This window comes from Thermobia domestica, chromosome 16, assembly GCF_964235325.1.
Source record: "Thermobia domestica chromosome 16, izTheDome1.hap1.1, whole genome shotgun sequence".
NCBI lineage: Eukaryota > Metazoa > Arthropoda > Insecta > Zygentoma > Lepismatidae > Thermobia > Thermobia domestica.
The window spans coordinates 92,741,758-92,843,598 of record NC_137469.1 but is presented as its reverse complement, the minus strand read 5'-3'; the positions used below and the strand labels follow the sequence as shown (position 1 = coordinate 92,843,598).

At 35.8% G+C, this 101,841-nt stretch overlaps 1 protein-coding gene across 1 annotated transcript; it reads left to right on the top strand.

The window, feature by feature from the left end:
* The first annotated feature begins 1,220 nt into the window (after positions 1-1,220).
* Positions 1,221-90,222, top strand: LOC145673241 (leucine-rich repeat-containing protein 40-like). Its single transcript, XM_081742748.1, has 11 exons — positions 1,221-1,693; positions 8,360-8,553; positions 17,626-17,829; positions 25,035-25,158; positions 42,028-42,197; positions 48,341-48,483; positions 51,045-51,272; positions 53,624-53,767; positions 60,680-60,868; positions 64,736-64,921; positions 72,464-90,222. Exons 1-11 carry the CDS (start codon positions 1,516-1,518, stop codon positions 72,573-72,575), a joined length of 1,872 nt encoding a protein of 623 aa, XP_081598874.1. The 5' UTR covers positions 1,221-1,515; the 3' UTR covers positions 72,576-90,222.
* Positions 90,223-101,841: the final 11,619 nt, after the last annotated feature.

Below are 101,841 nucleotides of genomic sequence, written 5' to 3'. Positions count from 1 at the left end.
TATCCAAGACGTAATTCAACGTTTTGCCGTTAATTGTTACACAAGGGCGTTTTCTTATCTCGTTTTTTGCTACGTGCTGCTTTTTTGCTCACTCGACTGAATGACTAAGGGATGTCACATAATCTAATAATGTGATATGACATTATAGCAGTCATCGCCTTCTTGATTTTCGCAATCACACATATCTTGGCCCAATCACACATAGGATCATCCTCTTTAATTTTTGAAAATTGTCAAATTTAATAATTTGATATGGTAATAGAGGACCAGGATATGTATTACCTATTTATTTGAAATAAATCATACCATGATCATAGTATGTAACACTAATGTACTGTGGATGTGCATGCCCCGTCCATGTTATTAATTACCGGTACTATTCAATTTCAGTCCAGGAGTAAAGCTTATCTGTATGTAATGATGCGTTTCTTTTCTTTTGTTTATATCTTCAATCAAACCAGGCAGGGAAAGAAATGTTGCTCTTTCGCAACTTCAAATTTCTCTTCAGTTTCGTTTCGTCCCTTCGTGTTCCATCTCCAAACTTTGTTCTGTTTCGATTTCTTTTTGTTTTTCGAAAAAAAATTCGTTTTTCGTTTTCCGAAAAAAAATTCGTTTTCGAAAAAGCCATTTTTCGAAAAAATGTGGCCATCCCTAGTAGGAACGATTTAGAAGCCCATCAGAGCTTTGTTGGGTTATGTTCTCGACCTAAAATGGGCAAAGTAAAGACTTTCCTTAGTTTTTCTGGGGTAAACTTACAAGACACGCTCCAGCTGCGCATCGATAAGTAGGACCCTTTTAAAAAGTATAGTAGAGTACGGTAGGGTAGAATAGAGTAAGATATAAATAAGTAGGGTAGGTGTTATGAACGGGTTAGCTTAAAGTTAAGTAAGTTTTGATCCATTTCATAAAATTATTAGTGTGTAATTTCTCGTTTCTGAGTGAGTATACCTGCTGGAGCGTGCGTTGTAAAGTTAACCCTTTTTCTGTATATTTTACATTCTGTGGATCCGCATAGTAAAACTGCACTGACTCTAGAATACGTGTCTGTTTACTTTTGATGAAGAGTTTATATATTGAGTTTTATATTCCTAACTTCATGAGGAGTTCGTGGGATACTCAAGAGACTCCTTAGCGAAGTCTGCACCGAATTTTCATACTACCATGAAAGAGATATTGCTTATTGAAATTCGCCTATTTCTGGATCTGGCAATCTTCCCCATCGTCTGCTATATTATGCTAGTTCATACCTTTACTCGTGTGAATGCTAAAAAAACGGCGGGGAATATATATTTCGCATAACAGTATTCAATTCAAATGATTTAACTTATTATTGAACAGAAATAGCGATAAGAAAACAGGGAAGGAGTTTGTGGGCTTTGCTCGCTTCATTTTGTGGAACTCTGTTATAATATCTCGTAAGAAGGAAATGATGCGTAGTAACGATTTCTATTTGGAATCCATTTGGTAAATGTTTGCAGTGATAGAAACGTAAAGTAAGTGTAAATATTAAGCAAAATGTCCAAGAGTGTAAGAGAGGCACGGATGCAAGCAAGGGCGAAGCTTAAAGCTGCTGCTAATCCTGTTTTCTTTGAACAGAATCAGCAAACAGACTCGAAAATTTTAACGCCACATATATTAAAACAAGCGAAACGAAGCGGTCAATTAATTTTATCTGGCAAAGGATTGGCTGCAGGTAAGTTTTAGTGTAATAGAATGGATTTATAGATGCTTTTGGAAATCAAAAGTTTTCTTTCGTATAGTGAAAAATTTTCTTCGTATGTAGGTCATTTAGTAAAATTTTACACGAGGATTAAAATGTTGTTTTCGCAGGTTCCGTAGACGGCGATGGTCTTAATGAACGGAATGGTTGAATGAAGAAAGTAAGGAGACGGTAAAATCCGTACATATGGTATTTATCTACCATAAATTACACTTTACTCGAGCTGCTGCGAACCCGAACCCCATGCGCCAAAAGTGAGTACGGTCCCGAAAATACCTGGTTTGAACTTTATCTTGGATATCAGGTTACGGTAGATGCCTTTTTATGTGTAGATCCATGTTCGATTCCAGATGGGAGCTAACGAGATTCGGTTAGGGGCCGCGGTGGCTCATTGTCAGAGCGTTCACATCAGGTGCGTGGAGTCCCTGGTTCGATCCTTGCTCATGCCAAGTGAACTGTGGTAGACGAATATTATGTGCGTTGGTTTTTTCGGGGTTCTCCTCCCGGATTGAGTGTAGCCAGCTCCCCCCAGTGATTTTTAACGAATCGTAGTGATTCTAACGATTCATACTAGTTCAAATCGGAATCGCATGTTATAAAGGTATAAGATGTAAATCTTGCGGTAAGGAAGCTTTAGTATAAGTAGTAGTAGTAGTAGGAACGGGTTAGAAGCCCCGCAGGGATTGGTTGGGTTTTGTTCTCGATATAAGTAGTAGTAGTAGTAGTGACTCTTCCAGTTCCCGTGACAAAGAACTGGGGGGAGCGAGTTATACACAAGCCCTTCTTCCCACTTTCTTCATTCAACCATGTCATGATCGTCTTCTTTAGCGTAGCCAGCATATCCGTGGGATGTAAAACTGAAAAGATTTAATTTTCTAACGAGATTCGGATCTTATATTAGTTGAAGTTTTTTTAGGTTTAGCGTCCCTTTTAAGCAGTGAGTTTGGTCTATATTAGATATGGAGGACAAGTCTTTACTTTGTCAATTTCATTCAATTGAATCGTTCAATGAACCGATGCACAAAGAACTAGTTCCTCGGAACAGTTTGTTAAATATCACCAGGAACCAGTTCCTTACGAATCGAATCGATTAGAAGTCATGGTGGTTCCGACTGTAATGATTCTACTATTATCTACAACAATTCATATTTCAAGTATTAATACATATAAAACTAAGCGAACTTCGTATCGTATCAGTTCTAAATGTAAGAAAACTTGAAATACATTACGTATTAAATAATACATGAAACTGCAGCAAGAAACACCATACTTTCATAATAAAAAAAGCACATGATGGGGGGAAAGCCCTTCAAACCCCCCTCTTAAAAATGGAAAATAAATTATACACATGAGGGGAGCATGCCCTCCTAACCCCATTACAGTTTAAAAAACTGCAATTAACGTGCAGTGGAAAATTCACAGAACTATATTGCTACTTGAAATGAAACAACAGCAAACGAAACCAAATATATATTTTACAACTTCGGAAAAAATAATAAAAAGTAAATACCTGATATTTCATTGCTGCGTATACAATTCCACAGTATGCCTCATAAATAATACTTTGGCCCAATGCTATCATAACCGGAACAAAATTTCCTATTCCATAAATAATATCCAAACTGCAACATCGTCCCTTTTCACCCACGCATGCAGCTCAAACACCTCTTCAAATGTCACCAAAGATTCTCAATACTTTGCGTATATGCCCCACTTAAAAGGTCTACAACGTTATAAGAATGGTTCACAGTCTAATGCTTCCACTGGGTACCGACAGGTAAACTTTCCAGCAATCCGTGCTTAAAACAGAGCCAAATGAACATTCATAAACAATATTCTTATACTTCGTACCTGCAAATCAGATATGTAACAAAAATTCTCACGTTAACATACAAACTACACTTTTAGCACATTATGTCGAACTCAATAGCTTGTGCTCTTTTTAACACACACACTGCAACTCCGTTTTAAGGTACAATAATTTCACAGGAAAACAAAATCTATAAGCTTCGATATCACTATTTCTCAGTAATTTCGACAGCCTATAAAAAATTTCGGTTTCTTATCACTCCTTCATTAAAAAGAAAGAAAACAAACTATATCGCGGCGCAACAATGAGAGATTAGAAACAAACCACCTCCAGCTACAACTAACCACGTGAAACATTGAAGACGGTGACAGAAGATGACGTCACACCATATCCATAATTCCCAGTTCAAACAAAAAAACACTAACAGCACAACATCACGTACCACATGACTTCATACCAGCAATCAAGTTAGCGGAATAGGTAGTTCTCAAAACCGGAACCGAAAGATCAAATCACTGAATCGAAAAAATGAATGAAATGACCAAAGTAAAGACTTACGAATGTGGAGTCCGAACCATCATAATGTGTTGCGATTTTTATTCTTTCCTATCAGAAATTGAACCTGGAACCACGCGTGCACTAGACCAGTGGGGAGGGCTATCATCCCATGCTAAGCTGTATATAAGCCCACATCTCTTATAGTTTTTTTTTGCTTGTGAATGTTAGTCCAAATCTATCCAAAAACTATTTTTGTCGAAGTATGCACAGAGTGAGAGGGTGAAGTTCGTTATCTGGTGTCCCGCTAAGATAAATAATGTTCCACACGCGTATTTGAACAGTGAAACAATGATGATTTATTTACATTTCTATCAGAGGATCTACAAAATTAAAAGTAGAAAGGAAAGAAGAAATAATAATAATAATAATAAAAAAAATGACGTATTTCCAAGTAGTGCAATTGAAGTTGTAACATGGCAATAACGTAATTCTTTCTACTTTCATTTTCATCGATCACAAAGCAAAAAATACAATTTAAAAGTCACTATTTCAGTATTCAAGTAACCAATTGCAACTGATACATGCTGTGAATGAAACAATATATTCGTGAAAAAAAATTACACCTTGGACACACACTAAAAAGAAAAACTACATGCTAACTGCATCCCATGACCGACGAGCTTTTACAACCACCACACAGGTAACACGTAATACACATCGTACAACAATATTACAACACCAGCCAATCAGTGCTTAAATCCATGAATCACTACAACAATGTGCTAACAGTTCATTCTCAACCAAGACAGAACACACTATCTTGAAATACGTATTAACTTCAGATCAAAACATTCTCTGTGGAATGACGGAAATAATACAAGCCAATGAATAGAACACGAAAACTAACCTTTATATTGAATTTCTTCTAACGCGAACAAAGTGACAAGGGCAAACTAGTAAAATCTTACTCTCACTGAACAACAAACATTCCCGTAAAATAGGGGCAGCAAGTGAAACAGTAGACATTGGTGACAAAATAAGACTTAATATGAATTAAGTAGTTTAGATATTGAGGGGAGGTAAACGCCCTAACTTACCATCACAGACTGAAGAACAATAACATTACTATTATAATAAATATTTGACCATGTTTAACGATTTTTAATTTAACAACGTCACCAAACTACTTTCATAACAGTACACCTCAAAATAACATCTAACGAACTAGACCCAGGTGAAGAAATGGACGACTGGTCCGAGAATCGAAGCCGGATTTTGTCCCGGTTTTACCACGAAGGTACCCAACCCAGTCTGCTTCCTAATCAGCAACGCATGCAGTCACTCTTGAAGTCGGTGAGCAGCCATTCAGAGCATATTGACTGGACCACAACTTTATACAGTTGCTACATTGTTGCTTAAGTGACAGCCCTATCAAAAAGAAGTCTAACTGGTTTGTAAAACCGCTTTGTTCCGTCTGTCTTTGAGAATGATTTTGGTGAATGGAGTAAATGATCTATCTATACCCGAAATATGTCAGTCTGGCAGCTTTGTGTGAGGGATTTTTGTCTGAAATATGATGGAAGGTAGAAAATACAGTAACTTCCTTTTTTTTTTTTTTTTTTTTTTTCAGCGCTTTTAGCTTTTTGCAATAATATTACCTTCATACAAGTTCTGGCTGCCTCCTCCTTCCCCCTTTTTTTTTGAAGGGGAGAGTTCGTTAGTTAGTATCCTCCTAAAATAGATAAAATTTCGAACAGTTATCTGAATAGAGAAACAGTGATGGTTTAATTATATTTCTAAAAGAAAATCGCCAAAGTTAAGAGTAGAAAGGAAAGAAATCTAAAACAGAAAATATTGATTCCAAATAGCGCAATACAAAAGATTATAACACAAGTTTGACGTAGTTCTTCCTACTTTCATTTTCATCGATCTCCCAAAAATACAATTAAAGTACGGTAACACTTTTTAAATATCCATATAACCAATTTCAACTCATGCACATTAAAAAGTAAAATGGTAGGATATCAAGAAATGATCATGAAATTATAACATGAATCTCCGACAAACAGTAGCTAAAAGAAAAACCGCATGCTAAGCGTATCCCGTGACCAAACTCTCAACTGCCACGGCACTCAGAGAACATAGACATATTGGATAACAACATTCCGCCACAAACCAATCACAATGCTTTAAAACCATGAATCACTATAGAAAAGTACCAACACCACCAAATCACTATTTCGAGGTGCCTGTTAACTTGGAATAAAAGCATTCCAAGTGGAGTGAGGGGAAACAACACAAATCAATGAGTAAACATCAAAAATAATATTTATATTGAATTTCTTTTAACACAAAAGACAAACTACTAAAAAGTTATTCTTTCGAGTGTGCAGCCACTCAACGTCAAAACACGCTGAAAAAGGAGGAGGAGTAAGTGAAATAGTAGACATCAATGACAAAATAAAACTTACTATAAAATTAATATTTTAGACGTTGAGAGAAGGAGGGGGAGGGCAGGTCCCCTAACCCACCAACACGTACTAAATAACAGGGCTCATAGCGAATCACTTTTTAAACTAAAAGTTACTTTTTTCAACTTGTTCACTAAAAATTACCTTTTTTAAAAAAATTTGTCACTAAAAGTAACTTTTTTGGGGAGATGGGTAAAGTCATTTTTTCGTGCGATTTATGTTTTGCATCGGGAGTTTTCTAAGAAAAATATTATAAAAATAAATGGAAAAAGGCAGAAACTTGTTACTTATTACTCTTCTGAAAACTTCAGTATTTGCTGTCATGTGCAGCTATGCTGCCATATGTGAACCAGTTCACTTTATTCTCACTTCACCCTTTATTCTTTCTAAAGCACAGTGGGTGGTTGGTAGATGCTTATGCTCTCAAGGTGGGTTTGAAATCCCTATTAAGATACAAAATTGTACAAAGTATGTAATTAATAATGAACCTCTAAACGCAAGTAATCCAATTTTTTTTTTATTAGCTGACAGACTTAAGTAAATTTTAATCTTAACATGTTAAAACATTACGTATTTCAGCTATGATCCAGCCGGCTTTATTTTGGTTGGCTAAAATAAAATAAAATAAATAAAATTCAATGTATGCCCAAGTTTTGCATCAAAGTTTAAAGTTACTTTTTGATGAGATTTTGGTCACTTTTTAACTATTTAGAAGAGACCAGACCACTATGAGCCCTGAAATAACAATAACATTACTATCATAATAAGTAGCCCCTGTTCTTAATAATCTCGTGTTGCGTAAGGATACAAGGAAACAGAAAAAAAAAATGAACAAGTAGAGACGATTGTAGTGAAAATCGACTCCAAACTTTTCGGAAATACCCCACAGCTGTTCGATGATGTTAGAGTCTGTAAATAAGTGGGCCAAGGAAGTTGTCGAGCTTCTTCACCTAGGAATATCGTCCTTAATTATGGCATCGCTGTACGCAAATAACACTTGCGCTATTGGATAGACGTGATAATCCTAAGTTGTCTGATATGCTTCTGCAATGTTTCGATCATGCAATGTAAAAAATAGCTAACGACTACCATGATAGTACCCCAGAGCATAATATAGCTGCCGCCATGCCTGACAGTTAGCTGAAGACAGTCCATATCAGACATTTGCTTTAATGTTTGCCATACAAGTGTGCGTCTAGTTGGGGAAGAGGGTAAAGGTCCACTCGTTCTATCAAGTAACGTGGCTTCAGTCATACAACTTCCATGACTTTCGTTAATACTAAGACCTTTCGGTACTTGTCCACTTCAGTCACTTTGGTTTCCGTTTTCTCCTGCTACATCACTACACAGTGATTCTTAACCTGCTTCATTAAATCGAATAAAATTGGTATTTTGATCATCACAGATGGCTTAGTTAGTTGGGTACTAAAAAATAAACCAGTAAAGTTTGATACACTGTTCCATTGCGCGATATTTCCGAAATTTTTTCATCTAAGTGTATAACCTGTGATCCAAAAGAAAATATGACTAGCCGTTTTTGGTATTACTTGACACTATAAAAGTCAATTATATAATTTTTCAGAAAGGTGAGAAACCTTTCGTACAGAAACCATTTAGATAGATTATAATCGTTTTAATCCCTTCTGCCTTTTTGGTTTGTATTTCTTGAACAAAATCATGTAATCGATATTTTTAGTTACCCCAATAATTTCACTCACTCCAAAGATTTTAAAATTTTAGGACAATAAACATGTAATTAGATGTGATTTGACCAATTCCTTGTATAAGTAAGGGAGCTAACTTATATTGTACTTTAGTTCTGTTATATATTGCTGTCTATTAGAGTATATCATATTTCAGTTCCAGAGAAAGTATGGCACCTGGATGAAATGAATGAAGTTGAAACCCGAATGTTAGACTTAAGATTCGATAATGAAGCTGAAGCGGATCGCTGGTGGGAGCAGGAACCGTTGACAGTACTTGATTTGAGCTCAAATCGCTTGAAAACTCTTTCTCCAAAGATTCAGAAACTGGAAACCCTTACTACATTGAATGTAAGTATAATGCACCAGAGAGAGTTACAACTTTGTTGAACCTGGAAAACCTGGAAACCCTAGAACTTAGTTTTTGTGCGTTTAATTTAACAAGAATGCTTGGAATTCTTGTAAGTTACGATTTTCACTTTTGTTGTTTTGCAACTATATCAATTGATCACGTATTCTGAATGGGTGTGGATTCCTTTCTTTTCTGGGAATCCTTTTTCTTAAACGCGGCATTTTTTAAAAATACGTTATAAAGTTCAAGGGGTTTTCGCTTTCTTGAAGTTCGAGTAGTATTTTCACGAATTTTGAAATAATTATCGCAGTTATCTATCTGTAAAAGCATAAAGGATGGGATAACAGTCACGCAGTCTGCAGTTTGTACGAACAAAAATTGTTTTTATGAGACAATTTTTTGTAGTAGAATATCTATATTTTTATCTAGAGGAAAGTGTGATTGTTTAATCCTTATCCGGGCAACCGGGGCCTCCCAGCTCAGTAACTTCATTTTTCTCGAATTTCTCAATAACCATACATAGTTCGATGTCATAAAAATCTGAATTATTCTATCCTTAATCGAAGTTAAAATCATGAATATATCGAGTTGGTAAGGCTAATAGGTTTTTTCTTTTTTTTAAAAATTGGAAACTTTTTTCTGACGTAACGGACCCTAGGAGATCCCGTATAATTTTAATGCAATTCCTGTGAAATATAAGATCAAATGATCACATAATTATATATTGAACACGTACAAAAAATATATATTCTAGATTAGTCGGAACAGTATGTGACAATAGGCATTGAATTTTGCGTGTTCTGCACTTAAAATATTAGGCCTGACAGACCCCGGTTGCCCGATTACGTTACAAAAATGTCTTGCCGGATAAGGATTAAATTTCACATTGTAAATTAAAAAATTAAAATAAATCTATCTTGAATTATATATATATATTCTAGATTAGTCGAAACAGTGTGCAACAATAGGCATTGAATTTTGCGTGTTCTGCACTTAAAATACTGGGCCTGACAGGCTCCGGTTGCCCGTCTACGTTACAAAAATATCTTGCTCGGACAAAGGTTAAAGATGTGAAGAAGCTGGATGCCAGTTATGATTGAATTTTAGAACATAATAGCGTTAATTGTTTTTAATTCATATACTGTAATATATGTATGTTTTAATTGTTAAACAAATTTTTATTTGAAATAATAATAATAAAAGTGTTAGTAATGTAAGTCCTCTGTACTGATGAGACCGAAAGCACACATACACAAGGAGGGGGCGTGAGCAGTGGGACTACTTTGTTCCCGTCACAATAAGGCCAATAGTTGACACAAGCTGCACATTAAAAATTCAACAAAAAAAAAACTTCTTTAAAAAGTGTAGTTCAAATCAAAGTACTGGAAAATAAGACTTAGAATAGATAAAGCTATGGAAAAGTAAAACAGAGGTCGTAAGAAGACTAGAAAAACAAAATATAAAATATATAAAAAGAAAATAATTCAACGAAGAGCAATATTAATAACACATAACACGGAAAGTCGAATAAGAAAACCCCAGAACACGTTAACTATCCCAGTTTCACGAACAAAAGGAAGAATACTGTCACTAAAGAACTAAAATTTACAGACATTCCTAAATCTTCTCGGAGGCCTGAGTATTCTGAGCATCCTACAAAAATGTGCCGAATACTCAGTCTTCGCAATACGGAAGGTTAGACGGTTAGCACCACGTTCTAAATTGGAATGCATGAGATGTGAGTATCCAATACATAGGATTATTTTATCTCTCGTGACTACTACGCGACACCATCCGCCAATTGCCAGTTGTCAAATGACGTTAGGTTTGACCCACTGCGACCCTTACCATGAGATTTGGACCGCTAACACAATCTCGTGTGCAAAAGCCTTAATACTTTTTAGACGACCTGATTTTCTATCACTAATACCAAACACTCAATAGACGATCTTGAACTGCAAATCATTCAGTAAACTGATGATATTTTAATCTTCAGAAACATTTAAACAATCAAGAAGTATTTGCTGTGTAATAAGAATTGGTTAATAGAAAGAATGAATCACCTAGTTTTGTTGTCTTCCATAGACGGACAAAGAATTTTTTCATAAGAACAAGTTATTTTCAGATGCACCGAGGAAGCGGTGAGGACGGCATCGAATGCGTACGCAGAGTTTGTCTGTTGAATGTTTTAAGATACAAATTTTATTTACAGTTATATGGTAAATTAACCCTTGGACAATCTCCAGGGGATTATTATAGAGTGCATTCTGTTTTATAGGATCATGTGGAGTTTCTGGAATTTACGTCCTTATGCAACATCAAGGTTGTATAGGACATGTCCTACAATTAACGTGTGTTCCGAGCAACGATCAGAATTTGAATCCGGTGCAATTGGCAGGCGCACAGATTATTATACAAGATATACCCTCACGGTATAGGCCATTTCTCATTACACTATCTCGCCTCCAAATGAGCTGAATTTCAGGACATCCCACCGTTTTTGGCGTAGGACTCTGTTGATACCACAAATTTTTGCCTTATTAACCGGTATACATTCCGTTTATAGGACTATGAATTTTGGCTATGTTATTCGGCAGGTCCAATTAATCTGTGGTTCCATTAAGCGAGGTCTACTGTAACCAGTAGTAGGTGAATAAATTTAAGCACTTAAGTACAGATAAAGGTAAATGGCGCCTGCAATCTGGGACGAGCTATAGGAGGGCCATGGGTTGGATGGATATAAGGCTTCATACTTTCGTGACTTCATTACACGATATGATGCACTCAGAACCACGCACAGCTTGCCTTTATTTCCAGTTTTACCCAGTACCCATTTTACAGAGGTTGGTGGACTTTTGAGCCGCCCACCCCATCAGGAAGAGAATTGAGGCTTTCCAGTTGGTAGGCAAGTATTTGTTGCCACCGCGGCTCTAAGTACATAGATATAATGCTTAACAGAAGAGAAGAGGAAAATATAATAGATTAATAGCGGAAAACGTGTGTTACTGTTTCGTACAAAACCGATGCTAATATCGAAGAAATTCAGATATAAATGTTTAGAATCCATCGTCCATCGAATATGTTCATGGACGTCAAAGTTTGTCGCTGGTGAGCAAAAAGAACAGAAACTGAGGGTTTTAGAAAACAAAGTTTTGACACAAACATCTAGCGCAAAGAGAGATGAATAAATAGATAAATTTAGAAAGTTACCCAACGTTGAACTTCCACAATAGCTGCAGATCACACCGATAATATACTTGAATGTGTAAATAAGGCTAGGCTCGTCGAGCGTATAGTTGATATACATGGTGTGCATAGTTTTAAGAGATGTTTCGGACGTTGATGTGCGATTGGAGAGAGCGTAAAGAGATGTGTTTATAGTCTCTTAAGTTTTGAACTTTTTTTCGTACTAACAAAATCATTATTTACCTGTTTTTCTGTTTCTATTCATTGTCTTCTCTACCCAGAAAGACAACATAAGCATGCGAAATACGTATATTAATAAGGTAAATACTATACAGATTCTAATAGCTTATATAGATGTATTATTATATAAAGGTAACCAAGGAAGTTCTGTTACTTTTTCACCCACCACCTTCGAACATCGGTATGTCACCTAAGACGTACCTGGAAGATCAAAAATAGTCCCCATCAGCATCGCCGACCTTCTGCCAACGTTCTGGAAGGCCATGGATTCCATCGCGGTAGAATTTGGTGGGCCGTGAAGCGAAGAAGGCATTAAGTTTATTTTGCACCTCTACTAGGGATTTCAACTGATATCCTCTAAGGTGATTGTCCCTGGAATTGAACAGGTGATAATCGGACGGTGCAATGTCCGGTAGTATGGTGGATGCATTAGCGTTTTCCATCCAAGGCGTAGAATAGTGTCCCAGGTCATCCTAGCCACGTGGGGCTTAAAGTTATCCTATAACAATAGGACCCCTTTGCGATTCAGAAGTACTGGCTCCAGAGTTTGGAGTTTTTCTTGAACAAAGCTCATCTGCTGACAGTACAGTTGCATTGATGCTCTGACCAGCTGGTAGCAGTTCCCGATGCACGATGCTGCGAGCAATTCACCAAACACAGGAGGACATTCTTCTGGTACAGTACTGGTTTCGACTGTTTTAGAACCGCTTCATAGAATGCTAACCAATGATGACGGCGCCATGGAGCTACGTACAGGACCCACTTCTTATCACATATCAACACCCTGTCCAGAAATGGCTCCTTCCTCAGACGAGACAGCAAAGAAACACAGGTGTCTGCTCGCGTTGCCTTCTGCCCCGGAATCAAATCATGTGGGACCCATCGACCCAACTTGTAGTGCTTCCCAAGTTGAAGTGCTGCCGAATGGTTTCTTCACTCACACTGAATTGTAGTCCCAATTCCTCACATGTCTGGCCACTGTTCTCCTCAATTGCTGCCTGAAGACATTGGCGGATTACCAAATAGGCCCACTAGGCACGTGCCTAGGGGCGGCAAATCTTTTCTCCAGAATATAAAAAGAAATGTCTTACGTATACAGTAACAATTTAGATCTTTGAAACTAATGTTTCAAATCAATAGTTTGCAACATTTTCGCTTCATATGAAAGAAACCTTGGTGTATCGTGTTTATGTGTTATCGAGAAATGTTTCGTCTGCTCTGCCTTCTTCAGATTCGGACTGAAGCGTCAATCACTTTGTTTTTTAACCCGTGCTGTGACTTTTATCGCTTAGAATGACAATAATGCAAGCCGCCCACCCAACCTTGCTGGTTTGTTTTTAAATAAGCCGTTAATCTTTCACCACCCTTGGGAAACCAGTGGCCAGGCGACAAAGAAGACTGATTGTTTGGAACTCGCACAGTCGCATTTCCTGCACAATGTCAGTCTTAAAAAAGACAGAGCGAAAGAAAATATAATCGGTCATGTTTGAGGCTGCTGTTAAATGAGTCAGTGCATCTTTCGCATGGGCTGCAAAAGTGTTGTTTTTGAACCGTGCTATTAATCTACTGGGAGCTACTTCTGTTATACGCAGACAAGTATTTATGCTTTGCATAAATAATTACGCAGATACCTAATTCGATGCAACTAGTTTTTGTCCTACTGTATTTTCTGGTGCATTCAGTTGGTTGCTAGTGAGTGCGTTTGCGATTTGGTTTTTTTTTAATCCAGCAGCATGAAGCGAACAAAATTAAGAGGGGCGGCTTATGGTAAACTTGCAAACGAAAAACATGAAAGAGAAGCAACCTTACAGAAAAAGTGCAGTGTATACATTTTTAGGCGAAAGGAACAACAGGGTGTCTACTAAAATTTCAAAATGAAATTTCGTGACCTTTTCTTTACCAAACTATAAAATTTCGTAACATTCTCAGGTGCGAATTTGGGTGCGAATTAGGCCAAATTTTCATACATGCGATAGAAGCCTACTTTGTTTGCGATTTGGTAGCGTCTAAAGCCGACCACAGACATTTTTGGTGGTGAATTTTGACGTCTTATAGACCAAATTTTCCGGTCTGCACTTATATTTGTAAAGATAAAAAAAATTCGTCACCCAAAAGCGAAATTTCGTGACTTTTTCATGACTTTCATGACCGTTTTCTGATTTCGTGACCGATAGACACCCTGAACAAGTGATTTCCGAAAGCAGTTCAGGAAGCGGAAGCAACTGAAGTGGAAGCGGTTACATCGGGTGAACTCTGTGAAATGAAAAATGTTGACAATATTGTGGTTTAGTGGAGGAAGATAGTGCACTTAAAGTAATGTCTCCTCAGTTAGTGATTATGACAATGAGAGTGCAAATTTCGTTAGTGACGATCCTGCCTAGTTGTGCCTGAATGAGTCTACAATTGACATTCTTCTAAGGCGTGGAATTAATCAGAATACTGAAAACGATTTTTCTAAGTCGCAAAGATTTTTAAATGAGAGTGCTTTTTTTCGTAAACTTGTAAATGGTGGATCGTTTTTGTGGAACTATTTGGTATATTCGTGTAGCATTGGCGCCGTTTATTGTGCATCATGTAGGTTGTTCAAAGGCAAGACAAAGATAGCAACTCACGGCATTTCAGACTGGAAAAACATTTCAAATATTCTAGCATCACACGAAAATTCTGAAGAATACACAAACTGCGAGTTGGCACTCTTAACAAGGCAGAAATCTGTTTGGACCTTGAAGAACCATTTTCAATCACATATTCAGACAGAAGATACGTACTGGGTCAGTGTCTTATGAGTTTTTTTTTTTCTGTCGTAAAGAAGTTGACAAGTCGCGGGCTTTCCTTACGTGGTCACAAAGAAAAGTTCAATTCTCTGCACAACGAGCAATACATGATGTCTTTAGAGCTTATTGCCGAGTTTGATCCATTTCTTGCGGAACACACTGAACGGATGGAAATCTGGGGAAAAGTCATACAAGCTACTTGTCTTCTACAAATTGTGATGAAATTATTGAACTGCTTGCTGATAGAGTGAGAAAATAAATTATTAATGACATAAAATAAAGCAAATATTTCTCTATAGTAGTTGATTCAACTTCGGATATTTCGCATACTGATCAGTTAGCTTTTGTGTTAAGATATGTGAATGAAGAGGATAAATCTGTTGAAAAGTTCTTTTCGTTTCTATCAAAGCCAGGTCACAAGTCTGAAAATCTAGCCAAAGCTGTAATAGATATTTTGACCAGTCATTCTATTGACCTTACTAACTGCAGAGATCAGTCGTACGACAAAGCCAGTAATATGTCGGGGACATATACAAGTTTACAGGCTAGAATTAAAGGAATAAATTCTAAAGCGTATTATGTGCCCTGCGCAGCTCATTCTTTGAATTTGGTCGGAAGTAGTGCAGCAAGCAGTTGTAGGGAAGCATGTTCTTTTTTCACTATGCTTCAAAATATTTACATTTTTTTCCAGTTCAACAAAACTCTGGAACTTACTTGCTTCTTTCATGTATCCAGGAAGAAAACACTAAAACACGAGAGGAGGCTTGTACATGCATATATGAAAACTGGGATAGTGCAATTCAGACCCTTACTCATGTAAGCGATGATCCTTTTGAGAAACTAGTTCGAAATGAGGCCTTATCCTTCTTGAATCAACCAAACAGGCTGTTACCACGATCACTGTCATGATCATTTTTTGGAAGGATATACTGCAGAGATTCCAGAGTGTCACAGTGAAATTACAATGTGTCAACATAGATTTAACAATAGTACATGATTTATTTGAATCACTTCTAAACTTTATAACTTCTCTTCGTGACATGTTCGACTCTTATGAGAAAAATCCATTGAGAAAACTGATATGGATTACGAGTGTAATTATAAAAGGTTTAGAAAACGTAACATTCAAGCCGATGAAGTAAAAGACAATGAGGTTGTTCTAATAGGAAGAGAAAATTTTAAAGTTGAGGTGTTTCTTTCTATTCTTGATAAATTGCACGTTGAATTACTTAGAAGAAACGAAAGCTATTAAATAATGTCTGACAACTCAATGGTTTTTAGTAAGTTTGTGGAAAGTTCTTGTGTCATTTCCGAACGCGCAGCCAACCTTCAGGCTGCATATAAAACTGATCTAGAATCAACATTTCCAAATGAATGTATGCATTTTGTGGGACTTCTGAAAATCAGAGGAATCTGTGACTCACCATCAGAAATGTTAGCGTTTATACGGAAAGAAAAGTTACAGTCTGTGTTTCCAAATGTGTAGATTGTATTAAGAATATTTTTGTGTACTGCTGTAACAAATTGTTCAGCTGAACGTTCCTTTTCGACTCTAAAAGACTGAAGACTTAACTCCGTTCAACCATGTGTAATAAAAGACTGAACGAGTTATCTATTCTCCACATCGAAGCAGACATCTTGACTGATGGACACATCAACTTCGAAGAACTTATAAACGAGTTTGCAGCAACCATAGTGAGGCGGAAGCAGCTTCATTTATGACTGTTGAGTGGTGAATTTAATTTCTCAATACATTACATAATTCTAGGTATAGCACATACATAAAATGAACTGTTTGTACTAGGCCTGTTACTTTTATTATTGATTTTTATCCTTCGCTTTTTATTTCAGTATGTTCACTAATTTTATATTAGCCTTAAAATATTGCAAATACTATTTTTCTTTTTAGAAGGGCGCACATTAAGTTTGTGCCTAGGGCGCTGACAAAGCTTTATCCGCCACTGCCTGAAGATCTTCATTTTGTACATGTGTTGGTCTTCCGGCACGTGGTGCGTCTTCGAGTGTTTCGACACCGTTCTTAAACTTGTTAAACCACCGCTGCACTGTCCGGATAGTCACGACACTTTCACCAAAGGCCTGGCATATCTTCCGCCCCGCTGCAGCGGCGTTTGACTCCAGTTTGAACTCGTTCAGCATACGCACTCTTATGATGCTCTGCGGGGTCCCATGTTCCATCTGTCCTTACACAAGTTCACGGTGTAACTGAACTGCCACAACCAGGCAGTATGTTGGATATACTCACGCCAACAGCTGACCTTTACTTCATCTCTATTTGCATTCAACTCACGGTGCGAGGGCCAGTTGAACACAGACCTCTACAAAAAGTGACAGAACTTTCTTAGTTACTTTTATAAAATCTTCAATCGTTTAAAAATCTTATATAAATTTTCTTCTGTAAGGAAAATTTAATTAATTCTGTTTCAAAAATACAATGTATTGGTAGAATGATATGTGCTGAAAATAAAGAAATGATAAATTGCTTTCGAAGGAGACAAGGTTAAATGGTCTGTAGAAAGTTCTGGCTAATAAAAGTGGTTGCCACGTAAAAGAGTTTGAGAAACGCTGCTCTAGACTGATCTTGCGCATTCTTGTTGGCCTGAGGATGAAATGCAGTTTTTCTCCAGAAATGCGTAGTCGATATTTCATTCATCTGTGCTTTGATGGAACAAGTGTGTTTTATTATTCTGGAATATGTGTTTCATGTGGTCGACATGATTTTTTCTATTTCGAAATGTCATTTGTTTGCATATAAGCTATGTTCAAATTTATATTATTTAAAGGTAGTCTTACCTTATATTATTTTCTCTTTTCACTAATTGGTATGATCATATAACTGTTATTATTTTCTAGCTACAAGACAACAGTTTGGAGACATTACCCGATGAAATCGGCTGTTTGAATAGATTGGTGAAGCTAAATGTCAACTATAATCAACTAAAATGTTTCCCCGAAACCTTGTATAAATTATGTGAACTCCGCACTCTTACGGCTGCTCATAATCAACTTGAAACTCTATCTGAAGTAATAGGAGATCTGATTATGTTAGAATACTTAGTAAGTATCTTTTAGCTTGAACAGATAATTGTAGATTTCATTCCTTCAATTTTTCGTCTTTTCTTTCCTCAATTTAGACCGAGACTATAATCTTTAAAAATCATTTTCCAATCCAATGTTATATAGAGATGAAATGTTACATATATGTGTAAAAGTTTTTTTCAGGCCCAGAATAGTTAAGCTATGACACTAAATGCGTTTATAGTATGTGTTCAATTCAATATTTTGAAGTGAATTGGATATTGTTGATTTTCATCTTATACTTAAAGGAAACAGACAGAATTTAAAGGTAACATTCAATGTAGTATTTGTAAAAATGAAAGGAGATGAAAAACTTAAAAATGGCATTGTGAAAAGCATTCATAAAGTTCCTTCCTGTGGACAAAAGGCTATGAAATCGTAGACAGATAATAATTTTGAACTTAAAAGTTATTTCTCCTGTATGTGAACCCTCAATACTACTAGAGTTACTTATTTTTCTAAGTGAAACCGAGACACAAGTCGAACACAGTAACTGCAGAAGTAGGAGCTTTGTTGTGCGAAGTTGTAGATCAAGGTAGTCGCAAGTTTCCCACGCAATGACTTTTTCAGTTACCAAAGAATAATTCACTAGGATCCATTACCAAAAAATATGAAGGATGAGGCAAGATTCCATAGCCTGTAAGTAGTGGTGTCGTGCAAATTAGAAATGAGCGAAATAGAACAAAAGTGATCTAAGGGAGTTGAATTCACAGAACAATAAAGAATAGGGATAATTTTTAAGCCTCACAGAAGACACTACTATACTTTATGAAAGTAGTTTTTTTTTTCTTTGCTAGAGTTATTCTGATTTTTTTCAAGTCCGGAAGTAATTACGCTTCAGCCAACCGACTTTAATTACATATAAACGACATAGACTCAAACGGAGTAGAATGAAAGAAGTGTGAGGAAGCAGGAGAACTTCAAGAAAACCCACTCACACGGTGTTTGTCTACCAAAAGCCCATTTGGCGGGACAGGGATCGAACCAGGGGCTCCACACGCCAAACGTGAGCACTGTACTACTGAGCTACCGCGGCCCCAACAGACACACACACACACACACACACACACATATATATATATATATATATATATATATATATATATATTCCAGAGTGACTGACTAACACTCAGGCCAGAAGATTAAGCTAGAAATTCGGACTGAGTATAAATTTGTAGGATACCATTAATGGATTTTGGAAATTCGACGGAAAAGGGAGGAAAATAGGGGTGGCAATTATTGTAGTAACACGTCTATATCTCCAAATCCCTGAAGGTTAGAAATATGAAATGTGGTATATAGACTTGTCATTTAAAACAATTGAACACGTGTTCTAGCGTTTTTTATATATATATATATATATTTCCTCTAGAAGGGAAGAAAAGAAGGGTGGGGGTACATTTATTGTACTATGATGGTCATATCTCGAAATCCCTTAAGGTTAGACACCTAAAAATTGGTATTTAGGCTTTTAGTTTGAAATAATTAAGAGACTTAATCCAGCGTTTTTTTTTTTTTTTTTTTTTTTTTTTTTTTTTTTTTTTTTTGTTTCCCTTAGAAAGGAAGAATAAAGGATGGGGTTGGAATTGTTATAATAATGGACATATCTAGAAATCTCTTAAGTTTAGAAAAAGATTAGGGATATGAAATTTTGTATATAAACTTCTTATTCAAAACAAGTGGGCATATGCCACAGCGTTTCCGAAAATTGTGCTTTTAACAAGAGAAGGGGGCAATTTCTAATTTTTTCCTCTATATAAAAATGACCGAGGTTCAGTCTCATTGGCACAGGAATACGTGTGAAAGATTTGAAGCGAATTTTTGAACGTAGTTAGCACTTGGGATGACATGAGTTTTTATCATTTCACTTTGATTGAAGTGCATATTCTAAGGTGAAAGAGTTTTAATTTTCCGCAAAGAATAATGCCATTAACGTATTCTTGGCTGCAAAGTATGTAAGCAAACGCTGCTTTCTGCGGCCAGAAACTGAAAATTTCAACCGGGCATAGGATTTATAACGTAAAGTACCATGAAGGAAGTATTTTTGAAAATTCACCAAGAAGAGGGAGGGGGAGGATAGGAGTGGCAATATAAATTGGTTTGGGGTCCCGGGTTCGGTCCCAGCCCCCGCCAAGTGAACATTGTGGTGGACAAACACCGTGTGCGTGGGTTTCGTCGGGGTTCTCCCGTTTCCTCCCACTTTCTTCATTCCACCATTTCATTCATTTCTCATCATCACCGTCCCCTTTAGTTTAATCGGCATAACCGTGGGACGTAAAACTCAAAGATTTCATTTCGTTTCATTTTTGCAATATAAATTGGCACTCCTGGGACAGGATAGGAGTGGCATTTTATATTAAAATGTCCGAATCTCTGAAGGGTACTACTTGGGTCGATACAGGTTTTTCACTATCTTTTATATAATTTCAGTTTGAAATGCGTAGTCTAAGGGAGAGAGAGATTTAAGTTTTTCTTAGAGAATAATGCCATAAAGGTATTCTGGCCGTGTGAAGAACGGAAGCAAATGATAGGCTAAAATATGAGGTGCGAGTTCGTAGCCCGAGCAAATGCGGGGATCTGGGTGAAGTCCTCAACTAGCCGAAGGCTAGTATATATATATTCAGAATGTTTGGGAAATACCAAAATAGTTCTGATACTAAAGTCAAACGAAACGTATAGACCACCCTGGCTGCAGAAATGTACCCTTTCGGTGATAAAATTAGTTGAAAATTTGTTGGGAAATGCGAAAACAGTCATAATTTGAGAACAAAATTTCTGATCGAAGTCGAATAAAAGGGAACATTCATTATTTTTACTTATAGATTTCATAATGCATAATTGGATGAGGTCAAGGAGCGGTACAAATTGAACTCCCAGTCTAAGTGATGGTCCTTACACTTACTGTACGCGGCACATGCATGAGATGATATAGCACCACGCTCTTGTCACGTTTGCTTCCAGGTTTCCTACTGCTCATTTTACAGATGCTAAGTGAATTACTGATCCGTATTGGAACGACGTATTTGAGAAGATAATTCCCGCTCCCACTAGGATCGAATATGGGCTGCTTAGTTGGTAGATAGACCTCTTTACCGAGTACACCACTGTGGTCCTATTTTATCAAAAGTACAGTAAGGAGAAATAAACACTATAGCGATATTCTGTATATACATATATATATATATATATCTTGGGTATATGGGTAGCGTACATGTCTTTGACGCGGAAGACCCGGGTTCGATTCCCAGTGGAAGGTCCCGGAGGATAGGCCAACGTCTAATGTACGCTAAAGTCGAATCAACCAATGTTGGACAGAGAAGGGAAGAAGTAACAAATGTTAGAATGGCAAGTGAGGAATGCTAGACACGGTGGTATATTGTCTTCCGGAGTTTCGGTAATGTTGCCAGGAAAAGTGATATAGGTTTTTCTTTTAGTTTGTTGTTCCACGATTATGCACCAAGGCAAAGGGAGACGGTAATAATGAGATGAATGAAGGAAGTGAGAGGAAAGGGAAGAACCAGAGAAAACCCAGGCATACGATGTTTATCTATCACAAAGCTCACTTGACGTAGTTAACACTTGATTACAGCACGAAACTTACGTACGGAAAGCTTCATACAGAAATCTGTCTTACGTTATAAGAACACGCTCAGATATTTTAGCGAAGGGACGAACTTCTTGAATGCTCCTCGCATATGAATGTGCAAGTTTCATCTTACATTTCGATGTGGAATGTCAGTGTTATTTTGGGTTTATGAACGTTACAGGGAATTATGACTTTTCTTTGTGTCTTGTATTGATCTGTTGTCTCATTTGGTTTGCCATGTTGTTTGCTGTTATTTAGCATTATGTAAACTGTTACTAATTTTTCTTTCAGTTTTCTTTTGTGTGTTCCTTCGATTTTCTTTTCCATACGTATTGGTGACAATATAATGTGTATGGGCATGAATTTGTTTGTTTGATCGCATGCATGTTTTTCATGTTGATTGTGAATATTGTGCAAGAATGAACGTGCCAGGCTACAGATTGGGTAATAATATTTCTTTGTATGTAATTTGTGAAAGTTGAAAGTAGTTACTATATGAAAAACATAGTATGCATATCACACAGCAACTTACGTGAATTTGACTTAAGCTGATTGAAATTTAGGTAGTACTTGCATAGATCTATATTAAAAGAGTAGTTGCTTGTGTATGTACCTTTATGTAATGATATTTATGGTGCAGTAGGTCATGAACGATTCAGATTAGTTAAGTGATATACGTTCGTTTGGATGTTATAAAGTCAACCAACTCCAACCACTTGTTCTCAGGATCCTCAGGTCAGTGTCCAGAAACCTTGGGCTCACATCTAGAATCGAACCGTGAAGAACAAGTATCGATCGCAAGTGTGTTAGTCATTGCTCCCCGTGGTAGCCTAATCTTTGAAATGTAGTTCAGAATTTGATAAAAATAATAATTGACAAAATGAGAAGTTGTCTGTTGTGACGAAGAAGACTGAGCTTGTGGATAAAAATACTCTTTTTGTCACTGGGTAGCGAAAAGTTTCCAGGTATATGTCGAATTTGCGCTTCACAGGCTGTTTTCTGTGAAGTGGGAGTGTGGGTCTCAATTTCACAGGTAAGCGTTGAGTTGATACCTTAAACAGAAATATCTTCCATTCTCTCTTTTCTTGTACTCAGCGCTTGCCGAGGTAACATATAATTTCAAACAAAACATGAACAAACAAAATAGGTGCAATATTTACGAAAAATTTTCAGTAATATATATTCAAAATCGCTTTGTTACGTTAATTTATTTAAAAAGTCATTCCTATGTACTATTTAGAGACAATGTTCTTGATTTTTTTTAAAATCTTGGTGTGTACATGAATAAATTTCCCATAAAAGCACATTCTTTACGAAGACACTTCTTCTAGTTTTATGTTTCGAATAGAGGAGTGCATGATACACACAAATTTAGAAACTGTGTTGTCGGTAGATCACTACCAGAAAGGTCGTCTTTGCAGGATTGGTCTAAATGGAGTAGCCGGACGAAAATTGTCCTAATGTTTTCCAATGGTGATGTTATTAGAAATTGTAGTGATTACTACGTTCTTTTGTTTCTATTACACAGACAACAGTTCAAGTCATATTGAAAATGGTTCAAGTTCAGAACTTATATTTTGATTGAACGTTACTCGCCAATGGTACATTTCTCCAAAGCGAGTGGATGCTTCTTTTAAGTCTTCTTGAGTACTATTGAAATATATAATAAAAATCTACATACTATGGTTTTAAATAAAAGTTATGCCTATTTTTGTACTTTTCGCATAGACAGCAATGTTAATTCCAAATTCGGTTTTCGCGCCTTTGGTTGATCTTTTCCAAATTAATATGAATTTTCAGATTAACCACTTTCACATATATGTTTCAGTGAATTATCTGCCGGAGACATGGCCTTTAGGAAATGAGCTTAATACTTTCTCATGAAATCTATGATGTCGACAATTTAAGAACTGAACGATGCTCACTGAACAAATGGATGTTCCAACGCTATTTTGAAAATACCAAAATCATATCATAAATAGTACATTTATCTTATTTGTTTGATGTGAGTTTCCTGTTTTCATTTATTTGTTGGAATGTTCAATTTTAAGTGTATGCATTGTACACACTAGTCTGCTCTTACCGAAATTAAATAGTGTGGAGCTAGGTGACTACTGGGAAAGACCAAGTGGAGTGGGCAATGTTGCGTTTAGCCAGCATCTTGAGGACAATTTGGAAGCTACTTGAAAGGAGGAGGTAGTGAACTCCAGTTAAGAAAATCTAGTAACAGTGGCTGTGGAACTAGCACTTTGCTAACGACACCCAGTTTCAAATTTAGGGCTTGGTTATCCAATTTCTTTGATTTCGTCTGAAAACATCTTACTACCGAAGATATGTGCAACTGGATAGATGAACATATTTTAGTGAAAACTAAATGGTTGCAAATTGAGGATTATTAAGGTATTTCATTTTAATTCTTACAGATCAAAAAAAAAAAACTTTATTTTTCTTTTAATTACACATTCGTACATTTCGTTACCTGCTGTAATTTTTCGCTGATTGTACCAAAAGTAGGTTTGGATATATGTTGGGTAGATATGCATCTTAGATTAATTTATTATTAGGAGGAACTAATGGTACTCTGTTTTACAGCAATTCTGCGAAGACACGTAGTATGCAGTTCTAATAATACGCTATTTGTATTGTATGCTTATTCAGAGGTCTGCGGCTTATCTTGCAATGTATTTATGCACATTAAAATTTCACATGTTAACCTACGCTAGCTTTAATTTTCATATCAATATTATTGATTATACGAGGGATGCTCGGAAAGTAATACCGCACTTTTTTCACTCAGTTCCTTTTTTTTTCTTTAATTATGATATTTATGTCCCATATAACTGAATGTATCCTTCATGAACTATTTTTCAAGATAGTCTAGATAGATCAAGTTGTACACCGGACAGCGAAAGCTATTGACAGAAGATCATGTGGATGCCGGCTATGAACTTTTTGCTGGTGACTTTGCGGCCTACACTAGTGCATGTGTGGTTGCCGTACTAGATCTAATTATCTTGGTGTAGCCATGTCCTCGCTGTATGAGGAAGTAAGAACACACAAAATACTGCAATATTTCAGAATAATTTGTTTTCCTTTGAAATGGATATATGTTTGAAACCAAGGGTTCAATTTCAACTCATTGATTGTAATACGAGTTGTTCAAGTACCCTTCCCACTGGTCTAGTAGGTAGTGCACGCCTTTGGTGCTTGTAGTCCTGGATGTGATTCCTGGTGGGATACTTGAAATTTGAACTCTTGAAATCGCTACGGTAGCCCAGATTCCACCTTAAACTATAGGTACATGTCTCATGTAGCCTCGTTGCTGAAAAGGGGTGCTAAACGTCAGCAAAGAAACGAGTAATTCAAGACATCACTTAGATGATACTGAATATTACTTTTTGAGTAATCCTCGTTAAGTGTTAACGATATGCATGTCAATTAATTGCGTGCAAGATAGAAACGTTAACATTCTTGGTAACTGTCTTTCTTTATAATTCAATATCATTGAAGTTTTTGTTTCATTGTGTACATATTCTTGAAGGTGTGATTCATTTGATTATGAAATAATGTTAAATGTGTATGTAATCTAATATTACAGGATTTATCTCACAATTGTTTGACTGTACTTCCTTTTGGTGTTGGTTTTTTAACACGGTTAACCCGATTTGATCTTTCACATAATAAAATTCAAGAAATTTCAGCAGATATTGGAAGTCTAAGGGGTTAGTATTATTATTTTTATACATTTATATTATAATACAATTTTTATAGGCTTAGAACTGTGATTTATTTCTTTCGGAAATCAGAATATTTATTTTAACATTTTCGAATTCAGATTGATAACGTTTCTTTAAGGTAGAAATGTTGCATTAATGTGTTAAGAGCCGATTGTAAGTTACAACTTACTCATCAAGCTCTTTTTCACTGTATTCCGAATTACTCAGTTAGTAATAGTCTAATTATTGCTGCCTTTAAGAAGGGTCTTAATGGGTGATTAAAAACAGTAATTAAAGCTATGGACAATAGAACATATAAAGAATAGTCTCTAATATGAGTTTTCATTGTATTGTAGTGGCTAAGCGGTTTGCGTACGCGCCTTTGTCGTGGGAGACCCGGGTTCGATTCCCGGTGGGAGCTCATGTGGTTGATTCCACCTTAGTCCGTAGGTCCCGTCTCATAGCCTCTCCGTTGAAAGGGACGTTAAACAAAAAATCAACTCAACTCAACATTCATTATTTATTGATTATTTTGGTTTGTTAGATTCCTTTATGAAATGAAAACGAGGTCTCATGCCTGTATTCCTATGGATGGTGGAGACTTTTTAATAATTTGACTATTAAAATTGTCAAAACATTCGGAATGTATTAAGAAAAAACAAGGAGAATACCGTATTAGCCTGAATATACATAGTACGACTACGGATATAATATAAGTAAAAGTATTCGAGATTATTTTAATGGAAAAATAAAAAATATCCAACATAAAATATTACATACACAGATATTCTATAATGGAAAACGTACTTAATTTAAAGCTCTTTTTAATGTTTAAATTGCACTCTTTATTGTATCTTCAGAGGTTTTTTTTCAAAGGTAAAAGGCTAGACTGTGATCATAATATGAGTATTTTTTTGTCACGAATTTGTTTTTATTCTTAAAATGTACTGCATTTGGGTAAATACGGTAGTATGCTATTTTTGCTTGAAACAAAATTGCGCAGCTTAGACCTGTATATAGATATAAAGTTTTATATAAGTAAAGTTAAATAAATTCTATAACAGCCATATTGATTAAACAAAGTAATATTTAAGAGAAAGCCTAATTGGATGAGGTAAATATAATGATTAGCAATATTAACATGATCGCTTGTATGTTGATAACTAGCACTGGAATTTTAAATGAACTGAATTAAAATAACTTAGCAATTGGTCCTCTCACTGTTAGTCTTAGTTTCATTTACGATGGTGAAGGCTGAATATCCATTGCATAACAGCAATACTTAAACCAACTAAAAATAAATAATAATTTATCTAAAACATCCCAAATATTAAAATATGAATAGAAGACATTATTTTTGGTAATTCAGTTTACAGAATAAATTATAACGAAAGTATTGAAAATAATAAGACCTTAACTAAATTCTTTCTTTTTGAGCACGTTTTTGCAGATTCAAACTCAGCTGGACACGCTTCGCATAAAAACCTGAGTAGTGATTCGGATTCTGTTTTACTAGTATGTGATGTCCTTTAAGATTTGAATGTTCCATAAGATTGTAAACCAAAGCCACGATAAAATCTTAAGTTTTTTAAACTAAGAAAAAGCACTGTAATTCGTGAAAAATTGACTTCGAGTCAACTGTTTAGTGCCTGTTAACTATTAATTGTGTCGCAACTAAATACTTTTATTAAATCCAACATAACTCTCAACAGGTGGCCCCGCGTAGCGTAGTCGCTAACTTTCTCGCCTTTGGTGCGAGCGGTCCCGGGTTTGATTCCCGGTGGGGGCACTCAGACCAAAAAGTGTAAGCTTTTTCTGGCCAGTCATCCTGAATGAAGTTTTTCTCTGTTTTCCTCATTCACACCAGGCAAATGCCGTGTGGTACCTAACTTACAGGTCCCAGACCGCTTTCTTCCTTCCCTTTCCCTGGAGTGTGCTCGCCGAGGGACGTTAACCCTCATACGTGACGGGCTTTATGGCCATAGCTGCCGAAAGCCCAGAAATCTAAATCATAAACAACTCAACATAGGACTGATTGTCATATTGTTGTTTGGAAGTTGAGAGGTAATACTTTACTTAAAATTCACTCAAATTCCTGATAAGGACTGTAGATGCCAATTGCTTAGCTAGCCTGTCTATATATGTTGATACTCATCTGTTTTTCATAAATTTTATAGCCTTATTCTTAGGTAGAGTTGGAGTAAACAAAGATCTTTGTTATAATAAGATCAGAACAGATTTTTTGAAAGTGTGAAGTTTGAAATCTGCAGTATTTCACTGTTTGACTTCTGTAAACTTGATCACGCAGATTTCTCGGAAATTTTTGAACCGCTTCTTCCTTTTCTTCTGGTGTGCAGTAAAGGTACGTCTTCCATTTTGGTAAGAATAAATAACGCTACAAAACAAATTTTTAACTTTTTTCTGTATCTTTGATGAAAACAGCAGATCTTTGTTTTCGAGGGTGCTGAACACGAAAATGATCATGAAAATGCAGGATTAGTTTTACTTTTTCAAATATTTCAACTTTTCAAATTTGCCCTTAACTCGAAATTAATGCATTATTGGTTAGATACTTTTACTTAGATAGGTATATCTTGATCCATAACTGTAGCCGGATAATGATTTATACCACGTTCGATTCGTCTGGTACCATGCTTTCATGTTCCGTAACATTTATATTCGTATTTAGTCCCTAAGGAAAGGAATGTTGCAAAAACCTTATTTTTACGAAAAAACGGATTTTTTAAAAAAGTAAGCTGGTAACAATGTTTTGATGTATAAAAATATTGGAAAATGTACGCGGGACTATCACCAATATATCCTACAAGTATCGTAAAAATCTATCCAGCATGTGCCAAGAAAAAAATAATACACGTGGGAGTGAAATTTGGGTATTTTACATATTGAAGGCATGTTGCACTGAAAGCTCACGTATAATTCGAGAAATTGTAGCAGAGTAACATTTTTAATATAGCTTTGTATTCGTTTGGAAGCTGGCTTTGATGTTTCGTAACATTTATACTCATTTCAGATCCTTCAGGAAAGCAGTGTTGCAAAAAGTGTTACTACAATGCTTCCTTGGAGAGAGAAGGTTATAGTAAAAACGAAAAACTTCTTTGCCTTTCTACAACAATCTTGCGATATGAAACAGTAAACAAAATTTATAAATATTGAACTGACACAAATGGTTCGAAATTCCTGTTTTGAAAAATCAGAAAATTGGTATTTGTAAAACTGATATATGTGGCAACGTTACATACACACATGATGAATTTTAAAAAAATATTCGTTCAGCGTCAAACATTTCCTTGATGAGAGGAAACAAACAAACAAACAAAAACTGTTTCTACTATATTCACAACTCGCACAATTAATCACGTGACGTCAATATTACGTCATATTAATTCTAGGGGTTAAAAGCGTATGTATGCTGTTTTTCTTCCTCGATGGAAGATTACCGAAGGCATAATCTCTGTGCCCGTCGTTTGTATTCTGTTGTAGGTGATTCTCTAATGAATGTCCAGCAAAAATCGGCCAACATTGATTCACTCCATCTTCCCTGATATCTTTCTTCGATGTCCGAAATTTGTTGGTGGAAGCGCTCCCCATGTTCGTTGCTAACAGCACCACAATTTTCGCGTAGAAGTTCAAGTGGGAATGTAAAAAGTAACTTTAAGGGTATGTTCCACCGCAGCCATTGGACACTAGGCAAGATTTTCCACAAGGTCCTTATAGTTGTCTGCCTTTCATTTCCAAGGAAGTTGGTGAACACTTGAACAAATGAATCCCAGCTAACTTCTCATCCCCTTTGAGAATATTATTGAATTGTTCATTCTTCACCAATTTGCGTATCTGCGAACCAACGAAAACTCCACCTTTATTTTGGCTTCACTGAGACGTGGAAATTTCTAACGCAAATGCAAAAATGCTTCCCCTGTCTTACCAATGAGCTTTACGAAGATTTTCATGAGGCCCAGTTTTACATGAAGACCATGGAGTATAACTTTGCTGGATTCGACAAGTTTATCCTTAACGACACGATGTGTTCCAAGTTAAAGTAATGGATTCATCGGCCAATCTTTCTGTTTGTAGTGACGTTCTTTTGCACGGCTGTCCCACATATACAAGGAACAACAGAATTTAGCGTAACCCTGTTGCAGTCCAAGTAATATGGCAATAACTTTGAGATCACCGAAAATCTCTCACTTGTCGTAGTTTATTCTGAACAACAGTTGCTTCCTGTTATCATACGTTTCCTTCATGTAAGTTACATAGCCACTCGGAACTGATGGGAATTGTTTAGCATTATGCAGGAAACTTGATTTTGAAGAATCTATGAACATTCTCCATTCTTGATTTTATAGTCTATTTTCAGAGCTGCCATGAGACTCTCTATATTATTGCAAAATACTGTTATTTTCACTTGATAAATGGAAGGAATGGAGTATGGCAGTCGCGGAACACAAGTCACATTTACCGTCTGATCAAGACAATTCCATTGCCGCAGTCTAGACGCCAACAGTTCTGCCTTATTTTTTGGGAGTTGTAGGACTCTTAGCAGATCATTCAACTCACACAGCGTGATTTATACTGCTGGTAGACTCCTCGTTACACTGGAAATCAGGGTGTTTCGATGTATGGGTGATGGAGCAACATTAGATTCACTAGCATACTTGTCACTTACTGTATAAGGCCGGTGTGGGATCGAGACAGACAATCCTACTCTGTGAGACACAGGTCGCATATAACTGACAGTATGTTAGGATACAAACTAAATACAACTTTCTTACAAGGCTGTCTATAATCTTTATTATAAATTAATTAGAAATGTTACAGTTTCGGAAGTATATCACTTCCTTCTTCAGACTACTATTCCAACTGAAATCATAAATAATATTACAATATGTCAGGATATGTGAAAGCTGACTTCTTCGAAATACTGTGCGTTGATGGAGTTGATACAAAAATAATTATAATTTACGTGATTTGATGGTTCTCTCCAGATTATGGGAATAACAAAATTAATTGATCTTTCATGATTCAGTCAGGAACGAAGATCCGAGGTACAAGATATGCAACATATGTGAGGGGCCCAGGGTTTGTCCTGGTCTCCAATTTCCTTCTTAATCTTCGACGTTATGGAGCACTTCTTTGATTTCAAAGTAACCCGTCCACAAATATAACAAAAGTTGTCAGCTGAGTGTATGCATTTGCGAGGCATTTTGAATCACATGAATTGCACTAAAATATTTTCTTGGTCAGATTTTATTTTTTTTAAGGCAAAGAAGTTTCAAAGCTTGAATGAACGATATACACACATATATATAATATAAAATATTAAAAATGATCGTGGAACTTATTTTTTAAATTGGGAAAGGGGGTTCACCCTTTCTTTCGTGGCAGATTCTAATCTCGTGCTAAGGCGATATTCACAATTCTATAAAGAATGCATACACCACATTTGGTCATAATCGAATAATTTTTCGAGGTATATATATATATATATAGGAAAATTATCTTGTATGTATATGTTCAATTCTACAATATGAATAGCACGAATAGAACGTGTTTGAAGAAACATTGAAACGTAAAATGACCTTAACTTATTTTTAAATTACTTCCCATGGAAAGAAATAAAATAGCGCAAAAAATAGTTCTTCTGGGTCTTGTCACAATTGTAGCAGTATTTCCGGACCTTAAGGGCAGAGGGGAGTAAGTCATTTTTATTAAATTTTCAGGAGAGACAGAAAACAGTGACTTACTTCTTTTTGCCTTTAAGTGCCTTCGGACTTATATCCAATTTTATTGTTGCTATTTGATAAAGTATTCATAATACAGCTACAAGCTTTCTAAGAATAAGAGATATCAGAACACGCGTTTGAAAACTGGCAATACTCATTTTCAGAAAAAAATGATTTACTCCCCTTTAAGGTTCGGATTTAAGTTATGAAATGTGTTATCTAGAAAAATCAAGAGTTCTTGCCCAAATAAGAACATAATTTGCCTTCTACATGTGCTGCTAAGTAAACGAATTGCTTTAAATTGTAGGAGGGTAAGGTGGAAATTCTATTGCAGAAATTGTCTGTATGTAAAGGTCGCTGAAACATTATTTTGCATTGACTTTGTAGTAGCATATAGTAGAATTTGAACTGTACATTTTGCTTTTTAGTTTTGCTTTTACACAGCCTTGGTAAGTGTAATGTGTTTTAGAATTTTAAACATTTTTCGAAAAATTATAACGGAGATATTGTTTTCTTCTTTTCTTTTTTCTCTTCTTTAATTGAGAACTACGTAGCTGTCAAATTTAATACAGATTTACGCACTGATATAATTTTCGTAAAGTTCTTCCGCCAATATAATTTGCTTAAAGACTAAAATATTACTGAACATAATTTTGTTATAAGTAGCCTCGTTAGAAAATATTTCAGTGGCACACACCAGTTAATATTATACCGCTACAGGGTACTCCACACTACGTATTATGCCAAGAAGCCAGATTCTTCAGAATTGAACCTCGTATGTAAACAAAATAAAGTGAAAAGTTTTAATTACTAATGGAGCGTATAGAAGACATTGTAATATTAATTATCTACTAACCTTAATAATGTTCCTTCCAATATGTATTTTTTTTTTTTCTTTCTTTCTTTCTTTCTTCGATATTTCAAGTTCACTGTTCGGACAATTTTCATGAGGACCGCAAGGCTTAAGTCGTTAATTTATGTAGAGCGTTCTCATTGTTCTTGTATTTCGACAGTTGAGTAACGAAAAGTGCATATCTATATTCATGATGCTGTACACTGTTGAAGCGAGGGATCCTTCCTCGCACTAATTCGAACTCCAAATTATAGAGATATCAATTGAGATGATCGGAAATTCTCAGAAGAAAGAAAGAAAAAGAAAGAAAGAAAGAAAGAAATAAAAATAGACCATATTCGACAAAATTGTATATTATACGAAAGGTAGCAAAGAGTTTTTATTTAGATCTTCAAGAGAGAAGCGGGGTATGTGTGAGGCAATATATTTGATTCGTAGAACTGCAAGAATGAACATTATATGAAAAACTACACATAAACACATATGTTACCACTACTTTGTTCTTTACTGATTTCAGCTCTATGCAGAATGAATGATTGTGGAACCCTAAATAAAATCACACTAAAATCGAACAGTTATAACTGAGATTATCGTTAAACATATGTTTCTAAATTTTAGGGGGAGAGGGGTTGAGAAGGAGTAATCCATCTCACATAAGGGGGTTGAATTCATCGTTCATTCTTGACTGGTTTTAATTCCAAGTACTGGAAATTACGGAAAAGGGTGAAAGAAAATGTACATTATATTGTATCAAAACCAAATGAATTTTAGGGCATTTATCTTGTAACTCTGAAATAAATAGGGTGGTGTGGGGAGCTAGAAGGGTAAATCCACTACTTGATTCTTTACTGATTTTAACTGACTGCAGAGATGTTCGGGAAGCTTCAAAGAAGATGTACAATATATTACACCATCATCAAACATTTTTTAAATGAAAATTATTGTGAGACATATTTTTCAAATTGAGGGAGAGGGATATTCATAATGCCATAAAGAAAATGTACACTAAGTTTTGGCATAATCGAAAATTTTTTTACGTGATTTATATTGGAAAATTGTCTTACATGTACACTCATGTCCAAAATGATTGTCGCATATCTATAACTGTCTTATTGTAACAATATAATTTGATAATGATTTTGCAGGGTACTTTTAATACTGATACTATGTGTATAATCGGAAAATGTATATTTGTGGTAAATTTCATAACAAAAGAATTATAAATACGAAAATTAGAATGAGTAAAACAAAATGATGCTAAATGGACAAGTAAGTTTTATTTTCGTTTTATTGTTCTTATTTACTGCTCTTTTGACACGAAATTTGCCACATACATGTCTTTCCCGGTTATACACATACTAACATAATAAGAAATACCGGGCGAATTCATTATCAAATTATATTCCTACAACAATATATTTATAGACATGCGACAATAATTCTGGACATGAGTGTACATTTGTAAACTTGCTAAATATGGTGGATTTTACCTCTCTTACATCTGATTGATTGCAACCCCAAACAATAGGGTTATTTCTGCAAGTAGAAAGAAGACACATACCAAGTTTCTTCAAGATCGGGTGAGTTCATGACAGTTATCGAGAACAGACGGGTAGGCACACAAATGTCAATCAAGTCGAATAGTAGAAGCTTTGCTAACGCTCACTTCAACTAGTAGTTTTGTCTAGCTATTCCAGTAGGTGTTTTAACGTAAACACATAATTAAGAATTTGTGTTTGTAAATTTTTAAAAACAAGATTTTTTCATAATCCTGTACAGCCTTCAAAAGCAAATCGCTTAACACAATATTGTATCGCTGCTCGCATGAGTGTTTGCTAATTGGTTAAGAGGAAAGCTGTTTCGGCTGCTTCGCGCTATATTTCTGCTGCAGCACGTGTATATTCTCCTTCCACTGTGACGTGGGTTACTCGTCCCATTCTCGTATCATCACTGTCACATGGGAGCCTAATAGGCATAATCGTGGAACGTTAAACTAAACCAAACCAAACCGAACCGTCAAATGGGACAAAATACCCAATACTGTAAAATCCTCCCACCTTTAAGAGCGACCGAACATTTTTTTTTTCAAAATTATATAAAATCACAATAAGTTACGTCTATATTATCAACTGAAAGATTAAGTTATGGGACTGTTGTATATTTATTAATATGGGAAATCGTTTCATATTACCTAAATGACTAAACATATCCATGAAAACTTGTACCCTTAGGTTCAGTTTCTCAGTGTGCTTCCTCACATTGTATAGCGTGCAAACATACAAATAGTAACTTCAGTCGAACGAAATAAGTATATAAATAAATACTGTACGCATTCGATTCTGTGAGAACATGAAAATCACCTACTTCAGGCCCTAATTTTCTTGAATGGAACAAACAACATTGCTATCTCTTGATAAGCTATTTGCTTTCTCCTGTACTTGCGGGTTTGCCTTCTTTATGTTTAGCAGAATAAGTCGGAGCAGCAGATAACCTGCTTGCTTCCTTGAGCGACATTTTTTAATTGTGGCACGTGCTTCGCGTGTTTTGTCATTGATTATAACTGTTATTGCATAAAATTTTAATTTTGGCTCAGGATTTTGATCCTATGTAGAGACGTGCTTTTAGTTAGATCCGAAATGTTCTTACTATGCCTTAACAATGTATTAATTACCAGAATATATTGCAACAGTTGCGGACTATTTTCTTACGGAAGAGTCAACTGCTATTCGTTCCATTCTAATTGTAACTAACTTACAATGATTTTCCATTTTTCCATGAGAAATCGTTGTCAAATAGTTGACGTTTCAGAAAAATGGGCTGGAATGTTCATTATATGAAAAAAAAAAAAAAAAAAAAAAAAAAAAGAAAAGAGAAAAAGCAGTTGTATTCGCTGTTCTTATTTAACTCTTTGACTACCAATTTTTTTAATGTGAACATTCTTTTATATGTACGATTCTTTTAATGTGGAATATTCCTGACATCTGTACACAGTTTTGGAAACTAAACACAGTCTCCTGGTCACATCTGACCCGATGGGAGAACAACATGTATTATTTTAGAATTTTCTAAAAACAAATTCCCAACGATGTTTGAATTATTCGCATGGGACACGTGTATCCCATTGGTAGTCAAAGGGTTAAGATATTAAGTTCCTTATACTTCAGATCATTGCTCGGCCTTTCATTAGAGATGAGGAAATGGTCAAATAAAAACAAAAAGAAAAAGAAAGAAGGAAAGAGAAATAGATTGTTGAGAGAGAAATAAAAAGTACAAAAACTGAGAAATAAAAAGTACACTGATTCATTAATAAGTAGTGTAGTGTATGAGTTTTTTTTTTTTTTCTCGTGTAATAATTCATATATCACTTTTTAAATATGCGATGAGATTAAATGAACAAACATTGGTACGAATTTAAAAAAACACATCAGGGAGTTCCATGTGAGGATTTCAGGTTTGTAAAACACTTACAAATTACTGAACACTTAAAAAGTAGAAATTTTACGTCAGGTGAGCTCTAACATCGAAAGAAACGTATTTGAAGCATGTGACATTACAACTAAAAATCCATAATTAAATACTAAGGAAAGTAATTTGGAGAGGGACTGAGGATATTATCACCAATTACATTAATAAAAATAAACGTAACGATTACAAATTGTTTTATTACTGTTTTCAAGTTAGATACAAAACAATGTTCAAAATTATAAAAATTGGGTTTACATATGATCATCAAATTGTAAGCAATGTTGACCTGGCCACATTTTATATATATATATATATATATATATATATATATATATATATATATATACAGATAGTGATCAGAAAAATGGAAACACCTGAACGAAATTGCAACTTACCAGATTAATATGGTGTCGGGCCACCTTTCGCCTTCAGAACAACCTTAATGTGACGTGGGATGGAGGCATAGAGGTCGTGCATGGTAGCAAGTGGAATTTTACACCATTCCTCGTGCAGTGCATCGGCCAGTTCTGTGAGAGAGGATGGAGGTAGAAATCGTCGCCGGAGTCGTGTTTCCAAGACGGACCACAGATGTTCAATTATGTTGAGATCTGGGGATTGGGCGGGTCAGGGGAGGTATTGAACTTCATCCCGATGTTCCTCAAACCACGCTGAAACAACGCCAGATGTGTGAATGGGTGCATTATCATCCTGGAAGATGGCGTCATTGTCCGGGAACAACATCCGGACCATAGGATGCAAGTGGTCTCCTAAAATTGCAGGGTTTGCCCAAGTGGGCCCAGCCCGAAAAAACCCGGTGGGTTTTTTCGGGTTGGACCCACCTGAAAAAAACCCACTTTAAAACCCACGTGGGTTTTTGAGCTATTTGTTAGTATATTATCGGTACAACTATGGTGATCACAGTAAAAGTTAATTTTGTGAAATTTTTGGCTTTCCTTAGGCGAATTAGATGCTTTCATGTTAAGATATACAACATTCAATATAAGACCTTTATAAAGTTCAGAAATCACTTAATAGATTAAAAAAAAGAAAAGAAGCTTAGCTTAAAGAACATATTCATGTATTGATTATGCTTATATCTATTTGAAGTAAAATATACAATTTTATATTTAAAAAAATACTTTCCGTGAAAGGTATGCTCACCGGCTCGGCGACGACGAGAGACGTTATCCCTCATACGTTGACGGGTTTAAGGCCATAGGTGCCGGTACTATCAGTTAACATGTAAATACACTAGTAAAACTATTAGTATTATTTCTAACCTTTGATGGTAACAAGTATTCTTCAGTAAAATTTGATTTTCCAACAACAGTTTAGTTCCGTCATTTGTTGCTTCTCTCCAAATAAGCAAGAGTCAACACCAACAATAGCGTAAAAATTCTTGTCAAATTTAAGAAGCGTAATGCTCGGAGTTCCGAAGACTACGTAACGCTTGCTATTGCAAGTACTGAATTCAAACTTCGTACTAGTGGAGTTTCTATGTACAGTAAAGCAAACTGCATTTTTGGGAAAAAATCGTCTTGAAATAAGTGCTCGTGAAATTCCCGCAATTGAACGTACAAAGCATTGGAAGTGAGCACTTCAACAATAAAACTATTTTACGCTGGAAGACATTTAATTTCATTTAAGACATTCTGAAACACCCTAACTATATATAGAACTACATGAACTGACACAAATTAAAGAGGTACTTTCGGTTGACACAAAAAGTTGAAATTTGGCATAATTGTAACTTTCCGGGACTACCCGACAGAAAAATTGCCAAAAGTGGATATTTTTAATTTTTAGGGTGTCTAAAGGGGAGATGAAGAAATTCTCCAAGATATTTAAATGGGCCTTTTTGAACTTATAATCTCATATTTTAGGTACTTGGAATTGGAATACAAGCTTGAAATTCGGTATACTTGTACGTTTTCGTCAGAGTTACCTAAGTAAATCACTAAAAAAATAAATAAATAAATAAATAAATAAATAATCCAACTTTAGTGTGGTTTTATGGAGAACTGAAAAATCTTTCCCATGTTATATTTATATGGGACATTTTCTGTACCCTAAAATGTTTAGGCACTTCTGTCAAGATTAGAATGAAATTTTGCATGATTGTAGCCTTCCGGGACTAACGGACAGAAAAATTGCCAAAAGTGAATATTTGTAATTTTTAAGGGTCCTAAAGAGGGATGAAGGAATTCTCATGTTATTTAAATGGACGTTTTCTTGGGATACAAAATCTTATGTTTTAAATAGTTGAAATATGAAAAGAAACTTGAAATTCCGTAGAATTGTGGATTTAAGGGATGCAAGGGTGTGGGATCAGAGCCCCCAGCAGCTCAAATTCAGGAGATATAAAGAGCAAAAGCACGAAATTCACTGTTAATGCAAAGGGTAATACATAAGGATGCGAGGGCCGTAGGCCGAGCAAAGGCGGGGATCTGGGGGCGGACCCCTAGCTAGCCAAAGACTACTTTACTTTATAAAATATAAATTATATCTTTGTTAATTGTTTTAAATTAATTTTCGGAGAAAAACCATCTTGCAACAAGTGCTCGGAATATTCCCGTAATTGAACACAGTATCGGAAGTGAACTTCAGCAATAAAACTATTTATTTTACGTTGAAAAATATTTATTTCATATAAGACATTTTGAAACCTTTATAAAATATGAATTATGTCTTTGTTTTAAATAAATATATTTTGTATTCATATTTGGCAAACGTCACTGAGGCTCCTGGGATGACTCGGTCTACATTTGTTCGTTTGTCCGCCAGTAATACTCACACTACAGGGTACAACTTTCGGTCTTTTAAGTTGAAACTTTAAGGTTACAAGCACGAGACATCCTGTATAGATTTGGCGGCCTACCAACGTAAAATTTAAAAATGGTGGCCTTTAAAAAAAAAAAAAATAGCGGGTATCCACGCTAAAGCGCAATTTTCGGTCTTTTAAGTTGAAATGTTCAGAGTAGAAGCACGAGAGACTCTAAATTAGCTGTATTTATTTTGGCGGCAATCCAATGTAAAATTTAAAAATGGCGGCCATTTTTCAAAACAGCAGTGAATAGAAAGTTGTTGCAATTTGTGACAATGACAATCTTGAAATGTAAATCAAATGTTAACAATTTTACCCCAAAGACATTGAAATATTTCGAAAAAACCCAACTAAACCCGAAAATACCCGAAAAAACCCACATGGGTCCAGGTGGGTTGGGTTTTTTCAAAAATACCCGGGTTTTTTCAAACCCTGTAAAATTGCGATATAATCGTTGGCAGTGATTCGTCCGCTAAGTGTGATCACAGGACCCAATTAAAACCATGATATGGCGGCCCACAGCATCACCGAGCCGCCGCCATGTTTCACAGTTGGGCGGAGACACTTCAGATCATAAGCTTCTTTGGGCCCGTGGTTGGGAATAGGGTGAAGGATGACTCATCCGACCATATCACACGTTTCCAGTCCTCAACGGTCCAAATTGCATGGTCGCGGCACCATTTGCAGCGTGCGAAAGCGTTATGGTCCCTGATGAGCGGTTTGGCCCGTGCAACACGACCCCGTAAGTTCATGTCATGTAATTCGCGGCGGACTGTGATTGTCGAAACAGGGTGGGGGAGGTGCTGATTGAGTTCCTCCGTCACTTGCTCCGCAGTGGCACGACGGTTCTGCGTGACAATGCGCTTTAATACCCGGCGTGACCTGTCACTCATGATTTTCTTCCGCCCACTGTTCCGCTTCCCCGATGTGGTTTTCCCGTGTGTTGTGTAGGCCGTCATCACCTTCGACACTGTCCCACGCGACACACCTAACACAGTAGCCACTGCCGTCACACTCACTCCACATAACCGCGCACCAACAATTTGCCCTCTCTGAAAATCTGAGAGGTCTCTCATTTTACACTACCTCCGTCTGCTGCAGCCACTGGACACTTCTGTTCCACTGCGCCTGACGTAGTATGGAGACCGACCTAACACACCACCACCAGCGGTCCGGAGCTGCGGGCGCCACGACACCACTGCCAACCCATACATCTGACGTGTTGCCAACTACAGGCGTTTCCATTTTTCTGATCACCATCTATATATATATATATATATATATATATATATATATATATATATATATATATATATATATATATATATAGTAATTTGAAGCAGTCTTCTATGGAGTCGGTGGATGTTTGTCAATTTTAAGAAACGAAGATTCCGAGAAAAAAAAACTTTTTAGTGATAGCTAGTGCATTAGTTTTTACAAATTTACAAACACAAAGTATTGAGTATGCGTTTAAGTTTAAAATACCTGCTGACACTGAGACAGGTAGACAAAACTACTAATATAGATAAATATACAGTGTAACACCTTTTGTTATGTCCTATTGAAATACGAGAGCAATGTGAAAACTACATAAAATAACGACTTAAGAAGCCTTGTGACCTTAATGACAAATGCCACATGACATTTCATTTGAAATAACATAGAAGAAAACAAAATACATATTGGAGGGACTAATATTAAGGCTAGTAGATAATTAATGAAAGGTTTTAATTTTTTAAAGTCATCATCATCAACTTCACCAAATCTTCTCTTGCATTTAATATTAAAAGACACGAAAGAAATTAAACGTTAGTTTCCGTGAGGAGTTAGAGGGAAATGGGTAAGCTAAGAGAGAACTGAAGTACAGAAGGAAAGGTGGGACCAAGAAAGGAAAAAGAGGAAATGAAAGAGAAGTAGGAAGACTGGAAGGAGATAAAAAGAAAAAAGAACAGAAGATAAGATGATGGAGACAGAAAGAATGGGAGAAGACAGAAACATTAAAAAGAAACATAAAGATAGTGGGAAGTATCTCGACTTAGAAGAAAGGAGGCAAGAGATTATTGGAGGTACTGAAGGAGAGGAAGAAGTAGAGGTAGGAATAATGGAGAAAAAAGACTAATCTATAGAATCCAGTGCAGTAAGTTTAATATGTGCTATGTTGGAGAAAGAGGAAAAAAAATTAAAGGAGCGAATTAAACAGAATAAGGACGACATAAGGTTAAAGGAAATACAGTCTATAAACCTTATGGGACATGAGATTAATTGGAATGAGATGAAAGTGCTAGGCCAAGAAAACAAAAAGATGATCAGGAAATAGAAAGAGGCAAGATTTATTGAAAGTAATTGCAATAATGTGATGAGCAGAAACTCAGGAATTAAAATTGATGAACAAGGAAATAAGTCATTAGGAAGCACTAAGAGATAAATTTTGTGTTATTATTATTATTATTATTATTATTATTATTATTATTATTATTATTATTATTATTATTATTATTATTATTATTATTATTATTATTGCGGTTATATTATTTGTGAATTCATTTGGTGAGCTCTTCGTTATTTAGTATTTGTATATACAGTCTAAGCAGGGGAAGAGGAGGGAGGGTGAAAGGGATTTAGATTTTGTATCCGTTTTGTTTCTGCAAGGTGATTGACTGTTACCTACCAATCCGTTTACAGGAGGACTTTAGCTGTCTCTTACTATTTAATTTTCAGTTAATTCTCATCTAAGTCATAGTGTTTGATGAGGTCAAATGGTTAGTTGACAAAACTGTCATAATACCTTAGTTTTATAATAATAAATTGGTTTAGTTTGCTCAGCGATTAGTTTATTTTTAATTATATAATAGACAAAGCTGGTATAATGCAGAATATTAGAGTTTGTGGGTCAAAATTGATTTCAACTATACACTAATGAAAGGAGAAAACAACCGGTTTTTTAATTTTACACACCAAATCTTCTATAGGTGCGAATTCTAATGTAGAGAGTAAAAAAGTTTACCGGTATGCCGGAGATCCCGGGTTCCAGTCCCGGTGCAGTCGGTTGCTTTTTATTCTGCGTTAGAACTCTTGCCTATAGAGGATTTGGTGTGTAAAGAAAGAAAAAATGTTGTTTCCTCCTTTTATTAGTATGTATGAAATTACAGGCGCCATAAGGTGCTCGGTATATGGACACAGATTGTCCAATCACAGAAGGGGTCTGTGGTACAACCCACGTGGTCCAAGATGAGAGCACCGACCTCGAGAGTGAGTGTGTGTTTGGTTGTTCTGGGAATCGGACTAGGTGGCGTAGTGGTTAACGCATCGGCACGGTATACCGGAGGTGCCGGGTTCGAGTCCCGAGGCAGTCGGTCACTTTTTCACTCTGTGTGATTTTAACTAATCATTATATGCTGCACCATTTTTATTTCTAAAATTTCGCTTCACACCAGTTGGAAACCACTATGTTGCTGAGTTCCCTAACTTAATGTTCACCTTGTACCTTATGTAAGAATTCATGACATTGGAAACACCTTGTGCCTTATGTAAGAATTCGTGACATTGGAAACAAGTGAGTCTTCGATCACCTATGTTTAGAAGGCACAGATAGGCTCTTCACAAAATCTTCACGTCATGTAAGAGAAGAATATTAAAGCACTAATCTCACATAATAAACACTTTTTTGTCATTACAAATATTGGAGTACCATCATCAGTCCTGGATATTTACTGTCATAGCTTGTACCGTATGAGGAACGAATGAAGTTTTTCACTTATGTGCTTTTTCGAAATGGAAAAGCAAGAGACAGAAGTAAAAGGAAAATATAAGGGTAAGTCTTAAATAATTAGGCCATGCTTATTCGCGTATCATCGTAGGTACTATACAAAACAAAAATTATTTCAGTGTAAAACTAAATTATTTGTTTTGAGTCCAGAAATATTAAAGAATGAGATAGTGTAATGAACAAAAGTAGTGTGATAGAACATATTTAATTTGATTTATCATTTTAGTATTGACTGAACTTGACATGACTCAGAATAAACTAACTTCATTACCACCTCTTGGAGAACTGAGAAAACTAGAGCGGCTGCTCTTGCAACATAATATGTTAACTGCTTTACCTGATTTGCGTGGTTGTTCGTCGTTGAAGGAACTTCATCTTGGGGACAACGCTATTAAGGTATGTTGAGAAACTCTCTTTACATGTACGAAAACTAATCTTTTATCGTTAAAAATAAATAAATAAATAAACACTTCAGTCAGACGGCAAGTTTACGTACTTGTAGTGCACGTGATTTTGACCGTGACTCCTAATGGATAGGGTTGCCATCCGTCCGACTTCTGCAGGATGTATCTTGCTTTTCATAATTTTTAATCTTCCGCTAGGCATTTAAATTTTTTTTGAATTATCCGGCGTTTAATTAGTTTTTCCATTTGTTTTGCATTTTGCCTTTAGAAATTACAGGAAGGGATAGAAATTCTTAAACAGTTGGAGTCAAATTATTAAGATCTTCCTTTGAAAATGAATTCTGAAAATTATACGTGTAATTTCTTCGTTCTAACCTTCAACAAATTTTCATCAATAGAAAGAGGGAGGAAAAAGTATTCTGTTATAGAAGCTAAAAGTCTGTTAGTTTCGGTATTGAATAATCTGAAAGACAGGTTAGAGACTAAATTTATGCCTCTAAAATTAAAACAATCTTTGAAATTACTCAGAAATTGGTTTGGAAAGAAAATGTAATAAATTTTTAGAAAAGGTAGTAATCTTTTGTTATGAAATGTGCATTGATTACCTACAAAAATGGATAAGCCCTTCCAAATAAGTTGAGTGTTTTTCAATGGATTAAACTCCAAAATATTAAAGACATAAAGTTTGATTAACATATTCCTTGTCTAGAATATCTTCAAAATAAAAGTGTGACCATAGGTGACTTGAAACTTTGTGATCAGTTTTCCAGTGTTCAGTATGTATTTCATAATTTTTGGTGTGACAGTAACAGTGAAACATTGCCAACTTCTTAAAATTTGTCAGTTTTGTTTTGGCATTCCAGGCATTAATGCAGCTATTGAAAAATTATTTTCTTTGTCAACGCTCAATGGACAAAAGAAAGAAGTTCGACTTTTAATGAAAAGTCCGACGCTTTCTGAAGAATGTCCTGCATTTGATGATTTAGATACGGCAACTATTGATAAAGGTACTAAACTTCGGATGAAAACCCGAATAATTGTCTCGGAGTCCATAATAAGCAGTAGTCTGTTTCATTTAGTCGTTGTTGATGGAAAGGGAATCGAACATCAAGTATTCAATCAACTAACTAACTAACTAACTAACTAACTAACTAACTAAAAAAAAAAAAAAAAAAAAAAAAAACTCTATGGCCTATGGAACCCGGAGGTTCAATGCCGTGTTCACAAAAACTCTCTACTGACTTCTATCCTTAGTTAACTGCATCCAGTTTCTACTTTGTATTCCTATCTCTGCGAGATCCATCTTAATATTGTCCTCCCATCTGTGCCTAGGTCTTCCTAACGATCGTTTTCCGATTGGTCTTCCAGTCAAGACTTTGAAAGCGTTTCTATCTTCTTCCATTCTAGCTACATGACCTGCCCACCTAAGCCTCCTAGACTTGACGACCCTAACACTGTTGGGTAAACCGTATAAATTATGTAGTTCCTCGTTATGAAGTTTCCGCCATTCTCCATTCCCGTTCCTCTTGGGTCCGAATATTCGTCTCACGATCTTGTTCTCAAATACTTTCAGTCTATGTTCTTCCCTTAGTGTAAACGACCATGTTTCACAACCATACAGAACAGGAGGCATGATTATCGATTTATATATTTTAAGCTTCAAATTCCTCGACAGAATTTGCGACGACAAGAGATTTTTAACCGAATAGTAACACGAATTCCCTGCTTTTAGTCGACATTTAATTTCTTCGTGAATATGATTTTTCTCTGTTAATATTGATCCTAGATATTTAAAACTATCCACTTTATCAGAAGTATTATTTAGTACTTTAACGCATCCATAATTTGCTGTATTACGGTCCCGACGCACTTCCATGTATTTAGTTTTCTCTGCATTTACTTCTAAACCCATGTCCCTGAAAGCGTTTAATAAGATCTCTGCATTTCTTTCTATTCTCCTATCATCTCCTATTAAATTTACATCATCAGCATATGCCATAACCTGGTGAATACCGTTCAACTGTAGGCCCTGGTTGCTATCTTTGATTTTTCTTATAGCGTATTCCAGAACAAAGTTAAATAATAATGGCGACAACGCATCTCCTTGTTTCAGGCCATTTTCGACGTGAAAGCTCGTGGACAAAAAATTTCCAACCCGGACTTTACTTTGGGATTCATTTAAACATATCTTAATTAATCTAATTAGCTTTCTCGGTATTCCAGGTTCTGTAAGAACGTTGTATAATGTTTCTCTCCTAACCGAGTCGTACGCCTTTCTGAAATCAATAAATAGTTGATGTACCGGGGTGTTGTATTCCCACTTTTTTTTTTTCGAGTATTTGGCGAATGGTAAATATTTGGTCGATAGTTGATCGATTTCGTCTAAATCCGCACTGATAATCTCCAATAATTTCATCTGCGTATGGGTCAATCTTGCTAATAGAATATTTGAAAGTGTTTTATAGGATGTTGACAGAAGAGAAATGCCTCGATAATTATTACAGTCAGTTTTGTCCCCTTTCTTGTGAATTGAAAAAATGATTGATTCTTTCCACTCTTGTAGCAATTCTTCCTTGTTCCAGATAAGGAGGATGAGTTTGTGTATCTTGTTCCACAATTTTTCGCTTCCAGCTAAAATTAACTCAGGCGGAATTCCATCTACACCTGGAGGTTTGTGTTTCTTTAATTTCTTTATAGCGGTTTCTACTTCTATTCGGTTAGGTTCTGGAAAATACGATTCAGGGTGTGTATCTCCTTTTCTCCACGCACACTAGTTTTTGGTTGCTTGTTAAGCAAATCGTAGTATTCAATCAACAATTTTGTTAATTCGGCAATTTTTGCTCCGAATATTTTCTTCTTCATTTTCTCATGTTTCTCATTTTCCCCGTGTATTCGAATGATAATGTCCCATGGCTTTGTGGCACGTGGTTCTGGATACGATTCCTAGTGGGAGTGAACTATCGGTATTGATCCAGCACTGTGAGGTTGTTGAAGACGTACTTGCATGAAAGGCCTCGAACCCGGTACAAAAAATCAGCAGTAACTGCGGTTGAAACCAATGTGCTGACTACACATCACCCTTTTAAAAGATGTCTGGTTGTTCATAAATCTTCGAAGCTGAAGACCAAGGAATTTCGTTTTATTCCATAATCCTAACTTAGAAGGGCTTTTACGCACAATTTTTTCTTCTGTCAATAATATTTTTCCTTTTCATTTTAAATGTTTGTTGTTCACTTTTAGAGTTGTCGCTTTGTAAATATTTCCTCTAGTTCCTCAATATTGATGTGGAAGACAACAGAAGGCTGTTGAAAAATTTCTGTTGGTAAAAAAAAGAAAAGTGAACCGAAAATATCTAACTTTTCTGTTTATATTTCTTTCTGATCTGTTTTCTTTTTCACATTTTATGGAGCCAAATTGAGTCATTGTACAGCCACTAAGAGAAGCATGTGCTTATTCCGTAACTTACTTTCTTTGCGTCATAAGAAACTGCACATTCATTCCGGAGTTCTTGAATATACACACAATATGTTCGGAAAGTAACTATACGTCTATATAAACAAGATTATGCATTAAACAGTTGCATTCTGTGGGCTGTGAGTATTATTTTTTGGAGAGGCTGGTAATCCTGGGTTGAATACCTGGAATCTAACGTTAAACTGGTCTCTCACTGTCTATTTACATGCTCACGAAAAATGCATTTAATAAGAAATATTCGTTGTTATCAACTCCTTGAGTGCACACGGAAAGATACTGTCTCAATCGTTCAAAGGTGATGAACATACAATAAAAAACAGAACTAGATACACCTTCTCGTCTCAAAGTTAACTGGTATTGCATCTCATCACTGTGTCATACTCACTGGCCATTCGAATTCGTTCAGTGTTTCCATGAGATATAGTACCACTATTCTGCTTAAGTAAATAGACACCCGCAAGGCAACACGATCTCGTGGAAATCTCGAACGAATTCGAATGGCCAGTGAGTATGACGTAGGTAGTGATGTGATATGCAGTAGAAGTGGCATCCTGGTGCCGGACGTGTGAGAAGCTGATGGAGTTACCGAGGTCGCATAGCATAATTGCGTATTGGAAGTATGGTAGGTAGAGATCATCGCACCACCAGTGTCGTCTTATGTGTACCGTTAGCAACTGTTAATAGGATGATAGTGCAGTTCAAAGGAAACGAAAAGACATTCTATGTGTGGAACTAACGTCACTCCTAAAACATGCGGTCGGCTCAAGTGCAACAACCCAACCGTCTGGCTTATTTGGTAAACCTACGAATGATACCGTAGATCGGCACGAATTGTCCAGCAGTATTTGCATAGTGCGAAACTGTACCGGCGCGTCGTGAAAAAAAAAAAAAAAAAAAAAAAAATCTGCCACAAATGACACGGAGACACAGTTGGGCACCGTCATATGTAACTTGAACATCGGTTGTCAGTGGATGTGAGAACAATCGACCAAAAGTCACCATCCTATAGTGAAATACGGCAGCATAAATGACATAGTATTGGGTGCAATTTGGAAAGGTGATCGCAGTAGTATTTTATATATATATATATATATATATATATATATATATATATATATATATATATATATATATATTAGGGTGTCTCTTATATAAGGTAATTTTGTGTTACGATACACACACCAGCGAAATGTATTCTATGTGTACCTAAACACGCATTAGTAAAATAGCAGCTCCCTACGAGAACATTAACCCGTACCGAGTTGACGACAAAGTCATGATATGACGTTTCCACATCATATCAATGTTGCAAACTTTTCGAGAAATAACGTGAAATATGTGTTAAATGCAAACGCAGTTGGCGCACGCAGCGTTGCCATCTTTTACAAACCACATTTCTCAGCTTTAACAAGATACAGAATATCTCTACGTGACTTATGTATCTCACATAACCACAGTACTGCTCCTCATGCTCTACCGCCTTGAATTATAGGTTTTAAACCATACTGCACTAGCGATCTTTTCCGAGTTATTGTACCTTTTCCAAACTCAACTTTTCTGTTAATGGCAATAGTGTTAACGGACCCTTCTAGACTTGGAACCAGAGTAAACAGTTCTTGTCAATATTTAATTTAAGGCGTACAAAACGTTAGTACCACACTCTGTATGCGCCAAGGGCGTTTGCATTTAACACGTTTCACGTTATTTCTCGAAAAATTTGCAACACTGATCTGAGTTTACCATCTCTTTTGTCTTTATTTTCATTGTTGCTTCCAATGATGGTATCCAATTTAGATCATTCGATTTACAAAAACATAACTTCTTGGGTTGGCTACACTGTTCATCTGGTGATATTCGTCAATACACGGGCAAGTATACTCCTTTCTCTAGTTGCTTCGTGCAAAGTTTCTTTTCTCTGTCTCTTTTGATTTCGCCGTTATAGTGGTCGGACATTCTAAATTGTATTATAATGTGAAAACCATTTCATGACTTTGTCAAGTCGGCACGGGTTAACGTTCTCGTAGGGAGCTTCTGTTTCACTTATGCGTGTTTACGGTCACATAAAATACATTTCGCGGGTGTGCGTACCGTAACACCAAATTACCTTATATAAGAGACATCCTAATATATATATATATATATATATATATATATATATATATATATATATATATATATATATATATATATATATATATATATATATATATATATATATGTCTCAGGGAGCAGTAACTTTTTATTCCGATATGGATATCATTACTGCAAAATGCATCGAAGTATTCCAAGATGAATTGTTAACATCCTTCTTTGAAACAGACGAATTGCCGCGAAGGCACGCAATTCAGGATGACGGGTGGGAGAGACAAAGTGGGGTTCAAACTGTGCCGAGGACAATTCTCGGACGTGAATCTTATAGAACGTATTTAGTATATCCTTCAACAAAAATTGACACACGGCCACATAGGCAAACCGAGCAGTTATCTGAGGTACTCTGTTATGGATAGCGCTACATATCTTAGAATTTCATTGATGACATGTAAAATTCTAAATTCTTGTGATGTTAATAGTTTTGACTTGTGAGATTTCTGTGCAAGATATTTGTACAAAATTACACCGTAAAGTTTACTTGTGGTATTCGATATTTGTTTTTACTTTCAGGAATTGGATCCTGAAATCCTTGAGTACTTGACCTCTTTGAAAGTTCTTGATTTGGGAGACAATAAACTGGATGAAATACCAGATGAAATTTCATATCTTCAGGCATTAGTGAGACTAGATCTAAGGAACAATACCCTTAAAGCGTAAGGATATTGACTTGAATAATTTTAATTAGTAATTCTTGTCACCTGTATGAGTTTGGGGAGGGGAAAAAGCTGGTGAACTAAATGTTACTCGTTCATTAACCCTCGGACTATCAACGGGGGAAGGGTACTTTGTGCCCACCACAGTATATTTTTTGTAATTATTCTTCTAATCGTTTTTTTTTAAATTGTAAAAAAAAAATATGTTATTGCTCAACATATTTACCTAAAGAGTATACCTTCTGATGATACAAATTGAGCGTGAGTGTGTGTCATTAATTTGCTATTGTACTCTCCCATTGGTAGAAGATGTGACTGACATTTAGAAGTGTCGCTTCTAGATGACAGTTTAATAAATAGTTATATCGCGCCTTTTTATCCCGTGTACTGTTCACTTCAATCACTGTAGACTTTTTTTGTAAGAGTTGCACGTAACTGTCTCTCACAAATTTGCATTTTTTAAGTTGACGGGCACAATGTACCCTCCGTTGATAGATGTGACAGACATTTAGAAGTGTCACTCCTAAATGGCAGTATAATAAATAATTGTTAACCTTATTCTATATTTAGTTACTGTAGAGTTTTGTAAGAGTTTCTAATTTGCTTCTTTTCCGAGATATATTTAATCTTAACAGGTGGGTACAAAATACTCCCCTTCCCCCCCGTTGGTAGTCCACGTTACGAAAAATACCTTGATAGTGGCTGGATTAAAGGATAAATTAGTTATTCTAGTTATATTTGTATTATTATAAATAATATACCAATATTTCTTTAAGGCGAAGTATCAATAGATTTTTTCGTAATAGTAAAAAATAACGGATGAGTTAAAATCATTATCAAAATTTAGACATGATAATGATGTATAAACATAGAGCCTTTGATATATTGCTCGTCACCACGTACTAATGAACAGTTAGCTATCTTGCTTCACGATACTAACTACCTCTAGGCAATATTTCATTTTGCCTAGAGATAGGTAATCTACTTTCACCCTTAAAACAGTGACATTCTTGCGAAGCTCCCAACGTTATGTTTCCAGCTTCTCTTCATAATTCCATTACTTTACCACATTTATATGCTTAGCACCCTCAAACCCTGGTTACCCCTTGAATTTGTGAGTTTATATTTCCTTTACTCTCTAACATCTCTACTTCCAATATTTCATTTTGGTTTAGTGGTTGATTAAGGTTTTAGGGCCGAGGCTCAATGACGTGTGAATTTACAGTGTAAAGTAAAATCCGAACTACCACAATGCTTTCAAATTTAATAAGTTTCCTACCAGGAATCGAACCCATGATCTCATGCACCAAAGGTGCGCGTGCTAACCACTAGAACAGCGCAAAAGGTGCCCAGTATTTGAGATAAGATTTTCAGAGTTCTTGTTAGCTCCCAGCTTCCCTTTGGAGATAGAAAAATGAATAATCAGAGATTGTTTCGATATGAATGGGCAGAAATTATTTCGATAATCGGCACACGCCGCAAAGATAATTGAATGTTGCTAATAAAAAAAAATAGCTATTGATCTTTGTAGATATATTGAAGTAGATATGCTGTAATGGAGATTGATTTACGTAATTTAGCAATTAGATATGTTGATTCCCGTATTATTAAGAGGATTGAGAGTGACAGAATGTGCACTGTTAGTTGAGTTGAAGATTCAATATATCTGTGTATGGTTGCTGGATGCTGGAGATGAATGGATATAATTAAGTAAACAACATATTTTGTGCTATATTGCGTTTAGTACTCTAAAACCTGTTCATGGAAAAGTAAACAGAAAATTAGAATATTTTGAAGCAAATACTTTTATAAAGTGTAATATACGCAGTTCTAATTTAGAAGCGAATTATTGTCTGGCGTTAGTTTGAAAAATGATAATTGTGATAAAAATATATTGTAAAAATTATTTCTGCACTCTAAGAACATTACATGTAACATATATAATAGTTTGTTATCACAGAATAATAATAAATGATAGTCACAAATTGCGGTCAAGTTAGGCAGATGAGTAGCTTAGAAATGTGACCAAGTTAGTAGGTTTTACTGTATTTGAGAGTATAGTATAATATCCTTCGGTCATATCTTCTTCATGGGTGACCGCTCGTACTCACCATATAGTGTTGGCATTACGGCATTTACCCAACGTCATAACACATGGAGAGCTATTTGAAAGAAAAAAGAGCAAATTCTGGTTTGAAAAGCCTATGTAATGACCACACATCACCTCAAAGGTAAGAGTGCTACAAAAGCCAGCTAGTAAGCCCTGGCTCCCTAGATTTTGTTTTATTGTTTAAGTTGAGCATCTTTCCAGCACCGTGGCTATATGAAGCGTGGACTTAAACTATAAGGTGGAATCCGAACCATCGTAATGCGTTCAATTTTCAATGCTTTCCCACTGGAAATCGAACACAGGACTCAGTGGACCAAACGCGCACGCTCAAAAGTAGACCAACGGAGAGGGCTTGTGATTAGATAGAGTAACAAATACTAGACGAAACATTCATACCTCGTAATCTGAATATTGAAAAGTGCATGTAATTTAAGTAATATCTTTTTTGCAGGCTACCAAATACCTTAGGACTCCTTCCTCATCTGCATGCACTTCAGTTGGAGGGTAATCCTTTGAGGACTATTCGAAAGGATATTCTGCAATGCGGGACTTCCCGCATTCTCCGATACCTTCGCAGTCGGATGGACTCAGAAGAGGATCCATCTAATAGTAGCAGCAATGGTTCTAATACACATCGCATGAACGGGAATCTCCCAGATAATGTCACGTTTCCAGACAGGTACTATTTCCTAAAATCTATAAATATACTTCACTGTAACAATATTAGCAAATATTATATATATATAGGTAAATCAGAAAATAGATAAAAAAAAAATCTCGTTATTTTATGTGCTTTGTATAATCGATTGGTTAACAAACAAGGTTCGAAGTTCAATTTTTTGTGGAAGCACAAAATTTTGTGTGTTGACCCACGATCTTGAGGCAGTTGTTAGCTTCCCGAACTAAGATGTAGTGAACTCGGTTCTAAAAAGCCAAAAAGAAAAAAAAATGATTGGAGCTTTGAACTATATGCTGAGCACGTATCGCACTAAACACTGTCTGGTCAGCAATAGTTCTTTGTGTAATACAATGGTCATAAGTTTAAGTACTAATTGATCGTAAGGAACACATTAATTTATTATTAATTATTATTACAGTATTGACCTGGAAGTATTCCTGTGAAGATCAAAATCTCTTCAAAAGATCGTCTATATTTCAAGGAAATTAATCGATTGCTCTTCTTTAGGATGATTTAAGCTTTAATCGTGTTATTAGCTGACTAATCATATATTCATACATGATATACTGTATAATGTTTGCGATCGTGCATCACGAATTTGTTCTACGTGGCCAAACTGTCAAAAAGGAGGTCTACACAGCTGTGTTGCAACGGTTACGCAATCCCTTTCGTCATAAACAGTCTAACAAATGGGCGTCTGGACAGTAGCATTTGCACCAGAACAATACTCTGCGTCATACCCTAGGAATGGTGTCCGACTTTTTGGTCAAACACAACATTCCCGTCATACACTATTCCCATACTCGCTGAGTCTAGCTCCGTGTGATTTTTTTCCTGTTCTTTAGACTGAAATCTGCTTTAAAAGGAAAATTATTTGACACTTCAGGACATTCATTATAACACAATAGGGATCTCCAGCACAGGAGTTCAAGAACTGCTTCTAGAGATGACGACAACGTTGGAATCACGGGATAGATGCTTCAGGAGAGAATTCTGAAGGGAACAAGCACGAATAGATGGCAAGTCTCTTTATTTTGTACAGCACCAGTCCGGGAATTAAATGAGCAAGCATTATGTAAGGCTAGAGGGTACGTTTACTGTAGTTTAAAGGTATGCCACATTGACTTGATCCCTAGTCTTCCGTTGGAAGCGCTGCTATCGGCTGAAGGAATTCCACTCACTTTCTCTCGCTTAGCAACAGCTGAACCCTTATTGGCTCAACGCGTGGGTGTGTGAGCTTTGGTTCGCATTTTTGCTACGGCTCAAGACATTTTGGCAGCACAATAGCAATTTTAAACATTTTATTATACAACCGGTAAGTGACCATTTTACCTTGGAAAGCGAAACAGTGGTGAAGGGAAAGCGGAACAGTGGTATTCGTAATGAAGTCATCAGGTCGTCCGACTATATATAGGACTAAAACAAGGTTAGATTTGGAATCTGACATTCAGAAACCCATAGAAAGTGATACTTGGTTGAATCTTCTTGATAAACGTATTGACATTTATATCGCCGTATTATATCGTGAGTGTTTGTCGACGTGCTTTAGACATACGTTATAACTTTACTGCAATTAATGAAACTAAAAGAGATGTTCGCAGGTTTAATAACATGACATAACTTTGTTTTTGAAGGAACCACTTATACAACCAGTCATCAATTTCATTATCTCCCTAACTCAGCTTTTTTCTTTTGCAGTCCAACATCACTTCCCTCGACCGAAGTCCTGAAAGGACGCAATTTTTATTCAATTTTAAATTAAGCACCGTATTGTACCTTGTGCTGGTGCAAAATATACTCATGTTTGATACGCCACTAACTTTCGATTATTTTTAACTTTTCTTCTATTCTGCCCGGCGGGAGCTCATGTGGTTCGGATTCCACGTTAATCAGTAGGTCCACGTCTCATATAGCCTCGCTGCTGAATGGGACGCTAAACTAAAATTCAACTCAATTTCTTCTATTCTGTATATAACTGGTTGTTATATTTACTAATACTCTCTACTTATATTTACTTCAATTGTGTATGTACTGTTTACTAACACAGTCGCAACTAGAAAATTTAGAAACTGCAGAGCTACTGGTTTTCAGTTTTAAAATGACAGTGAATTCTTAATACGTACGTATAAGAGTTCTCAGTTCCAAAAATAATGTAAATTCGAACAAGACTGTGCGCATAAAAGAAGTTGGAAGTTGAAGTAGACTTTGTGGGATATGTTTGTATCCATGATATTGCCAATCCGCGTTGGTTTGAAGCACAATATGACAGGTTTGTGCTGTATAGGAAAACTATTATTGATACACTGAAAACATACACATTTAAACAATTCTATATTTTTGTTATTTTATAGATATGCAATGCGAAGCGGAAGGGCACTCAACATGGCACTGAAGGGGTTAGTTGAGGTGCCACAGAATGTGTTTGAGGACGCCGTAGCAGCTGAAGTTATGTGCATTGATTTCTCTAAAAATAATTTACCTTCTGTGCCTACTGGGTGAGTATAACTTGTCGCATTTTTCTCGTACAAAATGAACATATGGACATTCCTCATGAAGTAAACATTTACAGGTTATTTTGCACTTCCTATTATTCCATTCCACAATAAAACTTTTCGCTACAAGGACTTTATACTTAAAACATTTATCTACCTAGGCGTATAGTCGAAAAACAGTAAGTTTGGGATGGGATACAATGAACGCTTAACCCATACTACTATGACTACTGACTTGATATTTAAACAGATTACTCCATCTGTCACAGAAGCAGTGTTTTTTGTAATACATATCCTAAGGAGTGGTAAAGGATGGGGAGGTTCAAATGTTTCGTCAATAATAGAGTATCCCACAAACCACTTCAGTTAGGGAAATTGAACTTGGCACATAAACTCCGTATTAAAAATAACTTAAAACGTGTTTTAAGAGTTTCCGAAATTCCGCTTCTAAAAGGGAAACGGGGACAATTTCTATATGCCAGTTTCTTTTTCTGTATTCAGAAAATGCCTAATGTGAGGACTCTCGTAAGTTAAAGGTGTGAAATTCGATGTATAAACTTTCAGTTAAAAATAAATGAATTCGTGTTTCAGCGTTTTCGAAAATTCTGCTCCTAAAATGGAAAAGGGGAGCAATTTCTATAACATTCAAGTTTCAGGTTTCGTATTCATTAAAGCGTTTTCTTTCCGTGCGAAAAACGCCCACGTCTCCAAGTAATAATGATAAAAATCACAGTAGCTAGTGTTTGTTCATATGCTAGTGTTTGCTTGTGTTTATGTTGTTGATGACAGCTCAAACTGTGTATTTTCCAATCCAATTCAAAAAACTACATCTGAAAGTCATATACAATAGGTATCAAATTCCGTATAACGTCGGTGGGAATACAAACATTTTCTTGTTATAGTTTTGTATACCTTTTTGTTTGTTTGTTTGTTTGTTTGTTTGTGTTTGTTTTTGTTTTGTACCCTCATTTTCCAATTAGCAACGTTTCTGCGCTCTAGTTGTTTATTTTATTTTGCATCCTCAATGCATATACACTAATTTTCATTCTCCGTTATCAGTAGGAAATATATTGATTTTTAACCATGGTAACTGGAGTGTTCTTTGAATTGAAACGTTGTTCTGCATATTTGGTCGCTGATGACAATCAGAGGTAATAATATGGCATAAAGCATTCTGTATCATTAGTTTGGGTATTTAAAGGAGGATCTGTGCAACATCAGTTACCGTACAGCAAGTGGAAATTCGTTAATCAATACTCGCAGTCATTGTAAAATAAAACTGTTTGTTGGTATTTCCAAGCTTTGCAAAATGCAGTCCACATTATTAAGAGATCACGCATCAGTGCATCGTCGTGATTAAGTGACTAACACGTGTGCTGTCTATTGTCGTTTCGGGTTAGATCTGCAGCGGGAGCTAGGCTTCACGTCAAAATCCAAATAATGATTCGCATCTACTTCATGCAGTAGATCCCGTCTCATATACAGCCCTTAATGCTGGAAAGGGACGTTAAACTCCAGTTAATAAACCAAGATCAGACTTTAGTTCGTTACTTGGATTGTATTGAATGTTTTAACATACATATATACATCAGAACTTTGGGAATGGATTGCACATATTTAGTAGAGGTCTGCACGGTTACAGAATATCACATCTGCTTCCGCTCACTTCTATCCGCACCTATACCTTCATTTGCAACATTTCCACCTCTATCCACAGAAATATGAAATAAGAATATGTATAACTTATTTGATCTATATGGTTTCAAAAATAGTTCCTAGCATAATAATAAATACGTATTTTGTACTTTTGTAAGTCGTGATACGACATCTATCAAATTTAAGTTAAAATTTTGGGGGCCACGGTGGCTTAGTGGTAGAGCATTTACCTCTGGTCCATGGGATATCTGGTTCGACTCCAGCTCGCGCCAAGTGTGCTTTTTGATGTTCAAACACCGTGTGCGTGGGTTCTCTCGGAACTGTCCCGTTTCCTGCCAGTTCCTTCATTTCACGACTTCATTCATTCTCATCATCATAGTCTCCTTTAGAGACATAAAACTGAAAGATTTCATTTTCGTTTCATTTCATTTCAAGTTAACATTTAATGCAGTCCCTTCCGATTGTAAGTAATTACATCAACTAAAATGCAATAAAATCCATACAGACACAAATTTTTAAAAAATAATGAAAAAAATACGTAGTTTCTTAAGATCCTCTCAAATACACGTTTCTGACAAAAAAATTATCAAATTGATAATAGTGAATCCGTCAAATAATTTCAGATAACACTGCCGTATACATATCGTTACAGGCAAGGAATGAGCATCTTGTTCAGAACACCAAGGTGCAAACAATATAAAAGATCAGTGAGAGAGAATGAGCCACCTTATCATAAACACTCATAAAAAAGCAAAGAAAAAAGAAAAGAAAACCCAATGAAACAGTTTTATTCTTGTTCCGAAATGGTTCAAAACACGGACTTTAATACAAGAAACAAATAATTAGTAGTGCTTCAAAAATAATCATAGAAATTCGTGTATTTTTACGAGCAATCGTCGGCAATTTTACTCTCCGCCATCCGTTAAAAAGTATACCCGCAAACCCGCAAAAAGCTATATTGATGCGGATACCCGAATAGATCTATATCCACACAGACCTCTAAAGGAAAATATGTCAATGTGAATCCTGAATAATGTAGTTTCTAAGGAACTGAGAGATTTCTAAATACTACGTATCTGATGAGTTACTTCATTTGTTTTGTGGAGTCGCTGCTGTTGGTGTATGCGATGTTGCTAATTAAAGGAGGTATTGGGAAGGGAGACCTGAGTTCTTTTCTGCATTACCTTACAGGATTGCCAAATATAAGAGCAGTAAAAATCAATATACATAATCTATTTCTTGTTGTGTTTGTTATTGTACACGATTGTTTGAGGTGGTTGTGGTTTGTAAAGGAAAATGGAAACATCAGAAAATTTGTCACGGAAAGAAATTAGGTCCAATACTGGAAAAAACTATACATAAATATTAAAATTTTATACAGAAGAAAAAACTATATTTTAGATGTGTGTTAGACCAGCGTTTCCCAACCTTTTTCAACTTGCGGCACACTACGGGTGTAACTTAAAATCTCGCGGCACACTTATAGATATTATTATTTGTAAATATAAAGTACCGTGGTTTTTTCTGTGATTACTGATCTCACAGAGAGGAAAGCTCGATCATTGGTTTTTACTCGTGGTAGATCATTATGCTTATATTTCATTCTAATTTAAAAAATAAAAAACAATTGCAATAAAATATTGGACACGGATTTTTAAAAATAAGCTTTCTATTTCAAAAACTGTATCTAACTTTTACTAAGAAGGAAGATCACTAAATAACGAACGAACAAACAAATCTCTTGTACTTTTAAAACACAAATGTTGGTAATTTGTCGAAGGGATTAAATGACATTTTAAATTTTCAAGTTACGAAATAGTCTGCAACAATAAAGAAGCAATAATGGCCATAACAATGATCTATACTTTTTTCAACATTAGAAATGTACAGAAAAGTAACATGATATGAAACTTAAAATTAGAGACTCATAGTAGAGGTTCATAGTAATGTGAAATACAAATATGCATTCTTCCCTACGTTTTGTAATTTGATTGCTATAGAATTAATAATTTTGTTTCGATTTCCTCGCGGCATACCAGCGGCCCATTCACGGCACACCGGTTGGGAAACGCTGTGCTAGACCATTAATATTAATAGTCTTCTAAATATTTTTTAATGTTTAAATTTCTTTTCCATTAAAGTTTTAAATATACAAAACAACTTAAAGAATGTGCACCACTGCTTTCACACAAATTTGATTAGGTTCCTTTCATTTGCTTGAAAATCATATAGATATTGCACGTGCAAGAACTTTCAATAAAAACTTTTAAAGAAGGCACAACTAATTTCAATAGATCCACTTAAAAATTATTAGAGATATATTGGAGTAACTTAATGAGAGAACACAAAAATCAATTATACCTCTGAAACTAAGCATTTTACGACCCATTTTAACTTGCAGGAATGTTAATAATTAATAACTAATCTTAGTAGTGTTCCTTTTGTGTGTTTTTAGGCTATATTTCAAGTGCTTCCCAAGGGCACTTTTCGTCAGGGCTTAAGCTTTTGACTCTCTTCTTCTTTGCAAGTCTTCACATAGTTTTTGTAACTACAGTGCTGTGTGTATGTGTGTGTTTGTACATTTTTTTTTTCAGTATAGTATAGCTTGATTAGTGCACTAACAACTACATCAAGCCTATTTCTTGTATTTTTTTTAGGACTCTTATCATGTATTCTAATGTCGTTACTATCTTCCAACCGACATGTGTTCAAACGCTGTGTATACAATGTTACCAAATTAAAATCTATTGTGGAGGGTTTTAATTTGGCAACAGTATACATACAGGATTTGAATATCCATCGGTTGGAAGGCATGGTAATTACAGGATAAGATTTCTAAAAGAAAGATACAAGAAATATGTTTCAGTGCACTAACCAAATTATAGGGGAAAACCACCGAAAGCGACATAGGTCCGTAAACCGTCATACCGCCCGTTTCTGGGTTGGAACACGCTGCACTCTGGCGGAGATTATCAATAGTTTCTACTCTCACCACTAGGCGGAGCAAGTGCAGTTTAAACCGGTTATGAGGGTGGATTAGTGTGTGAGGAGCATTGTTTTGTTTTTGGTTGTGCTAAAATTTCTGTTGATATTTCATCATCATCATCAGAAATCGAGAATTATTTAGAGGTAGATAATTTTTACTCATTACATACTTTTATTCTTTAAGTTATGAAGTTTGCAAATCACCGTGGTTATTGTGTCAACTAATACTCTTTGATAGTGAAACATGTACAAACATGTAGGAGTAAGGTGTTCTATAAACCGACATACTCTTTCATTTACAAGTCTGCAAGCCTGTCAGAGGCTGTAAAGCTACTCAAGCGGCAGTAATAACCTCGTCAGCGTATAAAAAGGAACTAATACCTACGATAGAAAAGAAGGTGCAGAGAGAAACTAAATGGAACGCAGGTAGAAAAAAGACTCAAAAGGAAATGCAAGTAGGGTTACGTCCCAATCTACGTCCAGGTCAAGGAAAACGCTAAGGTACTAGCAAGCAGACAGTGACTCATCATCAGATTAAGATTTAGTGTCCAGTGTACCAGACAGCAATGATGTATTCTGTATTGTTTATTATTATTATTATTATTATTATTATTATTATTATTATTATTATTATTATTATTATTATTATTATTGTTATTATTATTATTGCCAAATACTCTTTTCGGAAGACACCAGCTGAGAAGAATGGGTTCAGTGTGTATCCTGTAAAGTCTGGGCACACACAAAATGTGTCGGTGTGGAAGGAGACCATTACATCTGCGAATAATGTAATTGATTTAGACTGAATGTGTAATTCCATAGCGAAATTCCCTGTTAATGTTGACTTAACTTTCAAAATACCCATACATGTGTAGACTTCTTAGAACTGTGAATTGTGCCTAATACCACCAAAAGACTATTTCTATCAGCACTTATTTCTACTTTTAAGAAGCAAAGTATGGTGCAGATCTAATAGTATCTTACAAGTAAACCTACTTTTGTGCGTAACAGAACTTATACAAGGATATCAAAATACAAATTTAAAAAGATATCTTCTTTTCATTTTTGCAACATAATAATTTTCTGAAGGTATGTCGGTTTTTGAGGCCTGGTTTCTAAAAAAAATATGATGTCGGAGACAATTGAACAAATCATCATAATCGTGGCAATATATGGCAATTTTTAAAACTGGTTATATAATTTTATTGAGTAGTGTTGCTGGTTTAAAGAAATATATTTACTTCATAATCCCGGTCCTTCAGTTCAGCTTTACGAGCCAAAAACAAAATAATATGTCGGTTTTGGCGCTTTTCCTCTACTATATTGAAAAAACTTGGATACACCACTGTAGTGAGAAAATCTGTGTGAAGACCTGCATAGAAATAAATCTTAAACCAAATCCTTGACAAAAGTGCCTGCGGGAGCACTTGAAATATAGGCTAAAAAACCTATGGAAGGAACATTATTAAGGTGAGTTTTTGCTAATTATTATAGTGTATCCTATACGCTCAATAACCAATTATTCAGGAATACCTTGCATAATATTTTTAAACGGGTTTTGCTCTAACGCGGTTTTAAACATGATGCATATTTACGAATCGGCAAAAGAATTGATAATTAAAGTTTTTAAAATAACCAAACGAAAGCAGTGGATGATGTACGGCATAAATTGTGTTGGATATTGGCTTGAGATGTGATCGTATTAACTATAATTGAAGAGTGGGTACACAGTGGCTCAGTGGTAGAGCGCTCATCTCTGATACGAGAGGTCTGTGGTTCGATCCCCAATGAGTGTGTGGTGGACAATATTCATAGGTTTTTTCTAGGTTCTCCCATTTCATCCCACATCCTTATTCCAGCAGTTCCTTTCATAATTATTTACTTTACTTTCCTTAAGTATCTCGTCTTTAGCTTACGGGGCATAACCGTGGGATGTAAAACTAAAATATTTTATTTTCATGTACTATTGAAGAAATACGTCCATATTTTTGTTTTATATGATTAAAGAATTTTCTATATCAAATAGTTTTAGAAAATATTTCTTTCATTTTTAAATATCTTTATTCCTCAATTTTTGTGATTCAATTTAAACCTGTTTGTAAATAGATCCCAGATAGCGCGAATGCTTCTTAGAACCAGTTAACAGCATTATAGAGAATATTCCTGCAAAAGTTTTTTTTTTTTTTTTTTCGTACATACCGAGAATTCATTCTTCGGATTTTTGTTGTTTATTTTGTCGCTATTATTGTTTTGTATTATTTTAATTATTTCCAGATTGCAGTTGTTATCGTCACTGCTAACGGAACTGAATCTAAGTTGCAACCGTTTGACGTCAGTTCCAACGTTTCTTGGGGACTTCCAAGAGCTACAGTTCCTCGATCTGCAGAAGAATAATCTACAGGATCTACCTAAAGAACTGTCATCTCTCAAAAGACTAAGAGAGTTGTGTATTTCTTATAACAGGTAAAGAGTTCACATTACTACATATTTTCGTTCTTTGGTGAAGGGTAATTTTGTTGAATATCAGGGCTCATAGCGAGTCACCTTTTTAACTAAAAGTAATTTTTTTTTAAGTTGGTCACTAAAAGTTACTTTTTTTCAAATTTGTCACTAAAAGTTACTTTTTGGGAGGTAAAGTGACTTTTTCGTGTGATTTATGTTTTGCATTGGCAGTTTTCTAAGAAAAATATAAAAATAAATGGAAAAAGGCAGAAACTTGTTACTCATTACTCTTCTGAAAGCTTCAGTACTTGCTGCCACATGTGAAACAGTCAGCTTTATTCTCACTTCAGCTTCTATTCTTTCTAAAGCACAGTGGATGGTTGGTGGATGCTTAAGCTCTCAAGGTGGGATTGAGAACCCGTCTGTGTTTATTCTTTCTTCTATCATAATAGTCTTTTAGTTTTCTCTCGTAATAGTTAATGCTCCGCTCAACGTTGTGTGTGTGTTTGTGTGGTTCATCATGTTCGTCTTGTTATGCTTCTTGAATGTTCTTCTTAAAGAGTAGATGATGAATTTGAATATTTCACAGCTTTGAGAATTCTCAATGCTAAGTTAAATATAATGTCTGGGATGAAGAAATTCGGAAAGAGGCCAGAACTGGTTCCACTTACTCGGAAGCTTCTTACCGATACATCTGCTAAGTTTGCTTACCGTAACTACAAAACATACTTAGAAAACCAAAGAAAAGAGGAAGCTCAGAAAGAAGAAGTAAAAAAGAAAAGATGAAACAAAACAACAAAGAGAGAGGTGATGGAGAAATTGACAAAGGAAAAAAGGAACATGATGAGATTTTGGTCACTTTTTGGTCACTTTTTCGTGTGCTTTTGGTCACATTTCAACTATTTACAAGAGACCAGACCACTATGAGCCCTGGAATATGCATAATTTTAACAATATAAAGTAAGATTATATTAACTTATAAATTTGGTAAGAGCTTCTTTACCTAGGTAATAATTGTTTGTTAAAATAAAATATAGAGCGATAAGGATTATAAATTTGAATGATATCTTAACCTATGTTTCACTTTCTCTGCATTAATTTGGGTCCCTGTGTAGGCAGTTTATCTTTCGTGCCTTTGGAACATGCTCCCTAGTTCAAATTCGGAAGAGAGACAGATTTCTGTTGTTGACTCTTAAGAAGTATTAGATTGTGTATCAAGAAAGCCATCAAGAGGTTGGATTGAGAGTCGCTCATTCAGTTTACATACACTACGTTGTCGGCAAATACCAATTATGTATTTAATAATGATAATTGTAATAATGAAATGAAACAAAATTTCTAGTTGAATGTCTCACGATTATGCTCTGAGGCTGTAGTGATAATGAATGAAATGGTGGAATGAAGGGATTGGGAGGAAATCGGAGAATCCCGAGCAAACTTACGCACATGTTTGTGTTCATCACAAAGTTCACATGAGCTGGAATCAAACCAGTGACCCTACAAACCAGGAGTGAGAGCTCTATCACTGAGCCACCCCGAAAAAGTAATAATAAGCAGCAATATTGATTTCGGATCCTATATTTCGCTGCTCCAGAAAAATTTAGCTGATTGCTAATATATGTTTATGTATTATATTTGATCGTAAAATAAGTATATAGATTTTTCCACGTGACGATCACCATTTACCACTGTTATCTTGAAAGGTATTGCGTTGTATCATACACTATAACAGATAGTTGTCAAGTGATATTTGTCTGAAATGATGTCTCGGCAGTGGATCTTTTATCTTCCTATTCCTCGTAAACAAATTTGAAGCATTCTTAATTTGCAGTAAAGATGATGAAACCTATCATACTTATTTGTGTTAATGTAGTTTGAAAATTTGATATTAGCAGTACGGAACACAGATGATGGGTACTTAACTGTATATGGGTTTAGTGCAGTCTGCTATTATGAAATGAGTAGAAATTGCTCCAAGACCTTCACTAAATATTGTAGCTTTATTATAGTAGGTTTCATGTAAATATCAACACATAATTCCAGATAAACGTTGTATCCGGATAGTGATTCGCAGAATTTAAGAATTCCATAGAATTATTGCGCAGAGGACGTTAATATAAAAGAATGATATAATAATGAATAATATGTATATGTTGACCATTTTGTGTGTAAACTTGAAAAATGTCCTAATGTTTGTCTTCTGAATTAATTTAATCTTTCTACTTTAGTAATTCATTGTAATGATATCTCGTATTCTAAGATTTTTGGATACAGGAAAGTTCAGTATTTTAAAGGTAGGATGGATTAAGCAGAATAAGGAACTTCCTTGCCATTTCATTGTTTCTAAATTAGTTTAACTCCGAAATTTCCTGCATTTCGAATTCCCTATAATGCTTTCGGAATACGAAACCGAGACTATATATCTCTCAAATAGTATTATTCTTAAAAATTGTTCAGTTTGAAAAATTGTAAATCATGCTTTTCCACAACACTGGAACAGTTTAGTTTCGTAGAATATATTTTTCAGTAGTTCCTAGCTCCATAATGACTGATTTCAGTTGTTGTTATTCTTCAGGTGCTATTGTACAGGGTAAACCTAAAAGAAATAGACTTTTACGTAAACTAGTGTTTTAATAACGTGGTTGGATGAGTATATCCTATAATTTGCATGACTAAATTACCTATGTGTTACCCTTTTGTAACATGACAAGAAGGGTCAGAACTTCTTCATTGCTATGTCAACGGGATCCTAAATCCAACCAACGGCAGATGTCAATGAGATAGTTTGGGTCTTCCCAGACAGTTCTTTTCCTATCCATGTTAACTGTCGCTGCGCTGCTGTGATATGTTGTTTAAGATTATCCACACTTGTAGGAAGGGGAGAAATATAAATGCTATCAGTGATGTATTCCCAGAGGAAGTAGTCACATTGTTAAATTCGGACTTCGTGGTGACTAACATTCAAAACCATGTTGTAGTTTGTTGAACTGCTAATCCAACGCCCTTGGAGATTTTCATCCTAGGGTTCTTAATCTTAAGATGCCAGTGTAAGGGAGTACCATCATGGGGAAGTATGAAATATTATCCTTGCGCCAATCGTAGATGGACTGCCTTTTGAGTGGTCGTTTACCATACTGTGCTCTAATTTGTCGCTGTTTAATAGTAACAGAATTTGTAAATTCAGTCTCGCAGCGAAACGCAAGCAAATTGAGCGAAGAATTTGACTTTCTTTGTCCACAATTTCTGTTTTGCAGTATTTTCTATGGTGAGAAGTGATATCCATTTGGCACCTTTCCCATGATAGCTTAACTGATAGATACATTTTAGCTATATTACAACTCACTTGTAGATATTATCATGTTCAAAGCCTTGCAATGTGAATTTTTTTTTCATTACTCATTTTGCACCTCTGCCAGACTGTTTTCTTTTTTCGCTATTTTGTGCTGAATAATGACCAGGTTGATGGTGAACAGAAGAATTTCAGCGCTCGAGTAGTTTGCATCTGCTTATATCATCTTTGTGTTGCTCAACAATACACTTAGTTGGAAATCATTCAGTCCTGTTGTTGAAGTTCTTGAAATACTTATTGACTTTGAAAATGTTGCACTGCACACGAGTACGAGACAAATAAATGGGAAGTCCGCCACCAACAGTTGAAATATAGGTATACACATCACAAGAAAGAAAGTACACAAGCTTATAAACAATACATATACCTAGGTAAATAAGCAATTATCGGTTTCGGTCATCTTTTTTCTGTAGTAGTAGTAGTAGTTGGTGCAGCAGCTCATAAGGATAAACATAAGTAATGCTATTGAATATTCTGCATATGGCAAAAATATTACTGGTAATTCATTATTTAATTATGTATATATTTTATTTATATAGGTTTAATGCAATGCCACCATGTGTGTATGAAATGGAAGGCTTGGAGATATTAGTGGCAAGAGATAATAAAATTACAGTCATTGATGTTGAAGGATTATCAAAGCTCAAACGAATAACAGTTTTGGATCTTGCCAATAATAACATTGGTTACGTTCCTCCAGAACTGGGAAACCTTACACAATTAAGGTAAGTACTTGTTTGTTTCGTTGATCCATTTTATGTTAAATTGTATTAATAGTTAACTTGTGATGATGTTTAACGTTATTTTCCTGCTATATATATTCAACGTCAGAAAAACAAAACATTTTCTTCTTTTTAATTCAGTGAATTATTATGAATGTATTTCGGGATTGAGTTTTTGTTTAAATATTTTTTCTTCCTTATGACAGTTTTGTATCTTTTTCCCTCCGAAATTAGTTTTTCTAAAAGGGTTAAATATTTAATTTTACAGTTTTGATTATATACACTAGCATCAATTACCGGCTTCCCTGGGTTAAATTAAGAAAAAATAGTAATATGCTCCGTTAGTCAGTCACTTTTACTATTACTAAAGCGCTCTCTGATATCGGTTATTTTCGATTATTTTATATTTCTCTCCCCCTCCCCTCCCATATTGCGTGGCTGAATTTAGTTTGAAACGGCATCGGAAGTGTCACTGTTCATCATAGCGATTCCATAAACTGAATTTGTCACTAATATATGTCATTTTCGATTATTTTTATATTCCTCCCTCCCTCTCCTCCACGTTGCGGGACAAGATATCGAAAATGTCATTGTTCATTTCAGCGACACTGTAAACTGTGGATTCGACAGTGTTATTGGTAATTTCGATCATTTTTATGCATCTCCCTCTTCTCCTCCCCTAAGTTGCATCGTCAAAGTAAAATAATAAGTCATCCCAGACTCAAACCTCATCTACTGGTATGTTGAAAATTTGATAGAGATCGATCGAGTGGTTCAAGAGATTAGGAGTCACAAACATTTCAACAGAATTTTTAATTTTATAATATAGATAATATAGAGCATAACCCTATTTAACTAAGTGTTTAAGGCTTTTCTTTTCTCTTTAAATGGCAATTTTTAGTAAATAGGAGTTAGATATAAAAGAAGTGCACATCCATCATAAAAGAAGAGTTTACCCGAGATATGTAATATGAAATTTTGATTTTAACACTTTTTTTTTTTGTTTGATTGTTTGTTTGTTTTGTTTTTAAAACAGTAGATATGAATGAGTTTAATATTCTCTTTTAAGGATTGTTCATTTTAAAAGAGTACAAAATTAACGTATTTAAGTAAATATATAAAACATCTTGCTTCAAAATGGTTAAGTGACAAACTATTCAATAGAACCTTTTTTTTTTTTTTTTTTAATACTTCAGTGTTTTTACTTTCTTAGCTTCGAATGGTAATTCTTTAGGGTTTTTGTATCTACCGAGGCACGAGGTCTTCTCACATTTCGCCACCATCTCTGTACTTGTACCACGGACTGCCATACTTAGTACTGGGATGCTAGCTGAGCCCGCTCACACTGATTAGACGTTGCGCCATGTTTCGACACTGATAGTTACAATAACATAAATGAGATATTATGTTATAAATTCTACCACTGTAAGACACAAAATGTTTTCTTGTTTCATGAAAATTGGTGAAATATTTAAAAAGTAATACAGTTTTCAATAGGGAGTTAATTCCCGCTCTCTCTGTAGTATCTCCTGATCTGATTCCCTCTACTCCGGATTGTTTTTCTATTGTCATTTCTCTAAGATACTGGTTATGTTGTTTTTCTATTTTCTTCTTAACTTATCCAAAGCGAGAAGTTTTCAGTCAACGGTCTATGCACCCTGTTTGTATTTTCAACATAAGCAAAGTAACAAGGTTCACAATGAACTTAAAAGCCAGGGAAATGCTTCAAAATATGCCGGAAGTCAGGAAAATCTGCTATATTTCACACAAAAGTCGGGGAAATTTTTTTGTTGCCTACAGAAGATATAAAGAACAACTCAAATAATCAAAACAGATCTAGTAAAAAGGGAATAGAAAAAGAAAATTGTGTTTAGAAATAAATCTGAGGAGCGCCGAAAGATGTTAAATTTTCAAACTTCGGAAGAACAAATTAAATTCAAACTTCAAATGCTCCAGAAGGAAGAAAGAAAACAAAAGCTAGGTTAGCTGATAGTAAATAATCAGAGTTATAGTCCAAATTATGATATACCAGTATGTTTACTTCTGTATGTTTGAGTGTATTCAGAATGCCAGACTATTAAATATATCATTAGTACCAGGTGTACAAGTATGAAATGCGTTTTTTTTTTTTCTGAAATAAATATGTTAACTTCGGAAGAATGATAAAAAGTGCTGTAATCAAAGTATGCTCCATTGCTTGTTATACATTTTTCCTCTTTCGGACAATTTGTGAATATCATGCTAGTAAATATCTCCCCCCTTTGCTGTAAACTATTCTTCGAGCCAATTTTTCACATCTTCGTACGAATCAAATTGCTGCTCAGCAAGTGCGTGATCCATTGATGCAAACAAGTGGTAATCCGAAGGAGCCAAGTCCGCTGAGTAAGCCGCATCGAGTAGAACTTCCCAGCTAAGTGCTTCCAACATGTCGCGAGTCGGGTTTTGCCGTGTGAGAGGGAGCATTGTCATAGAAACAAATGAATCTTGTGTGACCTCAGCAACGAACAGTTCAAATCGGTCAGTTGTTGTTGGTAACGTTAAGTATTAACAGTTTGTCCAGGTTTTAATAGCTCATAATAGATAATATCCCTCTGGTCCCACCAAAACGATCTTTCTGCCAAAACGATTTGGTCTTGCGGTCGATGTGGATGGAGCGCCTGGGTCTACTCATGATTTTTTGCGCTTGGGATTCTCAAAATAAATCCACTTTTCATCTCCTGTAACTATACGATGCAAAAATGACTTCCTTTTGTACCGAGCGAGCAAAATCTCACATGTGGTTTTTGCGCTTTTCCATTGCTTGTTCAATTCATGTGGTACCCATCTGCCGGTCTTTTGAATATTTCCCATCTCTCGTAGCCGATTGGAAACAGCTTGTTGACTAACGTCCAATGGCTTGGCAAGTTGTTTTTGTGTTTGCGAATCATCTTCGTCCAACAATGCTTGCAATTCCACATCTTCGTACTTTTTGGCGGTTTTCCATGTTGCTTGTCTGCAACATCAAAATCACCATTTTTGAAACGCCGAAACCAACGTTTACATGTATCTTGCTATGGAACATGCTCACCATAAGCTTTTTGAATTAATCGGTATGATTCAACAGCAATTTTCTTCAAATGATAACAAAAAAGTTAATACTGTCCGCGAATATTCTTTGTTCGGAATAAATTTCGGCATATTGAACACAACAGCACAAAACTATGCACACACTTTTCAAATTTATCACTCTTGCGAATCTGACATTTGTTGATGACACAACAAAATAGCGCAATGTGAAATCTTTATAGCACAAACTGCATTGGTACGGCATCTGTTGTCAGAAATATGCATTTCATATTTGTACACCTGGTTTAAAATTATTGTTTGATACTGTGTTTTATTGTATTCCAAATCCAGTAAATTTGACTCATAAGTACTTTGAGTAAGGAAGTAAGCTTATACTGTATTTAAAAAAATAAAAAGAAGAGCCTTGGGTGGCTATGTGGATGGTAGAGGCCGATTATTTATTATTTTTTTCTTCTAAACCTAACCATAAATTAGATGTTCGCAGGTCAGAGAAAATTGAGGTACTCAGTAATAGAAATTCAGGGAAATCGATATCAAAATTTCAGTATGAATCAAGCCAATTTAGACATCTCGATCTATGTGTTGGCAGTGTAGTCCATGTTAGTGAAAGCTTTCTCCGTTCATCCGTTCGTGTTTTGCTGCAAATATTTCCTCAAGAATTCGATTTCGAAAATCGTCATTCCGTGGTGGTACTCTATAATGCAATTGATCTGATAGAGCGAAGTGAAATTTAATCAGTCCTGCAAATATTACAGGGTGGTCCGGAAGTGGGCGACCCCCCCCCCCTTTAGTTTCAATAGTATAGTGTTATGGTAGAATGTCTGTACACAGTTACCTTGAAGTCTTAAGAGTCCTAAACATCAGTATGATCACCATTCATGTTGTAACACAGCGGAATTCTGCGCCAAGGTAATTGCGCAATTACCTGAATCAGTGATCAGACGTTTCCTGGCCGCTGAAGGTTGGAAGAGGTCGTGCATCTTAACCAGCTCCCTTTGCCTGGCCTCCAAGAAGTCCCGATCCGACGACACCAGACTGGGATTTCATAAAGCAACAAGTAAGAAACACTCGATATCACACAACACAGGAATTGCGAACAGCTGTGGAACACGCCTTCACCCTCGTGACTCCAGAGTATCTCCGCAAAACATCTGCGAGAACTTGGCGCAGAATTCAGATGTGTTACGACATGGATGGTGATCATACTGATGTTTATGATTCTTGAGACTCTTAAGACTTCCAGGTAACTGTGTACAGACATTCTACCTTAACAGTATACTGTTGAAACTAAAGGGGGAGTACGTCTACTTCCAGACCACCCTGTACATTGTATTTACGGTAAGCTTTACGTTGTGCGTATATTCTGAGTTCGATTTCCAGTTGGCCCAACTTCTGAGTACACTATGAGTGAGGCAGTTATTATGGTGTTTAGATTAAGGTTACAAAGAAAGGCAAAAGTAATGACGGAGGAGCCATTGTGCTGACTACACATCTTTTCCACCTGCCAACATCATTTTCTGGGGAGATGTAATGCCAGGGACAGTGGCGGCGATTGGACGTTAAAAGTGGGAGAGGCAAGATCTGATCTGAATATTTGTATATCAACGTTAGTTTTCCTAGTTGTTTCTAGTACTTTGTTTGCCGAAAGGTTGCATAACTAATAGGATACTATCTTTTGAGTTTTACGTCCCGCGTCTATGCCGGTTAGGCTAAAGGAGACGGTGATTGGAGAAATGAATGAAATGGTGGAATGAAGAAAGTGGGAGGAAACGGAAAACCCCGAGGAAACCCACGCACACGGTGTTTGTCCACCACAAAGTTCACTTGGCGGGTGCTGGGCTCGAACCCGGGACCCCAATCGCCAGAGGTCAACGCTCTACCATTGAGCCACCGCGGCCCCCCATACTATCTTTTTTCAATTAAAATATCGTAATATTATATTTCATAGTTTATTAAGTAAATTGGCAAAGGCATTCCAAATAGTTACTAGCCCTTTGTAGTCTAAACAACGAAGGTGTAAGAAGAGATTTGATTCCTTGCTCATAGACATCTTAAAATTCTGTCTGGAAAAGTGTGAGATCAGATTATTTAATAATAAATTTGCAAAACAAATAAATGGAAAGGATAATATTAATCATAGTAATGAAGAATGACATTTAGGCACTGTCGATTTTTGTGCAATTTAAGAATAAATTGCGAAAGACTTATTTTTTCTTTTGCGAAATGTTCTCTCAATTAGTTCCAAAGCGGCTGACCAACATATCGAATCCTTGTAAGAAGGAATTGTTGCTACGCTAGAATTGTTGCGCTGCAATAGCTTAAATTTTGGGTAGGGCCGTAACTTGTGGGGGCAGGGGGCAACTTCCCCTCAGAGAAGCTCTCCGCCGTTCGCCTCCCTCCATATACAGTACGAACATGGAAACTATAAATGAAGCATCAAACAGTTTCACTACATTACATAAACTAAACAGCACACAAAAGGTAAATAAAACAAAAATAAGTTGTGGGGCCCATTTCAGTAAAAACTGTCTACTATTAGGGTTCCTAGAAATAATATTTATTCATATGGCATTGAGGTTTGTGAATATTGTTCCATTAATTAATTTGTCATGTTTGGAACGGGCCCAGAGGAATAACTAACGGCCCCGCAGACCATGCCGTGCGGGAAGGCCCACAGGCTCCGGAGTCCCATAAAGAGTAAGAGAAAGATGGAAAGAGGGGACCCAAGAATTAGAAAAACAACTTTTTCAAGGGGGCCCAAATACGCGTATTAATGCTTGCCTTCCCCCCCAAAATAATCTAAGTTACTGTGCTGTTTTGGGGCCATTTTCCGTGGCACTAGAAACGTAATTTTTGTAGCTTTCTTAACTCGACTGAAAAAAAAAAAAAAACATACGTACTCACGCAACGGCAACTATTATATGGCGCCATTTTTCCTATGAAGCAGTAATATACACAAACTTTACATTTCCAAATGAAATTATGTACTTTAAGGGTCACTTCAAAAAAGTGAGGGGGCAACTGCCCCCTCTTGCCCCCCCTAATCGCCGCCCATGGCCAGGGAGTTCAGTTTTCGTTGGTTGAATTGGAATTTAGTATCCTTTTCAGCAGCGAAGCCATATGAGACGTAGACCTATAGTTTAAGGTGGAAGCTACCACCGTAATTCGTTCAAATTTTTCAAGACTATCTCACCAGGACCCCGTGCACCAAAGGCGTGCGTACTATAGTAGTCACTAGACCAACAAGAAGAGGAATAGTTGAGCTTCCTTTGTAGTGGATTGTGGTTGAAGTTTTACTTACGTTTTAAGTTTTTATTACCGTGCTAGTCCTGCTTTATAATTTTCTTCTTAGAATCCCAAGTAAGAGTTATTTACTGTAAAAGCGATAAGAAACGCGAAGATTAAAGTGTTTTAATTTTGTCAGAGTTTTTTTTTTTTTTTCCTTTATTGTTCTATTATAAATATATATTTCATTGAAGACCTCTTTTGTGTTGGGAAAATCGAGACTAATTTTAATAAGTCTTCCCGGGTTATCAATCAGGTGAAAGTATTGATATCCGATGTTTCGAATGCAGACATTGCATTCATCGTTAGGAATTGTGATGAAAAGACTGGAGATGTTGGCATGTATATATGGTGTCTGTTTAGGGGCGGAGGTATGAAGAGGGGCTGTGATTGGCTGAGGGAAATGCTGGCTCCTGATTGGCTGTTGTAGCTACGAGAAATGACTGTTGAACTTTTTTGAAAGGCCGACCATATAGGGCTGAGTTGAAACCCATTGTCTCTACTGAGATTGTTCCTTTCACGTGAGATATCTGTAGCTTCCTTTATTATTCTGTCCCAAAAGTTGTTACACTTGGCTATTATGGTGGTATTTGTAAAATCAATTCTGTGGCCCAGCTCTAAGCTATGCTCTGCTAGTCCTGACTTTTCGGGTTGCTGAAGTCTTATGCAACTGTTGTGTTCTTTTAATCGTTGTTCTACGTTGCGTCCAGTTTGCCCTATGTATGATCTGCCACACTCACATGCTATATCATTCATAGCTCCGCCTCTAAATAGTCATCATATATACATGCTAGCATCTCCGGCCTCTTCATCACAATCCCTGAAGATGAATGCAATGTCTTCATTTGAAACGTCGGATATCAATACTTTCACCTGGCTGATAGCCCGAAAAGACTTATTAAAATCAAGTCGCCAGAAAAAAAAAAATCAGTTTTCTTCGAGGCTAATTTATTTTCTGAAAATAATATTCACTTAATAAAGTTCATTAAAATACCCAATGAGCTCATCGTTATAATTATGAAGTACTTGAATCATTAATTTACTCTTATTTCCCCTTAATATTGAAACACTTGGACGAACTTAATAGATTACAGGAATAGAATGGAACCTTAAAACAAATTACAGTTGAAATGTGTGTGGTGGATATGTGTGTCCTTTTTCTAAATTTGTTATGTAAATATTCTTTTAATTTAGATCTGTGGAACTCGTTGGGAATACGTTTCGACAACCACGCCATGCTATTCTCGAGAAGGGAACGCAGGCCCTAATGTCGTACTTACGAGATAAAATACCACGAACATTTTGAAGATAACTACATACTCACCAAGACAATCAACTTGTCAGAGAAGTTGTGATCTGCTTAATGTGACACGTCTTAATGATCATATTTAGGTTTTAAGGCTCAGTCTCAGGTATTTTGTAATAGAAATACTCTTTTATATATATGTGTGTATTTGTAAATAGTTATTTCTTCTTGTGTTCGATGCTTTATGCTTGTTGTTGTTGTTTTCTATCTGTTATGTTTTTAAAAGCAATTTTACATATGTGATGTATGTACCGGTACACTTCATATTGTTTCTATTAATAATAATAATAATAATAATAATTGAATGTAGAACAGGAAAACACGCCATCTGAATGAAGAACTAATAGACTTCCGCATGAATCTATGGAGCTTTTAAAAACGTATTGTTTTTAAATCATGCAACAGATAACATTTTTTTATTTACTTTTGTAAATTACAGATCTTAAAATTGTTAATTGTGTTTATTTTTCGGGATAGGAGTGCACATGTGAACACGATATTAACATATCACAGTCGCGGTGGTACTGTTGTAGAGCTCCTGGTCTTTAGTGAGGTATAAAAATAGAATCTTTTAGCACTTATCATACTAAGAACTATGTTAATTATTATTCTGTTTCTTAAAGGGCGTGTGAAGCTTAGTTGGACGTTTGTTACATTATTGATAATTGTAGCGGTTATCATATTTCTGACTTTGATAAGCTGAGTATTATTTTTAACAAATTTAAAGTATAAAAAATGTATATTATGTATCTTCTGAGTTCAATTCTCATTTCAGATGAAGAATAGATCTATTTGATTCGTTCTAGTTCATTGAATTAAATATATATGTGTTTTCTAACATTTCCAGTCTTTCTGTTTATGAAGTAAAATTGTATGAGAATAAAATAACAGCAATATGGAAACTATTTTCCATTTATTTTTACAGTATCTTAAAAATAAATTACATAAAATGATCAGATTGTAGATCCATTTTCTTTTAAATCTCTGTTAATTACTTTAAAACACTAGATACAGGCATTAGTCATTGTGCACTCAACATACATTAAATAATTCTTCTTATGTATCTCTGAGAAATCTCGTATCTGAATCAGTAAATGGTGTGTTGGATTTACATAAACAAGAAAGAAGAAAAATGTAATTACAAGGCTTTTAGACACACACACATTTTTCAATAGTACATGGAAAATAATATATAAGTATTTGTATGGATTGAACTAAAACAGCCATAAATAAATAAAATATTCTTATCTCTAGTATCCGATTCAGCGAATTATTATTAAATCATTTTAACATACTCAGATAACTTCCTCAGTAACCTATTAACTCGTTGCACAGACTCATTAAAAGAAATCTTCAGTATATGAAACTGTTGTAGAAGAGTTAATGAAACATAAATTCTCGGGAAAGCTTACACAGAATTTCAGAAAAGCTAATGATCACTTTCTGTACTTTTTAAAAAGAGCTGTCTGCACTAATCCTGAAGAAATTGTGAAGTTCCGCTTCAATATTAATTGTAGTTTTTATAAGTTACTATGAAAGACAGAAGTTGACTTTCCATAAAAATTACGTCAACAGAACCCCACTAACCACAAATAGCACTTCACAATTTCTTCAGGATTAGAGGCTCACATGCAAACAATTCTCCAAAAAAGGTGGCTAAAGCGTGGAAAGTGAGTATTTGTTTTTCTGAAATTCTGTGAAAAAATTAATTAATGATTCGCATTTCATTAGCTTTCGTAAGATAGTCTCACATAAGGAAGATTCCTTTCATGAGTCTGGGCAACTAGGCCATGAGGTACTGAGGAATACATCAGGTGTTTAAAATAGGGATCCTCCTTCTTGGATATACCATAAAATGCAATGTGTATAATTTGATTCGTCGCTGTATTTATCAGTAGGCTTTGCGAGCTCAGAAGTCTACGTACGACTCTACTAATTATACTGTAAAAATATTGTACTTCATTCCAGTGGAGTGTTTTCTTTTTTTATTTTGTCTTTCTTTAAAATCAGTATTTTCATCTATTAGTTGTTTATGGCTAGTCAAATGTTATTCATAATTATGTAAGTTCTGTAGATATTTGTACCGTAATTTTCGATCTTTTGAGTACAATACCTATACTCTTTCAAAAGAAAAAGAGTTTACTATGAAATAGATAAAGAATATGAAAAAATGCATGTTACCATTTTTTTGTCATCTATAATAGGTCTGAAGCATCTTGTTATGTACATGCTTACCAGAAGCAAATCATTTTTAAAATTAGGGTTTTGTATGGAAAAGTTCTTAAACTTTAAATTTCCAGATTTTATGCACACAAACCAAATGAAATCTTGATAGATGATAAATATAAGGATGTATCTTTTGTGTATATGTATAGAGTGGATAGAGTGGACCATTTATCTTAAAACGTTCTTATAACTTCTAAACTAATAGATTAAAAATACTGAAATTTCGCACAATACAAATATCGAGAACGGGAGATTGTTCTACAGTACTTCCAGATTTACAATGTTGCCAACCCAACATAAAGAAATATGGCATTATGTCAGGTTATTACACATTTTAAATCTAAATATTAAAAGAGAATTTACAATGTCATTTTTATTATTCAGTGTGACAACTAAGGGATTACAGTATTACAAACTTCCAAATTTTGAATTCTTTAATAGTAATAATGCAAGTGAGACGAACTGGGCAATGCACATCAGAAGAATCGAATACTATGATCATGATATGACGTTATTTCGAATAAATAGGAATAAGGTTACGATAGATTAAAATTTTTTTACTTTTTTTCGATAGGCTTTATTTATATGTATTACAACATGTATGTATTACATCTAATCATGTACTTGGTTTTCAATAGATATAAAGATCATGCTGCCATTTACAGCAATTTAATATCTTCCGGATATATAAAAAACATTGTGAACTTTCTAACGCTTTTAAAATAATGTAATTGCAAAAACTTATAAATACAGCTATTAAAAACTATTTTTATAATGTTATAGAAGCAAAAAAAAAAAAAAAAAAAGTAATTTCACGAATACGTGTTTTCTTCAGAATGTATTCTAAATTTTCCTTTAATATTTAGATTTGAAATATATAATAACCTTTATAGTGCCGTTAGAAAAAAAAATATAACTTCATGTTGGGTTGTTAACACTTTAACCTGATGAAATGAAATGAATTCTTTAAGTTTTACGTCCCACAGTTATGCCGGTTAGGCGAAAGGATACGGTGATAATGAGAGATGAGTGAAATGGTGGAATAAAGAAAGTGGGAGGAAACGGGAGAACCCCGAGAAAACCCATGAGCACGGTGTTTGTCCACCACAAAGTCCACACGGCGCGAGCTGGGATCGAACCAGGGATCCCAAGCACCGGAAGTGAACGCTCTACCACTGAGCCTCCGCGCCCCCCGCTTTAACCTGATGGTATAACTTCATGTTGGGTTGTAATCTGGTGGTATTGCTGGACATGTCAAAGAATTTCCCCCTTTCAATATTGCCTCGTACAAAATTTCAGCATTTTTCATTAGTTTATAAGGCAGCAAGACATTGCAATTATTAGTTTATAAGTTAGCAAGACATTGCAAGATAAATAGTCCACCCTGTATATACCTAGGATGATTCTAAAGTCACTATACATTTCGGACATAAACAGATTTTACTACACATTAGACAAGGAGGTAGTGGTTACTGGTTTTAGCAGATGAAATCTCAATACATTTCAAGGTAATAACCTTCCATATCTAGACACAAATCCTACGCTCCAACTGCAGATCGAGAAACGTTCTCTGGCATAGATTTTTTAATCGCAGCAACCGCGGCTGTAATTCATTGTATTAGGTCCTGAATGCTCTGGATCCTCTCCTTCTACACTTTTGACTTGATAAAGCCAAATACAAAAAAAAGTCTGAGAGTGTAAGGTGTGGGAAACGGGAAGCTCGCATCCTGGGTGAGACAACCAATTCATCTCCCGGGGAAAGCTTGATTCAGGTAGTCCCGAACAATTATAGCAAAATGGGGTGATGTGCTATCATGTTTAAATACAACAGTACCCTCATTAGTTATCAACTGGGATTCCAATAATTGTTTCAAGATTTCGAAGTACGCGTTTCCAGTAACTGTGTGTTCTGCAAAAATGAAGGGCCCATAAACTTTTGATCCCCAATTACACATTCACGTTCAGTTTATCCCTTTCCCAAACCTCCAGTACATTTGGTTATTTCGCTGTCCAGATTCTACAGTTGTGTCTATTCTCACTCCGCCATGTGTGAAATGTTGCCTCATCATTCAACAAGATGTACTGCATCAAATTCTCATGTTCTACAGCCTGTAGGAGATCATAACGTAGCTTGTCTGCTGCATAATCCTCTGCTTCAAGTTTGTGCACAATCTGGATGCGGTACACACGTTTGTGTAACTTGTAACAGAGAATTCTGCGCATAGTGCTTCGGGAAATACTAAGCTCCCTGCTAAGTCTTGGTTAGGCTATGCGTCATTTGTTCCTCTACATTTTGCTTGGTATCTGGCGTTATGGACAGTCTTCCGAGACATCCATAATCTGCAGCACTACCAATACGCTGGAATTTATTGAGCTAACCTAGTAGGGGCAGGTTTTCTAAACCTACGGATGAAGTCGTACCGCACCTGTAAATGTTATTTCCACGTAGACAGGTAGAAATAACGATGAGTCATTCGTCTTCGGCTAACATTTGTCACATTACCTGAAGCAACAACAAATCCATCAATATTTCACAGAAATGTATAGTGATTCTAGAATCACCCTGAGAAGGCATTTAGTTATTACACTACCACTGATGTCTTTTTTAAAAAAAGCAATTCTATTAGTTACGCTTGAGAGTTGGCAACCGGTAACATTAGGCAATTTTTTCTCCATGATTTCAATAATAAATTGTATATCAAGATCAGGTATCCATCATGGATGCAGATATCATGCATCAGGAGAGAATCTTATCAATAGTTCTGTTGTGGTTTTGAGGTTTAAATCTTTGATTTTTATTTTGAAGCGAAATATTTTTACTATTTCCGTTATTGGGTGATGAGATCAGTCAGATCTAAAGCTGCTTTTGTGATTTCATTTGCGAAAGATCAAACAAGTTCTTAACTATAAATAACATGGAATGTTTTTTAAGAATGTTGGTCTTCTTCATAAAATATATGCAAGCAATTGCTATATTAAGTTACAGTGTAATAATTGTGTTTAGATTTGGTATTAAAATAATATTCTTAGTAAAATATCATGAAACAAAGAAAATATACTTAATGGTATTCACACTTATGAATTTTATAAGTGTTCATAGTAGGCCTATATTGTGACTTTAATATTATAAAAATTATACGTAATATCTCTAATTATTTAGGAAAGTGAAAACTGGTTAAAAATTTAAAAAGTTGTGTATAACAAGAAATTATTAAACATTCTTAGCTATTTCAGTTCAAGTTCTTTTAAAAAATACTTGAGCAATATAAAGAAACTTCTGTCATTTCGGATTTCTCAAAATAATGCAGAAATAAATTGTATTCGTGGTTATGAAGAGTGTGAAACTAGATGCTATTCATCTCATTCACGATTGCGACAAGGCATAAATAGTTAGGACATTACGCATGCTTAGATTTGTTGTGCATTTACGAAGATAGGTATACTTTTATATTGAAGCGAATTTTGAATCTGTCAGTTTTGAATATCTCAGCAGAGTTGGACTCTTCAATCTTGTTAATTTTAGTTCAGTATGGAGTAATACATTTGATTCTATGGAGATGTATGAGCGAATACATAATATAACTAAGAGTAAATATAGTACTTGCACTTCTATTGTTTCTTCCAGCCATGGGAACCGACTCCAGCTGTGCTCTGGTGCTCGGACAACCCCAAAATTTTGGGCTCAGGTACTGAAGATAGAAAAGTGAGGAAAATCCTAATCTTTCTTCCTATTTCTCAAATGATAATAGGGCCCGATTTTTCATAGAGCGGAAAAGATGCGGAATGTATAAGACTTAACGTTTGAACTAAAGACAAGCATTTCATTTCAATTCTCTGCATTATCATTATACAAAAATATCCGCTTAAATTTTGTTCTATTTGACTAACTCCATTGCTTTCTTTCGTTTTAAAATATATAAATCCAAAGGTGATTCAGAATGGCGTGATGAATTCTAAAATAGGGGGGTTAAAATCATAGAACCTACTATATTTGGCTCAGTGGTAGAGCGTTCACCTCTGGTGCTAGGGGTCTCGGGTTCAAACCCTGCTCCCACCAAGTGAATTTTGTGGTAGACAAACACCGTGTGCGTGGGTTTTCTCGGGGTTCTCCAGTTTCCTCCCACATTCTTGATTCCACCATTTCATTCATTACTCATCATCACCGTCTCCTTTAGCCTAACCGGCATAACCGTGGGACGTAAAACTCAAAAATTTCATTTCATTTCATTTTTCATTATATATAGTTTTAAAAAGGTCAAAATTAGTTCGAACAAATAGAGCGTAAAACTTAGAATCATTAGTCGCTCTATTTAGTATAGTAGAGTTCGAAAATTAAGAAAGAAGAAAAATATATGGTAGCACAATTAATGCAGTAAAGAAAATGAGTGAAAATTTATTTAAACTGTTCGTAATAATCGGAATACAGGTCGGAGAACCATAAATTATGTTACTTCTCTAAAGTGATGCTTAGGCACAATGACCCAACTAAGGTTTACTAATATTTTTGAAAATCAGGAAAACATTTAGATGACTTGAACCTAAACAATTTTGAGGATGAAAAAAGGACTAAATAGATAAATATTACTGTTATGCAGATATTCATATTATATATTTTATATGCAACAATACATTGGTTGCCACAGTCGAGTGGTTCGTAACACTAGGCTAATGAACAAAGACTTAAATATTTCTCAGGGCCCAGTTAGTTGCCGTTACTATTAATTTCTTGTTATTGTGTTCTTTGGGCGTAAAATACAGTTAATTCAAAATTACAATAAAATTTATACAAATAATACTGATTAATAATGCTGACTATTAAATATTTGGATAGAGGTCAGTTTTATATATTTTTATTGATTGTTTGATTTTAACAACTTCGAGAAAAGGATATATCAATTCAACCTGTTTATATGTATGTTCACTCGTAACTTCGACGTAAGTGCACCGATTTCGATAATTTTTTGTTTGTTTGTTTGTTTGTTTATTTGAAAGAATATACCTTCCCGGTCGTCCCATATAAATTTCTTTAGGATCTGATGATAATCTTCGGAACTAGAGTATGGAACACCTCAACAGATGCCGGGTTAATACGACGAAGTAACATGCTTATAGGCAACCATAAATTCTTTACCATGATCGTGGTTGCATGACAGCATAGGGGTTATACTGCAAAGTTTCCATACACTTTCATACAGTGTTGGGCAAAATCAATTGAAATCAATTGCAATTGATCAATCAATTGAAAGTAATTGCTCTGAAAATCAATTGCAATTGATTTCAATTGCAATTGATTTCAATTTGTAATTGACAATTAATTCAATTGCAATTGAATTCAATCATAAAATTTGCAATTAAATTTTCGTCAATTGTTAATTGTTAATTGGTCACCAGACAATTGAAACTTTTAATTGTTAATTGTCAATTGCAAAGGGTGCAATTGAAACATTTAATTGTTAATTGCAATTGACAATTGAAACTTGTAATTGTTAATTGTAATTGTTAATTGCAATTGAAATCAGCAATTAAAACTGAAGATAAGAAGATGTGTGTGTATTGTGTTGTCCACTTGTTACTGTTTTACATATTTCAAATAAGGTACTTATAAGAAATGCTGGATACCTACCATCCTTCCCCCCCCATGGGAAGAAAGCCGGGAAACTAAGTATATTTAAAATATATTATGTTTATGGTTCTATCCCCCTCGAAAGAACTCTATATGCCCGTCATGCATACAATAGGAATGGGCACCAACGAGTTCGAGTGAGTTTTCTTTAAAACTCGACTCGACTCGAAGCAGACATCTTTGAGCTCGACTTGAGATATCGGCTCGAAAAATTTCCCCCAACTCGACTCGAATTCGGATCGAGTTTCCAGTCGAGTCGAGCCAATTCGAGTTAAATTCTTTGTGTTACTATCTTCAAGTATCATACATAGACAATATAATTATCAATGATACTACTACTACTACTATAATTAATTATCATTATAACACCGTGTACCTGTATAAACATGGAATATAGGCGGTTTGTATCGGAATACTAAAAATTAGTTGACTGTCGATCTCGGTCGTCAAGAAATCTTCAGGAGGCAAGGACATCGGTCACGAGGTTCTTGGTTTGAGTTCAGGAGGAGCAAGTATTCGGGCTCGAGCCAAAAATTATTAAAAGTTATGGGACTCCAGCCAAATATGTTCAAAACTGCTCGACCCGGGTTTAGGGTTGTCAACAGCTCAAGCGGCTCGCTCACAGCTTATTCACTTATCGAGCCGAGCCGAGAAGTGAGCCGAGCCAACAGCTCATCCAACCGAGCCAGCTCGAGCCGATGCTCACACGAGCCGAGCCGAACCGAGCTGATTGCTTACCCCAACCGAGCCGGTTCGAGCCATCGGCTCAGTTAAGCTGACTCGAACCCAGCCTATGGACTCGTTTCAACGGAGCCGGTTCAAGCCATTGGCTCAATTGAGCCCAGTCGATGGGTAATCCCAACCAAGCCAGTTCAAGCTGTACGCTCAGTTGAACCGATCCGAGTCGGAATGACATCACTATTCCGGTTGGGCTTCTACTTTGGCTAAAAAATTGGACCGTGCAGTTCTCAGCCTTGATGGTAAGAATTACAAAAAAATGATATGAAATCTTTAGTTTTACGTCCCACGATTATGCCGGTTAGACTAAAGGAGACGGTGATGATAGGAAATGAATGAAATGAAGAAAGTGGGAGGAAACGGGAAAACCCCGAGAAAATCCACGAGCACGGTGTTTGTCCACCACAAAGTACAAACTGCGCGAGCTGGGATCGAACCAGGGACCTCAAGCACCGGAGGTGAACGCTCTACCACTGACCCACCGCGCCAACTGGTAAGAACTACAGTATATACTTATATTGGTGCTCAGGGCGTCATTAACTTGTTCCGCCACCAACGAATTTCGAGGTACTTTGTTTTTCATCTTTTGTGCGTGTTTTGTGTCGCTTTATGCGCCTATTCCCACATTTTGTGCATCACCGGAAGTGGGTCAAAATGGGCCTACAAATATGGCGGAACAAGTTATTGCTCTTCCGCCACCAATGAATTTCGAGATCGTTTCCTTCACATCGTTTTGTGGCGTTTTGTGCGTCTACTTCCGTTTTGTACGTCGTGGGATGTGGGTTAAAATGAGTCCCCAAGGTGGGACGAAAACGATCAAGAGTTCCGCCACTATTAAATCTCGAGGTCGTTAATTTCACATCGCGTACCCTTTTGTACGTCTATTTCGACGTTTTGTGCGTCACTGGAAGATGGTCAAAATGGGCCTCGAAGGTGGGACGAAAATGACCCACTGCTCCGCCACTACCGAATTTCGAGGTCCTTCCTTTCGTATCGACTACTGAATTTTCGTGTTGTTTCGTGCCCCCATTTCCACGTTTCGTGCGTCACCAGAAGTGGGTCAAAATGGGTTTCCAAGATAGGACGAAAATGACCCACTGTTCCGCCACTATCGAATTTCGAGTTCGTTAATTTCACATCGCGTACCCTTTTGTGCGCCTATTTCGACGTTTTGTGCGTCACTGGAAGACGGTCAAAATGGGTCTCGAAGATGGGATGAAAATGACCAAGAGTTCCGCCACTACTGAATTTCGATATCCTTCCTTTTGCATCGACTAGTGGATTTTCGTGCCGTTTCGTGCCCTTATTTCCACGTTTTATGCGTCACCTGAAGTGGGTCAAAATGGGCTTCCAAGATGGGACGAAAATGACCAAGAGTTCCGCTACTATCGAATTTCGAGGTCGTTAATTTCACATCGCGTACCCTTTTGTGCGCGTATTTCGACGTTTTGTGCGTCACTGGAAGACGGTCAAAATGGGCCTCGAAGGTGGGACGAAAATGACCCACTGCTCCGCCACTATACCTACCGAATTTCGTGGTCCTTCCTTTCGCGTCGACTAGTGAATGTTTCGTGCCCTTATTTTCACGTTTTGCGCGTTACCAGAAGTGTGTGAAAATGGACCTCCAAAGTGTGACCAAAATGACCCATTGTTCCGACACTGTCGAATTTCTAGGTCGTTTCCTTCACATCGTTTAGTGATTATTTTTTTAAAAGTTTTCTGTGCCTACTTCCTCGTCTTGTTCGTCACCGGAAGTGAGTTAAATGGGCCTTTAAAGTGGGAGTTAAATGGCTCACTATTCCGCCACTATCGAATTTCGGGGTTGGTTCTTTCGCATCATTTAGTGTGTATTTTGTACCGTTCTGTTCGCCTACTTCCACGTTTTGAGCATCACCAGAAATGCGTCAAAATGGTCCATCAATGTGTGAGAAAATAGAGCCATTGTTCCGCCACTATCGAATTTGGGGGGTCGTTTCTTTCGCATCGTACAGTGCCTGCTTTGTACCGTTTTGTGCTCCTATTTCCACTTTAGTGCTTCTATTTCCACTTTAGTGCGACAACAAAAATGGGTCAAAATGGCCTACAAGTATAGTGGAATAACTTAATGCTGTTCCGTCACCATCAAATGAGGTCGTTTCCTTCACATTTTTTATACATGATTTGTGTCGCTTTGTGCATCAGTGTGAGAGGGTCAAAATGGACCTTGAAAGTGGAATGAATATGTCTTTCTCTGCCATATTTGTAGGTCGCCTTTGACCCACTTTCGTTGGCCTACAAAACGTGAAAGTATGCGCAGAAACGGTATAAATATGCACTAAACAATGCGAAAAAAGCGACCTTGAAATTCGATACTGGTGGGAGAGTGGATCAGTTTTCTTCCCACATTGAATGCCCATTTTGACCCACTACCATTGAATCACAAAACGTGGAAATAGGCTTACAAAACGGTAGAAAACACGCACAAGACGATGTGAAGGATCGACCTCGAAATCGTTCCTAACGGAACAGCATTAACTTGTTCCGCCATATTTGTGTTTTCATTGGGAAGGCCGATGGGGGCTGAATTTGAACGTAAACACTATCGGGGGTGTCACTATAGGTCTGAGCAACCCCGATAAATATGGATTCGACACAAATTCTAGTACTTTTACATGTCCCGGTGAACGCCCCCTCAGACCCCCTTGGTTCGTGTTGTGAAAAAATCTCCTCTGGTCCCCACCAACCCCCAACTAATACCGCGAAAACTATGAATGTGACACTAATATCTGCCATTTTCTACTACTTTTTACATATGCCGGTAAAAGTCCCTATAATCCTCTGGTTCCAATTTTGAAAAAAAAAAAACAATGCCTCTGGCCCGCAGCCGATGGGGGCTGTATTTGGAAGTCAACGCCTGTGGAAGTAGCACCATTCATCTCAGCGACAGCGAAAACTATGAATTTGACACTAATATCGGTCACTTTCCATTATTTTTACATGTCTCGCAATTCCCCACCCCCGGTGACTCCCGGCATACAATGGTGGCTAAATTTGAAAATCATCGCTAATGAAAGTATCACCATTGATCTCAGCCACCGCGAAAACTACGGATTTGACATCGGTCATTATGGATATTTTTACATGTCTCGTGATTCCCGTTATAATGCCCCCGTTTCTTATCTGATGGGGGCTAAATGTGAAAGTAAACGCGGTCTTGAGTTTCACCAATGAACTCAGCTACCCCGAAAACTATGAATTTGACATTAATAACGGTCATTTTCGATTATTTTTTTTACATGTCTCGGAATTTCCCCCTCTGGTGACCCAAGGCCCGCATACAACGGTGGATGAATTTGAAAGTCATCGCTAGTGGTAGTGTCACCATTGATATCAGCAACCGCGAAAACTATGGATTTGACACTAATATCGGCATTTTGGATTACTTGTACGTTTCGGCATCCCCCCCCCCCCCCGTTGACCCACGGCCCGTAGCCGGATACGGTGAATTTGGAAGTTAATGCGATCGGAGTTTCACCATTGATCTCAGCGACCGCAAAAACTATGAAATATACACTGATATCGGTCATCTTCTACTACTTTTACATGTCCCGGTAAACGCCCCCCTGAGACCCCCTGGTTGGAAGTTTTTCGAAAAAGCTTTGCCTTGGTGTGGGACCTGGACCAAGGTATCTTTGACCAAAATTTGGTAACTCTCGGTCGACTTGTCTGGTCCCCAGGCCGGTACCGGTAAACGTCCCCTGGAGACCCCCTAGTAAGGAATTTTTTAAAAAGCTCTTCGTCTTGGTCTGGGGCCTAGACCAAGCTACCCGTGACCAAATTTTGAAAAGTTTCGGTCCACTCGTCTCGTCCACAGGTCGCACAAAGATAGACAGATAGACACACGAACAAACTCTATTTTATTGATATTAGAAAGGTGAGATCCGCCGTTATTGTATTAGTGCGGTGCTTGAGCTATTGATCGTAAAAATTCAAACTCCGATGAGTGATAATTTTATAGGCTTGTTTCATTACAAGTTTAAACTCTTTAGTCAGTAGAGAAAAGGGCGTGAATCATAGGTCAGAGTTGATGACAATGGGTTTTGGTGGGTCTGTGGGTCGCAGTGGGTAAGAGTGGTTTATGGTGGGTGGTGGGTCAGAGTGGGTCACGGTGGGTCGTGGGTCACGACGGGTGGTGAGTCAATTGGTCGTGGCTAAAGTTTTCATTGCCCCACGCCCTCTCTGAACTACAGTGTTGAAAATTAATCAGTGAAAATCAATTGTAATTGATCAATCAATTGAAAGTAATTGCTGTGGAAATCAATTGCAATTGAATCAATTGCCAATTAATTTCAATTGCAATTGAATTACAGAATTCAATTGCAATTACTTTCCACTGCAATTACTTTCAATCAATTGATCAATTGCAATTGATTCTCCTTTTTTAATGGCCAACTGCAATTAACAATTAACCATTACTTATTTCAATTGTTAATTGCAATTAACAATTAAATTTACAGATTAATTGTTAATTGTTAATTCAATTGAAATTTGCCCAACACTGCTTTCATAGTACATTATACTGTCTCTGTTGTTTTCCACATTTCAAACAAGTGGGTTACCTGTGTGAAATCGATTATATCACGCCCTTATATAATATTAATTCGAAGGATGACCTACCGTTTATGTGGACTCTGAACAGCTACTGGGACTTGAGTACTAATGAGTTTGCGAGCGTACAGACTATTACTATCAACTTCACAGCTTGCACAGAACAGACCCTTCTCTCCATACTACGTTACATTCATAATCCAGGTCTGGATGGCAGGACAATATCTGACATTATGGCACATACATATTTTTGCATTATTTTGAGTAATTTCATAAAGTATAAATAATAGAGTTTGGGATTAAATTTTATATCTTGTAGTATTTACTTACTGGAGTTGGAACACGTGAATGTGTACCTGAGTTATAATTTTACATAATTATATTCTGGCAGCTAATATATGAGTAAGGGTAGAGAGTTTAAGAAATATATATATTTGTCAGAGTCGTGTGAGCTTTATTAATGTCATTTGTATATTACTTAGTTTAAAAGGGAGACCAAAGTTGAACTGTAAATATTAATAAATAGTAGGATATTCAGGTTATTCTTTTCATGTATATAGTGGAACAAGTCTGTATTTAACACATAAATAAGCGTGTAGAATATATATATATATATATATATATATATATATATTTATATTTGTGTGTAATCGGAATTTTTTTCAGGGGGAGGTTTAGCGACATGAGACGTAATAATAAATAGTATATTCCATCATTTTATGTGATTTGTTCCGAAAGTTGAGAACATTTTGGTGAAATATGTAGAATAATGTTAAGTGAAAAAGATTTATTAGACACATACTACAAATTAAAAAGAACTCCAGGCCCAACAGTCTTTAGCGAGCCAGGGCTTCCAGTCAGCTAGTGGCATTCATACCTTTAGGGTGATATGTGGCGGCTAGCTCCCTTCGCCGTTAATACTTGCTTTCTATACAGAATTTCGCTACTTTCTTTCAAGTAGCTCTCCAATTGTCCTCACAACGCTGGGTGGACGCCGCAATGCTTGACTTCGCTGGTCTCACGCTAGTGTTGGCACATACTACAAGTCTTAACTTGTTTATTTTGATAGGTTGCAGGTAAATTCAAGTACATATCAAAGTGTACTACCAATTTTCGTATACCATCATTGCATCCGGTTACTCCCAAGCTCTAGATTCCTTGACCTATTTCCGTACTTTAACTAATTGCTATTTATGTAGTCTGAACCAAGCCGCAAGACGGCGGACATTTGTCGAATTGTGTATCACCTTGAACATACTCACGAGAATTGAGTGAGAGAGCTTAATGGTTCTTGAGTGCTAAGTCAACAATGGAAGTTCATGCTGATCACAGTGTAAGTAAAGTACTGTGTCAAAGTGGTACCGTACATGATGTTTAATGAAATTCTCCGTGCATTATTAGAAAAAAAAATGTACCCATATTATGTTAAAGAATTTTATTTACGTGATGTGGTGTAATATCTGTCCAATAAATCATTTTTATTCATTTGATTTACATCTTTTATACCAGAACATTCAGTAAAACCTTCGTATTTAAGTTGGAAAATGTATTTTGTAGAAGAACGTATAGAGCGTGAGCAAAGATATTAAGCCTTATGGTTGAATTTTGCAGAATATTTTGACAATTTTCAAAGTACCGCAAGAAATATAAGATTTGTACAACATAACGTACTTATTGTAACCTAAAATAACAATATATTTTCAACGGGATTTTTCTAATTGAGCAGATTGTCAGCACAACATATGACGTCACTATTTATAGAGACATTGTTGAGCACCGACGAGCTTTGCAAAAACATTTACCGGTTTAGAATGTAGCAGGTTGTAAATATTAAAAAAAGTCAAGCTTTGTAAAATTTTATTGCTGTTTTTGAAATTCTTGCATTATTGTGGAATAAATAAAAACATGCTATAAAATTCAACTAACAGCCGTCATCAGTTCATATAACCTCCCTCTGTTCTTCTAGCATTTGCCACGAATCGTAGGAAGGATTTTACATGGTGGGCCACATTAGATGGTATTGCTATGTCTGATTTTATCATGTCATGCGTGAGCACTGATACACATCCTAGTGTGGCAGTTTGAAATTACAAAAGACACGCACACAATTATTCATATAATAATACTATTTCATTATTGTGTACTCAATGGTACAAAGGTATTTGTTTTGCACATAAATTGTGTATGGATTGGTATTTCAAGAAAACAATTAAATATTTGTACGTGTGTAATATTTTGTATATAGTACACTTGCACGAAAAGACAAGACGTGCTAATTTGCAAATATAATATTGTATTTTATTGTGGTGTGCAAACTGTAATTCTCATTTTGATGTATTAAATTTTATTTTGTGTTTATAAACTTGTATGTAAATAAGAACGAAAACATTGAAAATATTGAAAAAATCAACAAATAATCCAAAAGTAACGTGTAGATCTTATTTATTTATTTATTATTTTTAAAAGAAAAAAGGGAAGTGATATGTTTATGTAATCGACCATTCAGCATGTTCCCTGATCCATATTTAAGATTATTTGCATTATACAGTCATGAAGGGCTTGTCTTATAAACGAGAATATTATCCTTCAAAAATGTTAAACTTTAATAAGAATTTAGTAGTTTTACTTTTATACAGTATACTACATACCATAGCAAAAAAAAAAAAAAATAAATAAAAAAAATAAAAAAATAAAATAAAAAAAATAAATAAAATAATAATAATAATAATAATAATAATAACAATAATAATCTGAGCTCAAACTTTTTTTTTTAAACTAGAGGATTATCTACAGTGGTTATACAATAAAGCAACGAAATGAATAATCTGCTGTTGAAATCCTGTCAACACTCTTGCGTTTCTGTTGAGGATTTATTTAATTGCAACTCACACTAATTAAATTACCACAGCTCAATAAATGATACCTCTTTTAGAATGTACTATTACATTCTTTTTTATATATAAAAGATTACCCTTTTCTGGCGCCATTTTTAGAGGAGAGAGAGAGAATGAGAGTAAGTAAGTGAATGAATGAATGAATGAATCTCAAAATATCAAAATTATATTTAAACGTCTAGAACAACAAATTAGTAGCTTTTTCCTGCTAGTCTAGTGGCAGTTCACAGGATCCCGAGTTTGATTCCGGATGGGAAAACTTTGAAATTTAAACGCGTTACCTTAGTTTAAATTCAACTTTCAAGTGTAGGACCACGTTTCATATTACTTGGTGCTGAAAGAGACGCTAAAACTCTAAAACATTTAATCAAATTGGTAATTTTCAATTATATAAGTACAAATTTGTGTCGTAGTTTCTGTAAACAAATACAATAATGAGAGAGAGAAAGGGAAATCTTGTATAATTGGTCAATGAATTTGTGATCTTTTTTCGATTATTAAGATATTCTGGGAAGAAGGGCCTAAAGATTGAAACTAACTTAGACTGTGATTAAACTTAAACGTTTGTTTGTTTGACCTTACTTTGAACATTACTTGTTGCAAGAAAAGTAAGTTGATGACTTAAAATTCAACTTCAGTCCAAATCGGGTTAAATTTATGTACAGCCACTTTATTTCTTCTGGTTTCGTTTTGTATAACATTTCTTGTGCTTATCCGATTTACTGCAAACATTGTTTGTTAATATTGTTTAGATTCCATAATAACTTGATATTCAATGAAATATATATACGTGTATAGATCACCACTGAGTGAAACAAAGTGTGCTGCACTCATAGTTTGGAGGTAATCTGTTGAACTGAAACTTCGGTATACAGTTCCAGGAAAAGCATATATATCTTCTCACTACATGTCCTTTTGTCAATAACTTAAGATTTAGTGGGCGAATTTGAGTGCAGATTTCTCAATTTTCTTCCGTCTGTTTATACAAGTGTAGTGCATTCAGTACACTGAGAAAGAAATGCAATTCGAAATGTATGGGGCCACAAGTAATTATTAAATTAAGTTTGCACGAAGTTTTGATGAACGAACGTTTTGGAGGTGAGATGTATGCATCTTTGATAGAAATTGTACATGCTGAGAATATCATGGCATTTCAGTTTTACATTTTCTGCCTCTAACGAACCTGTAAAACGTTCAAGAACAATTTCTTACTTAAACTGTGCAGCTATTATTTAAAGTTTCTCTCTAACATATATTTAACCTTTCAAAAGTGTTTGTTTAATACAAGTTAGAATAAAATCTAAGGAAAGTGTTGTCTAGGAAAGTGTTGACTGCTTAAATTATATTAATCCGTTGGAGAGGTGTTGTAACTACATAGTTCTTGTATACTGCAAATAGTAACTCTTAAAATATGCAACACATTGGAAGAATAAGATCTACACATTACTTTCTTGATTTACTTTGTATTCTAATTTTCAAGTAACGCCACACGAAATGCTTATTTGCTTCTTGCCATTGTAATGTCAGTACAGTGATAAATATTCATAGCTTCAAGTGAACAATAAAAGTAGTAAATATATGTAATGTGTTTATTATTACGTAACTTATTCCTTCTTATTTATAGTGTGTACCAAGGTTATTTCAAGAAAAGATTTCTGGAGGATATTGTAAAAGAAAGTCACTATTGAAAGGGTTCCAAAATGAAAAATTTCCAGAATAAACTTGAGGATTTCGGGACTGTTGTCTGATCCTAGTATTCCTCACATGTTGATTTGAGGTCTTCGGGTGTGAATATTTAGCCTTGAATAGCAAATTTCTCTGCAGTTGTAGTAGGATGTTTGGTTTGTTGACAGTGGATGAATGTTTTGTTCCATATTTAAGTCTTTTGGATCTAATTTTATCGTTTTACGTTACTTGAGACAAATAAAGAAACACAGAATTTTAGAAAATACAAAAAATCCAATTAAACATAAAATATAACATTGGTGTCAATACAATGTAAAATTAAAAAAATAAAAGATTGTCACATTGTTATGATCTTTTATTTCAGTATGTAACAATCAAATATTGTTACAACTCTCAGTTTTCTTGAACTTCGTATTGATTGATTGAGGCTGACATCTTCATTAAACCTTAATCAATACAAAGTTCAAGAAAATAAAGTTATTACATGCTGAAATATAAAATTATAACAATGTGAAATTTTTTAATTTTTACATTATAATTTTATAAATAAATTATAATTATATAATAGAAAACACTGAATTCTATTACCACAATTTTTCAAAAGCTGTAAAATTAAATTTATATTCTTAGTAAAGAAGAAACACCTCATCAAGTTCCTTTCTAGGTGGTAAAGTGCCAAGAACCGACAGCACTGTTCTACAGGGTGTCTACTGGTCATGAAAGTCATGAAAGTCATGAAAAAGTCATATATTTTGCTTAGTGGTCATGAAAGCCATGAAAAAGTCCTTTATTTATCCAACTGGTCATGAAAATCTGAAATCTCAGAGGATATTTTTATACTTCATACTTTTATACCTCATACTGCATGTACTGAAACAATTGTATCAGGTCAGTAATTGTGAGAATTTCCCCCACCAGTTAGTGCTGGCTAACTGGTACTTTACTGTCTTCCTAGCTGCTCCCCATTTCATCTTCTAGTCTCTGTAATATAGTAACAACTTTTTACTGTCCAACTTTCTGATCTGCTATATTTTTACTTCTAAGAAATGTAAATTGTGTATTTTTGGGCCTTTAGACTTATGCAAATAATATTATTCGTTTGAGTTTGCAGATTTTAAATTTGATGATCTATTTTTTAAAACGAATTTCTTTTATAATTTGTTTTGTCTTTGGGCAGTTCTCTAAGTGCTTAATTTCAGACAAATTTCTGCTAGATGGATAATTATATTCAGAATTAAAACTTCAAATACAGTATAGAGTGATTCACTGGTAAGAGCAGGCCCGTATTTAGGTAAGTGCTATTCTGTGCTCGAGCACAAGGCGGCAGAATTTTAGATTCTTTCTTTAAGATTCACAATAAGTGATATTTAAGACTAGCAACCCGCATAGTTCCGATGCACCACTGATGGTAGGGGTTTATTATTACTAATGGTAAATTTTCATGACCATGGCGATGAAAATTTACCATTAGTAAACCATTACCATTAGTGGTGCATCGGAACTATGCGGGTTGCTAGTCTTAAATATCACTTATTGTGAATCTTAAAGAAAGAGTGTAAAATTCTGCCGCCTTGTGCTCGAGCATAGAATAGCATTAGCACTAAATACGGGCCTGCTCTTACCAGTGAATCACTCTATACTGTATTTGAAGTTTTAATTCTGAATATAATTATCCATCTAGCAGAAATTTGTCTGAAATTAAGCACTCAGAGAACTGCCCAAAGACAAAACAAATTATAAAAGAAATTTGTTTTAAAAAAATAGATCATCAAATTTAAAATCTGCAAACTCAAACGAATATTATTATTTGCATAAGTCTAAAGGCCCAAAAATACACAATTTACATTTCTTAGAAGTAAAAAAATAGCAGATTAGAAAGTTGGACAGTAAAAAGTTGTTACTATATTACAATCGCCATGGTCATGAAAATTTGAACAAAAAGGTCATGAAAAGTCATGAAAAAGTCATGAATTTACTTTCTGGTATTCCAGTAGACACCCTGTTCTACGTTGGATACAAATAGCTATGCGCCGTGGTAGGAAAACTGTAAAACGAACTTCTCCGGAAACTCAAAAAATCCGTCTTTTTACCTCTCTGATAGAATCAAGGCTTCTTGCACATCAAGCGGAACTACTCTCGATAGCAATTGGAGTGAAAAAAAAATATTGAAGAAGGTGGGTGTATTTTTTATTTTTTTAGCCTCTGCGATTAGCAACAGCAGCGTTCATTACTAACAGAGGGAGACTTGAATGAGCGTATGTATCAGTGCATGTGAAGTCCCATAATAAGCATTTACCTCCCATCCATAAAACTATTGTCATGTCATCGGGTCGCTTTCCATCCGAACAACAGCAGCCAGAAAATTTCCGTATTGAAGGAATTCCAGCAGTGTTAGGGATTCGTAGTATTATATAATTAACGGAGGAGTGCTAGACGTATCTACCAGCGCTCTTCATGTATGGAAGGCCATGCAGGCCACATTTTTTAACCCGATCTCTACAAGCTGGACAGTGATGAGGCTCACTAACGCTAAACCTAACTGTAACGTAGCAGCAATGCAAAATCTTCTCTTTGACAAATAAAAGCCTAAAGGAGGGGATGGTACATCGCAATCGACCATATCCTCTTTGGTAGATGAGGCAACAAGGAGCTTGACTTTTTATCTTCCGGAACAACAACAGATTGTAAGAGATGATTATGTGAGATGCAATTGGTGTATACCAAGATGATAGATAACACCTTCTGCTAATTTCTGAGAGGTTTGTGTTTGGTAAATTTGCCCACCTATTAGAGCTTTCTTAAACAGCCATCCTGGTCCAAACAATAACCCTGTGGAAGGAGAGCTTCGATTAAACGCAGAGATTCGTGGTAAGACGCTAAGAATGTAGGAATCGCCATATTCACAGCTCGTCGAATGCCAAGGCTACCCAAGCCAACAGGTAAACATGCTTGCATCCAAGACTCGTCATTTAAGGAGCAGTTCAGAATTGATTCAAGGCCAGTTTTCAGGACAGTATCATATTTTTTGAACAAAGAACTCTCATGCCAAGATGGAAGGCATTGTTAAAAAAAAAAAGTTTTAAGAGGACACAGACGCCCATAAAAGGAAAAAAAAAAAAAAGCTGAATAGGCTGAAATTGAGGAAAGCCGAGACAAGAACAATTCTAAATTAGATATTTTATTCAATTGCACGTTAGTAAATGCTTCCGAGCTGAGAGCAGCACCTAGGAGACTCTGAATGATCAGACGACGTGTGCCTGGAGCAGCCTTACTACATCGTCTAAAGATCTCGTCAAATGTGGTTTCATTTGAACCAACACAGTCAATCTTGCATTTAGACCTTGAAAAATATGATCAGGGGAGTTGGCGAAATGAAATTGCCAAGGTGATATGAGTGTGTTTCTCCAACACAGAGGTATCCGGGATCGCAATCATATCATCAGAAATTAAAAGGCGAACTGCTCCACGGATATCACCATCGGCAAGTTTGTTCTCGACAATCTTGAAATTGAAATAAATAAATAAATTCTGATTTGATCGAGATTTCTGGATCTTCGTTGAGGGCCCTTGCCTTTATATATACAGTAATGGTAGAATTAATAGCAACTCCATGTAATTTTTTGCATTTGCAAGGTTTAATAAGAAGATTCTACATAAATAAGCATAAACATATCATTAGAGACAAACCTTTCTCGTTAATGCGATATGCGCGGAACGTTAAGAAAATGCGTGTATGTTTCAGGAAACCTCAAACTTTTCGTTTCAGAGTCAAAAATCACGTTTATATTATCGCGAATTTTTGCGAAATTCAACATTACTTGCGATAAATGCGAATGAAAACGAAAAATTGGAATTGTTGGTAATTATTGGTAATTATAAGTGAAAAGCACATTTCCAATAATATTTAATATAAAAACTTTGCATTTACAAAATGGAAGTAAACCATCCCCAAATTATGACACCTGTTAGATACTTCGACGTTTTAACACTACATGCAGGCCTAAGTGCTTCACCAAATATGCGATGGACCCTGGCACGTAAATCATTTTCATAAATGTTGATTTTTGTCTCATCACTGAATAGTACTTTGCGCCATTGTTCACTAGTCCTTGTAAGCATTAGCCCACTGTACACGCATTGTGCGTTGTTTTTGTGCAAGGTATTGTTCTTGACAGCTTTGTGTGAACGCAAAACTATGGATTTCAACTTGTTTCTCACTGTACGTGAACAAACATTGACACCAGAGGTTTCCCGCTAACTCGTTGTAAGATCTTGTGATGACTGAAATTTGTCTGCAAGATACAATCGCCGCAATGCAATGAATGCAAGATGATTTTACTTTTCAACCACATTTGCCATTTCTTCCACTTTTTATGCATCACCCGCTTCCCGAATCTTAGCCTATTATGCTTTTATGCACTTTCATAAACCGCGCAATTTCAGTATTGCTTTTGCTCCACTCACTCAATGTTTGCATTTTACTATCTTTGTTGGTGTTATGTCTCACCTTTTCTGCAGTCTTCGAGACGTGTTGAAAAAACGACCGAACTTTTGGTATAAAGTCTGTATTACTCATTTCATAACATTTTAAGCACTGTTTTTCTCACAATAGTCCCCTCTACAGGCAACAAACCGTTCCCAACATTTTTAGAAAGCCTCTTGGAACACACTTTCTGGTATAGTGCGCAGGTGTCTTGCCTTATTGTCCTGAAACTCCTCTATGATTTGAAAACGACGTCCTTCCAAAGTGATTTTAAGTTTAGGAAACAGGAATAAGTCTGCTGGGGCTAGGTCCGGAGAATAGGGTGAACGGGAATATGATGTTTTGCCAGATAACTGTGGATGAGGAGCGAAGCATGAGTAGGCGCATTGGTGCGGTGCATCGTCCACGTCTGGTTTTCCCACAATTGAGGTCTCTTCCTGCGCACAGCATCCCTCAACCAAGTTAAATGACCTGGTACAACTGTTTGTTTACCATCTGACCACATGATACAAATTAATGATGGATAGTGCCTTTGCAATCAAACACACACAAAAATAACTTTGATCTTGGACCGACTCATGCGTTTTTTGTTGTTGTTGACGAGGAGATCCTGAATGAGTTGAAAATCAATTGAAATGTTTCTGTAAATGTTTTGCCAAGTTTGTAGCAAAATTTCACACACTATTTCAAGCTTTTCAAACAAGTTTTTCTTCAAGCTTTCATTATCACTATACCATTAATCCGACGAACAGCTTATGCACGTGCTCGTTTCAGCGGCTGTAGCTCGCACTAACGGCCACAGAGTAACTACCCAGCAAAAATATTTCGTACTAACCTACACCCTCCATTCCAAAAGAAACCGAACGTTTTAAAAAAAAACAAAAAAGCAATGTACATTTTGGAACAAATCATTTTTATTAATCAATGTATTCCCCTTCTGCATCGATACACATATTTGCACGCTCCAACAAGTTGTCAAACGACTTCTCCATGTTCTTTATTGGAATGGTCTTTAGAACGGCGGTCGTCGCCTTCTCAATGGCATCAATCGATGCGTGCCACTTTTCTTTCATCGCCAAATGCAGTTTCGGGAACAGATAGAAATCGCACGGAGCGAATATCTGGTGAATAGGGCGGATGATGCAACCGAATAATGTGATTTTTGACCAAAAATTCAGTTACAAGTCGCGAACGATGTGATGGTGCATTATCGTCCAAAAGAGTCCAACTGCCAATTTCGCGATATTCGGGCCGAATACGACGAATTCTTGCCAGCAAACGCTTCATGACGCCCAAGTAAAACTCTCCAGTGACTGTCTGGCCGGGCTGAACAAATTCTTTGTGGATAATTCCTTTTGAATCGTAAAAACAAATCAGCATCACCTTAACTTTTGACTTCACCAAGCGACTTTTTTGGGTGTTCCTTTATCCGGCGCTCTCCATTCAGCACTTTGCCGCTTTGTTGCGGGCTCATATTCAAAACACCACGTCTCGTCACCAGTTACAATCGATTTCAAGAAGTTTCGATCCTGTCGAGCACTTTTAACGATGTCTTTGCAATGCGCAATTCGATCAACTTTTTGGTCTTCGGTGAGTTTGTGTGGTACAAACCGCGAATTAACCTTCTTAAGGCCCAAAACTTCGGTCAAAATGCGGTATGCGGTTGTTTGAGGAATGCCTAATTCCATTTCAATAACTTTCACCGACGATTTTTTGTTATGTTTGATGAATTCACGCACTTTTTCGATGTTTTCTTCTGATAATCCGGTTCTGGGACGGCCTGATCTTTCGTCATCATCCAGCGTCTCTCTACCCGATTTGAATCGCCTGAACCACTCGTAAACTTGCGTACGGGATAGACACTCATCACCATATGCATTTTGTAGCATTTGGTGCGTTTCACTAAAAGTTTTACCCAGTTTAACACAAAACTCAATTCCAGCTCGTTGTTTGAAACTCATTTTCCGACCGATGTACACAACACACTGACAGTTGAAACGCAATTACTTTGTTGCCGTGCATCCAAATGTCATGACATTTATACCAGTTGTCAATGAGGGACTACGCCATCTACCGGTAAAATATTACAACAGATGGCACTAGTGGTACTATTTGTTTTCAAAAGTTCGGTTTCTTTTGGAATGGAGGGTATATGCAGGAAAAAAGTACTAGATTTGAGGAAAAAGTACTAAAATTTTATCTGTTTCCGTTTCATCTTATTTATGACATTTCTAAGATATTAATATCATATTAGAAGGTTTCCGGTAGCTTTCCCTCCCCTGTGAGTGAAGGAGTGACCCCACATTCTTGAAAGAGCTCCCAACTTTAATTTTTTAACAGTCAAAATTCGATACAAACTCTGTAAACCACTTACACCCTCCCAATTTTGACTGTATACCCCCAAACTAAAAATCCTGGGGAAATCCCTGCTTAACTGTCGTATTAGAATTCACTGTAAAAACATTAAAGTAACATAAGTATGACAAATATAGAGGATGTGAGAAAACAAAAATTATCATAAAATGGTCTGATTGAGAAAATCGAGTTTTAATTCCTTCATAGCCTACTGTTTAAACGGATCACCAAATATGTAATGTTGTTTACTGTGGTCATTTATTAGTTTTAACCCTTCGTTCTTTAACACTTTTGTACTTTCAATTTTCCCCAATAGAATGAACTATAAGTCACAGCACAAAATCGACAGAAATGGATCTGTTTCCTCCAGACACCCTTAATAAGAAAAGCAAGTCAGTTAACAGGAACAGTGACATTTTCGTACATTGCCAACTTTTCATGAGATTCCTTTTTCTGTCCCAAATGCATTTTTGAACAAAGAAGAGGAGGAGAAAAGTACTAGATTTATTGGTGAGCGTACTACAACACCAAAATAGTATAAAAGGTACTAGATCTAGCACGAACGTACTAGCGGTGGTCACATTGAACGGTCGTAGCAAAGCGAGGCAAATAGCTGTTTGTTGTATAAACTTGCCGTTAGATGCGCTCAGTAGTCGCAGCGCGCTCCCTCTGTAGGTTGGACACTTCATATGGCCGATGTAAATGAATTGGACAACATTTCTTTTAAAATGCACTAAACAAAAACATTTATGAAACAAAATTTTCAGGGTATAAATTTGAATTTCAAAACTGACAAGAAGTTTCATTATACTATATTTGACAACTTCAATACTTCGTTTGCGTAATCCTGAACACCTCCACAAGAATGGACTGAAGAATGATACTGCACGATTGAGAGATTGATTACATAGTCGAGTGCGGATCTCACAGTAAACTAGAACGGATCGAACATGAACATTCGGCAAGGCTGATTTGTGTTGCAAATGTATATATAGCAGTGCTCGTAGTTTGAGGAAAATTTCCCTAATCTAGGGAAATTTCGTAGGTAAATTTAACAAAAAGGGAAATTTTCGATAAAACATGAAAAATCTAGGGGAAATTCTGGTGTTGACTGATTGACCAATATACAGCAAATGCTTAAATTTTTCTTTGTTCTTCAGAAATAAACCAATACAATAGCAATTAGAGATGCAAAAAAGCCGGCTTTTTTGAATCGATGGTTTTTTTCACATAAAAAGCCGGCTTTTTTTTGGGAAAAAACGAGAATTTTGGAAATTTTTGCTTTTTTCAACTTCATGATTTTTCTATCTAAATAGCTTTCTTATAGTATATTCTATAGTTAGATAAGAATTCCATGACCTGAATGTCATATTTCGCTCTGAAATTCACCATCAAGATGGATGGAGCACATGTTTTACGAATTAAAGCTAACATGAAGAATGTAGTATTAGAGGGTAATTTTAGAGGCTATTTAACTTTTATTTTAACTTTTGAGTTATCGACATCTTTTTTCTTCTCTAGTTTGTCATCCGTGTTTCATTTCTAAGAGCTTTTAGTACTCTAGCTTCTAGCGCAAAAGTTAAACTTGCCCATTTTTCTATTTATCCGTCAAAGCGTACGTTTTTCAATATATCCGTCAAACCGTACTTCCACATTTCTGTTATACTGTAGCTGTGAAGTGATTTAGCATTAATTTTCCGGACACAACCTTGAATACCAATTTATACAAATAATCAGTAGCGGATTTAGAAAAGTACTTTAGGAGGGGTTTTTCTGATTGTTTCGTTTCCTAAAAAGTCCTAATTTTATTTGGGAAGTGCTTGAAGTTTATGAGTACAGGCATAACTAATATTTCGCTTCGTTTATATGTTTAGCAATAATCTTCCGGATACAACTTTAAAAATCATTTTATACTGAGAATCAGTGGCGGATTTAGAAAAGTATTTTGGGAAGGGTTTCTTACTAATGTTTAGTTTTTTTAAAAATTCGTAATTTTTATTTGACGGGAGCTTAAAGTTTATGAGTAAAGGCATAAATAATAGATATTTCGTTTGTTGCAGACATTCCGTAACTTTGGGGAACGGGCTTCAGTCCGAAAGACCGCCCCCTAACCTTCGCAAAACCGTCACTGCTGCTAATTAGTAATAATAACGATTTAAAAACAATAAAAAAGGAAGTCGCCCAACTCACAGTACACGCACTATTTCTACATTCACAGATGGAATGAAGAAAAGCTTTGTCAGAATGGTCGAATGCTGGTTGAATCCCAGACTTCCCGATAGAAGCTCAAAAGCTAATCACTCAGTCATGTTTGTTGTGCAGTTGTATTTAGCTTAACTTAAATATATTCCGTAGTCTTTTTTGGGGGGAAGTTCCGTAATGATATGTTGAATCCCTCTTGTTAAAAATTCAGAAAACTTGAGGATTGGGTAAACAGTGATGGTGGTTCTATAAAACTTAACTGTAGAATTTCAAGAATATACAGAACCAAAAGCTCTAGATGTTCAGCCTTTAAGTGTATCATATAAATCTAAGTATTTCTCTTATGTTTTATTTTAATTTTATTTTGTTTCAAAAATAGGGTATGGAATATTTTGAAGTAAAAATACTACATACTATTTTGCTAGTTATTTGTGTATTCTTTAAAAAGAAGTGTTTACTTTTAGGGTTGGCTGGTTTATACCAACTTTTTTTTTTTTTTTTAATAACTGGTTTAAACCACAAAAATAAAAAGAATGAAAAATGCGAATCGTGTGAACTTCATGGTGACGTTTCCAGATATCAAACCACCTGCAATAGTTTTATTTCCCTTTGACCTTTTAATCAAGGTGTCCCATGTTCAATTCTCGGTCGAACCACAACCCTTCTTTCATGCATAACCCAAGTAGCGGTTCGGATGTCAGTTTAAGCGAAAGTCTTCTCCTTGATAACCTCGGTATTTCGTAAGGATGTTAAGCCTAAATATACGAAACAAACCAAATTGTATATTTCTGCATGCTTAAATGTGTGTTGTTTTATAAAGAAGCCAATATTGCTTAAATATATTGATAGAAATTTGCAAAATTTATCGATTGCCTACGTAGCTTCCAACATTAGCTTGGATTGGACTTTCAATGATATCTACGTACTGGTAATAAATTTGTAATTTAATACCTCAGTTTTAGCGTACTGATTATGGTACGTTGACCTTTAATTTTACATGCAAAGCAATAACAGGATTTTCCCGTTATTGTCTTACATTTCAAGTAATGACGGGATTTTCCCAATGGCTAGGGCGGGAAATTCTCAACTTAAGAAATTTACTGACCGCACTTCTTTAAGCTTATCGGAGTTCTTCCGGCATAACCCCGCTGTTGCATAATAACATCAAGGCGAAACAAACTTATTTCTGTGAATATGTAATATAAATACATAAAGCAAAAAATCTAAGTCAAAAAAGCCTGGTTTAAACCAAAAAAGCCTGGTTTAAAACATCCCCCAAAAAACGGGTTTTCGGCATTTTCAAAAACAACCACGGTTCTCGCCAACTCTGCTTTTGTATATAGGAGGTTAAAAAATTCTTATTATATACATTGGTTAATCCTGTGGAATTCATAATGTAAATATGTTGAAGAAAAATTGTTTGAAATATTTTTTCGAAATTCATAGTTTATTTTCGATGTTTTATATTATTATCAGCATCAACCACTAATTAAATGATTTTTTGTGTTATAGAGAAGCGATACAAAGTCTGTTTTATCAATTTAAAGCAGTATTTTGAAAAAAGCCCAAAATTTCCCAAGCAAAAAAGCAAAGCAGAAAAAACCGAGTTTTTTTCCCAAAAAAGCCGGTTTTTTCCGAGCCCTTGCATCTCTAATAGCAATAGCTTGTGTAACTTTGTGTTTGTTCAAAGTAGCATAGGGTTACATGCACAGGACCGACACGGCGTAGGATCGACACGGCATAGGATCGACACGGCGTAGGATCGACACGGCATAGAACCAAAACGGCATAGGATCGACACGGCACAGAACCGAAACGGCACAGGATCGACACGGCATAGGATCGACAGCAGAACTTTCATACGATCGAAATAATAAAAATACATTATTTTATAATTACGCAATATTAAGTAACAATTATTTTCTCAAGGATATATAGGAGAGAACCGTCATACGATCGAAACGGCATAGGAACGAAACGGCGTAGGATCGACACGGCATAGGACCGAAACGGCACAGGGCCGACACGGCATAGGACCGAAACGGCACAGGATCGACACGGCACAGGATCGACATTCTGTAGGGTGGTCAACACTTTCTGAAAATATCAATATCGCATATCCCTCACCTTGAATTTGTGGATATAAAAAATTGTAAGGATAAATAATTCTAAATGGTCTATTTTTAAAATATATATATATATATATATATATATATATATATATATATATATATATATATATATATATATATATATATATATATATATATATATATATATATATATATATATACAAATTGTATAAAAATATTGTGCGTAATATATCCATGCCGTAATAAATACACCTTTAATTTTGTGATATTAAAAAAAAATACGCTAAATAACTCCAATAGTTGATTCGAGGTTTTCAATACCGAATAAATAATATTATTTGTCTGATATTTTTATAATGCTGTAATTTTTTATGTATAC

Excerpts from the sequence above, each read along its gene's own strand:
- LOC145673241 (XM_081742748.1), top strand. The coding sequence starts at position 1,516 with ATGTCCAAGAGTGTAAGAGAGGCACGGATGCAAGCAAGGGCGAAGCTT. Across the intron at positions 53,768-60,679 it reads TTACCTTCTGTGCCTACTGG|ATTGCAGTTGTTATCGTCAC; the intron begins GTGAGTATAACT and ends AATTATTTCCAG. Across the intron at positions 60,869-64,735 it reads TTGTGTATTTCTTATAACAG|GTTTAATGCAATGCCACCAT; the intron begins GTAAAGAGTTCA and ends TTATTTATATAG.